This window comes from Pinus tabuliformis, chromosome 3_2, assembly GCF_031772625.1.
Source record: "Pinus tabuliformis cultivar Carrire ecotype Pingquan chromosome 3_2, CPIR1, whole genome shotgun sequence".
NCBI classification, from domain to species: Eukaryota; Viridiplantae; Streptophyta; class Pinopsida; order Pinales; family Pinaceae; genus Pinus; species Pinus tabuliformis.
Window position 1 is genome coordinate 837,342,107 of NC_142302.1, and position 144,179 is coordinate 837,486,285.

A 144,179-nucleotide genomic window follows, 5' to 3' on the forward strand; every position below is an offset into this window, starting at 1 on the left:
AACATCTGGTATTCATCTTCCAGCCCTTTCAATGTAATTGTGACAAGATCGGAGTTAGACACCTTCTCCATGATGTCACCCAATCTGTCCTTCAGGTCCTTGACCCATGCAATAAATCCAATGACAGATTCATTATCTTCCATCCTCATGGAAAATAACTTGCCTTTGAGTGACAAGATGCGATTGGTGTTCTGCATCTGGTAAAGGTTCTTGAGTGTAGTCCATATCTCACAAGAGGATTTATAGTCCCTAATATGTGGGATAACATTGTCTCTAACATACATCTTCAATAAGACTTTCACCTTATTCTACCTTTTATACAAATCCTATATTAGAGTTTTCGTACAACCTAGCAAAATGGTCAGTTTCTGCTCATCGCTGCTCATGATTGACCAAGAGCTTTATCCCTAAAGTTACATTTGTAGCTTGAATTTATAATTGTTATAATCGGTATCATTGATTTTGTTAGTCTCGTTGAGATAAGCTTCTATGAAAATGTTCATTTTGGACTAATTAGATTCTAAATCCCTCAATCTTTAGTCGATTCTAACCAAGTGAGAAATTAGAAGCCAGAAAAAACACAATCTCACAACATATGAGAACCTTTGAAACAATCATTGATGGGTTTGATCTTCCACCAATCCACCTAGTCTGCTTTTGATCTGGTTGATCTCCCACTAATCTACCACGATCTTTGTGTCTGCAACTCATATCTGCCACCAAATTGAAAAAATCTTAAGATCAAAACCATAAAAAAACATGCCATCACTCTTTCTGCCTGAAAAAATGCACTTTTTGGGGGAAATGAAGAAACTCACTATAAGTAAAGGTAATATCATTGCGGGTTTGACCTTCATACTACACTGATCATCACTTTTGTCAGTCTGAAAAACATTATGAACACTGTGTGCTTAGCGGGAGGTATGTTGGGACCTCTGAGAAAGATAAACTTCTCATGTGCATAAGGTTTGTCACTCCCGACCACCTAGACTACGAAATTGTGAACACTGAGACTCCTGTGTTGCCACTGGGGCATTGTCACCACTACAGATCTAATGTAGCCAATAAGACTTTGCAAGTAAATCAGGCTCACCAAATCTAAGCTCTAATACCATGCGAGAAAAACTGGAAAGAAAATAAATGAATTTAATGAAATTGGAACTCAGAGGTGATTAAGTTTCAACTCGAGACTGCACAAACTGGAGCATATACTCTCATATTAAATTAGTCAAAGATGAGAGAATAAATACATCTCAAAAAAATAGGGAGGTGATAACAAACTCCTACAACCTAGGAAGTAATCCTAAATTAAGGAGTTATGTTACAACCATGTAACCATTTCTCCATTAATACAATGTAATATTAATTATTTTCAACTTTACCTTAATTAAATGCTTTTAATAAATATAAATAATGTGAGAATTTAAATCCTCTCTGTAGTGAATTTCTTTCTAGTTCAAGCCCATAGTAGTCTTTGCCAAGGGTACTCCATCAATCCGCATGTATGTGGGATATAGTTGTGCTCTTTGTGCCAGTTTCCCCTCGTCTAAAGCTTAATTGCTTAGGGATTTTGGTTATTCATGATTCAATCATCCTTCAACATACGTCTTTGTCTTGGGTGCCATTTTTCTCATATTTTTTGATGAGAGAATACTTTTCCAAATTAATCATGTTCCATTTTAGACTTGCTAACCTCATCAAATAAATTCCCTCATAAATTAAATTCAAATTCACCCATCAAATAAATTCAGCAAACTTCAAATTTAATAAATTATCCTTTAATTACTAGTGTATAAAATTTTGTCTATATACATGATAAAATTCAATATCGTCAGAGTTGATTTTCTTTTAATAGAAATTCAGACTAATTTTATAAAATTATCATGTTAGTGACCCGCTTGAGATTTTCTAATCTCATCAAATAAATTTGCCCATAAATTAAATTTAGAAATCTTCAAATTTAATAAATCTTGTTAGTCAAATTGACTAACTCAGAAACTTTTATATATCTATATGATAGAGATATAACAAAACAACATTATTTGTACAATTTATTCATGTTTCACCTATTGACCATGCATCACATATGTCACTGTGTCTTTATTATTATGTTTTCTTTCACAAATGCGTGTTCTAATTATCTCGACTCATTTTGTACATATATAATTGAATTATTTTAATTTTACAATAATATCATGGTCCATATATAAACTTACGTGCATACTCTATTGATATTAATATATATATATATATATATATATATATATATATATATATATATATATTCTTAATGAAATATAAATAATTAAAAATAAAAAAACTTATAATTGACTTTTATTTCATTAATTAATTTGAAAAAGATATAAGATTCAAAACTTAATTAAATATTTCTATCTATATTAAAATCTCATTTAGAAAAAAAATCCCAACATAGACATTGAGTTATTAGATGGAGATATGTAATTTGACCTACAACCGCTAACAAATAATATTTCAGCAATGTCATGTAATGGTGTCACTGCATTACATGCCACTCATGTTGTCATTGGATTACACTTAGTCGTAGTTATTATATAAAGAGATCCTCTTTCAATTTATCTCCACCAATTCACTTTATTCTAGGCATACTTGTGTGAATTATATTGACCCGTTATTGTTTATTCTTAATGGGTTCTACTGCTACATTCACAGACAAAGACCTGGAGTCCGAAGAAAGTTTTCCACTCCTTTATGATAGTGGCCACTTCAACATTGATCAAATAGAAATATGCATCCAGATGAGTATGCCCACCAATTCGTAATATTTAAAGAGAATGTGAAATACATCGATTATGTGAATAAGAAGAATCTCGAAATCCCAACATAGTCATTGATTTATTAGATTGAGATATGTAACAAATAATATTTCTTAATTTTACAATAACGTCATGGTTCATATTGTGTAAAATTTTAATGCTTAGAACCCATTATTGTATTGCATTATTATTGGTAATGCATTAAAATAGTTTTTATTAGAAAATCTCTTGTGTCTTTTTAAAAATGTATATGAGTGTGAAAAGAATGAAATGATAAAAAAAATTATATTAGTTCTAAATTTTAAATTTATAGTTTTTTTTGGCCTCTTAAGGAAAAATCATAATTTCATTAATAAAAGGAAATTACATTTTGTAGATGCATATGTGCATATTCAGATCATATCGAGGACATGACTATCGACAACTAATAGAGATCAAAAATTTGTTGCCTTTATCCATGTAGGGAGGAAGCAATATAAAAGACTATAAACCAATAGTAATAGAAACTATTACTATTGACAAGGACAAATGATGTCTCATAGTGATCTTCGCCGAAAAATATTTTTTGTAAACTTGGTATGGATCACAGAAGCCTAAACTCTACTAGTAATAGAAACTGTTTAACTATCCGATGATAAATACATACACAAAAAAATAAATGTTTTTATGTCTCTGAAAAAAATAAGAAAAAATTAAGCTTGTATGTCCATAAAATGCCGATGGTAATATTGATAGTGAATTCCATCACGAAGCTCTTGGATCATCTAGATGCTCGACTCCCTGATCGCAGCTTCTTTGGATAAGCTGATAGCAGCCCTGTTCCATTCCCTGAAAATGTGATTACAGGTAAAGGAATCAAATGATGAAAGTAATCTCAGAGTTTCATCTAGTACATGATTCAATGAATAATTAGTGCATCTAGATGTTCTATTCAGCCAGCCACATATTATTTTGGAATCCCCATATAATTGTAAATCTCTACATTTTCTCTCCAATGCAAATTGAATGAGGTGTTTTGCAGCTAAAAGCTCTAAAAAATTGTTAGTTCCATGTCTGAAACCCATGAGCATGATGTAAGAGTGATGATGATTTATATGTAGTATAGCCCCCCCACTGCACCCTGTCTCCTGCGCAACCTCGTTGGAGTAAGCCCATGGCTTAAGATGGTCTATATGTTTAGGTGTAATGGTCCAGGTGTGCTATGGGGAAGGATGATTAGGTATGAGGGTGTAATCATCCAGCACCCTCGTTGTCTACACAAACTAGTTCGGCTCTATATTTTGGAATATTATTCGATTTTTGGCGATCCAAATTTCCCAGCAAATCAATAGGGGCACATTGTGCTGTTTATGAGCATATATAAAAGTATATGAAGACTGCCATGCCATGATAATATATATGCTAGACCAAACAGATGATGGAGCAATAGTAGGGATAATAAGGTCCCATATTTTTCGAGCTTTTATGCATTCAAGGAACAGGTGGCTAGCAGATTCATTATCACTTCTCCACAGGTAGCAGTAGTGAGGGCCAAATGTGCTCACTTAAGAAGTTTATCACCCGTAGGGATTTTATTCTGAAGGATGGTCCACATTAACATCTGTGACCTAGGGGGGAGTTTTAAGCTTCCAGAGGTGCCTCCACCTGTCTACAATAATCTGAGGCCTTCTAGCTCCAGTCAGGGCCACATATCCATCTTTGGGGGAATATCTACTAGATTTAGATAGTGCCCAAATAATTTAATCATTGCCATCAGTGATTCATATGTAAGATTTTGTAAGTGCCTCAGTCAAATCCTCCCAACATTGTACTCATAGAGGGGGAATTTTTAACTAAGGTGTAATTTTCGAGGCCTAGTGCTGGAAATTTGTATTATCCATATCTGAAATATCAGCAATATGAGAATAATTTTGGTTTTGGAGGTGCTGTATGAGCTCAATAGGAAGTCTATGCATATTTTTGTGGCCAACCCATGGATCAATACCAATGCAACTTTCTTACCTCAGTGGATTCTCCAAGTGATTCCTTCTCTGATAGGATTCAATGCATTAATAACAACTTTCTAGATAATGGAAATCCCAGAAGTACACCTATGGGGTCACCTTATCTAATCCATAATATGTCGTGGGGTGATGTATTTTGCATAAGTAACCTTAGACCATAGGCGTTGGCTAATGCAAGGTGCCAACCAATCTTAGTAGCCAGTGCAGATGAGAAATCTTCTAGTTTTTTTAATCCCCAACTGGCCCACTTATTTGGTATGTTTAGGGCCTCCCACTTGATCGAAGAAAATATCCTACCCTACATGCTCCCATTCCATAGAAATCTGCAGCAGAGAGATTGAATTTTGGAGAGGATGCTTTCGGGGATCCATGCCAGAGACATCCAATAGACAGGAGTGGCCTCTAAGACACTTTTGATGAGGGTGAGACGGCCAACGTGAGATAGATATTTGAGATACCAAATGTTGAGACTTTTTTCCATTTTAGAGATGAGCCAGGTCCAGTCAACAACCTTGTAGCCCAAGGGCTTTAACTTGTACCCCATATATTTTAATCCTTTTGCTAGGCTAAGTTGAGTAAATCAGAAGCGTTGGTGTGCAAAAAAGATCTTGTGTGGAGTGCATTATGCAGCTGTCTAGGTGGATTTTGAATCATTAATTAGCATGCCATAGCCACTTGAGGTAGAGAGAAGGTGGCTTTGATATTGGTAAGATCACCAATGCTGCCATTGGGAAATATCAAGATATCATCTATAAAAAGTAGATGAGTTAATATGCAACCTTCGGATATCTTTATGCCCTGTAATTTACCTCTTCTATGTTCATCATTTATAAGTCTACTGAGGCCTTCCATGACAAAAAGGAAGAGTGGAGGTGATAGCAGACACCCCTGCCGCAAACCCCTTTCAGAAAAGAAGAAGGGGGATGCATTATCGTCCACCAGGATGCTGAAGGGGATGTTAGTTATGCAACTCAATATCCATTTGATGTATATGAATGGAAAACAAAAGTGGGTTAAAATAATTCTAATGTATAACAAATTTACTCTGTCAAATGCCTTGGATAAATAAACTTTCATAATCATACCTTTGGCTCGCCTGGTATGTAGAGTATGAAGTACTTCCTGAGAAGTGCCCACTGCTTCATGTATATGTCGATCCTATAGGAAGGTGAATTTCTATGGTGAAATTTGGTTGGATAGGATGGGCCACATCCGGTTGGTGATGATATTAACGATAATATTATATATGTAGTTGCAAAGAGAAATTGGGTGATATTCTTCATAGGATACCAGATTATTAGTTTTTGGGATGAGTGTGATGAAGGTAGACGTGATGGATGCCTCAAGATATTCTTTGGTTCTAGAATCCTCAACAATTTTTAGCAGATCTCCACCAATGATGTCAAAGAAGTCCAAATATAACTCTATTGTCCATCCATCAGGTCCAGAATTTTTGTCCTTTTTAAACCATTTTAGGGTAGCCTCCAACTCTTCTAGAGTAACTTCCTTGGTCAATTCTCCTTCCTGCTCTCGATTGACAAACCTTGGGAATAGTTGTGCCACCCTGATGATATTTTCCAGATTTGCATCCCATGGGGCACTATAAATACCCTTGAAGTGAGAGGTTGCAAGCACAACTAGTTGTTGAAAAGAGTTTACAACCTGTCCCTGATCATTCTAGAGCTGTCAAATGGTATTAATTGCTTCCTTCCATTGGCAAACTTATGAAAAAGTTAGTATTTTCATTCCCCTCATGCATCCAAATGGCCCTGCTTCTTAATCGCCAGACTTCTTCTTGATCCTTAAGGATTTTCCCTCTGGCAGTGTGTAGGGAAGTAATCCTCTCCTTATGTTAGCGAGAAGTGAATAAACCTCCGTGATCATTTTCAAAAACAGCTAAATCAACTTCAATCAGTATGAGGGACTATTCCTCCTGTATTCTTTTATTGTGAGCCCAATGCCTGGACAATTTCTTCAATTCAATAAGATTGTGTGTAAAACCATTAATATAGTCACTCGTCGCCGAGGAGGGTTTTCTTTCTAGAAATCAATGACCATAATGATATATGACTCTTCCCTGAGTCACACAAAGAAGAATTTGGAAGGTCCTTTAGGTTTTGCCCTACCTCCATCAATATCCAAGTGTATGGGAGATGATCAGAGATCCCCCCAGATCCAACTCTCCATCGGATGTGAAATCCCAGTTCCATAACCTTCTCTTTGACTAAGAAATGGTCAAGTCTTCGAGCCAATCCTTTTTCCCCCGTCTAGTTTTTCCTCCAGGTCACTTGTAGTTTAGCTGAAGGGATATCAATCAACTGATGAGTGTCTAGAATGGACAAGAAGTAGTCTGATAGGGAGTCTCGCTATGCTCTATGTCCCCAGAGCTTGGCATGAATGATGGAAAAAATTGAGATCCCTTCCAAGAATCATGTGTTCAGCCAAAAATAAATCAGAACCTAGAACGTTTTTCTAGAATTCAAGTCTATTTTGACAAGGCCCATACACATTAAAAATCCAGAAATTCATACCCAGATCCACAGAGTGTATGTCAGCACCAATATGGCCAGCTCCTCCCCAACAATTGAGAAGCTCAATAGTGAAAGTATTGTAACCCAAGGCTAAACCCCCCGATCTCCCATGAGCATATAGGCCAATAAAAATCCACCCAGGAGACATGATTTGTAGGGTCTGGGAAATGTCAACCGCAAGGCTGAGGGTCTCTTGTAAGAAAAAATATATCATGCGAGTTAGATGTAATTAAACGGCGAAGTGCTAAATTCTTATCAGGCCTAAGAAGCCCTTTGCAATTGAAGGAGATGCTCTTCATGGATGGGGTTCATATAGGGTGTCTCTGGCTCTAAGTACCCCAAGGATAGTAGATTTTTTGCCCAAAGCAACCTCATCTCCTACCACAAATTGAGCTTTTGAGAGCGAGGAGGGTCTCCCCCTATGGTGATTATGAGGAGGGGGGGAGGTAATTATATCAAGCCCTACATGATCCAGTGCATGTCTCTTGGCTTTTGAGTGGGTCATGTACCCTAATATAGAAGGAGCCTGATCTGAAGTGGATGGTGGTGGGAGAGGCATAATCGAATGGGAGGGGGGAGATGGAGTGTAAATGGGGTTGGATGCAACCTGGAAAAAAAAATCAGGGCAGAGGCAATAGAGGTAGAGGTTGGACACAATCCTGATGTTACACCAGATGATATGATGGAAAAGAAACCAGAAGATGATCCAGATGATATGATATCACGAAATGACGAATTATGGAGGGAAGATGAGGTGAAGGGTAGGTTCTTACCCATAGAAAGAGAGCCCTTGGTGGGCGCCCTGATACAAGAAGTAGGTGGCAGAGGTGGATGATGGGGAGGTATGCCATGCTTATTTTGATTGATCTATGGAGGGGCTGCATTCTTGTCTGTCAGGGTCATCTGCATCTCGTCCATCTCCTCTGTAGGTTCCATATTATGTGGCTTCTTCTCTCGTTAAGGGGGCTCCTGTGCCACAATTTCCTAAACCAAGTTCTATTTGTTAACCTTGTTAATAAGAGGATAGTATTTATATAGGTGTCCCACCTTATGGGAATGCCTGCATATAAATGGAACCCCCTCATAATCTAGAATCTGTATCCTATCATTATTCCTCCACCGAATGTTTATGTGCTCTAGTAAACCATCAGAGAGATCTAGGTGAACTAGTATCCTGGAAAATGCCATGCGTCCCGTAGTCTAAAAAGAGTCATCATATGCGAGATAGATGCCAAGGAAATTTCCAATCCTCTTGAAGACATCATCCATCCAAAAATGAAGAGGAAGCCGTGGGAGGTGTACCCAGATAGGGCCATCATCAACCCTCTCCTATTCCAGATCAAACAATGGTGTCCATCTTCGAACTAATACAAGTGCCTGATCTATGTGCCATACTATGGATATTACCTAGTTTGTATGTGCGAGATAGATGAATTGCAAAGCAAACCAACCCTTTACAAATGTCTGTTCTGTTGGATACCTATACCAATAGGTTTCATATTTCATGATTGGCCAAGGAAAGTCCAAATATGCTCTGCTTTGGTATCACAAACATCCCATATTTCCTAAAGAGCAAGAGGTGTGTAAAGTGTTTCAAATGTTGATGACCTTATTTCAAATTTTGATGGGTGATTCAACAGTTTAACCTGGATCATGCCATGTTTCAATTTTGAGTTATAGAATAGAGAAAGGAGTCTGTCCAAACTGCTTAATCTTGGCAGACAACTAGTTTAGGTAGAGAAGAAAAGGATCCCAACAGCCTAATCTGGGACCTTTGAAGAGATAAGGGTAGAAGTAGATAGAAAAGAATAAAGAAAAAGCCAAAGAAAAGAAAAGGCAAGTAAGGGTTTGCAAGTCCAAATGCACCCTCCAAGGAGAAGCAAAAAATGCTAGGAAAATAGCTGGGTAAGCAGTCGTGGTTGCAGAAAGGGCATTTTCACCATTGCACATATGTCAAAAGGTGTTTTGCCAAGGCAAAATCTGTCAATGGGCAAAGTGGTTAATTCCATCAAATTGCAGCAAGGAGCATGAATAACCTCCCTTTCCCCCTTCATTCCATTACTAACATTCCCTTTTCAGCTGAGATTTATGGAAAGAGATCATGGTTTTATGGTGGTCCTAGTTCATTCAGAAGCCACATTTCTTGTCTAAAATCTTTTTCATTTTGATCTAGTCTCTAAACTAAATCAATTTCAGATAAATTCAGTGAGATCCCCTTCATTTGCTCCCTCATTCATATTAACCTCTAATTCTACTATATAGCTCCCCTATCTTACCTTTTCCCCTAATAATATTAACACTATGGTGTATAAAGCCCCAAATTCTATAAATACTCCTCCCCGTGGCATTATAGCCATATGTTCTTCAAAAGGAACCAAAGTGACCTCTGGTCACCTTGGTGAACCTATCACGTCCCATTCCCCCTTGCTACAAGCCAACTTGCTCCTCAAACCACCATTTGCATTGATAAAACCCTTATAAACCCTCTTTTACCCTTAAATCCTTTGCAAAAATTACCCAAAGTCTAAAAAGCCCGCCTCTGTCACATTTCCAAAAGGTTAGCGCGCAGTTTGTTTTAATGGAAAACATTGAAAAACCATTAAAAAACCATATTACAAAGTTTTCCGCCTACGCCTATAAATCAAGCACCTTTTTACCTCACCCACCGTCGGATCAGATCTTAAGGATCCGACGATCCACAGCGATATCGGAGCGGCCCCCATGGTGGTCCTTTACCGCCCGAGAAAGTGACGTTGCGTCACGTCACGGGCAGGCCACGCGTCAAACAATAAGGGCTCTCAGAGCCAGGCCTGACACTTTCAGCGCCGTACCCAGACCGCCCTGAGAGACCGTAGCGGCTAGCCTTAACCGTAACCGCTACGGTCCTGACTACCAGCTGCCCTCCTATGTCATATCGCCACGTCATTTCTGCTCATCCTTTTGCCGTTGATTGGTCCACCTCGCTGATGACATGGTTGCCACCTCATCGCCCCCATGGACCAATAGCTTACCGCCACGTCACCCGATGACGTCAGCTGACGTCACCTCACCTTGACCCACCAATGACGTCATGCTGACGTCATCACTAAAAAGCGCCAAAATGGTAAAAGGGTCCATATTAACCCAAAAAACCGTGTTTTTCTCACTTTTTACTCCTATCGCTACTTCGGCTCTGCATGGCTGTTTACGTCCAAATTTTCGCCAACCTGCTCAGTTAACCAAGGCGACCTCCAGAGCTCCAACCGTGCACGCCCATGCGACCTCTGTTCGTCAATTAACAGGTATTTACCGTTTGCTGCCCTCCATACGCCTGTTATTGAAATTAAAGTTACTCAGAGGGCTAAGGAGACCTTAAAAATTATATTTTCACCGGCCACTTCCCTCTGCACGTCCACATTTGCAACTGTGAAGTCCAAAAACACCAGCCGAGCCTTAATACCTGTAATTTCGCTCAAAAACAACATTCACTGCGTATTCCCGGCAAATTTCTTATTAAACTCAATTCACCCGCTAAAAGAGGACATAGTGAGACCATAGAGAAGCCCTGCTCCTGAAACAAACAGTATTTCAACTGCTGTTGTGTAAATTCCTCCTCTGGTATCTGAGATACAAACTGTTTTTACAGAAAAATCACTTCTACTCTGTGTTGCTTCCAATTAAACCATCCACCTACAATTGTTGAACTTTGAAAAAGATCATGGAGACTCCCATTGCTCTCAACATCAAGCCCCTCAATGCCCCTCACCGGGAATTGGAGTGGAAAGCCCTGGGAGATATGGATTACCAAATGTTGGATTGGTTTCTTATGGGCTCCAAATATAATATTCAGATGCTGAATGAGTTGAAAGCCAAGCATCTTAGTGGAGCAGACATTTTGGGAGTCTGGGACTCAAACCTGCCAATCTATAACCTCCCCCAGGTAAATCCTATGCCAGAGTTGATATACAGCTGCCAGGAATGCTATGACCCAAGCCGAAGAGCTGTCATTAGCCCCTCAGGCTTAGTTTTGTTCCAGATCACCTCAGAGAGTATTAATGAGATGCTGCACTTCCATACTGCTAAGCAATTGACCCCCCTCAATATGCAGAATTTGATAAAGAAAGGAAGTAGGCTGACAACCAACCAAGTCATTAAGATTAATCAGCTGTTTGTGAAACCAGGCTCTGAATCCTTCAGAACTCCTCCTATTGGATATCAGTACTTGAATGAATTGGGCAGGATGTTAGTGGATTTGATCAGCTATGCCCTAGGATTCAAGGGAATGGAGGATGTGGATGAAACCATAATGGCAATGCTGTCTCTATTCTCTCCTGGTAAGCCCCCAGCTGTGCATTATGATTATGCTACATACATTGCAGATAAAATCCATGACCAGTTTATGAACTTGAAGAGGGAAAGACTATTCAGGTATACCTCATACATATACCACCTCTTCTTGTTTTATCAACCAGCTACCTTCTCTTTTCCTTTGAAGCAACTCAATGCCCAAGGAAATCCAAGATCAGTGGTGTTCTGGACCTCTGTCTTTCACTATACATCTGTGTCACCTTACACATACAATGAGTTCATTGACTTATTCATTTATCCAGCCTTGACAGTATTGCATGGTGTTCCTCCTCCTAGGCTAACTGATGATATGAAGAGAGTTCTTCACCTAAACAAAACCTACAGCATTGGTAATTGGTACCTCTACCAAAACCACACAGTCATCAGAATATATGGTTGTGAGTTGACACCTTCTAGGTTGCCAAGGTATGTCCCCATGAGGCTTTTTGCCTTGGAATATTTCAGACAGTTTGGCAACTCAGACTACCTGCATTTTCAGAGCAAGAACAAGAAGTCACAGCTAAAGGTGAGAAGCCAGCTGGGTCCTTTCCTTTACAATAAGAAAGAAGAGGGATGGAAAGAGGCAAACACTATCCTGGAAGGCCTCAGACTGCAAACTAGTTTTGAATGGATACCCTATGACCCCAATCATTTTGTCTCCCTCAGGAGGATAAAATACAAATTGGGTAGTTATGCACACAAGAGACAACCTGAGATTGAACAGTATGCCAATGCATCAAATTGGGAAGAGGGTACCTTAGAAGAAGAAATAACTGCTGAAGAGCTTCTAGAAAGAGAAGCTAGAAATATACAAAAGCAAGCTGACTTGGAAAATTGTGGACAGGTTCCTCATTCATACAGAAGACAGCTTGGATCAGCCGCTTCATCATCAACAACACAGCAGCAAGCTGCCGGGAAAACACCACAAACAGCCAGTAAAGATAAAGGGAAACAGGTGGAACAGCCACCTCCATTGACAGAAGAGCAAGTGGAAACATTGGTGCAACAGCAAGAAGAGATGGAGCAGCAGCAAGAAGGGCAACAACAAGAAGAAGTGCCACTTAAGGAACAGCAACCCTTGCAGCAAGAAAGGGTGATTGACACTCCTAGTTCCACTGAGCAACAGGCTCAGAATATAGTGCCTCCTAGGGCAGAAACTACTTTTGATGCCTCGGTCCTCCAAACCCCACAAAAGGAGGACTTAACCAGGAAAAGAGATAGAGAGACTCCCCTGACTTCATCCATCAATCCGGGAGAGAAAAGGCAAAGGTTGAATGACTTCCCAGAAGATGATGCGGCAATTAGACAAGCAATGGGCATGGGCCCACCCAGCTGAGAAGTGTCAGCCAGTTCATTCCAGCATGAACATGATAGAGCTATGGGAGGAGAGGTCAGTTCCTCCAACCAGCACCAAGAAGGACAAGTAAGCATCAAACAACAATTTATCGACATTAAAAGGAGGAGTGATCCTATTAAAATACAGTTGTACAATCATTTGCTGAACCTGGCTCCCACCAATCAGCAAAGACTCATGTCTGCCTTTGATGTAAGTGAAGGCAAAATGATCATGAGTCATTTCATGCCCACAGCTCTGCATCCCCAATCTGCCTCGGATTACCTCAGGACCAACAATGGAGGTTCTAGCCAAAGACATCCACCCTATGGATAAAATAGAGCTACATAAACAAACCGGTGAGATGGTCTATGCCTCCTTGGCAGATGAGACATTGGAAAATTATAAATTGAAGAGCAGCCTGGATAATACAGCCTCTCAGCTAGAATTGGAGAGGGCTTCATCACAAGCCAAGGACAACAGAATCAAGTCCTTGGAGGATGTAATTATAGAAATAGGACATGATCCTAAAGATGTTAAAGGTATCCAAGAACTGTTGAAGATAAGGGATCAAGACATGGCTGCCTTAAGGAGGAAAATCAAGCTCCCAGCCACCATCCATCCTCAAACAGATGAAGTTGCTCAGGAAAGGCTAGAAAAGGATGCTACGGATTTGATGATATCCTTATACAAGGAGCTGGTTCGGACTCAAGACCAGCTAGGACAATCAGAAGCTGCAAAGGCAGCATTACAGACAGCATTGAAACAGAGAGAAGAGGGCCAAACTTCCCAGCCCCCTCCGGAAGTAATCAATCTTGAAGAAGCTCCTCCAACAACTACTCTTCCTCCTCAGCAGACAGGAACTACAGCACCATCTACAGCAACAACTACGCCAACAACAGAGCAGACTCCTAGTCTGGATATGCAGAAGCTGCAAGATGAGATCCAAGTTCTTGAATCCCAAATGAAAGAGCTTGATGAAGTCAAAAGGTCTTTGACTAAGGTGAATGAAAGATTTGACAAAAGCAAGCAGAATGAGGCAGCAAAGGAAAGAGAGGTAAAAGCTCTAAAAAAGAGAATAGCTGAACTAGAAAAGGAGCTTGCACTAGAAAAAGTAACAGCAGAATTAAAAGCAGTCCTCTGGGGCAACATTGGTCGATCCATCACCAATCAGTGGCAGTATATTGAGACTATGGATGAGCAAATAGTACTCATCACAAAGGCAAACAAGGAAATACACAGAGCTAGAGCAAGCCTTGGCCACATGCCAGATGCTGCCAGCAGAATGATCAATATTTTAAATAACAAGACAAGCTCTCAACTAGCCACCATGGGAATTACTAACAGGACTGAAACAATCTCAGTAGTTAAAAGAGTCCTGACACTAAGAAGCCTAGTCGGAACGCTGGAGAGGAGAACACAGGATATGCAGACCGAGATCAACAAATTCCTGGACAGATTCCCGGCATTACAGAACAGAGGCCTCCCCAGCATATTAAGCAGTGTAGGAAGACTGCTTACCCTGGAAAACTACATCAAAAGGGTTGATGCCCATGCTGCAGCACAAATTGCAAAACAACCTAGTACCTCAGCAGAAACAGGGCCAGCATCAGGGCAGAATTTGTATGATAGGGTGGACAACCTGTTTTTTATTATGAATGAAATTGATCACCTGTTTGATACACCACCAAATTTCTTTAAGTATACTGAAGCAGATGAAACTATGGAGGCAATCATGAAGCACCAATTGCCTACACAGGAAGTCTGGAGGAATTTGACACAGATAATCTTATCAAACCAGAACCTGTAGCGTTAATTTTCTCCAGTTTATGAGCAGTCATGCACAGGCAGAATTTTGGTGGATAAATCTACAAGGAAGAGACAGATGCTGAGCCAACTCAGCATGGCTATTTAGTCACCACAGCAGCAATCATAATCACAGGTGGCAGACCCAAAAATACAGCGCACGAGCCATAAAGTCGGGTTCTCCAGCATTTGATCAAAGTATCCCAACCGACTTAGCAGCTCCCAAAGGCCAAAGTATCTTCTGACAGAACATCAAGACGCCTTTATTTTGTATTCAATGCTGTAATAAATTTCTGATAATAATATCTCAAAAGTTGGTGAGAACATTAAGTCTGAGATAACTTAGAACTCAGATATTTTTGTAAAATCGTATGTATATATTCACCCCTCACAAAAGCTTAAGGGGTTGTTGTTATTTTCATTTTGGGGATCTCACTTGCTGTAAAATTCTCAGAGAAATAATACAAAGGGTGAATGGAATTTCCAAAGCTTGGCGTACCTTGATGCATTGTGATGAATGGTGAATGTTGCAGGATTCCAGAGTGTTTCATAAAACAATAAGTCTTTCTTAAATCTCTGTGTTACATGTTTTCGAGTCTTTTGTTCTCTTTTATGGTTTAAATGTTTTACACTTAATAGCAAAGTAGAAGAATAGTTCCAGGATTTAATCACTGATTACCCTGAACTCAAACTAAGCTATTATCCATGTTTTCTTCAGATACAGTGAATGAAATGTAATTCTTAATTGCTGCACTTTAAAACTATATCTTTTGCAGTGATAGACATTCCCAGGGATTCAAGTTTGCTCCTGAGACATCTATCCGTTCCTCATACCTAGTTTGGTGGAAATACTTAAATACTTTAGTGAAAATTCTTAATTGCTTTCACTGGTTTTTTCACCTGTTCATGTTATAAATCAAAAATTTTGTTGTATGAAGTATCCAAATGGCCCTGTAAGCTTCACCAATTCACCTCAAGGTTTCTAGACACCTGTAGCCATAGACTCCATTGCCCAATGATATTTGACTCTTTGAAAATTATATCACAAAACCTGAAAGAAAATCTTCAACCAAAACATAAACAAAACCTGTGCATAATACCTAGCCTAAAACACTATCATAACAGATACAAATCATAAAGAGAGAGCCCTCTCTGATCACAGTTTTGCTAGAAACAGTGATCAAAAGATTGGTTAGTGGTTACCCCGGCCGTATTCCCTTGGGAGTCATAGGGAACAACCTGGGTGTTAACATAATTGGCGACTCCACTGGGGACTTCTTAAAAATTTTCCAATTACTATCTATCTTCCAAAGCTACCATCAAGCCTGAAACTAGCCAAGAGGCCTTAGGACTGTTTCTGTAATACAGGGACAGCTTTAGGGAAGAGCTAATTAGGGAATCTTTATCCTAGCTTTGAAACATATATAGCCATTCCAAAATTTTCATCCAGTCCTTGCATATATAAACTTCTTGTAAAAATTCAAAAGAAATTAGAAGCTGGCTCCCAAAAGAGACCCAAGGCACACTAGGGCAAACCCTGACCCTAATCAACCTATCATTGTTGATAATCCAAATATCATTCCAAAGAACATTAGGAGACAGCAAAAGCAGGAGAAGCCTGCTGAGTCAGATATAATTTCAGATCAGCCTATCTGCATTCCCACACCCTGCAAAGTTCTTTTCCGGTCCACTCCTAGTTCCCGTAGTTCATCATCAACACCTCAAATTCCTCCTCTTACATCTTCACCCACTGCACATACTCTTTCAACCAGTTCCCCATTTGTTACCCATCCCATTAACCCTGTTACACCAGTAATCCCTGCTGTCCCATTTATTCCTGTCAACCCTGTAAATCCCATAAACATGGCCAACAAGTATGCACCTCTGTAGATACCAGCTAATGCTCCAGCTCTACCCCAAGACTACCAAACCAAAATCTCATTTTTTGACTCCCATGGCCCTTTGACAGCTGTCCAGCATGCTAAGAAGATGCAAGACCACTTTGAGACCTATGAAATAGATGATAACAGTGTCAGGATGAGAATTTTTGTTCAAAGCTTAACTGGGGATGTTAGAACTTGGTTCAGATCCCTCAATGCAAACTCCATTGCAACACCTGATCAGCTTTACGAAGCTTTTACTGAGAGATGGGAGAAGAAGAAAGATCCTCTCCACATACTCGGTGAATATAACACTATTAAAAGAGGTCCCCAAGAAACAGTTTTGGAATATTGTGCTAGGTTTAACAATGTATATAATGCTATCCCCCAGAACTTAAGGCCCCCTCCTGATTTGGCCCTGTATAACTTCCCTGACAGTTTTGATTCTGATATGGCCTATCAGTTGAAAGAAAGAGATCCTCCAACCCTTGCAGAAGCTCAAAGGGTTGCAGTCACTGTAGAGGCTAACCTAATCGCCAAAAGAAACAGGGCAAAGTTGGAAAAGAAGACTGGCTTCAGAGAAGAGCCCTCGGGTTTTGATCAAAAGCTGGATGCAATACTAAACAGCATGAAGAGATTGGGTGAAAGAGTGGAATCAGTTGAAAGAAAATCATCATGGGAGGCATCACAAAGCAACCCTCCTAGAAACCCGAATTTTAGGAGAACTCAGAACCCAAACATAGGAAAGACAAGTGCTGACCAAGACATTAGACCCCCTTTTCAAGAAAACTATGCAGAAACTTCCACAGCCAATCAGCTCAATGAAGATCCTGAAATTAACTTAATGGGTCTGGATGGTAAAAGCCATGTTTTCTTAACACAAGAGGACCATGAGGAGGATGAAATCAAAACATTCCAAACCAAGTCAGGAGAATCTTTTGACTTCAAACAAGGATATGATACTGCTGTCTATGAAGTCCATAAACAGTATAAGCTAAGGAGTAGGACTGTAAATGTAAATCAGCCTGAAAAGACAAAGGATAAACAGAGGTCTAAAGAAACCATGGTCACAGAACCTAATGACAAGATAAATTTGCCTGCAGAAGAAATTGTAGTTGAGGAGGTTACTGAACTACCGTCCCCACTACAACAGCCCATCGCAACTTCGTCTTCTCACCCTAATCCAAACATTACCCCTCAAGACATGAATAAAAGAGGCAGAACTCAAAGTCAAGATGAAATCCAACAAGAAGATTTAATGAACAAAGAAAAGACTGTTATCCGTGACTCTAAAACCCAAATTGACAAACCCTTTGACCTAGGCACAGAGATTGGCAAGCTAAAGATAGCAATTCCCCTCTCAGAGCTAGCCAAGCATGACATATACAAGCAACAGATCAAGAAATCCCTTCAACTCACTACTAGCAAAGATGATGTAAATGTGCTAGATGACACTCCAGAATTACTGTTTGGCCCAGAGGTAGATGGAAAAACAATAGTCACAGGGGTCTTACCTTTTTATGTCAGCCTGCATGTTCATGATAAAATACTGCATAATGCAATGTTCGACTCAGGCGCCTCTCACAACCTTATGCCAAAAGCAGTCATGGAAAGATTGAACTTGGATATAACAAGACCATACAAAGACCTGTTTTCTTTTGATTCTAGCCAAGTCAAATGTTTAGGCCTAATAAAAGATTTATGTGTGTCTCTGGTTCAATATCCCAACAAAACCATTCTAATGGATGTTGTAGTCGCTGATATCCCACCCAAGTATGGGATGCTGTTATCAAGATCATGGGGAGCCAAGCTCCAAGGTTCCCTGCAATTAGACATGTCATATGCCACTATCTCTGTCTTTGGGCAACCAAAAAGACTTTACAGGGAAACACTCATGAAGTATATGGTCAGCAGTGAGGAAAAGCCTCAAAATTTTCCAATATATGCTGTCCATTCGGACATAGACTCCTTCATCCTCTTCAATGACAGCGCAGGCCTCTCAAACAATGACATTAGGACCGAAACACTCATACAAGAACAAAACATTGATCAAACAAGTAGCACCTGCCAAACATCAATCAGCCCAACAATACACATTATCCCTCCTCTAGTTGTTAAAGATTGTCAAACAAATGATAAAGCTGTCCTAGAAAACAAATGGGGGAAGAAACCCCAACTCTTGCTCACATTGCCATCTCATGGACAAAATTTTAAATCTCCTGTTCAGCAAGATACCCTGTGGGTCCTAGAATTTGATGCCTCAGTTAACAAGTTAGGGGCAGGAGCTGGAGTGTGGATACATAACAAAGAGAAAGATTATGCAGAAGGCAGGGCGTATAGATTGAATTTTAGATGCACTAACAACATGGTAGAATACGAAGCTCTGTTACTAGGCCTCAAACTAGCAAAGTTATTACAAGCACCTAGACTCTCCATCATGGGAGACTCTGATCTAGTAATTCAACAAGTGAAAGGAAACTTTGTCACCAATGACAAAAGATTGAGGTCCTACAGATCTGCTGTAATTGAAATTTTAGAGACCTTCTCTGAGTGTGTTATCACAAAAATTTCAAGGGGCCACAATCTCCATGCACACAGCTTGGCAACATTTGCCAGCACCTTCAAATTCCCACTAGAACCCAATAATTGTTTCACAGCCGAGGTCAAATACAGACCTTCTATTCCAAACAATGTCAAAGAATGGCAAGTATTTGAGGATGACATGCAAATAAACAATTTTTTAACCTTGCAACAAGAGTTCACAGGATTAAATATTGATATTGATGGAGCAAGTCAATCACAAATACTTGAATCAGCATGTCAATCACAAATACTTGATGGAGCAAGTCAATCACAAATACTTGATGGAGCAAGTCCATCACAAATACAGTTTCAACAGTCTGCTCACCCAATGTCACCTAGAACAGCAAAACAATTACTGAGTCCAACCATTTTCAACAATGAAAACATTCAGCAAATTCACCAAATTGACTGTGAAGAGATGAGCAACGCTGAAGCTGAAATCATACAATTCAAAGACAATTTCCTTCCAGTAGGCCTTACCCCACTAGAGGACATTTTTGATTCAAATGATGTCCCTAGGAAGCCAAAGATGCAGCCATTAGATCCAGCAGTTGAAGAATGCAACATTGGTACTATTGACAAGCCCAAAATAATAAAACTATCTGCTTCTTTGCCCCCTGATCAAAAGCCCAAATACATTGATCTCTTTAAAGAATTTCAAGATGTTTTTGCTTGGGGATATGAGGATCTAAAGTCTTATGATACTTCTGTCATCCAGCACACAATTCCCCTCAAGCCTAATCAAAAACCATTCAAACAGAAATTGAGAAGGATCAATCCTATGCTCCTTCCTTCCATTGAAAAAGAATTACATAAAATGTTCAAAGCTGGTATCATAGCACCAATCAGGTTCTCTGAGTGGATTTCAAATTTGGTCCCTACAAGAAAGAAAACAGGTGAGATTAGACTTTGTGTAGACTTAAGGAATTTGAATCAAGTATCACTCAAAGATAACTACCCTTTACCCAAAATGGATCACATTCTTCAAAGAGTAGTAGGGGCTTCAAGGATATCATTGCTTGATGGATTCTCAGGCTTCAATCAGATCCTAGTACACCCTGATGACCAAGACAAAACTGCATTTACAACCCCATGGGGAACTTTCAAGTATGTGAAAATGCCCTTTGGATTGAAAAACGCGGGGGCAACGTTTCAAAGAGCAATGGACATTGCTTTTGCAAAAGAGATTCATGACTTCTTGGTTATTTACTTAGATGATCTTACACCCTTTTCAAAATCTGACCAAGAACACTTGAAACATTTGAGACAGATTTTCATAACATGCAGGAAATATGGTATTTCCTTGAACCCCAAGAAGTCATTATTTGGCTTGGAAGAAGGGAAACTCTTAGGGCATATTATTTCAAAAGATGGCATAAGAATTGATCCAGACAGGATACAAGCTATCCTACAAATGCCTCACCCAAGGAATGTCAAGGAGTTGCAAGGATTTTTAGGGAAAATCAACTTTTTAAGAAGGTTTATCCCGAATTTAGCAGAATTAATCAGACTACTAAACAATATGCTAAAGAAAGATTCAAAGGTCAAATGGACTGTTGAAGCAAAACAAGCCTTTGAAAGTATAAAATTGGCCTTAACTCGAACCCCAGTGTTAACTAATCCTCAGTTTGACAGAGACTTTATCATTTTCTCTTTTGCCTCCCAGCATACTATTGCTGCTGTTTTATTACAGAAAGATGACCAAGGGAATGAGAAGCCTATTGCCTTTTTCAGCAGAGCTCTCAGAGATGCCCCTCTAAAGTACCAAATAATGGAGAAACAAGCCTATGCTTTGATCAAAGCTATTAAAGACTTTAGGATTTACATCCTTTACTCCCATGTTGTGGCTTATGTACCAAGTCCTATTGTCAAAGACATTCTTACCCAAGAAAACTTAGAGGGTAGGAGAGGAAAATGGATTGCCAATATACTAGAATTTGACATTGAAATAAAGCCTACAAAGCTGATAAAAGGGCAAGGTTTGGCCAAATTAATGATAGAAGCAAATTTCCAAGCCTTAGATATCAACCAAATGGACAGTGAAACAGAGCTGGCGACTCCAAAGATCAATGTAGCCTTTGAACAATCTCCTTGGTACTCTGATATCTGCTATGTGTTACAAAACCTGTGTGCTCCCCCAGGACTGCCCAGAACTAAGTGTAGGTTCCTAAAAATGAAAACATCTAGATTTTGTGTGATAGATGGAAATTTACTTTGGAAAAACCATGAAGGTATATTGCTGCACTGTCTAATAGAGAATGAAACTAACAATATCATGCAAGATTTCCATGCTGGAGACTGTGGTGGACATTTGTACTGGAAGTCCACTGTGGACAAGATATTGAGGGCTGGTTATTACTGGCCCACCATGTTCTCTGATGTTAAGAAATTTACAACCTCATGCCACAAATGCCAACTGTTTGAAGGCAAAAGACAGTTGCTGCCACTTCCTTTGAAGCCCATTGCAACAGAAAGACCTTTCCAACAATGGGGCTTGGATTTCATTGGGGAAATTCATCCCTCATCTTCAGGGCAACACAGATGGATTCTAACAGCAACAGACTACTTCACCAAGTGGATTGAAGCTGCCCCATGCAGACAAGCAAATGATTCAGTAATTATTCAGTTTTTGGAAAACAATATACTGGCTAGATTTGGCTGTCCGGACAAGATAATAACAGACAACGCTGCTGCCTTCAGAGCCAAGAAAATGGTGAACTTCTGCCATAAGTTTCACATAACTTTGGGCCATTCTACTACTTACTATCCTCAAGGAAATGGCCTTGTTGAATCATCAAACAAAAGTTTAATAAATATCATAAAGAAAGTGCTGGAAGAGAACAAAAAGAACTGGCATAAGAAACTAGTAAATGCTTTATGGGCAGATAGACTAACAACAAAAAGATCTATTGGGACCAGCCCATATGAGTTAGTCTATGGATTAGAAGCCAAATTTCCTTCATCACTAGGAGTGCCGGTTATGAAGCTTCTGCAAGAGAGCCAAGCAGAGCCAAATGATATGCAAAGGAGGATCAATCAGATAATCTGTTTACAGCAAACTAGAGAACAAGTTTTCAGCAGAGTGCAGATATTACAAGAAAAATTGAAAAAGGCCTTTGATAGGAGAACCAAAGCAGAAGATTTCAATGTCGGGGACAAAGTCTTAAAGTGGGATGCAAGAAGAGAAGAGAAAGGAAAACATGGGAAATTTGACTCTTTATGGAGAGGACCATTTGTTGTCCAAGCAGTACAAGGTAACAACACTTACTTCCTTAAAAGTCTGACTGAAACTGACTTGGATGAAGGTCCTGTCAATGGCATGATGCTGAAGCACTACTTTGACTATTCACCATGAGTGGAATCCAAGAATTCATTGTATATATACAGATGTACATATTATTTTCTGTTTTAGATTGTAAAATGCAGTTTTCTAAGTGATTCACCAACCAGCAAGAGGCAAATAGAATCAGAGGTCTTCCAAGAAAGAAGCACACAATTTTGACACATTTTTGCAGCAAATTTCAAAGATTGAGATGGGCAGTCAAAGAAGAAGGCAATCTGACCTGCTGTTCTTGGTCTTTCAAAAGAAAAACCATCCCCATGTGGAGCCACTGTTGGATACCTATACCAATAGGTTTCATATTTCATGATTGGCCAAGGAAAGTCCAAATATGCTCTGCTTTGGTATCACAAACATCCCATATTTCCTAAAGAGCAAGAGGTGTGTAAAGTGTTTCAAATGTTGATGACCTTATTTCAAATTTTGATGGGTGATTCAACAATTTAACCTGGATCATGCCATGTTTCAATTTTGAGTTATAGAATAGAGAAAGGAGTCTGTCCAAACTGCTTAATCTTGGCAGACAACTAGTTTAGGTAGAGAAGAAAAGGATCCCAACAGCCTAATCTGGGACCTTGGAAGAGATAAGGGTAGAAGTAGATAGAAAAGAATAAAGAAAAAGCCAAAGAAAAGAAAAGGCAAGTAAGGGTTTGCAAGTCCAAATGCACCCTCCAAGGAGAAGCAAAAAATGCTAGGAAAATAGCTGGGTAAGCAGTCGTGGTTGCAGAAAGGGCATTTTCACCATTGCACATATGTCAAAAGGTGTTTTTCCAAGGCAAAATCTGTCAATGGGCAAAGTGGTTAATTCCATCAAATTGCAGCAAGGAGCATGACTAACCTCCCTTTCCCCCTTCATTCCATTACTAACATTCCCTTTTCAGCTGAGATTTATGGAAAGAGATCATGGTTTTATGGTGGTCCTAGTTCATTCAGAAGCCACATTTCTTGTCTAAAATCTTTTTCATTTTGATCTAGTCTCTAAACTAAATCAATTTCAGATAAATTCAGTGAGATCCCCTTCATTTGCTCCCTCATTCATATTAACCTCTAATTCTACTATATAGCTCCCCTATCTTACCTTTTCCCCTAATAATATTAACACTATGGTGTATAAAGCCCCAAATTCTATAAATACTCCTCCCCATGGCATTATAGCCATATGTTCTTCAAAAGGAACCAAAGTGACCTCTGGTCACCTTGGTGAACCTATCACGTCCCATTCCCCCTTGCTACAAGCCAACTTGCTCCTCAAACCACCATTTGCATTGAAAAAACCCTTATAAACCCTCTTTTACCCTTAAATCCTTTGCAAAAATTACCCAAAGTCTAAAAAGCCCGCCTCTGGCACATTTCCAAAAGGTTAGCGCGCAGTTTGTTTTAATGGAAAACATTGAAAAACCATTAAAAAACCATATTACAAAGTTTTCCGCCTACGCCTATAAATCAAGCACCTTTTTACCTCACCCATGGTGGTCCTTTACCGCCCGAGAAAGTGACGTTGCGTCACGTCACGGGCAGGCCACGCGTCAAACAATAAGGGCTCTCAGAGCCAGGCCTGACACTTTCAGCGCCGTACCCAGACCGCCCCGAGAGACCGTAGCGGCTAGCCTTAACCGTAACCGCTACGGTCCTGACTACCAGCTGCCCTCCTATGTCATATCGCCACGTCATTTCTGCTCATCCTTTTGCCGTTGATTGGTCCACCTCGCTGATGACATGGCTGCCACCTCATCGCCCCCATGGACCAATAGCTTACTGCCACGTCACCCGATGACGTCAGCTGACGTCACCTCACCTTGACCCACCAATGACGTCATGCTGACGTCATCACTAAAAAGCGCCAAAATGGTAAAAAGGTCCATATTAACCCAAAAAACCGTGTTTTTCTCACTTTTTACTCCTATCGCTACTTCGGCTCTGCATGGCTGTTTACGTCCAAATTTTCGCCAACCTGCTCAGTTAACCAAGGCGACCTCCAGAGCTCCAACCGTGCACGCCCATGCGACCTCTGTTCGTCAATTAACAGGTATTTACCGTTTGCTGCCCTCCATACGCCTGTTATTGAAATTAAAGTTACTCAGAGGGCTAAGGAGACCTTAAAAATTATATTTTCACCGGCCATTTCCCTCTGCACGTCCACATTTGCAACTGTGAAGTCCAAAAACACCAGCCGAGCCTTAATACCTGTAATTTCGCTCAAAAACAACATTCACTGCGTATTCCCGGCAAATTTCTTGTTAAACTCAATTCACCCGCTAAAAGAGGACATAGTGAGACCATAGAGAAGCCCTGCTCCTGAAACAAACAGTATTTCAACTTCTGTTGTGTAAATTCCTCCTCTGGTATCTGAGATACAAACTGTTTTTACAGAAAAATCACTTCTACTCTGTGTTGCTTCCAATTAAACCATCCACCTACAATTGTTGAACTTTGAAAAAGATCATGGAGACTCCCATTGCTCTCAACATCAAGCCCCTCAATGCCCCTCACCAGGAATTGGAGTGGAAAGCCCTGGGAGATATGGATTACCAAATGCTGGACTGGTTTCTTATGGGCTCCAAATATAATATTCAGATGCTGAATGAGTTGAAAGCCCAGCATCTTAGTGGAGCAGACATTTTGGGAATCTGGGACTTAAACCTGCCAATCTATAACCCCCCCCAGGTAAATCCTATGCCAGAGTTGATATACAGCTGCCAGGAATGCTATGACCCAAGCCGAAGAGCTGTCATTAGCCCCTCAGGCTTAGTTTTGTTCCAGATCACCTCAGAGAGTATTAATGAGATGCTGCACTTCCATACTGCCAAGCAATTGACCCCCCTCAATATGCAGAATTTGATAAAGAAAGGAAGTAGGCTGACAACCGACCAAGTCATTAAGATTAATCAGTTGTTTGTCAAACCAGGCTCTGAATCCTTCAGAACTCCTCCTATTGGATATCAGTACTTGAACGAATTGGGCAGGGTGTTAGTGGATTTGATCAGCTATGCCCTAGGATTCAAGGGAATGGAGGATGTGGATGAAACCATAATGGCAATGCTGTCTCTATTCTCTCCTGGTAAGCCCCCAGCTGTGCATTATGATTATGCTACATACATTGCAGATAAAATCCATGACCAGTTTATGAACTTGAAGAGGGAAAGACTATTCAGGTATACCTCATACATATACAACCTCTTCTTGTTTTATCAACCAGCTACCTTCTCTTTTCCTTTGAAGCAACTCAATGCCCAAGGAAATCCAAGATCAGTGGTGTTCTGGACCTCTGTCTTTCACTATACATCTGTGTCACCTTACACATACAATGAGTTCATTGACTTATTCATTTATCCAGCCTTGACAGTATTGCATGGTGTTCCTCCTCCAAGGCTAACTGATGATATGAAGAGAGTTATTCACCTAAACAAAACCTACAGCATTGGTAATTGGTACCTCTACCAAAACCACACAGTCATCAGAATATATGGCTGTGAGTTGACACCTTTTAGGTTGCCAAGGTATGTCCCCATGAGGCTTTTTGCCTTGGAATATTTCAGACAGTTTGGCAACTCAGACTACCTGCATTTTCAGAGCAAGAACAAGAAGTCACAGCTAAAGGTGAGAAGCCAGTTGGGTCCTTTCCTTTACAATAAGAAAGAAGAGGGATGGAAAGAGGCAAACACTATCCTGGAAGGCCTCAGACTACAAACTAGTTTTGAATGGATACCCTATGACCCCAATCATTTTGTCTCCCTCAGGAGGATAAAATACAAATTGGGTAGTTATGCACACAAGAGACAACCTGAGATTGAACAGTATGCCAATGCATCAAATTGGGAAGAGGGTACCTTAGAAGAAGAAATAACTGCTAAAGAGCTTCTAGAAAGAGAAGCTAGAAATATACAAAAGCAAGCTGACTTGGAAAATTGTGGACAGGTTCCTCATTCATACAGAAGACAGCTTGGATCAGCCGCTTCATCATCAACAACACAGCAGCAAGCTGCCGGGAAAACACCACAAACAGCCAGTAAAGATAAAGGGAAACAGGTGGAACAGCCACCTCCATTGACAGAAGAGCAAGTGGAAACATTGGTGCAACAGCAAGAAGAGATGGAGCAGCAGCAAGAAGGGCAACAACAAGAAGAAGTGCCACTTAAGGAACAGCAACCCTTGCAGCAAGAAAGGGTGATTGACACTCCTAGTTCCACTGAGAAACAGGCTCAGAATATAGTGCCTCCTAGGGCAGAAACTACTTTTGATGCCTCGGTCCTCCAAACCCCACAAAAGGAGGACTTAACCAGGAAAAGAGATAGAGAGACTCCCCTGACTTCATCCATCAATCCGGGAGAGAAAAGGCAAAGGTTGAATGACTTCCCAGAAGATGATGCGGCAATTAGACAAGCAATGGGCATGGGCCCACCCAGCCGAGAAGTGTCAGCCAGTTCATTCCAGCATGAACATGATAGAGCTATGGGAGGAGAGGTCAGTTCCTCCAGCCAGCACCAAGAAGGACAAGTAAGCATCAAACAGCAATTTATCGACATTAAAAGGAGGAGTGATCCTATTAAAATACAGCTGTACAATCATTTGCTGAACCTGGCTCCCACCAATCAGCAAAGACCCATGTCTGCCTTTGATGTAAGTGAAGGCAAAATGATCATGAGTCATTTCATGCCCACAACTCTGCATCCCCAATCTGCCTCGGATTACCTCAGGACCAACATGGAGGTTCTAGCCAAAGACATCCACCCTATGGATAAAATAGAGCTACATAAACAAACCGGTGAGATGGTCTATGCCTCCTTGGCAGATGAGACATTGGAAAATTATAAATTGAAGAGCAGCCTGGATAATACAGCCTCTCAGCTAGAATTGGAGAGGGCTTCATCACAAGCCAAGGACAACAGAATCAAGTCCTTGGAGGATGTAATTATAGAAATAGGACATGATCCTAAAGATGTTAAAGGTATCCAAGAACTGTTGAAGATAAGGGATCAAGACATGGCTTCCTTAAGGAGGAAAATCAAGCTCCCAGCCACCATCCATCCTCAAACAGATGAAGTTGCTCAGGAAAGGCTAGAAAAGGATGCTACGGATTTGATGATATCCTTATACAAGGAGCTAGTTCGGACTCAAGACCAGCTAGGACAATCAGAAGCTGCAAAGGCAGCATTACAGACAGCATTGAAACAGAGAGAAGAGGGCCAAACTTCCCAGCCCCCTCCGGAAGTAATCAATCTTGAAGAAGCTCCTCCAACAACTACTCTTCCTCCTCAGCAGACAGGAACTACAGCACCATCTACAGCAACAACTACGCCAACAACAGAGCAGACTCCTAGTCTGGATATGCAGAAGCTGCAAGCTGAGATCCAAGTTCTTGAATCCCAAATGAAAGAGCTTGATGAAGTCAAAAGGTCTTTGACTAAGGTGAATGAAAGATTTGACAAAAGCAAGCAGAATGAGGCAGCAAAGGAAAGAGAGGTAAAAGCTCTAAAAAAGAGAATATCTGAACTAGAAAAGGAGCTTGCACTAGAAAAAGTAACAGCAGAATTAAAAGCAGTCCTCTGGGGCAACATTGGTCGATCCATCACCAATCAGTGGCAGTATATTGAGACTATGGATGAGCAAATAGTACTCATCACAAAGGCAAACAAGGAAATACACAGAGCTAGAGCAAGCCTTGGCCACATGCCAGATGCTGCCAGCAGAATGATCAATATTTTAAATAACAAGACAAGCTCTCAACTAGCCACCATGGGAATTACTAACAGGACTGAAACAATCTCAGTAGTTAAAAGAGTCCTGACACTAAGAAGCCTAGTCGGAACGCTGGAGAGGAGAACACAGGATATGCAGACCGAGATCAACAAATTCCTGGACAGATTCCTGGCATTACAGAACAGAGGCCTCCCCAGCATATTAAGCAGTGTAGGAAGACTGCTTACCCTGGAAAACTACATCAAAAGGGTTGATGCCCATGCTGCAGCACAAATTGCAAAACAACCTAGTACCTCAGCAGAAACAGGGCCAGCATCAGGGCAGAATTTGTATGATAGGGTGGACAACCTGTTTTTTATTATGAATGAAATTGATCACCTGTTTGATACACCACCAAATTTCTTTAAGTATACTGAAGCAGATGAAACTATGGAGGCAATCATGAAGCACCAATTGCCTACACAGGAAGTCTGGAGGAATTTGACACAGATAATCTTATCAAACCAGAACCTGTAGCGTTAATTTTCTCCAGTTTATGAGCAGTCATGCACAGGCAGAATTTTGGTGGATAAATCTACAAGGAAGAGACAGATGCTAAGCCAACTCAGCATGGCTATTTAGTCACCACAACAGCAATCATAATCACAGGTGGCAGACCCAAAAATACAGTGCACGAGCCATAAAGTCGGGTTCTCCAGCATTTGATCAAAGTATCCCAACCGACTTAGCAGCTCCCAAAGGCCAAAGTATCTTCTGACAGAACATCAAGACGCCTTTATTTTGTATTCAATGCTGTAATAAATTTCTGATGATAATATCTCAAAAGTTGGTGAGAACATTAAGTCTGAGATAACGTAGAACTCAGATATTTTTGTAAAATCGTATGTATATATTCACCCCTCACAAAAGCTTAAGGGGTTGTTGTTATTTTCATTTTGGGGATCTCACTTGCTGTAAAATTCTCAGAGAAATAATACAAAGGGTGAATGGAATTTCCAAAGCTTGGCGTACCTTGATGCATTGTGATGAATGGTGAATGTTGCAGGATTCCAGAGTGTTTCATAAAACAATAAGTCTTTCTTAAATCTCTGTGTTACATGTTTTCGAGTCTTTTGTTCTCTTTTATGGTTTAAATGTTTTACACTTAATAGCAAAGTAGAAGAATAGTTCCAGGATTTAATCACTGATTACCCTGAACTCAAACTAAGCTATTATCCATGTTTTCTTCAGATACAGTGAATGAAGTGTAATTCTTAATTGCTGCACTTTAAAACTATATCTTTTGCAGTGATAGACATTCCCAGGGATTCAAGTTTGCTCCTGAGACATCTATCCGTTCCTCATACCTAGTTTGGTGGAAATACTTAAATACTTTAGTGAAAATTCTTAATTGCTTTCACTGGTTTTTTCACCTGTTCATGTTATAAATCAAAAATTTTGTTGTATGAAGTATCCAAATGGCCCTGTAAGTTTCACCAATTCACCTCAAGGTTTCTAGACACCTGTAGCCATAGACTCCATTGCCCAATGATATTTGACTCTTTGAACATTATATCACAAGACCTGAAAGAAAATCTTCAACCAAAACATAAACAAAACCTGTGCATAATACCTAGCCTAAAACACTATCATAACAGATACAAATCATAAAGAGAGAGCCCTCTCTGATCACAGTTTGGCTAGAAACAGTGATCAAAAGATTGGTTAGTGGTTACCCTGGCCGTATTCCCTTGGGAGTCATAGGGAACAACCTGGGTGTTAACATGTTCCTTTGGGGTATCTTTCACGTGATGACCCCACACTTCCGAGGTCCATTGTTGAAGCTTCTCCACACTGTAATATCTTCCATGAACCCGGCTCACAAGCACTTTATCTGCGGTATCCATGGAGTCCAGAAGTTGAGTGTCCTCGGTGAGATTCATTGAAACCTCGCAGGTCCAAATCTTTAAGCACCTCTTTCTTTTTTGTCTTGAAACCCCAAATAATCTTGCAGCAAATTTTTCATAGCCAAGGTTGTATGAGAAATTATCGATGTAGGGGAAACATTAGAATCCATTGTGGTTGTCAATGGTATTGAGGTGCATATCCTAGAGATAGGTCCAATCCCAATAAAATTTCCCAGGGGAGGAGCTGTAGGGGACAAGCGAGTAGATGAGATAGGCCTTAGAGCAGCTGAGACCAAGAGACGGTACATCGACAGTATGCTAGAAGCAGATGAAGGAGGGCTTGGAGCTGCATCCTTAACAAGGGTTTTTCCACAAGGGTTTGATAGAGGGTCTACAAATTCAAGTGTGTGTGGTGAGAGTGGTTGTGTAATGAATTCACGGGGTGAAGGAGCATCTTCAGGGAGTGATACAGATGTAATGCAAGAGTGAGAGATGGGCGGGAGGGCGTCAACCTCGTCAGATAACGCACTGTTGAAGGGAAAGTAACCAGTTGCAATGGTCTTGGTGGGTGTCCAGATGAGCAGATCCTCCGAATGATCCACGGAGTAATCAACCAGCTCGTCCATAATTGTCAATCTTGCTCGTTGATAGCTTCCTGCAAGAATGATGCTAACAGGGAACGGTGAAGGTCAATGAAGATAGAGGGTAAGGATTAAACAACTAACCGTCTTCAGTATGAATCACCAGTAAAAGCTTGTTCCAAGAGATGGGTGGGTGACACGAGGGGTAAAAAGTAATAGCTTAGAAGTTAAGGGGGTAGGCGATATCATACCATAGATTCAAAGAACTACAGGTGGTTTCTGCAGAGAAACCCTAACCTTGTCGCCATTGTCCAAAATTTTAAATTTACAGTTATTTAAAAAAATAAAATTATAGAGTGTGTTTAGAGGAAACTATGTGGATAAAGTGGAGCCCCCCACCTTCAAGAATGAATTACATTAGATGGTGGGGGACGGGTGGCCACTCCCATACATGGAGATTCATGGAGTTTTATTTCCAGTAGATTTCTTAGCTTTATGTTGTATGGTGCCTCTAATAGCAAGTGATGGCCAACTTATGATTGTTGATAGTCTTTTGTGTTATAATTATGCGGTAGAAATTTTAGTTATGTTGCAATTGTTAATTTTTAAATTGCAGTTTTGGAAAAATTACTCTATAAGGAGATGGTAAAAACTATTTGGTTTCCCAATAGGCAGATTGAGACCTTCTGCCATAAAATTTCTAAGAGTGGATGGATGAATGATGTACTAGAAATTTCTATTTTGCCAGGTAATATGATATAAGCTTAAAAAAAATTGCTTGTACATTTCATTCATGTTTCTTCTCCTTTTCTATTTTAGTTTCATTTCATTTTAAAAAATATAAAATTTCCCCCCAATGGGATGAGAAAGAAGGACTTATATCCTTCTCCAATGGTAGTGAGGCACAAGCAATGTGGTTGACTAGGTAGTTTTCCCACTACCAAGGGCATGGGAAAAATTAAATAAAGAGCGTATCATGGTAACATTCCACATGAATAAAAAGATGGAGAAGCACAAAAGCCTCCGAGTGAAGAGTGGGCCATTCAAGTACCAGAATTAGAAGCACTTGCGAAGGTCTATTGATTGATTGGAGGAGAAAGGGAGTGGTAACTCTTGTGAAGAATCAATGCCAATGTGGTATGTATGATGTGAGAAATAATTGTAATTTCAGAACAAAATATAACTAAATAGAACCTTTAGGTAAATGATGGTAGATATCACTAGATATAACCTTTACGTAAATGATGGTAGATATCACTAGATACAACCTTTAGTTAAAGGAGAAGGATTTCTAGCTCATGAGTGGTATTATTGATACACAATATTATTTTATGCTATAGCTAATATATTGTTTATGTTTTGGTCTTGCAGGAAATTGTTGGGAATTTTCATGTGTAGTTTTTGTAGAGGGAATCCACTATATCTAAACAAGGAATTTGGTTACCCTATAAATTTAGTAATTTCGAGAGTGAAATAAAACAAACTACGGTTGCCTGGTAGGGTATGTTAGCACTACCTTCAATATATTTAATGATTTATAATGAGATGGGAGTTTATATTTTATTTATGTATTTTTTCCTATCTTATTTTACTTTCAATTTATTTTTAAAAAATTATAATTTTCCCCCAATGGGGTGAGGAAAAAGGAACTTGGTGGTCCCCGTCTTTGTAACCTTGTCTAATAGCAAGCCCAAGGTGTTGTTGGGTCCTCTCAAGTAGTGGTACCACACCAAATACAGACAGATTCTCTTATTTGACCAAGAGCTCCAAGAGGGTATAGGACAATGGGTTGCTCACTTTCCTGTGTTCATGATAGTGGACTCACCAGGGGAAGGAAAAAAATACTACCAAGCTTTTCCTCTTTATTAGGAAATAAAAATGGGTTGCAGAGTGAAAGGTACAATGTCTTTACAATCCTTGCACATGTGAAATAATCTGACCGAAGAATCCTTTTTACTGAGAGAATGGATACACATATGGCACAAATTAAGCGCCATATCCCATAAATCAACACGTAGTCAGCCCCTTCAACACCAGTGAAAGATCCGCCTCTTCTCATTCCTAGTCGTCTAATGTTCAATTTTTTTAACATGATTAAGATATTCTAGTGATGTTGTCACTTTTAATATTATAAAAGTTTTGGAAAGATTATTCCATAGGCTTGTGGTGAAAAAGATATGGTTCCCTATTGAGTAGATTAAGACCATCTAGCATAAAATATGTTGAGAGTGGATAGATTAATAATATATTGGTTTGTGTGATTTTATGAGGTAATATAATTAAATCAACTTTAAAAAAAGTTATGTATATATATATATCTATATCTATATATCTATATATATATATATATATATATATATATATATATTATTTATATTGTTATGACAAATAACATTTTTTTTTTAATTAGAAAAGATTTAAAACATTACAATTTTATTTTTAATGTTTATTTTGTTTTCTTTTTAATATAAGTATATACAAATATCTCATCAAGAGGAAGAAGAGGTCATATATGAATAAGAGGGAAGAGCATCTTCTCCAACTTTCTAAATTTGCTCCCAAAAAGTTTTGGTGGAATATGATTGTTCGTAAAACTAAAGATAATCATTCTATCCCCTTAGAAATTTTGGACAACTATCTTAACGAGTTGTATGACTCTCCGAACACTATGGGCATCATCTTCAACACTCCTATTAAAAAATATATATATTTGATTTTAGAATTAATAATCTTGCTAATGGGAAAGTCAAATATATTGAAGGGTACCTAGTTGAGGTCTTTAAAATTGAAAGACCTATCCTCATTCCTGATCTCCACAAGCTTCTCAATTTGGTTGTAAAAGATGGCTTCCATAAGCCTTGGATGCAAAGCCTTGTTGTGCCTATCTTTAAAAATGCGACAAAAGAATTCCCTCTAACTACAAGACCATTATGATTAGCCACAGCCTAGCCAACCTCTATGGGCTCATTTGAGAAAACAAGCTTAGCCTTTGGCTTGACAACTAGGGTAAAAGGGCTAAAGGGAAAGCTCATTTTAGGAGACAACACTCAACTATCGACCACCTTGTCACTCTAAGCATCATTGCAGAGGAATGTCACAATAGTAAAACTGATCTCTTCTGGTATTTTGTGGACTTTGTAAGATATTTCGATACGGTCCCTCAAGATAAGCTCTATGAGAGACTTGAAGAGATCATGGTTCCTCATGAACTAAGGATTATTGTAATCTACCTTGATGAAACTGTCATTTCCAATCTGAGGACCAATGAAGGGTGCTGTAAAGATATTAAGTGCAATATCAGTGTTATGTGTTAAAATTGGCAACAAGGGAAGAACTTCATGTGGGTCATCTTATTCATGGCTGATAATATTTTTATTAGGTTCCTCTCATCAAGAGGTGTAGGATTGATACAAATATCATCCAATTCCGATAAGTATTCATGGAGATATCAATTTATTTTGATTATGGAATTATTATCAAGTCGACCTACAACTCATGTAGGCTCAGAAGCCCGACAGTCGCATCTATTCACCCACCAACGTTGTGTATAAATATAAGAGGACTTTTCCTCATTTGGACTCACTCATATCATCACATCTCTCTCTCTCTCTACTACGCAGAAATGAGTCTCTTCTCTACTGCACTGAAATGGGTCTCTCTCTCACACATGTGAAGCCGGAAACTGCTGAAAGTGAAGCTGCAACTGCAGAACTAATGATTGACTTACGTGGCCTAGAAGATATCCTCTTTGGAACTACATTGTAGGTTGATCTGAACCTCCTTTGAAAGCCACAACTTTTGGTGGTGGAATGAAGTCAATCCGATGAACGGTTTGCAAGATATCGACTGCCCTAGTTTGAAGCCGGAAACTACTAAAACTAAAGCTACAACTGCAGAAGTAAAGATTGACTTGCGTGGCCTAGAAGATATCCTCATCTGAATTGCACTGTAGGATCATCTGAACCTCCTCTGGAAGCCGAAACTTTTGGTGGTGGAATGAAGTCAATCCGATAGTCGGTTTGTGAGATATGGTCTGCCCTAGTTTGATAATGAAGCAGCTAATGCTGATGCTATTGATCTAGGGTTTGCTACTGCTGATATGAATCATATTTATTGTACTATTTATCTCTGCTGAATTATTGAAGATAAAAGATGATTTGATAAAAGGGTTTCCCCACACATTGTGGGGTTTGTCCCTGGCTAGCCGCCAGATCTTGTGTCTCTTGTCTTGGCTTGTTTTCTGTCAATCGTTTAATGTTCTATCTGCACTTTACTTTATGTACATGTGATTGCTAATCGGTGGAATATAATAAGAAAAAGAAGTAAACTGTTATAAGAATAGAACATACCATAACTTAACATGGTATCAGAGCTGAGGTGAAGACAAAGCCCGAGCAAGAGCAAGAGCAATCATTGAAGAGAAGATTGGCAAGACTATTCTAAAAGAACTATGGGGTCCTCAACACTCTTCCCTGCCGAAGACAAGCTCCGTGAGAAAGCTGACTATCAAGGATGGAAGATGTCTATCGATCTAACCCTTGAGAATCAAGGAGTGTTGGATCATGTGAGAGGTAATATTGTTGAGCCTCCATCAAATGCATCTGCTGCTGCGTGGAAGAAATGAAAAAATGGAGAAGTCAAAACAATAGAAGATCATCCACGACTCTATAGACAAGCACTTGGTGGCCTACATCTTTGAACTTGACACCTCCAAGGAAATCTATGATAGACTGGTGAGTTTATTTAAAGTTAATGATGCAAATCAAGTTTTGTTTCTTAGTAATACGATGAGGGAAATCAAGAAGGGTAAAGATGAAAGTATGCAAGCATACTTCTTAAGAATCACCGAGATCAAGAACGATATCCTATCTATTGGGGAAACTATTACTGATAGAGAAATGGCACTCACAACTCTTGGAGGATTTCCATTTGAATGGTATGTGTTCAGGACTACTCTTTTGAACTATAATGTAATTCCTGGTTTTGAGGAATTAATGGCAAGATGCATTCAAGAAGAAACAAGGGAAGAAGTGAAAGAAATGCCCATGCCTAAAGGTCCTCCTACTACCTTTTCTTCTCATGCAAAGAAAAGAAATAATTCTGGGACTAAATCAAAAGCAAAGGTTGGACCTAAGGCTAGAAGAAAATGACGATGTTACATTTGCAATAAAGCAAGTCACTATGTATGAGATCATGAGCATCATGATGAATGAGATCATGGACATAAAGGGCGACATGAGATCATGGACATATAGGATAGTATGATGATGATGCACACTAGTTTGAGCAGCATTATGATGGATAAAATCATGGACATGGGTAGCATGATGATAATCATGATTAGAGAAGCATGGTATAGTATTTCGTGGTGCAACTCAAAATCCCTCTGATGGCAACCAAAGGAATGACAAATTCAACAGCAGAGCTGGGAATCAAGGAAGAGGACAAGCATTCAAGAAGGCTAGAAATTATAGGATGTATTACATGCACCTGACCTCAAAAGGAACCTAGTTTCCATCTCAGCAATGGAAGACAGAGGCTACAAAGTAACCTTTGGCAATGGCAAGGTATGTATATGGAAAAATAATGTTAAAGATGCCTTCACTCTTGGGTTTAGTGTTGATTCATTATATCAGGTCGATGGAAGTTCGCTAGGTGTCATGTCTTGTGACACAACTCTTTAGTCTGAACTTTGGCATCGGAGGTTTGCCCACCTTCATTAAAAAGCTCTATCCGATGTAAGACAGATTGTAACAGGGATGCCCGAATTCCAAGTAGTGAAAGAAGGTGTATATCCGGGATGTGTGAAAGGAAAGCTCGAAAGGGGACCATTCCCCTCAAGCCAAAGCAAGACCTCTGATATATTACAATTGGTTTACTCAAGTATACCTGAGGTTGGCATTAAGAGGGAGACTACTACACCACATACTCCTGAGCAGAATGGTGTGGTGCAAAGGAAGAACCACATGATGATGGAAGCTTTCCGGGCCGTGCTACATGATCAAAGACTTCCAAAGTTTCTATGGGTTGAAACTACAATCACCGCCGTATATTTACAAAATCGATGCCCTCATCAAGCATTGGGTTCCTAAACTCCTGAAGAAATGTTCACCACCGGTCAAAGAGAAGTCATGATTAGTCATGATGTCACCTTTGAAAAATATATGGCTCTCAGCAAGGTGGACAATCTGTTGATTTTGAGTAGCTCTCAAGAAGCCGACACCAGGGAACCGAAAGAAAAGGATGATGAATCAATGCCTGATGTAGAAGAACCCATGGATCCGACTGATCCTCATCCACATGAGCCTTCCTCTTCTAGGAAGAGGCCTTCATGGCTTAGGGGGATACTTGATGATGCTGAAGGATATGTTGCACCATGAGGAACCTTCCATCAAATTAAGAAACTTAACAGGTATCAGGGATACCTGACCATCATGAGCACGATCATACAAAATGAGCCTTCATCATTCTTAGATGTCATCAAGCATTAACTATGGAAGGATGCTATGACCATAGAATATCAGTCTATTATGGAGAATGATGTCTGGGAAGTAGTTCCCAGACCCTGGACAAGACAATTGTTACTTCAAAATGGCTTTACATGATAAAGCATGCAGCAAATGGAAGTATGGAAAAGTATAAGGTTCCTTTTGTTTCTCATGGTTTATCCCAGAAGGGAGGTATAGACTGTGATATTTGCACCTGTTGCCAGATATAAGACCATCGGCTTGATCATAGCCCTTGTGGCTTCACAAGGATGGAACCTACATCAGATGGATGTTGAGACTGTGTTCTTGCATGGTTCTATTAAAGAAGAGGTCTATGTGGAGAAACCTGAAGGATTTGAGATTTATGATTGAAAATATCATGTATGCAGGTTGAAGAAGGCTCTCTATGGGCTGAAGCAAGCACCCAGAGCATGGTACGAGAGGACCGATAGCTACTTCATGAAGCTGGGATTCACTAGGAGTGAAGCTGAACCTAACCTTTACTTTAAGGTTGAAGATGAAAAGCCTCTCATACTAGTGTTGTATGTGGATGACCTCTATCTAACAGTTGCAAACCCTCTCATTCACAAATGTAAGAGGGAGATGGCTTCTGAATTTGAAATGAAGGACCAAGGACTTGAAGTGTGGCATAAGCCAAGGGAAATTTTCCTATCTGAAGGAAAATATGTGGTAAATATATGGGAAAGATTCGGTATGATGGATTGCAAGCCTGTGACTACCTCGAGGATCTTAACTTTTAGAAGTTATATGGTAGTGATGTCGGCCCAGACTTGGGAAATGCCTCTGAGTTTCAAAAACTCATTCGCATTGATGTTCTTGGTGAACCTCCGTACGAACATATGTTTTGTAGTTAGCATTTTGAGCTCATATTTGGTTGAGCCTCACTGGATTGATGCGAGGAATATCCTGAGATGTCTTCAGGACACAATCTCTCATGGATTAAGATACACTGCCAGAGATGTGAGACCACTTGGATATACTGATGTTGATTGGGAAGGTAGTGTGGTGGAGCGTAAGAGCACTTCCGCGTACTGTTTCACCTTGGGATCTGCTTCGATATCCTGGATGAGCAAGAAGTAGAAGTCGATGGCTTTGAGCACCGCTGAAGCAGGATATATTGTTGCTAGCATAAGCTCGTGTGAGGTAGTCTAGTTGCGAAAGATCCTCAGTGAGCTATTTGGATTTACATTGGATACCACTGTGATTCTCTGTAACAACCAGAGGTGGGATTCGATTATTGAGGAATCCCGTATTCGTCAATTGCTCCAACAGATAGACATCATCTGGGATATGGTAAGTCGATGAGCAAGGAAGCTCCATCACATTAAGATGATGTACAGGTTGATACACCTTGTCAAAACCCTAAGGAAAGATCTAATCTGTGGTTTTCCCAAAAGACTTGGAGTCGGCAAGAAACCCTTGAACAAGGGTCCTGCATGTTGCATACATTGAGCTCTGGGAGCTCTGAGGGCTTGTGGTTCCTACTGGAGCAACATATGACTATAGGGTGACTCACCCTCCCCTGGTGGTGCACACTGGAACAAGATGATTCGCTCTCTTGTGGGACAAGATGATTCTCTTTCTTGTGGAACGGGATGATTCACTCTCCTATGTAGCAGGATGATTAGTTCTCCTGTGAAGCCTGGATTAATGTGTTCTCCCGTGAGCACAGGATTGATTATTTCTCTTGTCGAGGCATCCTACCCATGCAGTCTGGGACTCATGGGAAGTACCTCTCATCTGATCAATGAGCAGGGAAATGAAGTTATGGACCATAGTAGTACTGATGGACGCATCGTTGTATCTACCGTACTCCCTATGCTAGGATGATCTCCATTGATCTGGGACCAATGATATTGGTCTAGGACCAATGGTAGGAGTTGTACCATACTATGACGCTGACTTCGGGTCACTTGAGACTAGCCTGGGACTAGTGGTACATACTCCGAGATTGACTTTCTGTCAGTGCAGTACTGGTCTAGGACCAGTGAGAGTGGTACATACTATGACGCTGACTTCGGGTTGGTTGAGACTGGTCTGGGATCAGTGGCACACTCTCTGAGACTGCGATACTGGTCTGGGACCAAAGGTAGGAGTTGTACCATACTATGACACTGACTTCGGGTCGGTTGAGACTAGTCTAGGACCAGTGGTACATACTCTGAGACTGACTTCCTGTCAGTGCAATACTGGTCTGGGACCAGTGAGAGTGGTACATACTATGACGCTAACTTCGGGTCGGTTGAGACTGGTCTGGGACCAGTGGTACACTCTCTGAGACTGCGATACTGGTCTGGGACCAGTGGTAGGAGTGGTACTTACTATGAACCTGACTTCGGGTTAGCTGAGACTGGTTTGGGACCAATGGTACGCACTCTGAGACTAACTTTGAGTCAGTGGAGGATGATACTGGTCTAAGACCAGTGGAGTTGTACTCACTATGACGCTGACTTCGGGTTGGTTGAGACTGGTCTGGGACAAGTGGTACATACTCTGAGACTGACTTTAAGTCAGTATGATACATCCTCGATCATCTCTTCTTCTTCATAATTCGAACAAAAGCAGAGCAGAACAGAGCAAAACTGTACAGATCACTGCAGGGCAGAACAAGACAAAGCAGAACATGCAGAATATAGCAGAGCAGGGCAAGGGTCAGGCTGTACAGGGCAGTGCATTTGATGGATGAATAGTAATGACCGATAGACAGATTGCAGATGAAGTTCTCCATGGTTGAGAGGGAGTGTTAAAATTGGCAACCAGGGCAAAACTTCATGTGGGTCATCTTATTCATGGCTGATAATATTTTTATTAGATTCCTCTCATCGAGAGATGTAGGATTGATATAAACATCATCCGATTCCGATAAGTATTCATGGAGATATGAATTTATTTTGATTATGGAATTATTATCAAGACGAAATACAACTCATGTAGGCTCAGAAGCCCAAGAGTCGCATCTATTCACCCACCAACGTTGTGTATAAATATAAGAGGACTTTTCCTCATTTGGACTCACTCATATCATCACATCTCTCTCTCTCTCTACTACGCAGAAATGAGTCTCTTCTCTACTGCGTTGAAATGGGTCTCTCTCTCACACATGTGAAGCCAGAAACTGCTGAAACTGAAGCTACATCTGCAGAAGTAAAGATTTACTTTCATGGCCTAGAATATCTCCTCTTTGGAATTTAGTTGTAGGTTCATCTGAACCTCCTCTGAAAGCCACAACTTTTGGTGGTGGAATGAAGTCAATCCGATGAACGGTTTGCAAGATATCGACTGCCCTAGTTTGAAGCCAGAAACTGTTGAAACTGAAGTTACAACTGCAGAAGTAAAGATTGACTTGCGTGGCCTAGAAGATCTCCTCATCTAAACTGCACTGTAGGTTCATCTGAACCTCCTCTGGAAGCCAAAATGTTTGGTGGTGGAATGAAGTCAATCCGACTGTCGGTTTGTGAGATATGGTCTGCCCTAGTTTGATAATGAAGCCGCTAATGTTGATGCTATTGATCTAGGGTTTGCTACTGCTGATATGAATCAGATTTATTGTACTATTTCTCTCTGCTGAATTATTGAAGATAAAAGAAGCTTTGATCAAAGGGTTTCCCCACACATTGTGGGGTTTGTCCTTGGCTAGCCGCCACATCTTGTGTCTCTTGTCTTGGCTTGTTTCATGTCGATCTTTTAATGTTTTATCTGCACTTTACTTTATGTACATGTGATTGCTAATCGGTGGAATATAATAAGAAAAAGAAGTAAACTATTATAAGCATAGAACATACCATAACTTAACATTAAGCAAGGGTGTCGCCTATCCCATACACCTTTTGGTATTTACATCGATAAGAGAGAGGAGTGTCTGGAAACTGCAGGTTGCAAAGGAAATGAGCTCATTGGAATAATCATTAATCTTTTCCTTTATGTTGATGATATTGTTCTTGTTTCAAAAATCCATGATGATCTAGATAAGCAACTTAAGAGTCTTCATGACTACTACTCCAAGATGCATATAGTAGTTAATATAGACAAGACTAAAGTCATGATCATTAAATCAAAAAATATTTTCAAGCGTAGTTTCATCGATGATAACCAATGACTAGAGCAGGTTTCTTCTAGTAAATATTTTGGAACTAACTTTCCTCATCGTCTCAACTCAAATTATAGCATTGATAAAATAATTATTGGAGGTTGGAAAGCTCATTATGAGCTTGAAGACAATTGTAAGTTGCTCAATATTTACATTTGGAGTAAAGAAAGGCTCCTCTTTGAGACTCTCGTCACCCTTCCTGTCTTATACAAATTTAAATTTTGGGGTTGTAGTATATCTAGAGAGCCGTGGAGAAAGATTGAGATGATCCAAAATAAATTAATAACCTATAACCTCAAGATCAAGGAAACACTTCCTATCCTATCCTCTTCATCGAAAAGGGTCTCTCCCCCATTGGAAGTACATCTATGTTTAGATATTTAATGTATAAGAATGGGATTTAAAACATGGAATCTAAGAGGATCCCAAAAATTGCTTCTAACATCAGGCAAAACCCCCAGTTGTGCCTCAAGCATGTGTGGCATAAGGATCCCCAGTCTTGGCTCAGCCTTTGGAGTATTAAGTAGGAGATCATCATGGGAAGAGAGGATAATATTGGAGATATTATTACCTCCAATTTTAATGACAATATGTGGGATAGTAAGGAGTGTGAGGATAAAAAGAAGATAATAGACTATACGGAGGTGATAAACCCCACCCTTGGTAGATAGAATTATCTCCCTGTGTTGAGAAACACTAAGAAGAAAATGATCATTGATAATATAAGAACTAATTCTCATGAGTTTTGAAGTGAGAATAGGCGGTGGTCTACTCCCAATACTTCCTCACAGGATAGAATCTATTAGATTTGTGATACTAAGGAGGTGCAAGATGAAAAACACTTCCTTTAGACTCTGACACTCTTGTTCACATTCGCTCTCAATTCCCTATCATCAAGCACACCTCCAATCTTCTTGACATATTAAGGAATCCTAACTACAATAATCTTGGACCACTTCTTTCCCTTCTCCTTGATCAAAGAAATAAGATTTTGAAGAATGACAATTAGAATCTCTTTTTTTTTCCCTTGAGGACTCATAGAGCACATTATTCTTCGTGGGAATTAATCATAATCGTCATCGTCATCATTATTCATGATAATTATTATAATTTTCTTGTTAACTAATATTATTAATTGTTATTAGTCAATATGTATTAAATTAGTATCATTGAATTAAATTTCTAATAATACCAAACAAAGTTATTATTAAGTTTCAATTACAGAATTCTTTTTTTTTCTAATTCCAGTAAGAGATGATTTATAGACTAGTATAAAGAAGATGTTGTCACATAATACTACATTTAAAAATAAGAAAATTAAATTAAAAATACAAATAATAATAATAAAATCAAATAGATTCTCTATTTTCCGCCTTAATTCTACATCAACTTTATATAGTTAGATAAAGTAATTAATATTTAAAAAAATTAAGCCAGTGTATAATTACTTTCTACTTTTTAGTACAAGTGATATGTGTTAGTTCACACATAAATAATATTATTGTGCCTAGAGGTGCTCTACAACCACGTATAGGGGGATATTTCTAGTCTTAAACGTTTGTAAACATAAACATATATGTTAGCTCAATAAAAAAAATTAAAACACACACACACACACACACACACACATATATATATGGTACCTATCAATCTCAATACAATGATTCTTTTGATCATCAAAATTTCTAAGAAAAATCAGAGAATCAAAGAAGTAAAATATAAGGGAATTTTAAAATTAATTTGTTTCTTAGCTTCTTCTTTAAATGAGAAAAGAAACAAACAAAACCATCGATATATCATCATCATTATCACTCCACCAAATAGGAAGAAGGGTACTTGAATCCAACTATTAAACACCTCTACAAAAACTTACATTCTATTTTACCTTAGTTCACCCCATATAATTTTTTCTACAAACATTCATTTTGTTTAATTGGTTATGCAAATTAATAATATTATTGAAACAAACACACACACATATATACACCTTAGTCAAGTTGCTTGTTTCTTTCAAGCCTACAGTTCTATTTCACCCCAGATAATGTTTTTCTACTATATTTCATTTTACTTGGTGTTTTCTCCAAAAAAATAATATATTTCTTGTCCATATGTGGAATTTACAAAGATCCCAATATAAATATTCTATTTTCCACTCTTTAAAAAAAAAAAACGATGATTTTTTAAAAACTTTCAACTTATATATTTACAACATTAAGTACCAATTCAGAAAGGAAACTAATAATCTATTTCAAGTAAATGAAAAGTGACTCAATTCCAAATAAAGACAAGATTTATAGAGTTGTTTCAATTTGTGTACAATCTATTTCAAGTACATGAAAAGTGACTCAATTCCTAATAAAGACAAGATTTATAGAGTTGTTTCAAGTTGTGTACAACTGATGCAATTAATTACATAATGGAAAGATGTATTATATATATACTAATATGATTTTTGTAAATGATAATAATATATGTTGGTAGGTATTGTTTTTTTCAATGTGATTTCTTATATATATATATATATATATATATATATATATATTTTCATGTTGTTATTTTTTATTTGATAATTTATATGGTAATTTTATAGTTATATTATGTAAATATGATAATGTAAATATATATTTAGATATGCAAGACATAAATATTTTAACATCCATCTATTAATATAAAAAAAAAAAATATCTAACATATATAATATAAATTTAAGATACAAAATTTAATTACTCTAGAATTATTTTTTTTAAGAAGGGTTTGATTTTAATTTTTTGTTTAAAATTGGTTGTGTTAAGAGGTGTTTTACAATTTAGTATAGGGAGATGTTTATGTTCAATCATTAGATTTCAAATTAAACCAACTTAAATCCATCTTAAACATGGATCTATCAAGCACTGAGAGGGATCAAATCTCTCGAGGTACAAACCTTTACTCCAAAGTTGTCCTCGAAAAATAGGTTTCCACATCGAGAGATTTGATTGTAGGTTTGCACTTGGAGAGATTTGATCCCTTTCAGTTCTTGATAGATCCCTTAAGATGGGTCTTGAATTTCAAAATTAATATGAAGGAGTTGACATGTAGTATTTAATACAAAAATCTATTAATTAAAGATATATGTTTTAACCTAAGCCATACTTAAAATACTCCAATGTCTTAAAATAATTTTATATCAATTTTATATGGATAAAAAATAAAAATTAATATATTTTTACTTTTTTTTAGATATAAAGAGTGAAAAAGAGATAGAGTTGATATGTAACATTTAAAAAAATATTAATATATATATATATATATATATATATATATATATATATATATATATATATATATATATATATATATATATATATATATATATATATATAGATATATATAATATATATATATATATATATATATATATATATATAGATATATATATATATCTCATATATATATATATATATATATATATATATGGTTTCTAATCTCCAATGTTAAATGATTGTGTATTTAAAAAGTAACAAAAAACATGACATTTTAGTGTGGATATTATACGTCATAAATAAAATATTTTAATGAATAACAATCATAAATTTATTATAATTAAAAGAAAGAAGAAACACTTTTATTTTTTCTATGCACAAATAATTTTGGAAAAATGAGTGAAAATTGAATGAAGGTTTCAAGGGAGAGGATATGAATGGAATGGATCAACAAGCCAACAGAGTTCACCTTCAAAGAGGAAAGTTATGTTTTTTTGCGTGAAAGACTGTTAAACAACCATCAAAAGAGAAACTACATTTTTGGGCTTGTCTTTGCAGAACTTACAACCAAGATTCTTAAGAGAATGGATTGAGGAATGCACAAGAGAGAGGCCACTAGGGCCACAAGTGAGGCACAATGAGGTCACTAAGTTTCTCAGAGGATGAGCAACACTTTCAGCAGGGGGTATGATGGCTCTCTAAATTAGACATAAATTAAGGGCCATGCCTCTAAATTAGACCTAAAATAAGGCCCATTTGACCATTATTCAACACATTAAAGCTCTCTTTTTGCATTAGATAATGTATTTTTAACTTTGATATTTTAATTATGAATGTTTATGGATAATTTCATATTTGTGCCTAATATTATTTATTTTTGTGGAATATTGTGGGAATATTGGGTTGATTATGATGATTTGGAGGAGGAGACAATTTAGGGGCTTTCTCCCTATTACAGGAGGATGAATATTAAATAATAAATAAAAAATGTATTATGGAATTATGGATCTGATTGTAGAGCTCTAATGATTTTGGAAATCTAGGAATGTGTTCTCTGTCATTTAATGTAGATTCCTAGTATTGTGAACCAGATCAACTAACCAAGGGATTTTGGTGCGGAAAGCTTCCTCCTTTCATGGGGAATAATTATTAATAATTTCTTTAAGTTCCAATTCGAATCTTCCTCTAGGTGTGGATTTTTATTAGTTTTATTGTAGAGAGAACTCATATTTTTGCAGCGTGATTGTCATTTTTCGCAGCGATGTAATTGTATTGATGGAAATAATGAAGATTGGTGACACTTTTAGCTTCTAAATCTTGGTCTCATACATATGACTATGATTTTCCTTTGGCTTGTCCATCCTAGGAGCCTTATATCCTTTTTGAATCATTTACTTTTCTTCTTTTCTCTTCTTATTCAAATGCATCTCTTGTTCTTATCTTTCTTCTATTTCTGTATTTAGTATTAATGATTTCTTGTTGTAGGATTGGGTTAAATGGTTGAGGTAAGTTCTTTTTCTGGATCAAAAAAATCATTTCATCCTTGGAAAATCTTTGGAAGGCCATACTAATCATTTATCTACCTGGATTAGTTTTATTATTTCGAAACCTAGATTTCTTGGAGTCTTTTGTAGAAAACAAGAATAATTTTTTTATATTTTTTAGAGCATGCTAATGAGATTCAATCAAATGGATTTCACTTGCATTAGATCCAAAAATCCTTCTAGTTTATAAAGAAACATACCCCACTTCATTTTCACTTGATTAGGTTAGGAATTTGATAGATTTACTAGCTCACTAGCTCTCAAATTTCTACATTTTTGACTAGTAATTTTATGTCAATTATTAGAATGGGTTAACAAAGGTATTTTTGAGTGATTCCACTTGAAATGGAGACCTGGCACATACTAATCAATAAAACAATTTGTTCCATCTAGTTTTGATTTGATTTGGTTTGTACTTCGGTGAATTATAACTCCCTATAATAAATTTGATGTTTCTTGTAGTAGTAGTAGAAGAAACCCTGTAGTAGTTTTCCAACATGCATATACTTGCCCATATTAACTCAAGAATCTGGGTTGATATCCATTAGAATTGAACAAAGATACCTAGGCTCTAAATAATTGATTATGGAAGACTAAATATGACTTCATATTTTCCTCTTTACCCATGCAAAACATTTCAACAATTTGGATAATGGATAACTTTATGAATTGGATAATATAATGATGATTTTTTTGATTGCCACATTCAATGAACTCTGTTAATAGATCTAAATTATTTGAAATGTAGTGGTTGACATTTATTCCGTGATATTTACTTTATGCAATTAAAATAGGTTTCTTTCCTTGTACTTTCTTTCTTGCAATAGGTTAAGGTTTCGATTTCAAGAATTTCATTTTCTGCAATTAGTTTAGGATTTGATTTCAGTACATGCACCTTTTTACATCATGTCAATGAAGGTAGGATGCATTATATGTTACACACATAGTGTTTATAGCTCTTAATTTTGTATGAACCTTAGGTTTATAGTTAGAGTTTTTAGCCTTGGGAGTTGAAGCATTCTTCTTGCAGTACCAAGGCTGATCACTTTTGTTTTATGTTGTCAAAATATTAATGACATCACTAGGCTTCCATTTACCTACTCCTACTTAATAATAATAGCAAAATTAGTCATAGTAGTATCTCATAAAACCATACATTTTACAAAATCATGTTACTTACAAAACACCTTTTCAAATATATTCAAGATGTATTTCAATTTTCACATGCATCAATGTTTCTCAATACTTTAAGAAAGTAAGAAGGTATTGGTCACATTAATTTTTTTTTCCACTTACATAAACAATTTCCATGCATTAAGAGTAAGAATAGAAAATAAGGATACATCCACCATGTTAGGAAAAATATTTATAGTGGGCAAGTGGCGGTGAATCAATATTTTTAATTCACTTTAACTTTAAATTTCATATTCATAATTATGTACATGACCATTATTCTAAAAACCCACGTGTATGCCATTTTTATTCAAACAAACCTTGTGTGTACGTGCTTTCAGTGAGTTAAGACTTTGTATATCCATATTAATTAACTTCCATAACTTCCATCATAGGGTTAACTTAATAATTGCATCATTAGTTCATTAACCATTTAGTATGTATTAAATAACAGATTAATCACAACAAATAAGCAACACATAAACATGTATGAACACCGATATTTTAGGTGGAAACTCAATGTAGGAGAAAACCACTATAATTGTCGCATTTTTCTTCTTTGATATTATATAAAGAAAAAATTCATTGCATTTTTCAATGGCACACACTCCCACCATCACGCAGGCTCCTAGCTGATAGAGGCTACAACCTCCACTTATTTTCTATCACTCACTAGAAGGGAGTTACAACCCCTTGATCTAATTTACCATCTCCTTCAATAAGGAATCCCCTACCCACTCACTAAAGGTTGCAACCCTTTGTACTTTGTGGAATATGTTTCATAATTTTCACATTCGACCCACCTAACTCAAACCATCATAAATAATGAAAAATACCTTTCATCAAATTTTCAAACTAGACACACACCCATCAATAAGCTCAATCCAAATACCAAGATACCAAATATTAATCACTAAATCAATCAAGTACTATAAACCAACTAAATCATTAGAGCAACACAATAACTACTTAATAGTAATACTAAATCACAAAGTCTTTGAATCATTGAACTAATACCAATCCTAAGATAACCATCATAACTAAATAAGATAAAGCTCAATAACCAATCAATCAAAGACAATCAACTACCACCCATCCTTCTTAAGACATCGTTCAAAATCAATAATAAATAATGCATAACCCATTAGTTGTCATTACAAGTCCTGATCAAGTTCACTTCATAATATATATGTGATTGTTTTTAAAGGTATCTTCATATACACGTGCTTCCTATGCATACAAAATGCATACAAATTATTGAATACTAAAACTGAATCATTAGATCGTTGAACCAACGATTGTTGACTGAATATCTATATTAGATCACTTGAACCAGATCATGCCAATGCATAACTAATACCTATTTGCAACCAATCATTGATAAAATCAATATGCTCTAACCAAAATATCAAACTTCAACTAATTAATGATAGACCAAACTAATAAGAAATACTTTATTAACAATATACAATATAGAATCAATATTTTATCATGACCAACCAGCATTACAAACCCTGATCAAGTTCAACACAGAAAGTATACACAACTATCATCAAGTATACCGATGTATATACATGTATCTCATGAATGGGATCTCCATAAAAATTACTAAATACTAAAACACTGTCAAACTAATTTAGTGTATCAACTATGTTAGTGCCTAAATCTACCTCAGGCTGAGAAAGGTAAAATCCACGATAACATCAAACCATGCTTAACCTGGTAACTAGCCCTACCAGGTCAAGATAGGGCTCTCACCTTGTCAATCTCAGTAAAATATGACCAGTGAGGCTTGAGATGACTGATGTGAAGACTTATTTTAGGCTAGGTATGTGTGCAAAAGAGTTTTATTGAATTTAATTATGTTTTGTTGGCTCAAATGGAAAGGAAAATTTGGGTGTGGGGAATGAGGATCAGTTTTGCAGAGATCTCTATGGGGCAAGGTAGGCAACTGATTTGGCACTTCAAATTGAATGCAATGGAGAGATTTAGATAGGTGAGGAGTTGAAGAGGGCAAGAAAACCTCAGGGATCTTCTTCAAATAGTTAAAAACATCAATAACTAAGCAAACCCTATGTATAGCACTGCAATTTCAATGGATTCTACCTTTATCCTTGTTTGTTTTAGTTAAGAAGAAGCAAGAGAGATAATGGCATACATAAAACACATATAAACTTACAATTTACAGAAGGAAACAAAATACCAAAGAAATATTCCACATGAATCCCAAAAAGTGTTGCAAACCTTGGTCTATTCCTTAGCCAAAACTGTTGAGATGAGTATACAATGAAGCTCCAAGCTTTCTCAAAACTCCAACCATGCTAATGACTGAAAAAACATAAGATATAGGCAAAAAACAACTCATCCTAGTCTCTATGGGTTAAACTCATGAGTTTAGGATTTATTCCAACAAATTCTAAATTGAGAACTACAAATTAGGTAGTGGAACAACTTGCCTCTAGAAACTAAGGAACTGATTCATTCAGTTGCAAACTACTTTTTGATAGATGAATCTACCTCCATGAGTGAAAATTTGACATAATTACATCAAGATCCATCAATTTACATTAAATTACATCATAATTTTGACAGTAAGAACGAGAAAAGTGAAACTGTCAAGAAAACAGGCGAAAAACAAAGTATTCTTGGTCAAATTGAGCAAAATTTCCCCAATGCACCGTGTTGATTTCCCTATGCATAGCGCCTATTTGCAACTACCTTTCGACGCCTTCCTGGTGTCCAAATTTTCTCCAAGTGTGCTTTTTGGAAATTTTTTCCTATTTACTTTCCATAACAAGTGGAATCTTTGAATTTGGCCTCCATTTGCCCCTCCAAAACTGAGTTCTACCAACACCACTTCCTGTGTGTCAAAATAAGGGCAGTAAGGTCATTTTTTGGGTGTTTTCGACCTTTTTCGGGTCTCAAAAACTGTAAAAATTTCTTGGCCATTGGCAGGCATGCATATTTTTCCAAGACAAATCTAAAAATGTTTAGTTTTCATAATTTGGAGGCCTCCATGAAAAGCAAGCACCAGGTGGCGTGGCACATTGGGTAGAAAATTCTGTGTTTTAGCCCAAAAATTCCAAAAATGCAAAAAGTGTCCCAAATTTTTTGAAATTTGGGTTGAGTGCTATCCATCAAGTGTTGTGTTGGGCTAAGGAAGTCTTAGCAAAGATTTTAAGTCTATCTTGCTCCTTTTGTCTCCTCGATGCCTTTTTCAGCTTGGCCTTCGAGTTCCTGATTCTTGCCTTGTAACTTTTATTTCTCGCCACGTAATGATAGGCCATATACCTCAACATTGTGTTCTACCTGTCGGCCTTCTCTAAAAAAATTTCCAAGTGCATATTATCTCTCTCAAGCCAAGACTCACGATTAGCATTGATTTCTTATTCAAGTGATGTGAGTTTCACTTTCCGCTTTTGGCAGCTTGGAGGTTTTCTCGTATCTTTTGCAACTCCATAATGTGTGGTTATATCTTCCGGATCCATCGCATTTTGTTATTTTATGCATCGATGTTTCACTTATGTTTGCTGATCCTCTAGATTCTTTTTTCTTTGCTCTAGGTACTTTATTATCCACTTAGCTCTTTCCAAGTTGAGGGATAAAGCATTGATTTCGGCCCGTTGCTCTTGGATGTCCTCCTTGAGCTTTGAGCTTTGTGGTTGCAAATCAGTGTCATCATCCTAAATGAGAATGAAATTTGTCTCCTGCTCACTTGAAGGCCCCTAATCATGTAATGGCCTCTTGCCCTTGTCCTAAAGCTGTTGTGCTGATGAAGGAAGCGAGACCTATTCAACCTCGGGTGGAGATAATACTTGCTTTGCTACTGCAAACAACCTTCTAGTGCCATTTTGATAGGTGGCGAACACTGGCACACTAGGGATCTGTGTCTCATGACCCTCTTGCTGATGTGAAAGTCCACCTGTCTCATGAAAAAATTCTAGAGGTACCTGAGGAGCTGTGAAGAACTCACGAGAAATGAAACCCTCCCATGAGATGCCCTGCAAATCAAGATGATGCATGACCACGATTTTGATGAGTACAAAATGATATATACTGTTAAACTGATACTGAGGAGTCTTCTCTTGTACTAGGGTGGTCATCTTCTAAATATTTTGGCACATGAAGTACGGGAGATTCATAATTCTCACCCTGGTAAAGTGCATGAACAATCTGATATGATAAGCATATAGGCGAGAAAACTGGCCATCACAGCTGAAATACTTCATTATGAGTTTCAGCAAGGGAGCATATGAGTCTTTCAGGTACTGAAAGGGAAAAACTCCATTGAGTTGTCTCAAATAACGAGGTTTGACTTATGGTTCATAATGTTCCCTATTAATTTGCCACCTTTTATTCCACTATTCTCTGACATTATGAATATCGGTTCCTAGAGAAATAGACTCCGGTGTCAACGAGAATGCCACACCAGCTAGAGTTGCTTGGCCATTATGTAGATGAAGCATAAACAACCTGGAAAACTCATGATGGTACTGGACTCTAGCAACCATCTCACGGAACTGATAACAGGATTGGTGTTGGAAGCATGTGATAGTAAGAGGGCAGGCCTGCAGCTAAGCAGGTGAAGTAGGCTCCCATCATATATGTTTGGTCTAGGTAATTCTTAAACAGAAAACAATCTTCAAGATTATCAAACATGACAGTCTTATCATTTTCATGAAGGAAAACATTATCTTTTCACTTATCAATCAAGCTAATTTCAAGACTATCATTATTTTCAAAAGTGGAAGAAGTTTCACCAACACTTTCTTGACCATGTGCACACTACAGACCTGCATTAGTTTGGGCCATAACTGGACCTTTCAGGAGTTGATCTATCTCATCTTCAGACAGAGGAGATACTACATTTTGTTTTCTTTTTCTCAAGTGATTATTTTCTTCATGGAATAACATGAAAAACATGAAAAACCTAAATGACAATCCTCATTTCCTTAATCTTCTGAAATTTGAAAACATTTTTGATCATCTTCATATGACATGGAAATCAAATTATCATTTACCATTGAGTTATTGAAAGAGGATTTTTCACTTACTTGAACAAAGATCTCATCTTTTTTTCATAAAATGATTGGTTTACCTCCTCATGAAGGTTTGGTTCTAATGAAACGAGAACACTTGGATTAATAACTCTGTCTTCTTCATTCTAGATGATCTCAACAACAAAGCTCTCCTTCATGGGATTTAGAACAAGGTACTCATTATCATCACGATCTAAATCTAGATATGAACTAGTCGACTTGACCTTATCACCTTCTGAAATTGAAACTTGACTTTCCTGCATGTTGTCTTCTTCTATGGACAGATCTAAAATAAAACCTTCTCTTTCATCATCTTCCACTGTACTAAGATCTTGATCTTGTTGAAAATTTTCCCGATCATCTTGTTAAGTATCAGTCTCTTGCAACAATTCTGAACTAAATTTAATGATGGATAAGATTCTTTATACCTTTCAAAGAACATGGCATGAAAATCCTTTAGGCAGTAAATACAAGCAGGTGGCAAACTTTCATACCAAGATCGGGCTTCACCTTCTAGAGTGTCCATGAATATCTTCATCAAGAAATCTTCACGAAAATCAACCTTCAACTTGAGAATATGTATGTGAAATCTAACCACATGTAAAGCAACATCCTTCCTATCATCATCTTTAAATGTAGGCAAATTCCTTTGCCAATCTACCTTAGGAATTTTATTTGGAAAACCTAGAATGTGATCTTAGCTCATGGGAGCATACATTTGATCCAACAAAACCATTTTTATAACAATGAATTGACCAAGAAATCCTTTAGGCTACTAGTTCTTGAAGAGTAGAGTTGCCATAAAAGGTTTGAACCTTGGGATTTTTGACACTGGAGCTGCCAGGTGAATGATTTTAGCCTTTTTATGTCCGATCACTATCCACCATCAACAATCAGATCTGAACTTGATTACATTTTACTGAGCAAATTTGCAAGTCAGATGTTTTCGTTTATAAAACTAGACCGGAGATTGATTGAAGCAGCGTTTATCTACTTTCGCTAATGCAAAGCAAGAGCGTTTCGAAGGCTACCTGGCATAACTTCAGGCTCTGTCTATAGTTTATGAAACGAAGAACACTAAAAAACAAACCATTTCTTCCCTAGTATGGTTGCCACTATGTTAGTGCCTAAATCTACCTTAGGCTGAGAAAGGTAAGATCCAGGATAACTTCAAAGCATGCTTAACCTGGTAGCTAACCCTACTAGGTCGGGAGAGGGCTCTCTCCTTGTTAATCTCAACAAAATATGATAAATGAGGCTTGAGATGACTCACGTGAAGATTGATTTTAGGCTAGGTATGTGTGCAAAAGATTTTGATTGAATTTAATGATGTTTTGTTGGCTCAAATGGAGAGGCAAATTTCGGTCTGGGGAATGAGGTTCAGTTTTGCAGAGTCTCTACGGGGAAAGGTAGGAAACTGATGTGGCACTTCAAATTGAATGAAATGGAGATATTTATATAGGCGAGGAGTTGAATAGGGCAAGAAACCTCAGGGATCCTCTTCAAACAGTTGAAAACATCAACAACTAACCAAACCTTAGGTAGAGCACTACAATTTCAATGGATTCTACCTTTATCCTTGTTCATTTTAGTTAATAAGAAGCAAGAGAGATAATGACATACATAAAGCACATATAAAATTACAATTTATAGAATTAAACACAAAACTAAAGAAATATTCCACATGAATCCCATAAAGTATTGCAAGCCCTGGTCTATTCCTTAGCCAAAACTACTGAGATGAGTATACAATCAAGCTCCAAGCTTTCTCAAAACTCCAACCATGCTAATGACTGAAAAAACATAAGATATAGGTAAAAAAAAACTCATCCTAGTCCCTAAGGATCGAGATCATGAGTTTAGGAGTTGTTCCAACAAATTCTAAATTGAGAACTACAAATTAGGTAGTGGAACAACGTGCCTCTAGAAACTAGGGAACCGATTCATTCAGTTGCAAACTACTTTTTGATAGATGAATCTACCTCCATGAGTGAAACTTTGATATAATTACATCAATGTCCATCAATTTATATTAAATTACATCATAAGTTTGACATTAAGAAGGAGGAAACAGACGAAAAATAGAGTATTGTTGGTCAAACTGAGCAAAATTCCCCAATGCGCCGCGTTGATTTCCCTATGCATAGTGCCTGTTTGTAGCCACTTTTAGAGGCCTTCCTAGTGTCCAAATTTTCTCCAAGTTGCCTATTGGAAAGGCTTACCTGTCTACTTTCCAGAACAAGTGGAATTTTTGAATTTGGCCTCTATTTTCCCCTCCAAAACTGAGCTCGCCCAACATTGCCTCCTGTGTATCAAAAAGGGGCACTAAGGTCATTTTTTGGGTGTTTTTGACCTTCTTGGGGGCTCAAAAACTGTAAAAATTTCTTGGACATTGGTAGACATCCAAATTTCTCCAAGAAAAATCCAAAAGTTCTGAGTTTTCATCATTTAGAGGCCTCCATCAAAAGCGAGCGCCAGGTGGTGCGGTGCATTAGGCAGAAAATTTTGTGTTTTAGCCCAAAAATTCCAAAAATACAAAAAGAGTCCCAATTTTTTTGAAATTTGGGCTGAGTGTTATCCATCAAGTGTTGTGTTGGACCAAGGAAGCCTCAGCCAATATCTGAAGTCTATCTTGCTCCTTTCGCCTCCTCGATTCCTTTTTCAACTTGGTCTTCAAGTTCCTGATTCTTGCCTTGTAACTTTTATTTCTCGCCATGTAATGATAACCCATATGCCTCAACATTGTGTTCTCCCTGTTCGCCTTCTCTAACAACCTCTCCAAGTGGATATTAACTCTCTCAAGTCAAGACTCACAATCAGCGTTGATTTCTTGTTCAAGTGATGCGAGTTTCACTTTCCTCTTTTGGCAGCTTGGAAATTTTCTTGTATGTTTTACAACTCCATAATGGTTTGTTGATTCTCTAGATGCTTGTTTCTTTGCTCCAGGTACTTTATTATCCACTTAGCTCTTTCCAAGCTGAGGGATAAAGCATTGATGTCCACTTGTTTCTCTTGGATGACCACCTTTAGCTTTGAGCTTTGTGGGCCCAAATCAGTGTCATCGTCCTGAATGAGAATGAAATCGGTTTCCTGCTCACTTGAAGGACCCTCATCGTGTAATGGCCTCTTTCCCTTGTCCTAAACCTATTGTGCTGATGAAGGAAGCAAGGACCCTTACACCTCGGGTGGAGATAATACTCACTTTACTGCTGCAAACGACCTTCTAGTGCCCTTTTAATAGGTGACGAACATCGGCACTGTTGGAAATACTGAGAGGGGGGGTGAATAAATATTTCTTTTTCTCACTATTGTTTTACTAGTTAAGACATATATGTTCAGAACACAAAATGAATAGCAGGAATAAATGCTTTTATTAATATAACTGTGCAGTAAAACAAATACAATAAATAGATTGTCACAATTGGTTGCCAAGCTCCAACATGGATTTTGGTGAGGCTCCAACCTCAGCAGCACCAACTCTATTTTGCCAAGACACCAATCTTGGACTTAAGAGCACCAACTCCCAAGGACTTCAATCTTGTTCTATTCTGAGGCTCCAACCTCTTTGGTATACACTAGTGTGCTGCTGTGCTCTTTTCAGCTTCCACTGCTTCTGCTGCCCCCTTTTCTTCTGTTGCTTCCACTATCTCATGCTCAAGTTATGCCATCCACCAACGACCCCTTCAGTTCTCTGTTTTTGTTGCTTTTATATGCTCCATCCCCCTATCCATTCGTTTCCTCTTACATGCTGACTCTTTGGCTTCCTCCTCACTTGATCGCTTGACACTTCGGCTTCCATTCCTTTGCTTCTTCTGTCTTACAGGCTTTATCGGAAGCGTTCTTTAGGCCGAAAGCCTTTTATAACGATGGACTTACTAGGAATCAAAGCCACCTTTTATCGGTGCTTTATAATCAACCATCGAAAGCCACCAACCGAGCCTTTAATCAACCGTCACCGAGCGCTTTAATCAACCATCGGAAGACACCTTTTATTCGGTGCTTTCTATCAATGATCAACCATTGAAAGCCACCACCCGAGCCATTAATCAACCACCACACAGGCTTTATCAGCCATCGCACAGGTTTTAATATATACCTTAACCCCGCGGCCATATATCATATAATACATGGAAAACATTATAATCCCCCACTCTAATTCAAATGTCGGACTTCAATTATTATGCACCCGCCTTTACAATTATCGGCAGGTCCAGATTTCGGCGGTCGCAATAACTCTTAAGCCCAGACCTCTGACGAGGTGCGGACCCGATATGGCTTTGGACTCCCTTTAATATTGTTTCGAGTCCGATGAACATCGGCGTTCGCTGTAAACAGTAGACCCATTCCTCCGATGTAATGCGGACCCGATGCCTCCTTACATTTCTTCCTAAACTGAATTTGGATTCGTCATATCGGCAGATTCCTTATGTGCGAGTCTTGATGGGTTGCAGACCTGATCTCCTTTAGGCTGCTCCAAATATAATTTCGGCTCCGGATGATTTCGGCGATCGCTACCTCTGCTGCTCCAATGCGATACAAGAGTTCTGCGGACCCGATATGATTTTACACTTCACTTGATAAGGGACTTGGCTCCGAAAGTCAGAACTTTGCACTGCTGAAGGCCCTTTCCGGACCCGATCTACTTTATACTGGCTTCATAATATTTCGGCTCCATTAATTCGGAGCTTTCACTTCGGCTGTTCTAAGGCCTCCCCTCTGATGCGATATTTGGTTTGCGGACCCGATATGGGTCTGGGCCAAAATTAATATTCTTTCAACTCCGCCACTGTCCCACCTAAGGGGAAATATTTTGAATTCTCCGTGTAAACAGAGATATTCGATATATCACTTGTAAAATGATTTAAGGGGTATGCATACGCCGGGATAAAAAGGAAATGACTCCGATGTCCCTATTTTTTTGTAATATATATATGGCTCCTCTTGGCTCCGATATGCTCTATCTCGTCCTCTTGAATATTGCCATATTGACATCAATGACAATCTGTGTCCAACAATCTCCCCCTTTGACATCAATGGCAAAGGAATGCATACGAACTCCCCTTGTCAAGCTGATCCCCTTGTCCTACTGCATCTTTATGAATAAACTTGAGCGATGATAAAGAAATAACCCCCATCTTTTGTCGCAGGTGTTCGAATGCTTCCCGAGGAAGAGGTTTAGTGAAAATATCAGCGATCTGATCCTTAGTACTTATATATTCCAGAGCGATGTTTTGTTCAGCTACTTGCTCATGGAGGAAATGATACTTGATTGGTATATGTTTGGTTCTTGAGTGCATCACTGGATTTTTACTGAGACTGATAGCACTAGTGTTGTCACAATAAACAGTATTTGGTTGATCTGTACATATGTTGACATCCTTTAGCGCTTCCTTCATGCATACTATCTGAGTACAATAGTCTGCTGCAGTAATATACTCGGCTTCGGTTGTGGATAATGATATGGATGACCGTTTTTTGCTGAGCCACGATACCAAACAGTCTCCTAGGAAGAATGCATTTCCACTAGTATTTTTCCGATCATCTATATTTCCAGGCCAATCAGCATCGGTGTATGCAATTACAGTCAGTGTTACGTTCCTTGGGTACCAAATACCAAAATCAGAAGTTCCCTTCAGATATCTGAGGATTCTTTTTACAGGTAATAAATGGGATTGTTTGGGAGCCGATTGAAATCTTCCCACCATTCCTACTGCTTGCATTATGTCTGGTCGTGTAGCAGTTAAGTATAGAAGGGCTCCAATCATTGACCTGTAATGAGTTGCATCTACTAGAGGGGAGTCATCATCTTTGCTTAGTTTGCAGTTTGTGGTCATGGGAGTGCTCATGGGTGCACAGTCCTCCATTCCATATTTTTTGAGCATGTCTTTTAGATATTTGGCTTGAGATATACACAATCCTACTCTGGTTTGAGATACTTGAATTCCAAGGAAGTGGGACAGTTCTCCTACCATTGACATCTCAAATTCTTTTGCCATGCTTTGAGAAAATTCATGGCTCATTTCATCATTATTACTAGCAAAAATCAGATCATCGACATAAACAAGAGCAACTAGTAACTTACCTTCATCTGTCTTTATGTATATATTGCTTCCAACCACTCCCTTTTTGAAGCCTTATTGTTGGAGATAGTTATCCAGTCTTGCATACCAAGCTCTAGGAGCTTGTTTCAACCCATACAAAGCCTTTTTCAACTTACGGACTAGGTCCTTTCTTGCTGTCAGATCAAAACCTTCTGGCTGCTCCATGTAGACTTCCTCCTTGAGTTCCCCATTTATAAATGCTGATTTCACGTCCATTTGATATATTTTGAATCCTTTCGAGCAAGCAAATGCTAAAAACATCCTGATAGATTCCATACGGGCCACTGGTGCAAACGTATCTTCAAAGTCAACTCTTTCAATTTGCGAATAGCCTTTGCAAACAAGTCTTGCCTTGTTTCTAATAACCTGTCTTTCCTCATTCATTTTATTTTTGAACACCCATTTGGTTCCTATTATGTTTTTGTCCTTCGGACGAGGTACCATCTCCCATGTCTTGTTCTTCTCAATTTGGGACATTTCTTCTTCCATTGCTTTTACCCAATGAGGATCCTTACTTGCTTCTGTGAATGTTTCTGGTTCTATCATAGATAGGAGGGCAATGGCTTTTCTCTTGGGTGAGGTTGTTATCCTTCTTCTGGTCTGCACACCTTCATCTTTATCGCCAATGATCCGTTCTTCTAGATGATATCTTTCTACATACTTAATCTTTGAAGGGGTATGAGGTGGTTCTCTTTCCTCTTCTTCTTCTTCATCATCTATCTCTTCTTCTTTAGGTTCTTCTTCTTCAATGAGAAAGTCATCTTCTTGTTCTTCAATTTCATTTTCTGGAAGATCTTCATCAACCTTTACATCGATGCTTTCCACTATTTTATTCAGTCGAAAATTGTAGCACTTGTAAGCCTTGCTCCGTGGAGAATATCCAAGAAATATCCCCTCATCAACCCGAGAATCAAATTTTCCAAGTGAACCATCATTTATTTTTATGAAGCACTTGCTTCCAAATATTTTGAAATACTTCACCGAAGCAGGTCTCCCTTTCCATAGCTCATAAGGAGTTTTGTCACAATTTGGTCTCAATTGAGTCTGATTCAATGTATAGACAACTGTCCCTAATGCTTCCCTCTAGAATTTAGGTTGTAGGTCTGCTACTAACAGCATGGTTCTTGCCATTTCTTGGACGGTTCGGTTTTGTCTTTCAACTACCCCATTTTGCTGAGGTGTTCTGGCAACCGAGTATTCCCTTTTAATTCCATGAATATTGCAGAACTCTCTAAACTCGTTTGATGTGAATTCTCCTCCTCTGTCTGTTCTGAGACACTTAATTTTTGAATCCTTTTCATTTTCTACAAGGGCTTTTAAATTCTTAAAACAATCAAAAGTTTCAGATTTATACTTTATGAAATATATCCACATCATTCTAGTATAATCATCAACAAATAATACAAAGTACCTTTGTCCTTGGAGTGCTTGATTTCTAGTTGGCCCACACACATCAGCATGTATTATCTCCAAGGGCTTTGATGTATAGTGTTCCTTTGTCTTGTGGCTGGTTCTGGTCTGTTTTCCATGTTGACATGGACCACACACTGCTTGATTTGGTTTGGACAACCTTGGGATGTCTTGTACAGCTTTGATCTTGCTGATATTGATCAAATTTTTGAAGCTGGTATGTCCAAGTCTCTTGTGCCACAACCAACTCTCATCTGCCTGACTCAAGTAGCATTTGTTTTCCTGAATCTTGTTTAGAACGTAAATATTGTCTGGTGTTCTCACTCCTTTTTCCACAAGTTTCCCAGAGGTAGAGTTCCTTATTTCACAGTCTTTGGTGCTAAAAACAACCTTATGTCCTTGATCACAAATTTGGCTGACACTCAGAAGGTTTTGTTTGAGTCCGTCAACCAGTAGAGCATCTTGAGCTTTCCTTTTCCATTGATTAGAGTAACTGTTCCTCTTCCTGCAATTTTTCCAGTTCCACTTCCAAAGGACACATTCCCTTCCTTTTTGCTCTGTGAGATAAATTTCCTTCTGTCTCATGTCATGTGTCTAGAGCATCCACTATCCACAAACCATTGGTTTCCATTATTTTGCGCAAATAGAGCCAGGCCGCATTTTTCCATTGCAGAGATCTTGCTACTCATCTTTCTTCCTTTGAGTGGGCAGTTTTGTTCATAATGTCCATTATTGTAGCAAAAAGAACAAGTCAGATCAAATTTAGTCAAGGGATCTAATGAATTGAAGGTTTTGATTTGTCCCTGTCTTTTGGGAGCATATGAGTTGATTACTCGGTCCTTTTGCGTTGTCTTTTCACTTTTGCGAGCCATACAGTGTCTAGCTTGGTGATCGAATTTTTTACAGCGAAAACAATGTCCAAGAAATATGGTTTTGAAGAAACCACGGTTTAATTCGCTTTCCTTTCTGAGAATTACTCCTCCCTCGTCCTTTGGATTTTTGATGGGCCCTTGGTGGAGTACAGGTTGGTATTTGTTGTAGTGTCCATGATTCGACTCCACATTCTTCTTTGGAGTAACTCTTTCTTCATTCTTGGAATCTGATATGCACTTTTGATAAGATACTTTTTCATCTTTTGGGTTGCAGGAAAGTGCATCGGCATAGCTTTTCGCACTATTCTTAGTGCTTCAGTATTCTCCCTTGAACCCTATTCCAGACTTATCATGTTGAGGTTTTTGATTTTTCAGAATAGTATCAAGTATTTGAGAGCTTTTACATCCCTTTTTAATTTTCTCCAACTCCTTTCTCAGAGATACTACTTTGGCCTCACGTTCTTCACAAGTCTCTTCTTTTTCCTTAAGCTTTGTTTCCAAGAGATCTTCTCTCCTTATTATTTCCTCGTTTTCCACTTTGAGAGAGATAATTTTGTTCCGTAGTTTCTCGTTCTCTTCAATAGCACTTATTAACAGTTCATCCACATTTCCTTCTTGCCCCGATTCATCATCATCTGGGAGTGCCATGAATAATGCTTCTTGGCTTTCATCATGATCGCTTTCCTCATCTGATTTCTTTTTGATGACCACAAACTCATCCTCATCAGACTCATCTTGCTTGGAGAGAAGGTTTTTCTTATTGAACCCTTTCTTTTTGCATGTCATTCTTTTAGAATTTATTTCATCATCATTGTCATGTTTATTAGGACATTTTGCTGCATAATGACCTATTTTACCACATTTAAAACAGATAAGAGGATACTTGCCTTTAAGCTTAGATCCTCTCTTCAGCTTTCGTACATATTGAGCCAATTCGCATTCCACATCTGACTCATCACTACAGTCATTCCTTTCTTTCCCTTTCTTTGACTTTGAGGCCTTGAATGCTGCATCTTTGGAGCTAGGGCCACCTTTCCTCATTTCATAGGCAGTGAGAATTCTATGGAGTTCATCCATTTTGAGGGTGTCAAGATCCTTTGATTCTTCTATAGCACTTATTTTGGAGTCAAATCTGTCTGGAAGAGACCTTAATACCTTTTGTACAATAGTACTTTCCTCAACTTTTTCATCCAATCCTTTCAGGGAATTTACCACTTCAGCTACTTGGAGGAGATATGCAGCAATGTATTCTTCCTCTTCCATTTTCAAACTTTCAAATTGTCTTCTGTGAGTTTGAAGATTTTCCTTTTTGACTTTTGAGTCTCCATCATACAAGCTGACTAGCTTCTCCCACATTTCTCTAGCAGAGTTAAAGTGCATGATTTTTGTAAACTCGAAATCACTGATTCCATTAGTGATAGAGTTCATGGCTTTTGCATTTGCAATGTAGGATTTCCTCTCGTCTTCGTCTGTTGGAAGAGTGGAAGTCGCTCGGTATTCAATTTGACAAAAATGCCAGACTTCAAGTCCAAGGGACATTAAATAGTAAGTCATTATTTTCTTCCAAAACCCAAAGTTAGTGCCATCGAACAGAGGAGGTTTTCCCGATGCTTCATGATTTCTCATCATGGTTTCTGATCCTTCGTCAAGCTTTTAGGCTAGAATGAAGAAGCCTGCTCTGATACCAATTGTTGGAAATACTGAGAGGGAGGGTGAATCAGTATTTCTTTTTCTCACTATTGTTTCACTAGTTAAAACATATAAGTTCAGAACACAAAATGAACAGCAGGAATAAATGCTTTTATTAATATAACTATGTAGTAAAATAAATACAATAAATAGATTGTCACAATTGGTTGCCAAGCTCCAACTTGGATTTTGGTGAGGCTCCAACCTCCTGAGCACCAACTCTATTTTGCCAAGACACCAATCTTGGACTTAAGAGCACCAACTCACAAGGACTTCAATCCTGTTCTATTCTGAGGCTCCAACCTCTTTGGTATACATTGGTGTGCTGCTGTGCTCTTTTCAACTTCCACTGCTTCTGCTGCCCCCTTTTCTTTTGCTGCTTCCACTATCTCATGCTCAAGTTATTCCATCCACCAACAACCCCTTTAGTTCTCTGTTTTTGCTGCTTTTATATGCTACATCCCCCTGTCCATTCATTTACTCTTACATGCTGACTCTTTGGATTCCTCCTCACTTGATTGCTTGACACTTCGGCTTCCATTCCTTTGCTTCTTTTGTCTTACAGGCTTTATCGGAAGCGTTCTTTAGGCCGAAAACCTTTTATAACCATGGACTTACTAGGAATCGAAGCCACCTTTTATCGGTGCTTTATAATCAACCATCGGAAGCCACCAACCGAGCCTTTAATCAACCATCAGAAGCCACCTTTTATTCAGCGCTTTCTATTAATAATCAACCATTGAAAGCCACCACCCGAGCCATTAATCAACCATCACACAGGCTTTATCAACCATCGCACAGGTTTTAATATATACCTTAACCCAGTGGCCATGTATCATATAATACACGGAAAACATTATAAACCCCCGATCTAATTCAAATGTCGGACTTCAATTATTATGCACCCGCCTTTACAATTATCGGCGGGTCCGGATTTTGGCGGTCGCAATAACTCTTAAGCCCAGACCTCCAATGAGGTGCGTACCTGATATGGCGTTAGACTCCCTTTAATATTGTTTCGGGTCCGATGAACATCAGCGTTCGCTGTAAACAATAGACCCATTCCTCCGATGTAACACGGACGCGATGCCTCCTTACATTTCTTCCTAAATGGAATTCGGATCCGTCATATCGGCGGATTCCTTATCGGCGAGTCTTGATGGGTTGCGGACCTGATCTCCTTTATGCTGCTCCAAATATAATTTCAGCTCCGCATGATTTTGTCGATCGCTACCTCCGCTACTCCGATGCGATACAAGAGTTCTGCGGACCCGATATGATTTTACACTTCACTTGATAAGGGACTCGGCTCCAGAAGTCGAAACTTTGCATTGCTGAAGGCCCTTTCCGGACCCCATCTACTTTATACTGCCTTCATAATATTTCGGCTCCGTTAATTCAGAGCTTTCACTTCGGCTGTTCTAACGCCTCTCCTCTGATGCGATATTTGGTTTTCGGACCCGATATGGGTCTGGACCAAAATTAATATTCTTTCAACTCCGCCACTGTCCCACCTAAGGGGAAATATTTTGAATTCTCTGTGTAAACAGAGATATTCGATATAGCGCTTGTAAAATGATTTAAGGAGTCTTTATACGCCGGGATAAAAAGGAAATGACTCTGATGGCCCTATTTGTTTGTAATATATATATGGCTCATCTTGGCTCCTCTTGCTCCATCTGCTCCTCTCGGCTCCTTTTGCTCCTCTTGGCTCCGATATGCTCTGTCTCCTCCTCTTGAATATTGCCATATTGACATCAATGACAATCTGTGTCCAACAGGCACACTAGCGATCTGTGTCTCATGACCCTCCTGCTGATGTGAAGGTACACCTATCTCATGAAAAACTTTTGGAGGTACCTGAGGAGCTGTGAAGAAATCACGAGAAATGAAATCGTCCCATGATATGCCCTGCAAATCAAGCTGATGCACGACCATGATTTTGATGAGTGCAAAATGATATATATTGTTAAATTGCTGCTAAGGTGTTTTCTGTTGTACTAGGGTTGTCATATTCTCAATATTTTGGCACATGAAGTAGGGGAGATTCATCATTCTCTCCCTGGTAAAGTGCATCAACATTTTGATATGATAAGCATATAGGCGAGAAAACCGGCCCTCAGAACTGAAATACTTCATTATGAGTTTCATCAAGGGAGCATATGGGTCTTTCAGGTACCGAAAGGGAAAAACTCCACTGGGTTGTCTCAAATAACTAGGCTTGATGTATGGTTCATAATGTTCCCTATTAATCTTCTTCCTTTTATTCCACTGCTCTCCGACATTAGGAATGTCGGTTGCTAGAGAAATAGACTCCGGTGTCAAGGTGAATGCTACACCAGCTAGAGTGGCTTGGCCATTATGTAGATGAATCACAAACAACCTGGCCAACTCATGATGATACTGGACTCTAGCAACCATCTCATAGAACTGATAACAGGATTGGTGTTGGAAGCATGTGATAGCAAGAGGACAGGCCTGCAGCTCGGCAGGTGAAGTAGGCTCTTCTTGTATATGTTCGCCACCCTTGTGAGGTGTCCTTGGTGCATGTATTTCTATAGGAGAGTCACTTTGTGTCTCTTCATCTCGGTCATATGAAGGATCAGATTCCATGCTTGCTAATGTGTGAGTTTTCTTGATGAGTATGAAGAGATTTATGGTGATTTTAGTTTTCTGCCACCAAGGGTAAGAATGTATGAGGGACTGTGGAGGGAGAGGGTATGAGGGGTTTTGGGAATATTATGACAAGTTTTTTGGGAAATAGGGGGTTTAGGGAATAGTGTGTAAGCTTAGGGACAGCAATTAGGGTTTGGGGATTTTGTAGTTGGGGATTTGGGAAAATAAGAATTGGGGATAGGGGTGAATGACTTTTAGGAATATAGGAATTAGGGAATGAGTGGATGAAACTAGAAAATAAATGGAGGAGTCAAAGAGTAAGGTGGTGGAGTGAACTTGGCAGCAAAATCACAAATGCAAACCCTAAGAAATTGTGTTTTGAGAAAAAATTGCAAAGAGGTAGGGCTTGAATTTTTTGACACTAAGCCACCATAAATTATAAGAAAAACTCTTTCACTAGAAAGAAAAAAGGTTTGACTTGCTTGCACACCATAAGATTGAGTGAATTTGAAAGTTTGAGAGAGTTTATAGGTGGATTCGGGCTTACGGCTCTATGCACCATGCCACAAATCCAACATGTCGTGTCCTTTATATGCATCACACCGGTGTATTTTTACACTGTGGAATCCACCCAATCCGCTGCACGACTTGTATGCGTCGTGCCCACAAACTTGCACAATTTTACTCCAAGCTTGCTTCCTTTGCTCAACACGGCCTTCTCTTGCTCAATATTTCTTCTTTGAATGTCAATGAGCCTTTTGAATTGTGAAAATGATTTATGTACATGATATTTTGATTTTTCATTCATGAAACCCACTTTTATAATTTTTGCATTGTAACTTACTTTTTCAACTCTGTTTTTGGGGCAGTTTACTTTATTTGTACCTTTAATGAACTGAATGACCTGATTTTTTGTTTGTCTTGCAAGGGATGGAGCAGATGAAGCTTGGAAATGTGACTACGGTTACCACTAAAGTTTTTACATATATGAGAACAGAAATTACATGAATTTATACAACAAAAACCTAAAATACTATATTTTTCCTCAAAACAGGGTTTTGAGGAAAAATACATTTCTGAGCATGAGATTATGAATTTTATTGGTACTGAAACTTTATTCAATCTCCTCATGCGCATGCTGACTATAATTGGACAGATGAAACCCTAGAAATGACTCTTGCAAATTTAAAGACAAAGAATGATTGTAGATGATCTTGATGAATGGAAATGAGCCAACATGTAAAGGACATGAGGGAAAATATACAACAAGCCACTACCATCAGATGATCCATGCTCCTAATGGAATGTAGATGACTAAGAAAGACACCTAATATGCAATGCAACAAGAGAATTTTATCTCTAACGGAGGGATGAAGATACCGACACTGACAAACCACTGAATCACTAAAAGACTTAGTCATAATAGTAACTAATTAGATATATACCATTATTGAATCGTTGAATACCCAATCATAATTCTACAACATCATCATTGATCAATATAAAAAGCCAAAGGGAAATAAATCAAATCCACACTATCAAATACATACCATTTTGTGTTGGAAATACTAAGGGGTGTGGGGGAGGGGAGGGTTGGGGAATTCAATATTCCACACCAAATTTAAACTTTACTTAGATTATACTCTCATTTTCAATGCATCTGACCCATAAATTTATTAATAGAATTATGTTAGATATATAGATGATTATGAGAAGTATTCATCATAAAACAAGGAAAGCATAGAATTAAATCCACATCGTCACATCATCACAAGACACATATAAACACCAGGATATTTAGATGGAATGCCAAAAAGGGATAAAACCCCCACTATTCTTGTCTCTGTCTTTTTCTCTTGCTATAAAGAGAAAATATATTTACATCATTCTCTTATACTAGATTAGACTCTTTCCACCACATAGGATCCTACCTAGAGGAGTCTATAACCTCCACTTGTTCTCCACCACCCACTGAACGAGACCTACACACCCTCGATATTATTTATGAGCTCCTACTGGAACGAAGATCTCACTCTCTCACTGAAGGCTACAACCATTAACACCTTGTGGAAAAGGTTTCACAATGTTTCACAATGGATCCACCTATTTCTTCAATTTCAAAATTGGGCCCACATCCTATAATAAGCTCAAACTAGGATACCAATTGAAGCACTGAAAACCAATTGATCAAATCAAATCACTGAATGGCTGAATATAAATCCACTAAATATTAATGGTAATTATTGAATCACTAAATCAAAACTGATGACAATGCCAATGTTCCATACGCAAATCACTAAATCATAATCCACAAAACACCAACTATAGCTTTGTAATAATGACCATGCCAAACGTCAACAATCTAATATTATCAAGCCAAATCATCATAATTTTGTATACAAAACTATTAACTTAGAAGTTACATAGTTGTAGAAATTCCTCCAATCAAATGAACCATCAAGACGTTTGTTAAGAAATAACTGCAAATTAATAGACTCATAACATCAATAACCATAATCCACATTAAAAAGTATTCACAAGAAACCCTTCTTTGGATCAAATATGTCGGCAGATATAAAAAAAACATAATTTTATGTCAAACATATATTTTTCCCTATCATAATTACATATAATCCTTTCATTTCCCCTACAGAAACAAGTATTATAGGCTCCTTAATTATTTTTAGTTTTGAGCATCGATTCACACTTCTTTCTCACTAGTGTGCATCTTCTCAAGAATACATAAGACTCCTCATATTTTCACATACTTACCTCATGATTGATCTTCCTTTTATAGTTATTTTATTCTAGAAATACCAAGTATAAACATAATTTATTTCTTCTTACCACAAGGACATATACCATTGTAAAATTTGACCAGAACCAATATAAACCTGCGCACAAATTGTAATGAGAGAAATCCCCACAATGCCCCTATTTCTTAACAGAATGAAACTTCCTTCAATCTAGGGATATAAATTATAGTGGAAAGCTTAAAAACCAAGGGTGCTAAACATATGCCCCAATATTAAACTTCACCCTTTCTCTATAACTCTCTCAATAGTGGCTTTTCCATTAATCCTTCTCTTTTAAACCCCTTAGGTATCAGGACCTTGATGACCCTCTTTTATCTCTTGATCCGAATTGGATCCAAAAACACTCTCTAAGTTTTCATGAACTCTTTAAATATCATGCCAAAGTTTCAAAGTCTTATAAATATCAAGCTTATCAGAGATATCCTCGTAACAGTTGCAATTTGTGATCAGCACAGAGCAACGAGGACCATCGGTCAAGCGCATAGACTGTCGGCCCATGGTAATGTGTGTTGCCACAAATTAGCAAAACAAGGGGTCAATTCAAGAAATGGGGTAGTCTCTAATATGTGATTAGTGACAAGTTGCTAAGTGCATATCGCAGGGAAAACCTCTCAAAGAAGGAAAATCCTGGAGTGCTCGGACCCGAAATAATTGTAAAATGCAGAAAAATAGTGTCTTTATTCCGTCAGAAGTAGGGTCCCACAAAATCTTGCAGAATATCGAAAGGGCTTTGACCGGTAAGTGGATTGAACCGATTCCCACCCGATGCCACATGATGGTTGCCACACGTCCCATAGAAGAGAGAGAAAACTGCTCACATCAGAGGGGTAAACATCCTGTTACTTACCCACCCAATATGGACGATGACCATAGGATTTGGAGGCTCCAAATCAATGGCGGAGATGCGTTCTGATGGATGACCATATTTGACAAGGTTAACAGACAGAGTTGTATAGGATATGAAGTCTGATGTGGACAATGCGTTTGCAGAGGGTCATGTTCACATGCATTCTTTAAGTAATGGAATAAACGGCCATGTCCAAGAGAACTGACACTTCATTCATTACCAAATAGGTGGCCACCTCCCTGTGAGGCATTATACAGTGATGTTTACAAAAAATAGAGGGATTCAGATGGACAGAGGCAAGGGAACTGGAAAATCGGGAAGCCAGAACAAACTGTCAGAAAGCATATTGGCTTTAAAGCCATGAATTGATAGAGAGAGAGGTAAGGAGTAAGAAGCAAGTAGTAAGAAGTAAGCAGTAAGCAGCAAGTACTAAGGAGTAAGAAGTAAGCAGCAAGCAGTAAGCAGTAAGAAGTAAGTAGCAAGCAGTAAGAAGTAAGCAGTAAGCAGTAAGTAGTAAGAAAGCGAGTTAGTAAGCTAAGAGTAGAGAGAAGAAGCCGTGCTAACCTGCAGAATCAGAGGCAACATCGAGCCAGACAGAAACAGAAAGAGTCAAAGAGTCTGTGTACTCTAGAGAAGGCTTGAGAGGTTCAAGCGGACTCCTCTGTAATACCTGTCGTGTATGAGTCTCAGATTGGGCTCATACTACTCTGAACAATAGAGGTCAAGAGTTCAGTGGGAAGAGTCTGTGTACTCCAGAGACTTGGGGGATCGAAGTATAGTCTTACTAATTTGTATCTGCTATGTGAGACTCGAATTGAGCTCACTATTGTAAAAGTTATGCTTTGGAAATATAATAGAGAGTCCACCACTGAAGGCTAGACAAAGAGACATAGCTCAGGAGTATTAGGTGAACTCCTTATTAAACTTGTTGTGTTTTATGTTTGCATGTTATGTTTCCGTTAACTACTTCAGTGCCTATGTATTTTACAATCTTATCGATCCGTTGCATAAAATAAAATAGGCACATCCATGCACACGAGTCTGTAATACCTTAATTGTTTTATCTTAGATCAATTTCAGATCAAGTGGTATCAGAGATCTAGGTTGCTGAGGTTGGACAAGATTGTGCTAGATTTTGTTGTTGAATGTTAACTAGGACAAAGCTCAAATTAGGAGAAGGAGAATTTATTGAAGCTAACCCACAAATTGGAAGAGTCTATCCTAAGAGGAAAATGGCAGAAGGGAATCCCTTGGAATCAGACTCCCATTTCATGGATAGTTTCATGACCATGCAAACCATGGCAGAAGAAATGTATAGAGAATTTAAGAAAGGTAGAGATGAAGATTCATCAAACTCCAAAAAAGATAAAGGAGTAGAAGAATCTCTCCTCCATGACCATTCTAAAGGCAAAAGGGAAAGAAGAAAAGCTTCCCACCTCCTAATAGCACTAGAAATAAAAATAAAACATCGTTGATTAAATTAGACGTTAAATTTGATTTGTCGATATATGATGGAGAGTTGAATGCAGAGAAGATGGATAATTATAGTAGACATATCTGTTAAAATTGTCAACCAAGGAAAAAATTCATGTGGGAAATCTTATTCATGGCTAATAATATTTTTATTAGATTCCTCTCATCAAGAGGTGTAGGATTGATATAAAGATCATCCAATTCCAATAAGTATTCATGGAGATATGAATTTATTTTGATTATGGAATTATTATCAAGCCGACCTACAACTCATCTAGGCTCAGAAGCCCAACAGTCGCATCTATTCACCCACCAACATTGTGTATAAATATAAGAGGACTTTTCCTCATTTGGACTCACTCATCTCATCACATCTCTCTCTCTCTACTGCGCAGATATGAGTCTCTTCTCTACTGCGCTGAAATGGGTCTCTCTCTCTCTCTCACATGTGAAGCTGGAAGCTGTTGAATTTGAAGCTGCAACTGCAGAAGTAAAGATTGACTTGCATGGCCTAGAAGATCTCCTCTTTGGAACTGTGCTGTAGGTTCATCTAAACCTCCTTTTAAGCCCACAACTTTTGGTGGTGGAATGAAGTCAATACGACGAACAATTTGCAAGATATCGACTGCCCTAGTTTGAAGCCGAAAACTGCTGAAACTGAAGCTGCAACTGTAGAAGTAAAGATTGACTTGCGTGGCCTAGAAGATCTCCTCTTTGGAATTGCGCTGTAGGTTCATCTGAACCTCCTTTGAAAGCCACAACTTTTGGTGGTGGAATGAAGTCAATCCGACGAACGGTTTGCAAGATATCGACTGCCCTAGTTTGAAGTCGGAAACTGCTGAAACAGAAGCTGCAACTGCAGAAGTAAAGATTGAATTGCGTGGCCTAGAAGATCTCCTCTTTGGAATTGCGCTGTAGGTTCATCTGAACCTCCTTTGAAGGCCGAAACTTTTGGTGGTGGAATGAATTCAATCTGACTGTCGGTTTGTGGGATATGGTCTGCCCTAGTTTGATAATGAAGCTACTAATGTTGGTGCTACTGATCTAGGGTTTGCTACTGCTGATATGAATCATATTTATTGTACTATTCCTCTCTGTTGAATTATTGAAGATAAAAGAAGATTTTATCAAAGGGTTTCCCCACACATTGTGGGGTTTGTCTCTGGCTAGCCGCCACATCAAGTGTCTCTTGTCTTGGCTTGTTTTCTGTCGATCGTTTAATGTTCTATCTGCACTTTAATTTATGTACATGTGATTGCTAATTGGTGGAATATAATAAGAAAAAAAAGTAAACTGTTATAAGCATAGAACATACCATAACTTAACATGGTATCAGTGCTGAGGTGAAGACAAAGCCCGAGCAAGAGCAAGAGCAATCATTGAGGAGAAGATTGGCAAGGCTATCCTAAAAGAACTATGGGGTCCTCAACACTCTTTCCTGCTAAAGACAAGCTCTGTGAGAAAGATGACTATCACGGATGGAAGATTTCTATCGATCTAACCCTTGAAGATCAAGGAGTGCTAGACCATGTAAGAGGCAATATTGTTGAGCCTTCATCAAATGCATCTGCTGCTGCCTGGAACAAATGGAAAAATGGAGAATTCAAAACAAACAAGATCATCCGGGATTCTATCGGCAAGCGCTTGGTGGCCTACATCTCTGATCTAGACACCTCCAAGGAAATCTACGACAGATTGGTGAGCTTATTTAAATTTAATGATGCAAATCAAGTTTTTTTTCTTAGAAATAAGTTGAGGGAAATCAAGAAGGGTAAAGATGAAAGTATGCAATCATACTCCTTAAGAATCACCGAGATTAAGAACGATCATCTATTGGGGAAACCATTAATGACAGAGAAATGGCACTCACAACTCTCGAAGTATTACCATCTGAATGGTATGTGTTCAAGACTACTCTTCTGAACAATAATGTAATTCCTAGATTCGAGGAATTAATGGCTAGATGCATTCAAGAACAAACAAGGGTAGAAGAGCAGGAAATGCCCTTGCCTAAAGGTCCTCCTACTGCTTTTTCTTCTCATGGTAAGAAAAGAAATAATTCTAGGTCTAAATCGAAAAGAAAGGCTGGATTTAAGGGTGGAAGAAAAGGACGATGTTTCATTTGCAATCAAGCAGATCACTATGCAAGGGAATGCCCTGATAGAAAGGACTCTCACCGTGACGATGATCAAAATCCCTCTCATGGTAATCGAAGGAATGGAAAATTCAACAACAAAGGAAAAAGGAATGTGGGAAATCAAGGAAGAGGTCAACCATTCAAGAAGGCTAGAAATTCCAGGTATGAATCTAACATTGTTGACGATAAGCAGGCTGAATATTATCTACTAGCTGCTCTATCTACCTCTGCTCCTTCGGACTGAATGGGAATTTGGCTCATTGATAGTGGTGCTTCAAGACACTTCACTGGTTACAAAGAAGTACTCTATAATCTGGTAGAGAAAGAAACTAACCTGGAAATTGTCCTTGGAGATGACATGAAATACCCAGTGAAAGGTGTAGGGAATGTTTCTCTTAAACTGAATCAAGGTAATACGATTCACTTACAAGATGTATTATATGTACCTGATCTCAAAAAGAACCTAGTATCCGTCTCGGCAATGGAAGACAAAGGCTATAAGGTAACCTTCAGCGATGGTAAGGTACGCATATGGAAAAATAATGTTAAAGATGCTTTCACTCTTGGGTTTCGAGTTGATTCTTTATATCACGTTGGTAGAAGTCCGCTAGGTGTCATGTCTTGTGACACAACACTTCAGTCCAAACTTTGGCATCAGAGGTTTTCCCACCTTCATTACAAATCTCTACCCGATGTAAGACAGATGGTAACAGGGATGCTCGAATTCCAAGTAGAGAAAGAAGGTGTATGTCCGGGATGTGCCGAAGGAAAGCTCAAAAGGGGACCATTCCCCTCAAGCCAAAGCAAGACCTCCGATATATTACAGTTGGTTCACTCAGGCATACCTGAGGTTGGCATTAAGAGGGAGACTACTACACCACATACTCCTGAGCAGAATGGTGTGGTGGGAAGGAAGAACTGCATGATGATGGAAGCTGTCCGGGCCATGCTACATGATCAAAGACTTCTGAAGTTTCTATGGGCTGAAACTACAATCACCGCCGTATATGTACAAAATCGATGCCCTCATGAAGCATTGGGTTCCAAGACTCCTGAAGAAAAATTCACCGATAAGAAACCTGATGTTTCTCATTTTAAAATTAATGGAAGCCCTGTATACTTTCATGTGCCAAAAGAGAAAAGAAATAAATTAGGAGCATCTAGAAAGAAGGGAATTTTCGTGGGCTATGGTGAAAATACTAAAGGCTATAGAATCTATGTAGCCAGTCAAAGGGAAGTTATAATTAGTCATGATGTCACCTTTGACGAAGATATGGCTCTCAGCAAGGTGATCAATCTTCCGACTTTGAGGAGCTCTCAAGAAGCCGACACCAGGGAACCGAAAGAAAATGATGATGAATCAATGCCTGATGTAGAAGAACCCATGGATCCGATTGATCCTCCTCCATATGAGCCTTCCTCTTCTAGGAAGAGGCCTTCATGGCTTAAGAGGTTACTTGATGATGCTGAAGGACATGTTGCACCCCGAGGAACCTTTCGTGAAAGTAAGAAACCTAATAGGTATCAAGGATACCTGACCATCATGAGCACGATCATACAAAATGAGCCTTCGTCATTCTCAGATGTCGTCAAGCATCAAGTATGGGAGGATGCTATGACCTAAGAATATGAGTCTATCATAAAGAATGATGTTTGGGAAGTAGTTCCCAGACCCCAGGACAAGACTGTTGTTACTTCCAAATGGCTTTACAAGATAAAGCATGCAGCAGATGGAAGCACGGAAAAGTATAAGGCTCAAGGAAGGTATAGACTATGATGAGATATTTGCACCTGTTGCCAGATATACGACCATCCGCTTGATCATAGCCCTTGCCGCTTCACAAGGATGGAACCTACATCAGATGGATGTCAAGACTGCGTTCTTGCATGGTTTGATCAAAGAAGAGTTCTACGTGGAGCAACCCGAAGGATTTGAGATTTATGATTGAAAATCTCATGTATGCAGGTTGAAGAAGGCTCTCTATGGGCTGAAGCATGCACCCCGAGCATGGTATGAGAGGATCGATAGCTACTTGATGAAGTTGGGATTCACTAGGAGTGAAGTTGATCCTAACCTTTACTTTAAGGTTGAAGATGAAAAGCCTATCATACTGGTGTTGCATGTGGATGACCTCTTTCTATAGGTGCAAACCCTCTCATTCACAAATGTAAGAGGGAGATGGCTTCTGAATTTGAAATGAAGGACCAAGGACTTGAAGTGTGGCAAAAGCCAGGAGAAATTTTTCTATCTCAAGGAAAATATGCGGTGAAGATATTGGAAAGTTTCGGAATGGTGGACTACAAGCTTGTAACTACTCCGATGGAGCTTGACTTCAAGAAGTTAAGCGGTAGTGCTGCTGGACCTATTTTACGAAATGCTATCGAGTATCGGCAACTCGTCGGAGCATTAATGTTCTTAGTGAACTCCCGTCCAGATATATGCTTTGCACTCAACACGTTGAGCCAGCATATGGTTGAACCCCACCACATACACTGGATTGGTACCAAGAATCTTCTGAGATATCTTTGTGGCACAATGGGTTAAGATACACTGCCGAAGATGTGAGACTACTTGGATATACTGATGCTGATTGGGCAGGCAGTGTGGTGGACCGTAAGAGCACTTCTGAGTGATGTTTCACCTTGGGATCTGCTTCGATATCCTGGATGAGTAGGAAGCAGAAGTCGGTGAATTTGAGCACCGGTGAAGCAGGATATACTGTTGCTAGCATGACCTCGTGTGAGGCAGTCTAGTTGCGAAAGCTCTTCAGTGAGTTGTTTGGATACCATTTTGATTCTCTATAACAACCAAAGGTGGGATTTGATTATTGAGGAATCCTGTATTTGTCGATTGATCCAGCAGATAGACATCATCTGGGATATGGTAAGTTGATGAGCAAGGAGGCTCCATCGCATTAAGATGATGTACGGGTTGATACACCTTGTCAAAGCCCTGAGGAAAGATCTAATTTGTGATTCTCCCAAACGACTTGGAGTCATCAAGAAACCATTGTACAACGGTCCTGCATGTTGCATACATTGAGCTCTAGGAGCTCTGAGGGCTTGTGGTTCTTACTGGAGCAACATTCGACCACAGGGTGACTCACCCTCCCCTGGTGGTGCGCACTGGAACAAGATTATTCGCTCTCTTGTGGAACAAGATGATTCGCTCTCTTGTGGAACAAGATGATTCACTCTCTTGTGGGACAAGATGATTCGCTCTCTTGTGGAACAGAATGATTCGCTCTCCTGTGTAGCAGGATGATTAGTTCTCCTGTGAGGCCTGGATTGATGTGTTCTCCATGGCGATTGTAGTAGGATTGATGTGTTCTCCTGTGAGGCCTGGATTGATGTGTTCTCCACGGCGGCCTGGATTGATGTGTTCTCCATGGCGATTGTAGTAGGATTGTTGTGTTCTCCTGTGAGGACAAGATTGATTAGTTCTCCTGTCGAGGCATCCTACCCATGCAGTCTGGGACTCATGGGAAGTACCTCTCATCTGATCAATGAACAGGGAAATGAAATTAGGGACCATAGTAGTACCGATGGATGCATCGTTGTAACTACCATACTCCCTACGCTAAGATGACCTCCATTGATCTGGGATCAATGATACTGGTCTTGGACCAGTGGTAGGAGTTGTACCATACTATGACGCTGACTTCGGGTCGGTTGGGACTGGTCTAGGATCAGTGGTACATACTCTGAGACTGACTTTGAGTCAGTGGAGGATGATATTGGTCTGGGACCATTAGAGTTGTACTCACTATGACGCTGACTTTGGGTTGGTTGAGACTGGTCTGGGACCAGTAGTACATACTCTGAGACTGACTTTGAGTCAGTATGAGACATCCTCGATCATTTCTTCTTCTTCATAATTCAGACAAAAGTAGAGTAGAACAGAACAATGCAAGAGCAGAGCAGAACAGAACAAAACATTACAGATCAGTGCAGGGCAGAACAAGACAAAGCAGAACAGGCAAAATTGAGCAGAGCAGGGCAAGGGTCAGGCTGTACAAGGGAGTGCATTTGATGGATGAATAGTAACGACCGATAGACAGATTGCAGATGAAGTTCTCCATGGTTGAGAGGGAGTGTTAAAATTGGCAACCAGGGCAAAACTTCATTTGGGTCATCTTATTCATGGCTAATAATATTTTTATGAGGTTCCTCTCATCGAGAGGTGTAGGATTGATATAAAGATCATCAAATTCCGATAAGTATTCATGGAGATATGAATTTATTTTGATTATGGAATTATTATCAAGCTGACCTACAACTCATGTAGGCTCAGAAGCCCAACAGTCGCATCTATTCACCCACCAACGTTGTGTATAAATATAAGAGGACATTTCCTCATTTGGACTCACTCATCTCATCACTTCTCTCTCTCTCTCTACTACGCAGATATGAGTCTCTTCTCTACTGCACTGAAATGGGTCTCTCTCTCTCTCACATGTGAAATCGGAAGTTGTTGAATTTGAAGCTGCAACTGCAGAAGTAAAGTTTGACTTGCGTGGCCTAGAAGATTTCCTCTTTGGAACTGCACTGTAGGTTTATCTGAAACTCCTTTGAAAGTCGCAACTTTTGGTGGTGGAATGAAGTCAATCCGACGAACGGTTTGCAAGATATCGACTGCCCTAGTTTGAAGCCGGAAACTGCTGAAAATGAAGTTGCAACTGTAGAAGTAAAGATTGACTTGCGTGGCCTAGAATATATCCTCTTTGGAACTGCGCTGTAGGTTCGTCTGAACCTCCTTTGAAAGCCACAACTTTTGGTGGTGCAATGAAGTCGATCCGATGAACGGTTTGCAAGATATCCACTGCCCTAGTTTGAAGCCGGAAACTGTTGAAACTGAAGCTGCAACTGCAGAAGTAAAGATTGACTTGCGTGGCCTAGAAGATCTCCTCTTTGGAACCACACTGTAGGTTCATCTGAACCTCCTTTGAAAGGTGAAACTTTTGGTGGTGGAATGAAGTCAATCTGACTGTCAGTTTGTGAGATATGGTCTGCATTAGTTTGATAATGAAGTCGTTAATGCTGATGCTACTGATCTAAGGTTTGCTACTGCTAATATGAATCAGATTTATTGTACTATTTCTCTCTACTAAATTATTGAAGATAAAAGAAGATTTGATCAAAGGGTTTCCCCACACATTATGGGGTTTATCCCTAGCTAGCCGCCACATCTTGTGTCTCTTGTCTTGGCTTGTTTTCTGTCGATCGTTTAATGTTCTATCTGCACTTTACATTATGTACATGTGATTTCTAATCGGTGGAATATAATAAGAAAAAGAAGTAAATTATTATAAGCATAGAACATACCATAACTTAACAATATTGATGTGTATTGCAGAGTGCAAAGCATCGATTCAAACAAAAGTAAGATTCACTTAGCCAACCTATGCCTCGGAGGCACTGCCTTGGTATCGTGGGAAGGTAGAACAAAAGATGACATGAAGAAGCATGGTAAAATTCTTTCTGTCTGGAGTGAATTTGTTTCTACAATTAAAAATTAATTCTATCCACTAGCTTATATGCAGCAAGCCATGATGAGTTGGCAAACTCTTTGACAATTAAAAGGGAAAAGTATACAAGGCTACACCTAAGAATTTAGAAAAATAGCTTTGATTCTAGGAATTTCTTTAGACTCACCTGAAACTCTGTTGAAGTATATAGGTGGTCTACAGACCTATTTAAAGCACACCATTCTCATGTTTAACCCTACTAGCATACATGAGGTATCTGTTCAGGCTACACATATAGAGGCTAGAGGCAAGAATGTGAACCCAGAAGTTAGGGGATCATCAAAACCCACTGAAAAAAAGAATAACGAAAAGAGAAAGAAGAAATGGAAAGAGAGGAAGACAAATTATTTACAAAAGACCAAGCCTTCATGTGCTCACTGCAAGAAGGATGGGCATGATGATGAACACTGTTGGATTCTACATCCAAAGCTGAGGCCCAAACTACGATGGAAAAAAGAAGAAGATTTTTGCAGCTATTCAGAAGGATTTGGGGTCAGACTTAGGAGATGAAACAACAATCACAGCCACAAGTATGAAAGGTAAAATTTCTGAAGCATCTACTAGTAATTCTGCACAATCTACTGATAATGAAGAAAACGAGAGGAAAAGACATGAGATTTTTCATAATAGAGTTATTTCGAAGCATCAAAAGATTGATACTTTGTTTGATAGTGGCTCACAAGTAAACTTAATTTTTGAAGCAATTGTAAAGAAATTGGGATTACTAACCACACTGTTATAGCTCCAAATCTCACTCTTATGGTTTGTGATGCTGCACTTATGGCCTAGGGCAACCCCTCCTTCCAGACCTGGTCCAAAAATTTAAAAAACAGTGTTTTATTCCCTATACGCGACTTTGCCCTGTGTTAAACGCGTGTACACGCGGGTCTGTCATACCCAAACCGCGTGTATCTATTAAAACACTTAAAAAAATATATAATTTCCTCTTTTTCGGGCGGTGATCGCGGGTTTACCTGCTGGATCACCTGTTAGTGCCCGTGGCCCAACTGTTCCCAACCAACTCCTAACTAAAAAACTACTTTGGAGAGGGTATAAAAAGACATCAAAGGGAAGGCCAAGGAGAGAGAGAAAGGAGAGCAAGATTATTATGCTGAGATTTTTCCCTTAGACCAGGTCTGAAGTCCTTGGTGCATTCTGCACTTCCCCCATTTTGCATAGGAAACCCTTGTTTCCATGTGTATTGGTGATCATTCATCCTTGACATCATCATTGAGTAAGACTTGGAAGGAGCTCTTGTTGGAGGCTGGAGGCTGGAACGAATCCGGGAGGAAGCTTGCTTGGAGCCTGCTGAAGGTGTTCAGGTGATATCTTTCCGATATATGTACTTTATTTGCCTTTATATATAAAGAAACACGTCTTTGTTCCCGAATAATCTTTCTTTATGCTTATGAGATTCTTGTGTTGAATTCTTATGAAAGTAGTTACTTAAAGATTTTTTATAACTAACTTTATAGCATAAAGATGATTTATACATAAACTTCTATACATGTACTGTTGTGTTCTTTGATTTGTTTGTCTTGCAGGTCAGAGAAAGAAGAAGGGAACTCCAAGAAGGGTTTGCACCCTAACGGTCTTCTCGAACGTAGGACCTTAGGTATGTACCCTAAACATTAGAATTTGCTTAAAAGTAAAAAAGATGGCTGTGTGCGTGTGTTTCTTTGTATAAGCAATTTTCAGTCTGGTAGAGTCTCAGCCCAAAGGACTCTAGGGGTACTTTCCCTTCAACCAGAATTGGCGACTCCGCTGGGGACAACACTCTTGTTGTTCCTAGTTTGGGTAGTCCTCAAGCTAATCAAGGCTCAGTCCCTCTGTTTGTTGGTTCTGACTGTCTGATATTTTCTTGAACTCCAAGCTTTTCCAGTTTTTCAGTTTGTGTTTTTTATTTTTCTTGAAACACTTCATATACGCACTTTTTCTGGATTACAGAAGCGTATATACGCAAGTTGCACTAAGTAAACCCGCGTATACGCAGGTTTCCTTAGTTACAGTCGCGTGTACACGCATTCTGCAAATAATTGCAGGCGCGTATATCACATAATTTTCAAGATTTATAATTTTTCTTTTGCTGAATGTCTGTCTGGTGGTTTGGGTCAGTTTAAAATAGTCAATTCCCAGTGACAGTTCTCTGTTTAACAGGGGGCATCTTGTTTCGAACTCTCTCTAGTTATAAGGAGTGCTAGTCTTGTTTTTCGTTGATTGCAAGCGTCATTGATTTTTGACACACAAGATTTCTGTTTAAGAATCTTGATTGCTCTATTTCGGCAGAGTGGGAAGATTGTCTTAAAATCTTTGTGTCTATTTTGTTTTCATGACATTTGTGTTTGCTTAACGAAATCATTTTTATGACCATTTGCTCCTTCGTTTCGGGAAAGTTGTTTGTTACCAGTTTCTTGAAACTTGTCTTTTGATATTTTGGACTTTCATTGCTGCTTTTGATTGTCAAAAGCGTTTTCGAACACATTTTATTTTTGTTGAGTTTTCATCATTTGAAAGGTGTCAATTCACAAAAGTGTTTGGTGGCTTGTTTATCAATCATTAGTGTCAGTATTTTTGAGATTTTTCCTTTGAAAAAGACTTTTTGGTTTGATTGAAAGAAAATCTTTTGAAAGTTTTTGAGTTTCGCTTTCTTAAACTTGCTTCTCATCTAATTTCCTTTTTCGCGAAGTGAAAGTGCCTTGTTTTTTATCTTAAAACTTATTTTTATTGTTTGGACGAAATGATTAGTAACAAATCATCTTCTATCTAAGCATTTCAGTGGCAAGACAAAATTTGGTAAAGCAGCAACTTTCCTTCTTTGTTTTTAGAGTAGTCTTTGAATCGTGCATCCACATTTAGTTCTTGCATTAGGGAAAGATTTGCATCTCTTTTTAGGCACATTTAGTTTTGTTAGTTTTTGTGAGTGTGGAGTCTGAAAAGAAAAAGGAAATTTTTTTTGTTTATATTACAAGTGCCTTCTGAACCTCATAGAAATTGCTATTCATCGAAAACAAAAGTGCATGTGCATGTAGCTAGGTTTTATTAATTTCTTTTGCGTCCATAAAACACCACAAGTTTCACCTCCATTACCTTTGACTTAAAGAACAGCCTAATAAAATCAAGCGCTTAATTAAAATCCACTAGAACTTTTTGTTTTAGTTATTACACCAACAAGTTTAGGATTTTAGGGCCTTGGATTAGGCGAGTGGAGAGTTAACTCTCCAAGGCCACACAAAACGTCAAACATAAGAGTCTGATTAAAGAGAGTAAATCCAATAGCGTTAGGGAGACCAGGAAAGCTCCGGATCTGGGAGTTAAGCACGAGGGTCTGTGAAGACAGGGAAGAGAGATACCCCCTCTCCTACTTGTCCGAACTTACCTCACGACTGTTCCGCCTGGCTTCTGCGACGAGTTGGTACCCATAGTTGCCTCTCCTAGGGATCTGCATAGGTGGCTGCGGAGGGGAATCCCGTGGCACCTGAGGTCGACGTTGTATCACTCTCGACAGTACTTCCGGAGGGCACCCTTGCGAAGCTTGGGGGCTTGCACCGGCGCAGACTGTTGTTAGGAGGTCAGCGTAACTTCCTCTGATACCTTCGCTGATAGGACTGGGCCCTCATCATCCCAGACTATCCTCGGAAGGCCCTTTGATTCACTTTCTCGTATTTTGGTGTCCGGTCTCAATCACCCGGAGCGGAAATACTTGAAAGTTGTTTGACTGGCTGTATCTTTAGGAACTTTATACTGTGTGCTCTGTGCTCCTAGTCGGCTTAGCTTTTAATTTTTTTGAGTCTTTAGTTAGATCTTAACAAAAAAATTCAAAGTGGCTGACCGGTCTCCAAGACGGTCTCGAAGACTTCGTGGTCTCTCGCCACCTAGTTTAGAGCCTTCTCCTAGAAGGCGCAGAGGGAATACTACCGGTGGGGTCCGTCCCACGCCGGCTGACGCATCGGGGATTGATCCTCCTCTCGGGGATATTAGCGGCCAAGCAAGGCCTGGTACTTTTGAACAAGAGAGGGACGCTCCAGTCTTTTCTCAAGTTCGCTTTCAAGCGGAGGATAATGTAGAGGTAGAAGAACTTTCAGAATCATTAGTGATTCCAAATTCTCCACTACCATCTAGTTACCCAGACGTATTGCAATACGTTGGGCCTCCATTATATAGACCAGCGAGTCCAGGTTACGCTACGCGCTTACCATTTATGATCACTACTGGAAGCATGGCTTCCACGAGTGCTGCGACTATGCAAACCCCAACATCGGTGCAAGGGGGAGGAACCATTTCCATCCCCTCCGCTTCCTTGTTCGGATCGTTTGCTAGCACATCTTTGGTTGGGTCTACCTCCATTCCGTCCACGAGTGGAAATGCCCAAACCAATGCTTTTAGTACTGGTTCCTTCCTTTTTGGCACCCAATCACAGGGTATTCCGTCAGTTCCGTTCAGTGCCGCTACGTCCATGATGGGCGGATCGGCTTCATTTCAGGGTTTTCCTTTTGGAAGTGGTCATATCCCACATTCCAACCCAACGGTAGGATCCATGCCTTTTTCTTCAATAGGACAAAGCAGCAATCCTTTCCAAGGTTGGAATAACCCTGGGGTTAGTAACGCAGGAACTGCGAATCCATTTATTGGCCAACAAGGAAGTAGGCCGTATTCCACGGTTAGCATGTTTCAAAGTATTCCTCCCCTCGCTTCGGCTTGGAACCCATATCAGGGGTTATCGACTCCTTACAATTCTTTAGGAGGAAACTTTGCAAGCTATGGAGCTTATACGGCAGGAGTTGGTCAAACTCCGAATTTTGCTGGACCACAAGGCTTGCCCTTTGGTTCAGCTGGTTCTACTGGTCACTTGGGGCAGCCTGGTGCCTCTCAAATCCCAGGACAATCTTTTCAGAACTTGGGGAGTTCTGCCCAGTCTGGGTGGAATCCCCTAGGTCCTCCTAGGCTTCCATTTCTGGCAACTTTAAACTTGCCAGATCTCACTAAGCTAACGAACGACCCTATCAGATACAATCCGGCCTGGCCTCCGGTCCCAACCAAACTCCCTTCGGACATCCCAAAATTCGAAGGGAAGAGTGGTGAAGATCCGAGCGATCATGTAACCACATTCCATTTGTGGTGCTCATCTAACTCCCTCATCGAAGATTCGGTTAGGTTGAGACTTTTTCAGCGCACCTTGACTGGTAATGCGGCTAAATGGTACATAGAGTTGCCAGGGGGCATCTTTACATCGTTCGCTGACTTAGCCAATATCTTCTTGAATCACTTCCAGTTGCCTGTCCGCTATGATGCCGGAACTGAACTTCTGGCTACCTTTCGTCAGGATAAGGCAACCCACATTTCTGATCACATACAGGAATGGAGACGGAGAAAAAGGCTCATTAAAGCCGAAATCCCTCCGGAGTACCGTCTAGAGTGGTTTTTGAAGTCTTTGCAACCTGAGATCTCCAAGGATGTCTCCATGTCTGGGGTCTATTCTGAGGAGCAAGCCATTTTCAGGGCCCAGCAATTAGAACTGATCTACTCTCAGTCTGGGATCCTCCAAAAGTACTTGCTAGATGCTCCTGGATCTAAGGTTGATTTAGCTAAGCCAAAGCCAGGTCCGCATGCGGATGGTATCGTGGGGTCTGTAGACTCGACTACAGTGAACTTGTTGAATCAATTGCAGCAGTTGTCATTACAAACTGCTCCTAACAACCAAGTCACAATGTCTAATCCTCCTGCTTCCCAAAATTCTTCCATTAACGTCGTCCAATCCAATAACCCCAAAGGAAATCAAAATTCCAATGGGAAAAAGAAAGGACGTGGTAAAAAGAAGAACTCGGATGGGAAGCCCGATGCAAATAAATCCGGCAACAATGCTGGTGGTGGTAAGGGTGAGTCGAGAAAGAAAGTCAAGTTTCCTTGCAAGTTATGTAGTGGGGACCATCTAACTCATCTTTGCCCTAGAATCGAAGACGCTCAGCGCTTGTTAGCACAGCAAGGGACTTCTAGTTCGCAAGCTGTGTTGACTAACCCGTTTCCCCAAGGGCAGCAACTTCTTGCTGGCGCAAATTCGAATCCTGGTACCTCCTCAGGGGGCAACCAGGAAGGGGAAAAAGCATCAAATGTTTTTATGATGGGTTCAAACGTTAACGTGACTACTCGGTCACGTGATTATGGTGAAGCTGAAACATCTAAGGATAAAACGGTTCCCGGAAGTAATGACCTTCATATCGAGCGACCTCCTGTTGAGACTATACCTAGGATACCGAAAGGTTCCGCCAAACGCGCGACAATTAACCCCAATGCTAGAGCTGCTCAAAATTACTCCATTGTGGAGGATTTGGCTCAAAGCCCATGTGCTATGTCCGCTTTGGAAGTTCTCCAGTCGTGTCCGTCTCAGAGAAGTGCTTTACTCTCCGCCATTGGAGCAGTCGATCCAGCTAACTCTCTAGTGCTCTCTTTTGACATGTCAAATGTCAAAAAGAGACTCCCTCATCATATGGCTTTTCAGGTAAAGTCAACATACCGGAAAATCAATATTTTTCGCACCGTTATAGATGAAGGAGCTTCCACATGCGTCATGTCCATGTCTTGTTGGAAGGCTATTGGTTCACCTTCGGCTGTTCCTTCACCAACCGTCTTAACTGCATTTGATGGCCATTCTCACAAGCCGCATGGGATTATCCCGGCCTTTCCTATATGTGTTGGAGGGAAGGTTGTTAATATCGAAGTTGAAGTCGTAGATGCTAACCTAGACTATAATCTCCTATTAGGAAGGAACTGGGTGTACGAGATGGAAGCCGTTGTTTCGACTTTGTTTCGTGTCATTTGCTTTCCTCATGAGGGGAAAATCGTTAAGGTTGATCAATTGGACTATGGTCCAATCGATCCTCAAGCAACCTCCGACTCTACTGTTCCTTTGGTGGATAACCCTCACCCGCCGACTGAGAATTTAGGATTAGGGATGTATTCCTCATTGATGGGTACGTTTGATCTTCCCTCTCCTTTTGCAAGAATCAATGCTATTTCATCATCCAAGGAATCTTCTCGAGAGGAGTTCTTCCGAACTCATCATTTTTCCGACCCTTGGACCTTGCCTTCACCTACGACCACATTAGTTGAAGGGCAAGTTAATGGAATGGCATTTCCTATATCTGCAGCTGAGCTTAGATATCAGGCTATCGTAGACTCTGCAGATAACCATTCTACTCCCTTTTCCGAAGAGGAGCTAGATGGTCATGTGGCCCCCGCTTGGAGCTTTGATTCTAACTCTGCCTTGGACTGCTTAGATTCGGTTCTACCTTCTGAAGAAGCAATCCTCGAAATTATGATGGGTATAGATCGACCTTGGGAAGACTTACACCATCGCTCATATTTTCTTCCTCCATTGCAGGAAGTAGAATCTAGATTCTCCGAGCTCGTTGGTAGTGATGTTTGTACGGTATCGAACCCTTTGGCTCCAACACACACACGTGCTGAAGGTAATATGTCGGTAATCTCAAAAACGATACCTATAAACATCTCTAAAAATCCTAACATCATCGAGAATATCTTCATCGGAAGTGAGTGTTCCCCTGAAGAAATTCAAATTTACACCGACCTATTCAAGGAATATCGTGATGTATTTGCTTGGTCTTATGAGGAAATGCCCGGCATTGATCCTTCTATAGTCCAACATGAGATCAAGACGTACGAAAACGCAAAACCGATTCGTCAAAGGCTTCGGCCGGTTAACCCTAGGAAAGCAGCGGCTATCAAAGCTGAGGTTGAGAAGCTGCTAAGGGCGGGTTTTATATACCCTGTTCCTCTTACGGATTGGGTTTCGAATCCAGTCCCGGTGGACAAAAAGCAAGGAACAATCCGCGTATGCATCGATTTTAGGGATTTAAACAAGGCTTGTCCAAAAGACAATTACCCCACGCCATTTATTGATCAAATTATTGACGAGTGTGCGGGTAATGCGATTTTCTCCTTTATGGATGGTTTCTCAGGTTATAATCAAATCTCTATTCGTCCTGAGGATCAGCATAAGACTGCCTTCATATGTCCCTGGGGTACCTTTGCATATCGAAAGATGCCTTTCGGTCTTAAAAATGCTGGAGCCACCTTTCAGCGGGCCATGTCTTACGCTTTCCACGACATCAAACATATCATCGAGGCATACTTAGATGATCTCGCTGCCCGTTCTCGAAAGAGAACTGATCATCCTAGTCATCTTCGATTAGTCTTTGAGCGATGTCGTTTTTACAAAATCCGGTTGAATCCTAATAAGTGCGTTTTCGCGGTTACATCAGGTCGGTTGTTAGGGTTTATAGTTTCCAATGAAGGGATTCGAGTTGATCCCTTCAAGGTTGAGGCAATAGTTCAGTTGCCTCCCCCGTCTTCAATTCGTCAACTTCAAAGTCTTCAAGGGAAGGCCAATTTCTTAAGAAGGTTTATAGCAAACTATGCCGAGATCACTAAAGGGTTCATGCGTTTGCTACGGAAAGGAGTTCCATTCCTGTGGGACGACTTTGCGCAGCGGTCGTTTGATGCTTTGAAAAAGGCATTAGTCTCTGCCCCGCTTTTGAGTCCACCGGACTATGGTAGAGACTTCCTTTTATATCTCGCTGCAGCAGAATCTACCATTGGTATGGTTCTAGTTCAGGAAGACGATGCTCTTATCGAGCACGTGATTTATTATTTGAGCCGAGGCTTGATAGGCCCTGAACTCCGCTATTCTCCAGTTGAGAAGTTGGCCTTGGCAGCAGTCCATGCTGTCCAGAGGCTCCGTCATTACATTTTGCTACGCAAAACATTTGTCTTAGCGGCGGTCAATCCATTCCAATTTGTCCTCAGTAGGCGAGTGATTGGGGGCAAATATAATAGATGGATAGTCATTTTACAAGAATTCGACCTCGAGTTCTTGTCCGCCAAGTCTAAGAAATCTATGGTCTTCGCGGAGCTAATTTCTGAGCTTCCTTGTGGAGAGGATGTTGTTTATGAGGAAAGTCTACCCGACGAACATATATTCCTCATCTCTTCACAAGACCCTTGGTATGGAGATATCATTGTTTATCTCCAGACTTCGAAGTTTCCCTCTACTTCCTCCAAGGATGAACGTCGCAAGTTACGTCACCTGGCTAAAAACTATGTTATCATTGGTGACACTTTATACCGTCGAGGGGTTGATTCAATTCTTCGACGTTGTTTAACCTTAGAGGAAGCAGAGTCTGTTCTTAATGATTGCCACAGTGGAGCTTGTGGTGGTCATCTATCCGGGCTTGCTACAGCCCAGCGCATCTTACGTGCCGGCTACTTTTGGCCTTCACTCTTTAAGGACTGTGTGGAAGCGGTAAAACGCTGTCACCCGTGTCAAATTTTTACTCGCAAGATGCGCGCGCATCCAGCTCCCCTTTTTCCCGTTGTCACCGTCGGTCCCTTTACTAAGTGGGGTATTGATTTTACGACTTGTAATCCGCCCTCAGCGGCAAATCACAAGTACATTATCGTGGCTGTAGACTACTTCACAAAGTGGGCTGAAGCCATGCCTACTTATAAGAACGACAGTGACACGGCAGCTTTGTTTCTTTTCAATCAAGTTATCTCAAGATTCGGTATCCCAAGAGAGATTGTCACTGACCATGGCAGTCATTTCCAAAATCAGCTAATGTCCGAATTGGCTTTTAAATTAGGTTTCTGTCAAGAGCATTCGTCTCCTTACTATCCTCAGGCCAATGGACAGGTCGAGGCGGTCAATAAAACTCTTAAGACGATACTCCAACGGACAATCGATAAAAATCGGTCCAATTGGCACATTATGTTGTATCCGGCTCTTTGGGCATACCGAACCTCCGTTAAAACGGCTACTGGTTTTACTCCTTTTCAGTTAGTTTACGGGGTGGAATCTATCTTTCCAGTTGAATGTGAAATTCCATCTCTGAAATTGACTGTCGAGCTTCTTCCTGAGACTTCGAGTCTCGAGGAGCGCCTAGTTCACCTGGAACATCTCGATGAGCAGCGTCGAGATGCCGCCACGACGAATGAGGCCCATAAGAAAAGGGTCAAAACTCAGTATGATAAGTCTGTCAGACCTCGTGTCTTTTCTGAAGGTGACCTTGTCTTGGTCTATGACCAAGATAAGGACGCCTTGGGGGCAGGCAAATTCAAGCCTATGTGGTACGGTCCTTTCATTATCAAACGAGTCTTACAAAAAGGATCGTATGAGTTAATTGATTTCGAAGGAAACAAGCTGGCGGAGCCCCGAAATGGGCTCTATTTAAAGAAGTATTTTGCTTAGTTTTACCAGGCAATGGCTTCTTTGTATTTTATGTATATTTGTACATATCTTATCGAGCGTTTTCTGATATCAGCACTTTTGGTCTGCTTTGGCAGGTGTTGATGGATGATTTGGTTTATTTTGGATTCGCCGATGGTGCTAGTCGGCACACTCGGAATCTTGCTTCCGCAGCTTGGGTACTTTATTACCCAACTGGTCAGTTGATGACATCGAGAGGCGTGTGTATCGGTCCTGCTTCAAACAATATGGCCGAGTATACAGCTGTTATCAATTTATTATCCGAGGCAATCTCTCATGGGATCGACTCGTTGGTAGTGTATCTTGATTCTCAATTGATAGTGTCTCAGTTAAATAACATTTATCGGGTTAGAGATCCATCATTATATCGCCAATATTTAAGGGTGAGGTTGTTGCAAAGATCATTTATTTACATTAATTATTTGCACATTCCAAGATCTCAAAATTGGTTAGCTGATTCTATCGCTAATCAAGCATTAGACTGGCATATCAATCATTCATCATCATAAAATCATGCATCAAAAAGTTAAACTGTATATATATAAATATCGCAAAGCGTCTCGAGTGTACATATGCGTGTCCAAAATATACAAAATTGGGACTCAAATGCCCATAATCATGTCAGGCATATCTAATGCCTCGGCTCTGGATGAGCATCTAAATAACTAACTATAGCAGTGGCCACGCGCCGAAAGACGCGAACCCAGTCACGTGGCATCCCAACCACATGACGCTGCATATCTGGAGGAAGGTCCTCTATCTCGGCCATCGGTACTTGGTAGCTCAATCTCGCCAAGTGTCGCTGGACATTGTTGAGCGTCCTTTCCGCATTCGCAGCCTCCTCTTCGGCTCCTCGGCCATGCCGTCCATGCCGTGGGAATCCATCTGGTCGCACGGGCCCAATGTCTGGAACATGATCATCATATCAGTCATTTGAATCTCATCAAAAAAAAATATATTTTTCAAAGTTCATCATTATGCTTGAAAAATCCTAAAAATCCTAAAATCATAAAAATCAAAAAAATCTTACCGATCTCGCCCCATGCTGCGTCTGGTGGTAACACTAGGTCAGGATCTCCTCGGAAATCCAGTCCAGCATAGGGGTAGTCGTCTATGGCGATGATCTATTGCTCCCACCAAGCAAAAAAGTCATCGTCGAATGCATTCCTGGGCACTTCCCCACCCCCCAGACGTTTCATCAAGTCAGCCCACCGGCCCATGCGTGGATCACGTGGACTACTGATGGGAACTGCTACCCTGGGGCGGAGTGCGGGAACCTTCTCGAAGAAAAACATGCATAAAATGGTTCCGTACCCAAAGTTCTTGGTCTGTCCCTTCCTGATAGAAGCAAGCTGCTCCTTCATGTTGGCAAGTAGAGGAGTACACCAGTCAAACACCGTGGTGAGACAGTCCACTGCTACGCTCATGTTTACCCGTGATGCCTGATGTAGCGAAGATGACCCGTTCACTCGAGCTATGGTGAACAGGATTATCCGCAGTGACAAACTCGCCACGTGTGGGATCGAGATCTGACTCCCGACCTTCCGATGACCTGGGCAGTAAAGTTGTACATAGTCGTCTACGTTGAGACTATTCCGGGTCCTGCCCCGGGAGTGGACTACCTCTCCCCTTCGGGAAAGGCCCGTGATGAAATATATATCTTCCACTTCTATCCTGAGTGGCATCTGATCAATCATAAAAGCTTCTTCCTCGACATCCCAATAATCAATAAGTCTCTCGAGCAAACGCACATTTTCTTTCATATTCGGCAACTTGAAGAATTTTAACAATCCGCATCCCCGTAAGGCATCTAATGCCTCATCATTGTCCATAACTTCATTATGTACAGCTGAGTGCTCTCTTTCACGCCATGTGAGAGTCATCCTGGAAGAAAAAATCATTTTCATCCATTAGTTTTTTGTATAAAAATTTTTCGCTGCGCACACGCGGTTTACCCTATACACAGTCGCGTGTAGGGCCGTCGTATACGCGATTTATATACATCCAACCCGCGTGTACGCCGCAGAGCAATTTTTTGCAAAAATCTAATGGTGAAACATTAATTAAACTTCCTAAAAACTATCACAATTGATTGCAAGACAAGTTTAGTGCTTACTTGGAAGTTTTCGGCAAGTTTGAACGGTTGAATAAGTCACGGGGAAAGTTTGCTCCTTTTGCTCCACAATTTGCTCTCCAAGTCAAACGGTGAAAATGGTAAGTCCAAAATTTCTTTTTATAAGTTTTGAAAATGCAAAATTTTTTCAAAATTTTATTTTGTTTGGTTTCATGTCACTTTTAACTTGGGAGCTTGGAATGTCGAGATTGAGTTGTTTTTCAGGACATTTTGGACATTTTTCGACGGTTCGAGACGGTTCCATGACTGCTGACCCGTCATGGCAGGTATCGTGTTCTCACTGGCATATAGGTTAGGGACACCATTTTTCCGTTGCATTATGCATACTAGCCTCCATTTGACCGATACATCTGCCGTAGGGTCGACCTCATCATGTTATGGTTCGCAAGCCATTTTCACTCGCCGATTCTTTAAATCATGACATGATGGTAGAGCCATCCTTTTACATGGGCATCCTAGTTAGCACCTCACTGACATTTGTTGCCCATGCTGCTTCATTTTGAGTAGGCTTGGGAGTCCTCTGTAGTCCCGCCATGACTTATGCGTTGAAGACTCATTCTTCTTTGCTTCTTCGCTTCGTTCTGGCCTTATACCCTAGAGGCTCCTATGTGTGTTGAGTTGTACTTCTGCATTGCATGTTGACCATTTGCACCTTTTGGCCTATAGCCGGCTTCACTTGGACTCGTGTTTAAGCCCACTTTTGACCATGACGTCTGCAAAAATCAACCTTGCATACCCTTGACCTCTGCAGCTTGACATACCCAGATCCGTGGAAGGGACATACCTCTGAGTGTCACTGACCAGTTTTTCACCTCCCTGCATTGAGCATAGGAACGTTCCTTTCCCAGGAACTAGATCATCTGTTTCACCGACACTCGTTCTTTCCACTGTACCATAGCATTCTTTTATTCTTTTTCCGGCTTATCAGAAAAAGACAAAAAAATTAAATATTCCAAAAAGAGCGGGAACAGGGACATTATTTCCATTTATTGTTGGCAGCTAGAGTCAGTCGTGTCGCCCTTGAACAAAGCACTCAAAACAAAGTCTCCTCCGCATGGGTGGGATTTAGTTTGACTTAGGTAAGCCATAACCTTGTTATCGAGTCAGTTCTCCCCCGATTGGTTATCTCTTCCAATCATATGGAGGGTTCGTTCGTGCCTCCTGCATGACGAACTTATACAGATTCATTATATGCTGCCACATAGTCACATTGAGTCGTGCTTTTGTTCAAGGGAAGTTAGCCTGAGTCGGCCTTTCTGCGGTGTCTCTTGACTCATTTTTCAGTCGGCCATCCCTGGTTGTCAGTGTCATGTCTATCATCACATTAGTTATATTGGTCCTTCACTCGTGCCGGTTTGAGAAGGTCCCCATTGACTTCTTGCTGGCGGGTCTTGTCCTTATCGACGACGACACATTGCTCTGAGGGCAGACCTAGAGACCGCACCGTGGCCCTATTTTCATTATTGATAGGTCACCTTGTGCTCAGCATCGATCAGTATCATGGGTCTTTGACTGAGTGGTTTCCCTTGTGTTCGACATCAGCATACATTATCACACATTGGGATTCGTGCAGTACCTTGGTTTCCATTTGACCCTATTGGTGGATACCTCGCCTCTGTGTCAGCTTTCATTATTGGTTGGTTCAGAGGGTTTCTGCCGTGCACTAGCCACATCTTGTGTACGCCGGAAACGTACTTCGGTTGGGTTACTACATCTTTTTCGTCCGATTCCTTCCACATTATTGGCCTACGGGTTACACTCGCGCTAGATTGATGGAGGATGCCTTAATGCCTTCCTTCTAGCGGATCTTTCCCTATCGACTCCGACTCATTGCTCTGGGGCAAAGATCTAGAGTCCATTTGGCAGTACCTTGGGGTTTGCAGTCATTAGTGGCAGATTCCTCGCTATCGACAGTGGGAAACCATCATTGTCTCCTGATTGATAGATTCTTACAGGTGTTCGACTTCAGCTCATCTATTCACACTTGTTAGATTGTACTGGGTACCTTGACGCTCATTATCATTATCGGTGAGTAGTCTCGCGTTTGTTAACGGTTTACATCAATGACCGGTAATCAAACGATTTCTCACATGGTCGACTTCAGATCATTTATTCCCATGGTGTAGAAATGTACCACGGCGGTCGGTGAAGACCTCAGGTTGTATCAGCATTCATTGGTTCACTTGACAGTTGCTCCTGTTGCTGCTAGTTGATACCATTCCACCTTATATGTTGCAGTCAGTCATGGCGACATTCTATATGCTGGCACCTGAGTTTGCAGTGTAGTACCGTCCTATTCCATCATGTTCAGTTGGTACCTTATGGGATCAGTCTTTGATTTCAGTGATCCGTTGCATCTTTCAGCATCATTGACAGTTTTATATGTGATATTCAGACATGTACTTACTCATTATGATCAGATGATCCATTATGTATTTTACAGTTATTTATACTTTTATACTTAGTGGATCCGCTTGTACTTGATATGCGGACATGCTTTACTTTTCCTGAGCATGGGTATGCCTGCCTCAGACAGTGTTTCTTTCTGATCTCCTTTCGGTGGCTTGGCAGGCTGAATTCTGGTGAAGTCCTCCTCGGTTTTTCGGCAGAGTTCCTTTCCTTGTACTTACTTAATGTATTTCGGCCATCATGTTCCCCTTCTGACCTCATACATTAGGGGGCATCTGTTATAGCTCCAAATCCCACTCTTATGGTTTGTGATGCTGCACTTATGGCCTAGGGCAACCCCTCCTTCCAGACCTGGTCCAAAAATTTAAAAAACAGTGTTTTATTCCCTATACGCGACTTTGCCCTGTGTTAAACGCGTGTACACGCGGGTCTGTCATACCCAAACCGCGTGTATCTATTAAAACACTTAAAAAAATATATAATTTCCTCTTTTTCGGGCGGTGATCGCGGGTTTACCTGCTGGATCACCTGTTAGTGCCCGTGGCCCAACTGTTCCCAACCAACTCCTAACTAAAAAACTACTTTGGAGAGGGTATAAAAAGACATCAAAGGGAAGGCCAAGGAGAGAGAGAAAGGAGAGCAAGATTATTATGCTGAGATTTTTCCCTTAGACCAGGTCTGAAGTCGTTGGTGCATTCTGCACTTCCCCCATTTTGCATAGGAAACCCTTGTTTCCATGTGTATTGGTGATCATTCATCCTTGACATCATCATTGAGTAAGACTTGGAAGGAGCTCTTGTTGGAGGCTGGAGGCTGGAACGAATCCGGGAGGAAGCTTGCTTGGAGCCTACTGAAGGTGTTCAGGTGATATCTTTCCGATATATGTACTTTATTTGCCTTTATATATAAAGAAACACGTCTTTGTTCCCGAATAATCTTTCTTTATGCTTATGAGATTCTTGTGTTGAATTCTTATGAAAGTAGTTACTTAAAGATTTTTTATAACTAACTTTATAGCATAAAGATGATTTATACATAAACTTCTATACATGTATTGTTGTGTTCTTTGATTTGTTTGTCTTGCAGGTCAGAGAAAGAAGAAGGGAACTCCAAGAAGGGTTTGCACCCTAACGGTCTTCTCGAACGTAGGACCTTAGGTATGTACCCTAAACATTAGAATTTGCTTAAAAGTAAAAAAGATGGTTGTGTGCGTGTGTTTCTTTGTATAAGCATTTTTCAGTCTGGTAGAGTCTCAGCCCAAAGGACTCTAGGGGTACTTTCCCTTCAACCACACACCTCACAAGAAGCAATATCCATTAGGTTGGTTATGTGATAAAGCAAAGCTACAAGTGACTAGGCAATGTAAACTCAAGTTTTCTTTTGGGTCAACTTTTGTGGATGGGGTTGAGTTAGATATTGTTCCTTTCGATATATGTGGAATTGTTTTCGGAAGTCCTTACTTGTATGATAGAAAAGATATTCTCTATAGAGCAGAAAAAAAGTATCAACTCGTTGAAGATGGAATTGAATATATTGTAAGAGCTCATAAACTCAAGAATAACTATACTCTCATAAACTCAGAGAAGATGAAAAGAATTGTAAATTCATTCAAACGATTTTTACTGATTGTTATAAAGGAAAAGAAACTTGATAAAACCAATGTATTTGAGCGATGTAATGCTAAACAACAAGCTGATTTAGAAAAATTTGTTTCAGAATATGATATACTATTTGAAGAACCTAGAGGTCTGTCACCCAAAAACGAAATAGTACATGATATTAATTTGCAGCAAGATGCTCCATTTCCTACATCCCAATGTACATGTTTTCCACTTTAGAGAATGCAGAAATCAAGAAGAGGTACAGGAGCTGCTCGAGAAAGGGTTCATAAGACCTAGCACCTCACCATGTGGGTCTCCAATTGTCTTGGTGAAAAAGAAAGATGGCTCATGGAGAATGTGCATTGATTACCGAGCACTGAATAAGATAATGATAAAAAATTGTTCTCCCCTTCCTCTCATAGATGATCTATTAGATCAGTTGAAAGAGGTTGTTTACTTTTCCAAGTTGGACTTGCATAGTGGCTATCATCAGGTCAGAGTTGCAGAGCAAGATTGATGGATGACTGCCTTCAAAACAAAGCAGGGATTGTATGAGTGGTTAGTTATGCCTTTTGGCTTAATTAATGCTCATGCTACTTTCATGAGAGTAATGAATGATGTACTCAGACCTTTTATTCATGGTTTTGTCATTGTATATTTAGATGACATTCTTATATTTAGTAAAACAAGGGAAGAACATTTGAAGCATGTAAAGAAGACTCTATATGTTTTGAAAAGAGAAAATATTTATGTTAAGCTCTCAAAATATGAATTTGGAAAAACATCTTTGAATTATTTGGGTCATATTGTAGGGGGTGGTGAATTGTAGATAGATCCCTCTAAGGTTGCAATCATTGTAAACTGGCCTATACCTAAATCTGCTATAGAAGTTAGAAGCTTCCTAGGAGCAACACAGTATTGGAGAAAGTTTATTTCTAACTTTTCCTTGATTGCAGCTCCCTTACATGCTTTAACAGGATTGAACAAGTTGTTTTAGTGGGAAGGAAAATAGCAGAAATCATTCGACACCTTAAAAGAAAAGATTAGTGCAACACTAGTACTAGCACTGCCCGGTCTTCAAAGACCATTCGAGATTGAAATGGATACCAATGACTATGCCATGGGAGTAGCGTTGATGCGGCATGGTAAACCCATATGTTATCATTTTGAAACATTAATTCTACAGTAGTTAATTATCCCACATATGATAAAGAATTGTATGCATTAGTGCAAAGTGTGAAAAAGTGGAAACATTATTTGATGGGCAAAGAGACAGTTATACATACTGATCATCAACCACTTCAATATTTACACTCACAAACTAAGTTGTAGCAATCAAGACACTATAGGTGGATGGGTTTTCTACAACAATCTCATCTTGTCATCGGATATAAAAAAAGGCATACACAAAAAAGTTGTAGATATGTTGTCTAGGTCAATCATAAGTGCATCTACTATACTTAAGCATAACTCAGTATTGCATGAAAGCTACATAGAACAGTATGCTCAAGACATAGATTTCAAAGATGTATATGCAAATTTAAGTCAAGCCAAACAGGTAGAAGAATTGGATTATATGTTACTGACCAACTCTTGTATCATTTTGGAAATTTATGCATTCCAAAAACTGAAAGATTAAAGATAACTTGAGAAGCACACACTTCTCTAATATTAGGTCACTTTGGTGTAAGTAAAATAGTTGCACAGCTGCAAAGATTTTGTTATTGGCCAAAAATGAATGAAACAATTTCTAGATATGTAAGAGGGTGTACCATGTGTGCTAAAATCAAGCCCATCAATAGAATACTAGGCTTCTACACTCCACTACTAGCTCCTTCTCATCCTTGGGAAAGTGTTTCCATTGACTTTGTTGGGGGAATGCCTAAATCTAGAAAAGGTCATGACTATTTATATAATGTCGTGGATAGGTTCAGTAAAATGTGTATTTTGATACCTTGTAACAAATAGATTATAGTTGAACAAATTACATAATTGTTCTTTCAGCATGTATGGGTTCATTTTGGATTACCCACTTAAATTGTATCTGATCGAGATTCCAGATTTGTTGGGAAATTTTGGTCGAGTCTATGGGAATTGATGGACACTATACTGAAGAAGAGAACAACTTTTGATCTGCAAATAGATGGCCAAGTAGAAGTGGTCAACATGACAGTGATCCAATTGCTCAGAGCCTATTGTAGCAACCATCCCAAGCTTTGGGATGAGCATTTATGTTATGTCTAGCATGCTTACAACCGAGCTAAGCATTCTTCTACATAGACGTCTCCTTTTGAGACATGTTTTGGTTTCATACCAAGGTCTCCCTTGGATCTTGTATTTGGTAAAGACATAGCAGTTGACGGACACAGTGGTGTGGACAAGGTGACCAAGTGAATTGAACAAATCCAAGAAATTCACCAAGCAGTACAGGAACATCTAAGAAAGAACCAAGCCAAGTACAAGGCAAGGCATGACAACCATCGGATTGAGCATAGTTTCCAATTTGGTGATCAAGTCTGGCTGTATATTAGCAAGGATGAAATGCAAGGTGAAGGTAAGAAGTTGCAGCCAATAAGGTATGGACCTTTCAAGATATGTGAGAAAATTGGTGAGAATGATTTTCGCCTTGATTTACTAGCTTGCATGCACATCTAATCAGTTGTTAATGTAGGAAGCTTGAGACTATTTGAACCTTCATTGATTGGAAATCCAGAAGAGTAGAGTCAATTGCCTTCTATTGATGATCTATTGCCTGAATATCTAAATGAATTGTAGGAAGATATGGTTTTGGATAGGAAGTGAGAACTACGTGTAGAGGCGATGTCGAGTACCTCAGGATTGGACTCAAAGGTTCAAAACCAAGCAGTGAAAAATGGATAGAAATTTTGCAAGTGAGGAAACTATACCCTAACTTGATTGATGCTTAAAAGCCAACTTTTGGTGGTCCAAAATATTTTTCAGTGGGAAGGCCGTGATCCGAATTAGATCCTACAACACTCTCTGAGTTTTCATAAACTCTTTAAAAATGATGCCAAAGTTTCACAGCCTTATAAATATCAAGCTTATCGGAGATATCCTCGTAACAGTTCTATTTATGATTAGCGTGGAGCAACAAGGACCGTCGGTCAAGTGCGCAGACCATCAGCCCATGGTAGTGCATGCTGCCAAAAATTAGCAAAACCACGGGTCAATTGAAGAAACATGGGTAGTTTCTAATATGTGATTAGCGACATATCGCATATTGCAAGGCAAACCCCTCAAAGAAGGAAAATCACTAAGCGTGCAGACCCGAAATAATTGTAAAATGCGGAAAAATAACATTCCAATTCAGTCAGAAGTGGGGTTCCACAAAAACTAGCAGAATATCGAAAGGGCTTCGAGCCGTAAGAAGTTTCAACTGAGTCTCGTCCAATGCCACATGATGGTTGCCATGCGTCTGGCGGAAGAGAGAGAAAACTACTCACATTAGATGGGTAAACATCATGTCACTTACCTGCTTGATATGGATGATGACTGTAGGATTTGGATTCTCCAGATCAATGGTGGAGACGTGTTCCGATGGATGACCATATTTGACGAGGTTAAAAGGCAGAGTTGTATAGGATTTGAAGTTTGATGTGGACGATGCGTTGGAAGAAGGTCATGTTCACTGGCATTCTTAGAGTAATAGAATAAACCACCATGTCTAAGAGAACTGACACTCTGTTCATTACGAAATAGGTGGCCACCTCCCTGTGAGGCAATATACAATGATGATTACACAGAACAAAGGGATTCAGATGGACAGAGGTAGGGGAACTGGAAAGTCGGCAAGTAGAAACAAATAGTTAGAAAAGCAGATTGGCTTTAAAGCCACAAGCTAATAGAGAGAGAGGCAAGTAGTAAGTAGCAAGCAGTAAGCAATAAGCAGTAAGTTGCAAGCAGTAGGCTATAAGCAGTAAGCAATAAGCAACAAGTCGTAACCAGTAAGAAGTAAGCAGTAAGAAAGTGAGTTAGTAAGCTACGAGCAGAGAGAAGAAGTCGAGTTGACCTATAGAAGAAAAGGCAGCGTCAAGCTAGACAAAAACCGAGAGAGTTAGAGAGTTTGTGTACTCCAGAGAAGGCTTGATAGGTTCAAGCGCACTCCTCTGTAATACCTGTCGTGTATGAGTCTCAGATTGGGCTCATACTACTGTGACTGAGAGAGGTCAAGAGTTCAGTGAGAAGAGTATGTGCATTTCAAAGACTTTGGGGATTGAAGTGCAGCGCTACTGATTTGTATATGTTGTGTGAGACTCGAATTGAGCTCACTGTTGTAAAAAATCTGTTTTCAAAACATAATAAAGAGGCCACCACTAAAGGTTGGACTAGGAGACATAGCCCAGGAGTATTGGGTGAACTCCTTATTAAAGTTTTTGTGTTTAATGTTTTCTTGTTATGTTTTCCTTAACTACTTAAGTGTCTGTGTATTTCACAATCTTATTGGTTTGTTGCATAAAATAACATAGGCACATCCTGTTAGCTACCTATACCAATAGGTTTCATATTTCATTATTGGCACTGAAAAGGTCCAAATATGCTCTGCTTTGATGATTCAAAGATCACATATTTCCAAGAGAATACAATCTGTGCTTATAGCTTGGTATGGACTTAAATTTTGATGGATGGTCCAAGAGTCTAATCTGGATCATATCATGCTTTAGATTTTGAGTTGTAGAATAGAGAAAGAAGTCTGTCCAAACTGTTTAATCTTGGCAGACAAGTAGTTTAGGTAGAGAAGAAAGGCTCCCAACAGCTTAATCTGGGACCTTGGAAGAAATAAGGGTAGAAGTAGATAGAAAAAACAAAAGGAAAAGCCAAAGAAAAGAAAAGGCAAGTAAGGGTCTGCAAGCCTAAGTGCACCCTCCAAGAAGAAACAAAAAATGCTAGGCAAAGTAGCGGGGTAAGTAGATGGGGTTGCAGAAGTGGTATTCATTTCAGATTTAACCTTGATGGTCAAGATGAGAAAAGAAAAACAAAGAAGCATGTCTAACTTCCCAATTACCCCTTTCCCCACTCATTACTAACATCCCCTCATCAATTGAAATGCTTAGAAAAACTTGAGGTTTGATGGTGGTTTTATTCATTGAAAAGCCACATTTCTTGTCTAAAAATTCTCTCCATTTTGATCTACTCCCTAAACTGAGTAAGTTTCAAATAAATTTAGTGACTTTCCCCCTCATTCACATTTTCCCCCATATTAACTCTAACTCTATTATGTAAATTCCCTATGTCACCCTTTCCCTACTATTATTAACACCATGGTGTATAAACCCCCAAGCACTCCATAAATATCCTCCTTTTAGCATTATAGCTAAATATGTCTGTCTAAGGGAGACTTTAGTCCACCTGGGACTATGCTCAACCCTGTCAAGGGATTACTCTAACCCCTGGTTAAGAGCAATAACCTCTCCATAAGCCCAAACCTCACCTCTACTAAAAACCCTCCATAAACCCTTTTTTCACAAATTAACCCCAAAAAACCACGAAAACCCACAATCCTAAAGTTTTCCGCCGAAGGTATTTAATTAAATATTTAAATAAACCGGCACGATCCGTCGGAGGACTCGCCAGCCGTCCGATCCCTGCTGCCTAAGATCTAACGGTGGGCGGTCATTTGCACTCCCCGACCTGCCGACCTTTAGCGTCCGGGGAAAGCGGTTTTGGGCGCCGTACCCTGGACGTGTGGTAGGCGGGGGGGGGTTGTTCGGAGCCCCACTCCTCGATACCATCTTTGCCCAAAGGTGGTGCGGCGAACCCGCTTACCGCCTCCCCGTTACCGCCCATCCGGCGCACGTCACCCTCACGCCATCCTGACGTCATGTTCCTTCCGCCCGCCCCCGCGCCCCATGGCCCTCCACGCGACCCTGCCGCCACATCCGCCTGCCACCTCGTCCAGGCACGCTGGCCTCCAGCTCAGCGTCCACGTCACCCGTACCCAGGCCCGCCGTGACGTCATGCTGACATCATCAGCGGAAAGGCGCCAATTACTTATTTTTGTCAAATTGGTCATTATAAACGCCCAAAATAGCTGTTTTGTGTCATTTTCAAAGCGAATTGCAAAGAACTCTTGTCGCTGCCTCACCACCAACTCGCTTCCGGACCTCCAAATTCGAAATTCTGACCGTGCCAACTCATCAAATCAACTACCATAAAGCCTTCACGGTTCGGCCCGCAGGCTTGTCGAGCGTTTATCCAGGTATTCACCGTAAATCTCATGTTTTGCCCCATGGATGCCATTCCTCTGCTAATTCACCATTGAACACTTATCAAAATCCTAAATTCAACTCTGCCTGCTACCTGAGAGTCAACTAAAGTAACCTACATTGCCCCTGAACTATAATTCGACATTGAAACAGTCGTTCCATGGACCAGAACCATAAAATTGTCCTCGAGGTGCTCGGCATTGTTCCCTTTTGCCAAGTACAGGCCAGCTGCAAATTAACCAAAATAAATCCTGTACACCCTCTGCAAATCATTCCTAACAATTCACAACCCCTGTGAATTTACTAAAAACTGCAGAAACAAGCCGGCCTCTTCCATTGTGAAGAAGAGTTCAAGCATTGTCAACATTGAGGCTATTACTGAACTCTGAGGAGCCTTGCAAACCACTGCAATTACATTATTCACAATCATATTACACAATGGCTGCCCCTGCACCCACAGCTCTCAATGTTACTCCTTTAAATGCACCAAACAAAGACCTGGAGGCCTTGCCTCTTGTTGACAGGGACTCCCTTATTGAAGACTTTGTGGGTAACAGGGACTTCATGCAGACTTTTAGGCAGTTGAGAGAAGACTATCTGAATGGCAAGGACACCTATGGGATATGGGAGTCAAACCTACCTTACTACTGCCTCCCGTCTGTCAATGTTTTTCCTCAGATTGTGCGCCTATGTGTTGAAAACTATGATGTGCAACAGAGAGCCATTAAGTCTCCTTCTGGGAGCATCCTCTTTCACATCAATCCTGAATCCATTAATAAAATGCTCCACTTTGACCAGACTGAGCTGCTATTTCCCTTTTCCATGAATTATCTGCAGGATGCTGCTGCCAAAATTACTAGTGAGGAGATTCAGAATTTCACCAGGACATTCATGAAACCTGAATGCCAGCCTGCAGGGCCACCTCCCTATATGGATGTCTCCTTTACAGAAATAGGCAGACTACTACTAGATATGATCTCTTATGTGCTGGGGTACAGAAGCAGTGAGTATGTGGATGGAAAAATGCTGGTTTTGTTATCTGTTTATAGTCCAGGCCAGCCCCCTGCCCGCAAGTTTAACTTTGCTTAGTTCATAGCTAACAAAATTCATGATCAGTTGAGCAAAGTGGACAGACAGGGTGTCTTCAAGTACTCCTCTTACATCTACCATCTTTTCATGTATTATCAGTCCCAGGTTTTTCCATGCTACATCAAAAAGCTAGATTATAGAGGGGAAAGAATATTTGTCATCTTCTGGACATCTGTCTATCACCTGGTCCAAAATTCACCTTATTCCTATTGGGAGTTTATTGACCAGTTTGTATACCCCGTCTCCTGCTTGTTGATGAGGGCTCCTCCTCCCAGAATATCAACTGAAATACAAAAAGCTTTGCAGCTTTCCAAGAAGTCCAAAATAGGTGATTGGTACCTATATGAGGATGATACAGTCATCAGAGTGTATGGCTGTGAGCTTTGTCCATTCAGGCTCCCAAAATATGTGCCTATGAGGATATTTTCCCTTGAGTATTATAGGCAGCTGATTCAGTCTGACCTTACCCACTTCCACAGCTCGAAAAAGAAAGCCCACCTCAAGTTCAAACATCAGCTGGGCCCTTTCATCATGAATAAAAAGGAAGCTTGGGAAGAGGCTGACCAGATCCTCAAAGACAAATACCAGCTGTCATATAGTTTTTGGTGGGTCCCTTATGACCCTGAAGGCTTCATTTCTACTAGGAGAGTCAAGTACAGGCTAATAGGCATTAAGCATTGCAGTTATCCCCATATTGAAAAATATGCCAACCAGCAGGAATGGCTACAGGATTCTATAGTTGACAAATTAACTGAAGAAGAAATAATGATAAAGAATGTCAAGGAATTAGAAAAGACTCTTGACCTAGACTCTGTGCAGCAGGTACCCTTCAAACGGCCTCATTCAGCAGGAGAAGGGACCTCGACCTCAAGGACTGCACTAGCCAGACAAGCATCTTCTACAGCAGCACCAGGCTTAGACAAAGGAAAATGAATAATGGGTGCTGAAGAGGAAGCAGTGAAAGAGAAGGCTGCCCCTTCAACTGAGCAGCAAAATGAGCTGCAGAGGGAGGAGCAGACAAAACAGCAGCAAGAGCAAACTCCTCCTCCACAAACTGACCCACTAATAGCACCAATTTTGCAGACCCCAGCACATGAGGAGAGGGGTACTAAGAGAGACAGAGAAGAGTCCACTCCTATTAGTGGATCCTCCCATCAGCCACAGACCAAAAGGCAAAGGGCTGACTCCCCAGAAGTTGAAGACATCACTCAGGAATTCCTTGACAGTTCAAGGAAATACAGGGAAGCAAGCCAGCACACTGGTACCAGCTCATTCCAACAAGAGCAAGGCCTGCAACTTGGTTTGGAGGTGTCATCCTCTTCTCAGCAAAGCAAGAAGCCTAAAAGCACTAAGGCTGCTTTTAAGAAAATCAAGGCAGAGAATGATTTGCTAAGAGTGGAGGTGTACAAATAATTTATGAATGCTACACCAGCCCAGCAAGAAAGATTAATGTCTGTATATGAAATTAAAGAAGAAAAAACGATATTAAGTCATTTCAGGCCTACAGTACCGCAGCCCAGATCAGCTGCAGATTTTTTGAAGACAAGGATGGAGGTAAGGGCTAAGGACATCCACCCCATGGACCAAATTGAACTCCACAAACAGGATGGAGAAATGGCCTATGCAACATTAGTGGAGAAGGCAACCATGGCCCATGAACTGAAGGAGTCACTCAAAAATCCCAAACTCAGTTGGATTTTGAGAGAATGTCCTCCCTGGCCAAAGATAAAAGAATAAAATCTTTGGAGGACATTATCATAGACCTAGGACATGATCCTAAGGATCCAAAGGGTGTAAGGGCCCTTATGAAGAAAAAGGAGGATGACCTCAATGCACTAAAGAAGAGGTTAAAGCTGCTGCCCACAAAACACCCTCAGACAACAGAGCTACAAAAGGAAAAGCAGGTTGATGAACAACTGGACCTCATCATGCAGCTGAATCAGAAGGTCCTCGATCTGGAGAAAGAGCTAGAAGGAGCACTACAAGATAAACAGGGAGAATCCACATCCTAAGCTCCTCCAACAACTTCAACAACAGCAACAACTACAGGGGCAGCAGTGGCCCCCACATCAGAAGCAGCAGGAACAACAACGTCCCCAGATTCCAGTGCAAGCATAGAAGAATTAACTAATGCCATCAAGGAAATGGAGCTCCAGGCAAATGAGATAAAGAAAGCCAAGGAAAAATTGGCAGAACTGGATGCCACGTATGACAAATCAAAGGTAACTGTAGCAGAACAGGGCAGAGAAATAAAGGCCCTGGAGAAGGAGCTAAATCTGGAAAGTGTCATGGCCGACATAAAAATAAATTTATGGGGTAAGATTAGCCAAACTATCACCAAACAATGGAAATCCATCAAAACAATCCATGAGAAAATGGATTTGATTGGCCAAGCACAGACAGAAATCCAGAGGGCCAAAACAGTGCTGGGAAACAGACCTGAGTAGGCAAACAGACTGATAGATTTTTTGAACGGGCAAGACAAAGAGGAGCTGGCAGCCATTGGCATCAACAACAGAACAGAGGCCATCCTCAAAGCTAAAAAGGTGCTAACTCTCAGAAATTATGTGCAAACTGTGGAGAGAAAATGCTATGAAATACAGGCTGAGGTGGAGGAGTATAAACTCAAAATGGGGATGCTGCAAGAAAAGGAACTTCCCAGCCTACTAAGCAGCACAGGGATATTGATCACCAGAGATCAATTTACCAACGGGATGGCTACTTATATTGAAAATCAAATCACTGCATCTGGCAGTACTCCTGAGCAAACAGGGCCTCCAACAGGACAGAGCTTGTACACTAAACTTGAAGGCCTATTCTTCATTGAAAATGAGGCAAACCATCTGTTTGAAACTCCTCCTAACTTTTAGCGGTATACAAAGGCCGATGAGACCTTAATAAAAATTCGTAGACATCAAATGCCTAAGGAGGATTGGTGGCAGGCAATGCTCCAGATTTTGCCACGGTAGCTTCAGTCATTCGGCCACTGCCAGCTCCAGGTCACTAGACGACAAACGGCAGAAAAGGGTTAGCATTTAAAAGCAGCTAAAAAGTGACTCATCACATAGACGATGACAACTAGCCAAGTTTTGAACAGCGCATCTCCAACCAACTCTAACAGCCATAAAGCCCGAAATATCTTCTGACTATTTTGACAGCTGAAGCATTAAGGAATTACTGCAGCATTCACTCCTTCAGCTACTGCATTCCGGAGATTAGCATATCATAAATGATATATTAACTCATTCGTTGATATTTTTGATGTAAATTTTGTATATAAACTCCCCTGAGTAACTCATAAGGGGTTGGTAATTTTCTCTATGAGACAAATGTATTTGACACCTTCAAAATTATCTAATACAAAGGGCTGGAAGAGCTCAGTGATTTCCTGAAACATCTGATGTCATGTTGATGCCATGCGTACTGGTGTAGAATTAATTTGTTGTCTGATGGAATAATAAGTCTTTCTTCAAACTCTGTTTTGTCTTCTTATGTTTATCAATACACACTCATGTTTTACTGAACTAGCAGTATAGTAAAAGAATAGTACTGGACATGTTTTGATGACACCTAGTTCTCAATCTTTACTGTTGTATATGTTTTCTTCAGAATTAGCCATGAACATGAATTCTTAATCGCTCATGTTTCGCTGATTCCATAAATATGAATGTCATTTAGAAATTCTTTACTGCTTCTAGATCAACATTCTCACTGTTTTCTCCATGATCATTTAAGTGAAAGATTCTTAATTGCCTTTCCTTACCTGAAATACATCTCATCTAATTACAGTATCACATCATTATTTCTTAGACACTAAACTGGCTCTGCAGCATTACCACTGTATCAAAGCAACATATCAAAGAACTAAAGGACCACCGACTCCATTGCCCAATGGACTAGAACACCCTGGAAAATGCATAAGTATCTTGACTAAATTATCATCCAACAAAGACCTTAAACAAACCTGAACTCATAGCTAGCCTAAAATCATTTCAAAACAGAGACAAATCATAAAGAGAGAGCCCTCTCTGATTACAGTTTGGCTAGAAACTGCAATCCAAAGACTGGTTAGTGGTTACCCCAGCCGTATTCCCTTAGAGTCAAAGGGAACAACTTGGGTGTTAACATAAATGGCGACTCCACTGGGGACTTCTTAGGGTTTTCCTATTTCTATACATCTCTCAAAGCCGTAAATCAAGCCTGGAATCAGTCAGGAGGCCTCAAAGTTGTTTTTGTGTCACATTGACAGCTTTAGGGAAGAGCTTTTTCAGTAAGTCTTCATCTCAGCTTTGGAATATATACAGCCATTCCAAAATCTTTATCCAGTCCTTGCAGATATAAAAACTTCCTATAAAAATCCTAAAAAATAGTTAGAAGCTGGCTCCCAAGAGAAATCCACGACATACCAGGGCAAATCCTGACCCTAATCCACCTATCATTGTTGATAATCCAAATACTATCCCTAGAAACATTAAGAGGCAGCCAAGGCAGGAGTAGCCTGCTGATTTAACCTCAGATTCAGATCATCCCAGCTTTATCTCTACCCCATGCAAGGTCCTTTTCCGGTCTACCCCTAGTTCCCCTAGTTCACCATCCACATCTCAGAGTCCTCCTCTCATATCTTCATCCACTGCACATATCCCCCTGACCAACACTCTAGGTTCACCCCTACTTATCACCCCAGTGATACCCACTGTTCCTATTATCCCAGCTACCCCTGTTAATCCTCTAAACCCTGTAAATATGGCTAACATGTATGCACCCTTGCAAATACCAGCTAATGCAGCAGCTCTACCCCAAGATTACCAAACCAAAATCTCATATTTTCACTCCAATGGCCCTCTGACAGCTGTCCAGCATGCTAAGAGGATGCAAGACCATTTTGAGACCTATGAAATAGATGATGACAGTGTCAGAATGAGGATGTTTGTTCAAAGCCTAACTGGGGATGTAAGAACTTGGTTTAGGTCCCTGAATGCAAATTCCATCACAACTCCTGATGAACTATATCAAGCCTTTACTAGTAGATGGGAGAAGAGGAAAGATCCTCTGCGCATACTTGGGGAGTATGACACTATCAAAAGAGGTCCCCAAGAGACTGTTTTGGAGTATTGTGCAAGATTTAACAATGTATATAACGCGATTCCACAAAATTTAAGGCCTCCTCCTGATTTAGCCCTGTACAAATTCCCTGATGGTTTTGACCCTGACGTGGCCTATCAGTTGAAGGAAAGAGATCCTCAATCCCTTGCAGAAGCCCAAATGGTTGTTGTCACAGTGGAAGCCAACCTAATTGCCAAAAGAAACAGGGCAAGGTTGGAAAAGAGGACTGCTTTCAAAGAGGAACCCTCTGCCTTTGATCAAAAGCTAGATGCAATTGTCACTGGAATGAAAAGATTGGGTGATAGAGTGGAATCGGTTGAAAGAAAATCATCATGGGAAGCACCACAAAACAACCCTCCTAGGAATCCAAATTTTAGGAGAACTCAAATCCCAAATGTTGGCAAGGCCAATGCTGACCAAGACGTAAGACCCCTTTTCCAAGAAAATTATGCAGAAACTTCCACATCAATAGAGCCCAATGAAGATCCTGAGATTAATTTAATGGGTCTAGATGGTGAAAGTCAAGTTTTCTTAACACAAGAAGATCATGAGGATGATGAAATCAAACTGTTCCAAACTAAATCAGGTGAATCCTTTGACTTCAAACAAGGCTATGATACTGCTGTCTATGAAGTCCATAAACAGTACAAGCTAAGGAGCAGAACTGTGAATGTAAATCAGCCTGAAAAGATAAAGGATAATCAGCAGCCTAAAAGAGCCATAGTCACAGAAACTAATGAAAAAACAAATTCACCTGTAGAAGAAGTGATTATTGAAGAGATCACTGAACCACTGTCCTTAAAACAGTAGCCTGTGGCCACTTCACCTTCTCAGCCTAATTTGAATGTCACTCCCCAAGAGATGAGTAAAAGATGCAAGTCCTAAAGACACGATAAAAATCAAGAAGAAGATTTAATGAACAAGGAAAGGACTGTTATCCATAACCCCAAGACCCAATCTGAAAAACCTTTTGACCTAGAAACAGAAATTGGCAAACTAAAGATAGCAATTCCTCTCTCAGAACTAGCCAAGCATGACATCTATAAACTACAGATCAAAAAGTCCCTTCAACTCACTAGCAACAAAGATGATGTCAATGTGCTGGATGACACCCCAGAATTACTGTTTGGCCCAGAAGTGGATGGAAAAATGGTAGCCACAGGGGTATTACCGTTTTATGTCAGCTTACACATTCATGATAAAATACTACATAATGCAATGTTTGACTCAGGTGCCTCTCACAATCTCATGCCAAAAGCAGTCATGGAGAGATTGAATCTAGACATAACAAGACCATACAAGGACCTGTTTTCCTTTGACTCCAGCCAAGTCAAGTGTTTAGGTCTCATAAAAGACTTATGTGTGTCTCTGGTTCAATACCCAAACAAAACAATCCTAATGGATGTGGTAGTTGCTGATATCCCACCTAAGTATGGGATGTTGTTATCAAGATCATGGGGAGCTAAACTCCAAGGTTCCCTACAATTAGACATGTCATATGCCACCATCTCTGTTTTTGGGCAACCAAAAAGACTGTACAGAGAAACACTCATGAAATATATGGTCAGCAGTGAAGAAAAGCCTCAAAACTTTCCCATATATGTTGTCCATTCAGACATAGACTCATACATTCTCTTCAATGACAGCACAACTCCCTCAAAAGGTGAGGTTGAAACCAAGATACTCATACCAGAGGAAGACTCAAATGAAAAAATTACCACCCATGAAACAACAGTCAATCAAACACTAGATACTGCTGCTGTTCTAAATATCAAGCATACCCAATCAAATGATGAAACTGTCCTAGAAGACAAGCTAGATGAAAAACCACAACTTCTACTCACATTGCCAGCCCATGAACAGATCATTAAATCTCCTTCCCATCAGGGTATTCTATGGTTCCTTGAATTTGATGGCTCAGTCAACAAGTTAGGGGCAGGAGCTGGAGTTTGGGTACACAATAAAGAAAATAGTCATGCAGAAGGCAGAGCCTATAGATTGAACTTCAGATGTACTAATAACATGGCAGAATATGAAGCTCTTTTACTAGGCCTCAAGTTAGTAAAGTTCTTAAAAGCTGTCAGGGTTTCAATCATGGGTGATTCAGATTTAGTTATTCAACAAGTGAAGGGAAACTTTGTCACCAACGACAAAAGACTAAGGACTTATAGGTCTGTTGTTTCTGAGGTACTAAACCTTTTTTCTGAATTCCAAATCACTAAAATTCCTAGAACCCACAATCTACATGCTCATAGTTTAGCCACCTTTGCAAGTACCTGCAAGCTGCCTTTTGAGCCCCATCATTTTTTTACAGCTGAGGTAAAACACAGACCCTCCATTCCAAACAATGTTAATGATTGGCAAGTATTTGAGGATGACAAGCAAATAAACCATTTTTTAACTCTACAACAGGAATTTGCAGGATTAAATATTGACACTGATACAGCAAGTCAATCACAAATACTTGATGGAGCAAGTCCATCACAAATACAGTTTCAACAGATTACTCATCCAATATCACCTAAAACAACAAAACAAATGCTAAATCCAACTATTTTCAACAAAGACAACATTCAGCAAATTCAATCAATCAATGGTGAGGAAGTGGCCAATGCTGAAACTGAAATCATACAGCTGAAAGACAATTTTCTACCAACAGGCCTAACTCCACTAGAAGACATCTTTGACTCAAATGATATCCCTAGAAAACCAAAAATGCAGCCCTTAAATGCAGCCATTGAAGAATGCAACATAGGTACAATTGACAAACTGAAAATAATTAAATTGTATGCTTCTTTACCTCCTCACCAAAAGCCTAAATACATTGACCTCTTTAAAGAGTTCTAGGATGTCTTTGCATGGAGTTATGAGGACCTAAAGTCCTATGACACCTCTGTTATCCAGCATACAATCCCTCTCAAACCTGATCAAAAGCCCTTTAAACAAAAATTGAGGAGAATTAATCCTATGCTTCTCCCAGCAATGGAACAAGAGGTACAGAAAATGTTCAAGGCTGGCATCATAGCACCAATCAGATTCTCTGAATGGATCTCCAACTTAGTCCCTACAAGGAAGAAGACTGGTTAAATTAGGCTGTGTGTGGACTTAAGAAATCTGAACCAAGTATCCCTCAAAGACAACTATCCATTACCCAAGATGGATCACATTCTCCAAAGAGTGGTAGGGGCCTCAAGGATCTCATTACTGGATGGATTTTCAGGCTTCAATCAAATCCTAGTGCACCCTGATGATCAAGACAAAACAACATTCACTACCCCATGGGGAACTTTCAAATATGTAAAGATGCCTTTTGGATTGAAAAATGCAGGGGCAACTTTTCAAAGAGCAATGGATATTGCTTTTTCCAAAGAGATTCATGACTTCCTTGTCATTTACCTAGATGACCTTACACCTTTCTCAAAATCAGACCAAGAACATATAAAACATTTGAGACAGATCTTCCTAAAATGCAGAAAATATGGAATTTCCTTGAATCCCAAAAAATCCTTGTTTGGTTTAGAAGAAGTTAAGCTATTGGGCCACATCATTTCTAAAGATGGCATTAGAATTGACCCAGATAGGATACAGGCTATCCTACAAATGCCCCACCCAAGAAATGTCAAAGAGTTGCAAGGATTCTTGGGAAAAATCAATTTCTTGAGAAGGTTTATCCCAAACTTAGCAGAACTAATCAGATTATTAAATAACATGCTAAAGAAATATTCAAAAGTCAAATGGACTGTTGAAGCCAATCAAGCCTTTGAAGGTATAAAAATGGCCCTTACCAAAACCCCAGTGCTAACCAATCCTCAGTTTGACAGAGAATTTATCATTTTCTCTTTTGCCTCCCAGCATACTATTGCTGCTGTTTTGTTACAAAAAGATGACCAAGGAAATGAGAAGCCAATTGCTTTCTTTAGTAAAGCTCTTAGAGATGCACCCCTGAAGTATCAAATCATGGAAAAGCAAGCTTATGCTTTGGTCAAAGCCATTAAAGACTTTAGGATTTACATCCTATACTCCCATGTTACAGCTTATGTACCAAGTCCTATTGTCAAAGACATTCTCACCCAAGAAAATTTAGAGGGCAGAAGAGGGAAGTGGATTGCCAACATCTTGGAATTTGATATTGAGATAAAACCTACAAAATTAATAAAAGGGCAAGGCTTGGACAAATTAATGACAGAAGAAAATTTCCAAGCCTTATACATTAACCAGCTGGACAGTGAACCGGAGCTGGCGACTCCAAAGATCAATGTAGCCTTTGAAAAATCCCCTTGGTACTCTGATATATGTTATGTATTGCAAAACCTGTGTGGTCCCCCAGGATTGTCCAGAACTAAATGTAGGTTCCTAAAAATGAAAGCTTCTAAATTCTGTGTTATGGATGGAAATTTATTGTGGAAAAACCATGAAGGAATATTGCTAAATTGCCTAATTGAGGATGAAACTGACAATATCATAAAGGAATTTCATGCAGGTGACTGTGGTGGACACTTATATTGGAAGTCCACTGTGGATAAAATACTAAGAGCTGGGTACTACTGGCCCACCATGTTCTCTGATGTCAAGAAATTCACTACCTCATGTCATAAATGTCAAGTGTTTGAGGGAAAGAGGCAGTTGCTGCCACTTCCCCTAAGGCCTATTGCAACAGAGAGACCTTTTCAACAATGGGGCTTGGATTTCATTGGGGAAATTCATCCCTCATCTTCAGGCCAACATAGATGGATCTTAACAGCCACAGACTACTTCACTAAGTGGATTGAAGCTGTTCCATGCAGACAAGCAAATAATTCCACTATTATTCAGTTCTTGGAGAACAACATATTGGCTAGATTTGGCTTTCCTGACAAAATTATAACAGACAATGTTGCGGCTTTCAAATCCAAGAAGATGGTGAACTTCTGCCATAAATTTCACATCACCTTGGGCCATTCTACTGCATACTATTCCCAAGGAAATGGCCTTGCTGAGTCATCAAATAAAAGTCTGGTAAACATCATAAAGAAAGTGCTAGAAGAGAACAAAAAGAACTGGCATAAGAAGCTTGTGAACGCCCTATGGGCAGATAGACTAACAACCAAAAGGTCAATTTGGACCAGCCCATATTAGTTGGTTTATGGATTAGAGGCCAAATTTCCTTCATCACTAGGAGTGCCTGTTATGAAACTTCTTCAAGAAAGCCAAGCTGAACCAAATGATATGCAAAGAAGAATCAATCAAATCATATGTTTATAGCAAACTAGAGACCAAGTTTTCAGCAGAGTTCAAGTTCTACAAAAAAAATTAAAGAAGGCTTTTGATAGAAGAACTAAGGCAGAAGATTTCAGCATTGGAGACAAAGTCCTCAAGTGGGATGCAAGAAGAGAGGATAAAGGAAAACATGGAAAATTTGATTCCCTTTGGAGAGGACCATATGCTGTCCAAGCAGTACAAGGAAACAATACTTATTTCCTTAAAATTCTAAATGAAACTGACTTGGATGAAGGTCCTGTGAATGGTAGGATGCTGAAGCACTATTTTGACTACCATCAATAAGTACAGCCTAAGTTTCCATTGTACATATCCAAATGTATATATTACTTTCTGTTAAAATGTTAAAATGCAGTTTCTCAAGTTTGATTAACTACCAACACAAGGTGAATAGAATCAGAGGTCTACCAAGAAAAGAAGCACACAATTTTGGCATTCCAAAGCAGCAAACTGCAAGATTGGCAAGAGTAGTCAAGGAGCAAGGCAATCTGACCTGCTGTTCTTGGTCTTTCAAATGAAACACCATCCCCATGTGGAGCCACTGTTAGCTACCTATACCAATAGGTTTCATATTTCATGATTGGCACTGAAAAGGTCCAAATATGCTCTGCTTTGATGATTCAAAGATCACATATTTCCAAGAGAATACAATCTGTGCTTATAGCTTGGTATGGACTTAAATTTTGATGGATGGTCCAACAGTCTAATCTGGATCATATCATGCTTTAAATTTTCACTTGTAGAATAGAGAAAGAAGTCTGTCCAAACTGTTTAATCTTGGCAGACAAGTAGTCTAGGTAGAGAAGAAAGGCTCCCAACAGCTTAATCTGGGACCTTGGAAGAAATAAGGGTAGAAGTAGATAGAAAAAACAAAAGGAAAAGCCAAAGAAAAGAAAAGGCAAGTAATGGTCTGCAAGCCTAAGTGCACCCTCCAAGAAGAAACAAAAAATGCTAGGAAAAGTAGCGGGGTAAGTAGATGGGGTTGCAGAAGTGGTATTCATTTCAGATTTAACCTTGATGGTCAAGATGAGAAAAGAAAAACAAAGAAGCATGTCTAACTTCCCAATTACCCCTTTCCCCACTCATTACTAACATCCCCTCATCAATTGAAATGCTTAGAAAAACTTGAGGTTTGATGGTGGTTTTATTCATTGAAAAGCCACATTTCTTGTCTAAAAATTCTCTTCATTTTGATCTACTCCCTAAACTGAGTAAGTTTCAAATAAATTTAGTGACTTTCCCCCTCATTCACATTTTCCCCCATATTAACTCTAACTCTATTATGTAAATCCCCTATGTCACCCTTTCCCTACTATTATTAACACCATGGTGTATAAACCCCCAAGCACTCCATAAATATCCTCCTTTTAGCATTATAGCTAAATATGTCTGTCTAAGGGAGACTTTAGTCCACCTGGGACTATGCTCAACCCTGTCAAGGGATTACTCTAACCCCTGGTTAAGAGCAATAACCTCTCCATAAGCCCAAACCTCACCTCTGCTAAAAACCCTCCATAAACCCTTTTTTCACAAATTAACCCCAAAAAACCACGAAAACCCACAATCCTAAAGTTTTCCGCCGAAGGTATTTAATTGAATATTTAAATAAACCGGCGGGACCCCCCAACCTGCACGATCCGTCGGAGGACCCGCCAGCCGTCCGATCCCTGCCGCCCAAGATCTAACGGTGGGCGGTCATTTGCGCTCCCCGACCTGCTGACCTTTAGCGTCCGGGGAAAGTGGTTTTGGGCGCCGTACCCTGGACGCGTGGCAGGCGGGGGGGTTGTTCGGAGCCCCCCTCCCCGATACCGCCTTTGCCCAAAGGTGGTGCGGGGAACCCGCTTACCGCCTCCCCGTTACCGCCCATCCGGCGCACGTCACCCTCACGCCATCCTGACGTCATGTTCCTTCTGCCCGCCCCCGCGCCCCGTGGCCCTCCACTTGACCCTGCCGCCACATCCGCTTGCCACCTCGTCCAGGCACGCTGGCCTCCAGCTCAGCGTCCACATCACCCATACCCGGGCCCGCCGTGACGTCATGCTGACGTCATCGGCGGAAAGGCGCCAATTACTTATTTTTGCCAAATTGGTCGTTATAAACGCCCAAAATAGCCGTTTTGTGTCATTTTCAAAGCGAATTGCAAAGAACTCTTGTCGCTGCCTCACCACCAACTCGCTTCCGGACCTCCAAATTCGAAATTTCGACCGTGCCAACTCATCAAATCAACTACCACAAAGCCTTCACGGTTCGGCCCGCAGGCTTGTCGAGCGTTTATCCAGGTATTCACCGTAAATCTCATGTTTTGCCCCATGCATGCCATTTCTCTGCTAATTCACCATTGAACACTTGTCAAAATCCTAAATTCAACTCTGTCTGCTACCTGAGAGTCAACTAAAGTAACCTACATTGCCCCTGAACTATAATTCGACATTGAAACAGTCGTTCCACGGACCAGAACCATAAAATTGTCCTCGAGGTGCTCGGCATTGTTCCCTTTTGCCGAGTATAGGCCAGCTGCAAATTAACCAAAATAAATCCTGTACACCCTCTGCAAATCATTCCTAACAATTCACAACCCCTGTGAATTTACTAAAAAATGTAGAAACAAGCCGGCCTCTTTCACTGTGAAGAAGAGTTCAAGCATTGTCAACATTGAGGCTATTACTGAACTCTGAGGAGCCTTGCAAACCACTGCAATTACATTATTCACAATCAGATTACACAATGGCTGCCCCTGCACCCACAACTCTCAATGTTACTCCTTTAAATGCACCAAACAAAGACCTGGAGGCCTTGCCTCTTATTGACAGGTGTTATAGACATTTTTGTGCCTTACAGCATAGAGCATGAAATGTCAATAATCTAAGGGATCCAAAGTCCCTAAACATGTTGTTCTTACCCTTAGAGGAACAAGGTCAGCAAACCACAGCACTGCAAATCAGTTCTCCACTGAAAAACACTCAAAAACAGGTCAATTTTGGATCAAAGCAGCTGCTCCACTAGGCATCTGCGCTGAAAGTCAAAAGCTTTGTGGTGTACCTGCACTGCATAGCAAGTGCAACAAAGGCTACCTGCGCTGGGCGTACTTTGACATGTGGAGGAATCCTTTCTCAATGTGCCAGTGCCCAGGAAGCTTCCAAAATGACACTTGGATCAGAAGATTCGACTAATGATGAGTAAAGAGGTTCTAAAACTCCAAGTGGAAGGTAGAAACTCCGAGTGAAGGACTGAAGAACAACTGGAGTTGAAGAGGACAACAAGTCACACATCAAGCTGACTTATCTTCACTCCAAAACTCTATATAAGGATCTCATCCCATGGGATCTAGGAGGGCGGAATTCGGTGCAAAGAATTGCTGTTGGTTTACAGTTGGGAGCATTGGGTGATTGCTTGAGGGAGGTGAAGAAGAGATTTCTCTCCGTCGGGAAGGTGATGCTGGATTGGACCTTTCATGGTTGTATCACCGCCTGAACCTTACTTCCATATATTAATAAAGCATTTGAGGTTCTTCTATTCGCATGTGTTTCAATGATGTATTGTCTTACTTGCGTATTTGATTTATGCTAATCCTTGAATCAGTTATGAATGCATGCTTCTTGTAGTTTCCTCTCTTTGTCTTGTTTGCAGGATCTCGTGTAGTTGGACCCGTGAATAGACTTGGAGCTGGGAGCTAGCGGCAAATAGAGGAGATTGGATCGACCATTTGCGCAAGACATCGGTAAGTGGATCCCTTCCTTTTATCTCTTGCATGTCATAAAGAAGTAACTTTAGATAGCTTTGCTTTCAGCTGTTGCTAAGGAACTGTCACCCTTAGAGTGGGTTAGGGTCATTCTGAGTTGGATACTTTCCCCCACAACAGACTGGCGACTCCGCTGGGGATCGTGTCTTATTGGTAGCTTTTGTTTCTTGCTATTCATTTCTTAAACAAAGGGAGTACCGAATCGAACTGCATTCGAGTACTTCGAATGCAAAGTAGAGGGCAGCTGCTCTAGCCCAGTGCTCGGCATGTTTATGATTTGAAGAGTTGATCCACAAGGACTCTTTTTAGCTCTTTGTGATAGTGTTCATCTTCCTTTAATCATCCTCTAGTGTATACTTGACTGACAGCCTCTGATTTGGCCAAAAACCATTGATTTTTGAGCAAACTGTGACCCGGAATCTGAGAGAGACGACAGTTGTCTCTTCAGTGCAGCTGCAGCAAAGGCTACCTGCGCTGCAACGCAGGTCCTGAAGGGGCTACCTGTGCTGCATCTCAGATTGACAGTGCAGCACCTGCGCTGATCCAGTTTTGCCTTGTGCAACTGGGATTCCCCACTGTCTGTTGCCCAGTTTTTAGTATTGTTTTTGCAGCCTGTTGTCAACCTGTATACCCAGCTGAAACTACCTTTCTTTGCCCTCATTCTGCCTCAGTTGTATGAAGAAACCGTGATTGTTCTTATTGTATTTCTTGCTGTCATTCACAGTTTCCCATAGCGAAAGTGAACTAGTCTTGCTATGACCTCTTGGATCTAGACCTATGAGAAAGTGTCCTTGTGATTCTAAGAGCTAGTTTATTGCTGTTCATAGCTGCTTGAGCATTTGCTTTCATTATATGGTTCGAATTTCAGTATTTCTTGTGTTGAAACGAGTGAATCTTAAGGTGTTCTTTTGATTATTGGACAAAACTTGTTTGCTTTCACTTGAAATTGAATTCGAAATTATACAACAGCTTTCTTTTTGTAATACATCAACATTAAGGAAGAAGAAAAGAAATACTTGCATTGTGCATGTGCATTTTGACAGTTTGCATGTCGATTTAGGAAAAGTGCATCAGTGTGTGCTCTATGATCTGTTTGAAAAGATGATGTCTTTCTTTTCCTTCAGTAGTTAAGATTTTCATAAGTTGAAAGAATTGAAAAAGCTTGCTTATCATTCTTAGACTGCATTTAGGAGTTGTATCATACATCACGTGCTGATCCATAAAGGCAAACTGCTAAGCAAGATCAACCTAAAAAGAACTGAATTTATCTAACAACGCTTTGAAACATAACGAAACACAGTAGAGGTCTAGGTAGAGACGTGAACCGGCGTCTTTAAACATAGTGACTGTCGATCTCTACGAAGGTGGGTGATTCCTCCTGAGGGACGATAGCACTAATACGGACTTGTGCCCCCGCGTACCGTCGCGTATATTGGGGGACCCCTATAGGAACAAAGCCTTTATCCATAGGAAGCCATGTCGGCCGCCCTACTGATCGCGATGCAGTGAACACAGCATTCACGAAGATCGACCACTCGTACGGTAAAACGTATTCTGTGGTTTCGCGAAAGCTTTGGCACACCCTTTGCCTAGAACTCCAGAGTAGTTTCTTTTGGCCTTTTTCAAACTCTATAATTGAAAAAGTCCATCCGAGCATTTGTCACTTCGGGCTCGTTAATACATCGAAGGAGACTAGAGTCATCTTTAGCTTTTTCTCGACTCTTAAAAAGTGAAAAAGCAAGTTGTGTCTAAAGCGTCGTCATATAAAATTCATCTTAAACGGAACATAATTACCCCTAATTCCTGTGTTGATCTTAAGGTTGAGAACATGGAACACACCAACCAAGGGATTCCACAGCATGGGACCCCTAGCCCTTTCTCCTCTTGGGGAGAAGTTGGTGCACCCCACATGGCCACATTGTCGCTTCCAGGGCTGACAATTGGCCTGCCAGTTTGGTTATTCTCAACCGCTGTAGTTCAGAACACCATGGTCCCTGAACAGTCGAGTCAACAGTTAGACCAGTCTAGAGCTACCCTCCAGCCTTCCACTTCTTATGAGCCTTCCTCCGATCCTTCTTCTTCGAAAGGTCAAGCCGCCAAAAGCGCAGCTCCCATAGAAAAGAAGAAGGAAAAGAAGAAGAAAGAAAAGAAGCAGAAGGAGCCAAAGGCGCCTGGGGGCAAGCAAAAGGTATCTAACGAAAATACACACACAGCACGGACCGGGCCCAAATCGCCATGCGTCATATGTAGAGGAGACCGCCTCCACTGTGATTGTCCCAGTATTCCCCGGATACTAAGGGACTGGTCCCCTCGTTTGCACAGTTTGGAAGCGTCAACCTCTGACAACCAGGTTTAATGCTTACCGTCGACCAACAAAAGTGGAGGTCCTAGATGACGAAGGGGAATGAGATTCCCCTGCGAGTTGTGTGAAGGCAATCACACCCTTCGCCGTTGTCCCTTTTTAGACGAAGCAAAGAGAGTTTTGGAAGATCAACCGGTTGCACCGTTGCTACTTCCTCCTGGATACCAAAAACTCGCGCCGAGTCCTTCGTTGGTCGAAAATACGGCTGCCCCGCTCATAGGGCCAGCTGAAGTGTAAGTCACTGAAAGTGAACCTACTGAATCCGGACCGGACGAAAGTCCAAAGGTCGAAATGGCAGTTGACCCGGTTCTCCCTTCAGAAGTTTCATCTTCAAATACCACAGTCACTGAGGATTCATCTTCAGCTGACACCCCTACCGAAGAGAGTAAGGATGACACCGTCCAGATTCTTTTCATCAACACCGATTCTGATGAACATCAGGGCAATGTGCCCACTCCTTTATCGCAGGAAGGAGCATCGTCAGGGTCATACCCGGCCGTATATTCGGTCCCACCACCAAGCAACCTGGTTATGTCCTTTGATTGGAACCAACTAGGCAGACCCCGGTTACCAGCCAGTATACCATTTAGAATTATAGTCCAAATATACAAAATGGTGATGGCTGGAACTATCATTGATGAAGGGGCATCTGTGAGTATCCTGTCCTATATTGCTTGGAAAGCACTGGGTTGCCCGGCGCTTTTGCCCGAGATAAGAAATCTCTCGGGTTTTGACAAAGGAACCAGTCGACCATTAGGGATTCTACCTAATGTGCCTATTACCTTGAAAGGGAAGGCTGTCAAGATGAATTTGATGGTCGTCCAAGGACCCTTGGATTAAACCTACTCCTTGGACGAGACTACATATATTGCATGGAAGCAATAGTCTCCTCACTCTTTCGAATAATGTGTTTTCCATACGAAGGAAGAATGGTCAAGCTCGTAGACCAACTTTCATTTCCGGGATCACGCATCGCAAATAGTCACATACCTATCCTGAATGGTCTATTTGATCAAGAAAGGTCTCTACCTCCGGTTCTTCTTCCTGATGAATGCGAGTAATTCGGGAAAGGAAGGCCGGAACCTAGGGGGCATGCATCCTGGTCTGCTCTGGAGGCAGAAAAAACCTTGGGTGTAAAGTAGAATTTCCGCGGGAGAATATGACTAGTCCGTACCCCGTCCCCCCCTTCATCTTCGTAAAACAGAAGGGCCGACAAGAGCTCTCATGCAGAAGAAGGGGCAGTTAGTAATGGGGTTGTTCTGGAAAAAGATTCTTTTGTTAAAGTTAAGTGTGTGGCGGAGCGTCGTCATTCACCTTTGTCTAAATAAGTAGGCTCTGCCAAAGAGGGGGATCCGTTTGCGGCAGCAAGTAGTAACCATGTTTGGGTAAAAGGAAAGCCTCACCCATTAAAACAAATGTTTTAGAGGATAAGTAGGGGCAGCCTCCAAAGAAAGAGATTCTATTGCTGCAACAAATTGTAACCATCTTTGTGTAACCTAATGATAGACATCGCCGAAGAAAGTTTCTGTTTGAAAGAATTAGCAGAACAATCTTTGGGTAACCTGAAAGAGGTAAGCCTCACCTGTTGAAAACAAAGGTTTTTAACGGAAAAGTAGGGGCGACCTTGAAATTAGACTTACACCTGGGGGCATGCAAACCTCTTGGAATGCAAGCGCGGGCGGCTTTTTAGTTTTAGGTAGGACTAACCCCGCTAACCCGTAGATAGGCCGATACCCAGCTTGCATAAAGAGAGGATATGGAGCAATACGTAGGGAGATGAAGCTCCTTAAAAAATAGCGATCTTCCATGAGACCTTCCTACTTTATGACTGGTAAAAACGAGCAGTTTTGGCAAAGTTCATTCTCGTTAAAAAATAAAAGCAAGATCCGAGCAGTTTTAACGCGGACTTCATGCTCATTAAAAAATAAACATAAGCATGTGAGCAAGCTTCCTCCAGAGTTCAAGCTCATTCAGAAAAAATGAACCGATAAATAACCATTTGAGACCGTAAATTCATCAGCCATAAAAGCCTTGGTCGTGTTTGTGTACCGTCACCTCCACTTTTCATTTGGCCGATCATTCACATCCACTTGATTGTTTACCTATTTTGAGGAACAACTGCGAAGAGTGATCCCACCTAGCCATCCTTGTAATACTGCCGTGATTGGAAAATTCCAACCTGTACCTGGAATCTGCTGCTATCCCTGTTTATCACTCGTTCCTCAAAATACGAGTCTTCTTTCAGCTCTTTTCACTGACTCGTAAAAAATGAAAAGTTTGCCGAGTTTTGGCCTTCCAGCTCGTTAAAAGGACCGGAAGAGCTATCCCTCCTTTAGATTTTAATCTTTTTGGACCTGAGGGATTATTGCACAAAAAGATCGAGCGCTTGTCCAGTTCGGCTCGATAAATATATCGAACATTCATCCCTTCTGTATTGTTTTATACTTTTTCGGACTTAAGGGATTAGATGACGAAAAAGGACCCCTGGAGTCTACTTTATGTACACTTTTCAGACTCTCTAAAAATGAAAAGGACCGAGTTGTCTTTGTCGTTGGGCTCGTTAAAAATATTAGATAGCGACAAACTTGTCTTTAGACGAGAACGCGTTTCCCTATCGCTAGGCTCGTTAAAACATAGCGATGGGCTTTCCCGAAGGGCAGGTTATAGAACAAGCATATGTTATCCTCCTCAAGCTTGACAAAAATAAAGAGGTACTGGTCAGAAATGACTGGGGAAAAATTGGGAGAACCTCAAAGCTTAATGGTAGCAAGTCGCTCTTGAACATGACACTTTTTGCCTCCGTAAATATCGGGTTGGGTTATTATCATTCACCGGTCCCTTTACCATGGTCTCGCCATACCATCCATACATGGGCTAATGCTACCGATCCATCACATCAGTGTCGTTATATGTTCAAGAGATGTCATTCAGAAAGTGTCAACCGAGTCCCATCCACTACCGTACATCATTTTTCATCCTTCCATGACCGCCACCCTGAATCATATTTCACAGATCGTTTTCACCATCATCACTAGCTCCGTTCTGTGTCACTGATGTGGGATTCATTAAGGCCCTCCTTTGACGGATCACTTCTTGTCGACATCAGCTCACTATCCAAGAAATTGGTCTAGGAACACCCCCTCATTACTTTGAAGCTTGCATGCCTCAATGGCAAGTTTCTCACTCCCGGCGATAGGTATACATTAATGACCTTTGACCAGGAGACTTTGCGTGGTGTTCGACGTCAGATCCTATATTCACACCACGTGAATCGTGGTGCAGTACCTTGAGGGTCATCATCATTATCGGTGATTCCTCTCGCGCTTGTTAACAGTTTACATTATTGACTGGTAATCAAGCGATGTCTTTCCATGTTCGACTTCAAGAAATTCTCACATGGTTGGACTTGTACTAGAGTGAAGATCGGACAAGTTTGAAGACCCCGGATCTAGTTTCATCCATCCGGGCTGCGATATATATTCAGGAGATAAAAACACAGACATGTGCAGCAGATGATCATCCTACTAAAAGGATGATAATTAAAAGCAGAGAATTATCAGTCTATTATTAGACGATCGTCTGTTTATGTACAGAAAATGTATTTATAAAGCTGAGCATGGGAAATGCCCGCATCAGCTAGATCATGAAAAGAAAGTATGAAAAGATAATGTATTGTATTGTATTTTGTTACAGGTCACCTCCCGACGATTGAATGAACTTCGGATCCTCCTAATAAAGCATTTCACCCGATAAACGACCTCATACTTTAGGGGGCAACTGTTATAGACATTTTTGTGCCTTACAGCATAGAGCATGAAATGTCAATAATCTAAGGGATCCAAAGTCCCTAAACATGTTGTTCTTACCCTTAGAGGAACAAGGTCAGCAAACCACAGCACTGCAAATCAGTTCTCCACTGAAAAACACTCAAAAACAGGTCAATTTTGGATCAAAGCAGCTGCTCCACTAGGCATCTGCGCTGAAAGTCAAAAGCTCTGTGGTGTACCTGCGCTGCATAGCAAGTGCAACAAAGGCTACCTGCGCTGGGCATACTTTGACATGTGGAGGAATCTTTTCTCAATGTGCCAGTGCCCAGGAAGCTTCCAAAATGACACTTGGATCAGAAGATTCGACTAATGATGAGTAAAGAGGTTCTAAAACTCCAAGTGGAAGGTAGAAACTCCGAGTGAAGGACTGAAGAACAACTGGAGTTGAAGAGGACAACAAGTCACACATCAAGCTGACTTATCTTCACTCCAAAACTCTATATAAGGATCTCATCCCATGGGATCTAGGAGGGCGGAATTCGGTGCAAAGAATTGTTGTTGGTTTACAGTTGGGAGCATTGGGTGATTGCTTGAGGGAGGTGAAGAAGAGATTTCTCTCCATCGGGAAGGTGATGCTGGATTGGACCTTTCATGGTTGTATCACCGCCTGAACCTTACTTCCATATATTAATAAAGCATTTGAGGTTCTTCTATTCGCATGTGTTTCAATGATGTATTGTCTTACTTGCGTATTTGATTTATGCTAATCCTTGAATCAGTTATGAATGCATGCTTCTTGTAGTTTCCTTTCTTTGTCTTGTTTGCAGGATCTCGTGTAGCTGGGCCCGTGAAAAGACTTGGAGCTGGGAGCTAGCGGCAAATAGAGGAGATTGGATCGACCATTTGTGCAAGACATCGGTAAGTGGATCCCTTCCTTTTATCTCTTGCATGTCATAAAGAAGTAACCTTAGATAGCTTTGCTTTCAGCTGTTGCTAAGGAACTGTCACCCTTAGAGTGGGTTAGGGTCATTCCGAGTTCGATACTTTCCCCCACAACAACAGGGACTCCCTTATTGAAGACTTTGTGGGTAACAGGGACTTCATGCAGACTTTCAGGCAGTTGAGAGAAGACTATCTGAATGGCAAGGACACCTATGGGATATGGGAGTCAAACCTACCTTACTACTGCCTCCCCTCTGTCAATGTTTTCCCTCAGATTGTGCGCCTATGTGCTGAAAACTATGATGTGCAGCAGAGAGCCATCAATTCTCCTTCTGGGAGCATCCTCTTTCACATCAATCCTGAATCCATTAATAAAATGCTCCACTTTGACCAGACTGAGCTGCTATTTCCCTTTTCCATGAATTATTTGTTGGATGTTGCTGCCAAAATGACTAGTGAGGAGATTCAGAATGTCACCAGAACATTCATGAAACCTGAATGCCAGCCTGCAGGGCCACCTCCCTATATGGATGTCTCCTTTACAGAAACAGGCAGACTACTACTAGATATGATCTCTTATGTGCTGGGGTACAGAACCAGTGAGTATGTGGATGGAACAATGCTGGTTTTGTTATCTGTTTATAGTCCAGGCTAGCCCCCTGCCCGCAAGTTTAACTTTGCTAAGTTCATAGCTAACAAAATTCATGATTAGTTGAGCAAAGTGGACAGACAGGGTGTCTTCAAGTACTCCTCTTACATCTACCATCTTTTCATGTATTATCAGTCCCAGGTTTTTCCATGCTACATCAAAAAGCTAGATTATAGAGGGGAAAGAAGATTTGTCATCTTCTGGACATCTGTCTATCACCTGGTGCAAAATTCACCTTATTTCTATTGTGAGTTTATTGACCAGTTTGTATACCCCGTCTCCTGCTTGTTGATGACGGCTCCTCCTCCCAGAATATCAACTGAAATACAGAAAGCTTTGCAGCTTTCCAAGAAGTCCAAAATAGGTGATTGGTACCTATATTCGGATCATACAATCATCAGAGTGTATGGCTGTGAGCTTTGTCCATTCAGGCTCCCAAAATATGTGCCTATGAGGATATTTTCCCTTGAGTATTATAGGCAGTTGATTCAGTCTGACCTTACCCACTTCCACAGGTCCAAAAAGAAAGCCCACCTCAAGTTCAAACATCAGTTGGGCCCTTTCATCATGAATAAAAAGGAAGGTTGGGAAGAGGCTGACCAGATCCTCAAAGACAAATACTAGCTGTCATATAGTTTTCGGTGGGTCCCTTATGACCCTGAAGGCTTCATTTCTACTAGGAGAGTCAAGTACAGGCTAATAGGCATTAAGCATTGCAGTTATCCCCATATTGAAAAATATGCCAACCAGCAGGAATGGCTACAGGATTCTATAGTTGACAAATTAACTGAAGAAGAAATAATGATAAAGAATGTCAAGGAATTAGAAAAGACTCTTGACCTAGACTCTGTGCAGCAGGTACCCTTCAAACGGCCTCATTCAGCAGGAGAAGGGACCTCGACCTTAAGGACTGCACCAGCCACACAAGCATCTTCTACAACAGCACCAGGCTTAGACAAAGGAAAAGGAATAATTGGTGCTGAAGAGGAAGCAGTGAAAGAGAAGGCTGCCCCTTCAACTGAGCAGCAAACTGAACAGCAAAATGAGCTGCAGAGGGAGGAGTAGACAGAACAGCAGCAAGAGCAAACTCCTCCTCCACAAACTGACCCACTAATAGCACCAATTTTGCAGACCCCAGCACATGCGGAGAGGGGTACTAAAAGAGACAGAGAAGAGTCCACTCCTATTAGTGGATCCTCCCATCAGCCAGAGACCAAAAGGTGAAGGGATGACTCCCCAAAAGTTGAAGACATCACTGAGGAATTCCTTGACAGTTCAAGGAAAGACAGGGAAGCAAGCCAGCACACTGGTACCAGCTCATTCCAACAAGAGCAAGGCCTGCAACTTGGTTTGGAGGTGTCATCCTCTTCTCAGCAAAGCAAGAAGCCTAAAAGCACTAAGGCTGCTTTTAAGCAAATCAAGGCAGAGAATGATTTTCTAAGAGTGGAGGTGTACAAATAATTTATGAATGCTACACCAGCCCAGCAAGAAAGATTAATGTCTGTATATGACATTAAAGAAGAAAAAATGATATTAGGTCATTTCAGGCCTATAGTACCGCAGCCGAGATCAGCTGCAGATTTTGTGAAGACAAGGATGAAGGTAAGGGCAAAGGACATCCACCCTATGGACCAAATTGAACTCCATAAACAGACTGGAGAAATGGTCTATGCAACATTACTGGAGAAGGCAACCATGGCCCATGAACTGAAGGAGTCACTCAAAAATACCAACACTCAGTTGGATTTTGAGAGAATGTCCTCGCTGGCCAAAGATAACACAATAAAATCTTTGGAGGACATTATCATAGACCTAGGACATGATCCTAAGGATCCAAAGGGTGTAAGGGCCATTATGAAGAAAAAGGAGGATGACCTCAATGCACTAAAGAAGAGGTTAAAGCTGCTGCCCACAGAACACCCTCAGACAGCAGAGCTACAAAAGGAAAAGCAGGTTGATGAACAACTGGACCTCATCATGCAGCTGAATCAGAAGGTCCTCGATTTGGAGAAAGAGCTAGAAGGAGCACTACAAGATAAACAGGGAGAATCCACATCCCAAGCTCCTCCAACAACTTCAACAACAGCAACAACTACAGGGGCAGCAGTGGCCCCCACATCAGAAGCAGCAGGAACAACAACGGCCCCAGATGCCAGTGCAAGCATAGAAGAATTAACTAATGCCATCAAGGAAATGGAGCTCCAGGCAAATGAGATAAAGAAAGCCAAGGAAAAATTGGCAGAATTGGATGCCAAGTATGACAAATCAAAGGTAACTGTAGCAGAACAGGGTAGAGAAATAAAGGCCCTAAAGGACAAAATAAAGGCCCTGGAGAAGGAGCTAAATCTGGAAAGTGCCATGGCTGACATAAAAAGAATTTTATGGGGTACGATTAGCCAAACTATCACCAAACAATGGAAATCCATCAAAACAATCCATGAGAAAATGGATTTGATTGGCCAAGCACAGACAGAAATCCAGAGGGCCAAAACAGTGCTGGGAAACAGACCTGAGCAGGCAAACAGACTGATAGATTTTTTGAACGAGCAAGACAAAGAGGAGCTAGTAGCCATTGGCATCAACAACAGAACAGAGGCCATCCTCACAGCTAAAAAGGTGCTAACTCTCAGAAATTATGTGCAAACTGTGGAGAGAAAATGCTATGAAATACAGGCTGAGGTGGAGGAGTATAAACTCAAAATGGGGATGCTGCAAGTAAAGGAACTTCCCAGCCTACTAAGCAGCACAGGGAGATTGATCACCAGAGATCAATTTACCAACAGGATGGCTACTTATATTGAAAATCAAATCACTGCATCTGGCAGTACTCCTGAGCAAACAGGACCTCCAACAGGACAGAGCTTGTACACTAAACTTGAAGGCCTATTCTTCATTGAAAATGAGGCAAACCATCTGTTTGAAACTCCTCCTCACTTTTGGTGGTATACAGAGGCCGATGAGACCTTAATAAAAATTCGTAGACATAAAATGCCTAAGGAGGATTGGTGGCAGGCAATGCTCCAAATTTTGCCACGGTAGCTTCAGTCATTCGGCCACTGCCAGCTCCAGGTCACTAGAAGACAAACGACAGAAAAGGGTTAGAATTTAAAAGCAGCTAAAAAGTGACTCATCACATAGACGATGACAGCTAGCCAAGTTTTTAACAACGCATCTCCAACCGACTCTAACAGCCATAAAGCCCGAAATATCTTCTGACTATTTTGACAGCTGAAGCATTAAGGAATTACTGCAGCATTCACTCCTTCAGCTACTGCATTCCGAAGATTAGCATATCGTAAATGAGATATTAACTCATTCGTTGATATTTTTGATGTAAATTTTGTATATAAACTCCCCTGAGTAACTCATAAGGGGTTGGTAATTTTCTCTATGAGACAAATGTATTTGACACCTTCAAAATTATCTAATACAAAGGGCTGGAAGAGCTCAGTGATTTCCTGAAACATCTGATGTCATGTTGATGCCATGCATACTGGTGCAGAATTCCTTTGTTGTCTGATGGAATAATAAGTCTTTCTTCAAACTCTGTTTTGTCTTCTTATGTTTATCAATACACACTCATGTTTTACTGAACTAGCAGTATAGTAAAAGAATAGTGCTGGACATGTTTTGATGACACCTAGTGCTCAATCTTTACTGTTGTATATGTTTTCTTCAGAATTAGCCATGAACATGAATTCTTAATCGCTCATGTTTCGCTGATTCCATAAATATGAATGTCATTTAGAAATTCTTTACTGCTTCTAGATCAACATTCTCACTGTTTTCTCCATGATCATTTAAGTGAAAGATTCTTAATTGCCTTTCCTTACCTGAAACACATCTCATCTAATTACAGTATCACATCATTATTTCTCAGACACTAAACTGGCTCTGCAGCATTACCACTGTATCAAAGCAGCATATCAAAGAACTAAAGGACCACTGACTCCATTGCCCAATGGACTAGAACACCCTGGAAAATGCATAAGTATCTTGACTAAATTATCATCCAACAAAGACCTTAAACAAACCTGAACTCATAGCTAGCCTAAAATCATTTCAAAATAGAGACAAATCATAAAGAGAGAGCCCTCTCTGATTACAGTTTGGCTAGAAACTGCAATCCAAAGACTGGTTAGTGGTTACCCCGGCCGTATTCGCTTAGAGTCAAAGGGAACAACCTAGGTGTTAACACATCCATGCACATGTGTCTATAATACCTTAATTGTTTTGTCTTAAATCAATTTTAGATCATGCTTAAACAAAACCATCCCCTTTGCTACTCATTATATAGACACACACACACACACACACACACACACATTCACCTTTACATATCTCATATACACATAAGCCTGCTTATAACCGCTCGCCTTAGTCGATAGAAGAATTATAGGAAATCTCAAGTTTAAGCCTCCTAGGAGATCCCACAGCCATGAAAACCTACTTTAATATCCCAACATGATTCAAAGGTAGTTAATATAACTTTCTAGATTCATAACTTGCAGGGATGAACCAACCTTCTTCTCTTGCCATGTGAGCCTGCTCTCGTAAGCCTGTCATGATGGGAAAACACATTTACAAATACAGTCAAGGTGGAACCTTTGAGCAGGACCCACTCTTGCTTTTGGATCATTTACTCTAGCCTAACACAGTGGTAATTTTTTGTTGTAGAAATAGCAACAATGTTGAGACCCTGGCTTAGGCAGAGGGGCCAACAAGGCTTTGTTGTAGTCGAGCACAATGCCAACATTCTCACCTTACCTGGGAAGGCTAAGGAGTCTCACCCAAGGTGTGACACAACCTTAGTTAGATGAGGATTGGAATTCAGTGTCAGGGAAAACCATATCAAATAATAGAGAGAAAAGAACATTCAATCATTCCTTGAACAAGTTGGTTCCCAATAGTTTGTACATGTTGTAATAGAAAGACAACCTAAAGACATGCATACACAAAAAAATTAAAGAGATAGAATAACACACAGTTAACATGCTATGATCCTATTGATGGTGCTAGAAATCCATCATCCAAGGGGATCTCCCTGATATGAAGTCCCAATTAGACCTCACACCATTTGGTGTAGGAGCCCCATCTGGTATAAAGGCTAGATTTACAAATCCTTGATGATTTTCCTTAGCTCTAGCTATCAGCATAGGAGAGTGATCCAATGATGTCCTTGAAAAGTGATGGTGGTGTGCCAGGTGAGTGTGGAGTGAAAATGTGTCGAGGTTCTTCTACTACAAAGGGGAGAGAAAAGTAAGTGCCTAAATGAGAGGTAATAGTACAACCTAGGAAGAGACACGCATGAACCACAAGGACCTGTCCAACATCCATCAAAACAGTCCACAACAGATGCGACAATCATAATAACCAACAAACAAGCAAAAATCTATCTAATGTCTACCGAAATAGTCAATATAGGATGTGATACTTTTTATAACTATTGAACCATGAAATGTCTGTCTAGTATCCCCCATAATAGTCCACAAGGAGGGGACAAAAATAACAACCATTACAACACATTATCAACAAGAGAAGCACTAAAATAACCGAAATAGTTCAACTATATTAGTACATGTGAAAGCAAACATGAAATACAAATGTCCATAGAAAAGGCTTACATTCATGAATGAAGAACATGCTGGCCTGAAAAGGCTTCTATTATTAAGAAAAATTCCAAGACACATATTTACATTTTACATCACTAGTCCTTGTAGTGTGACATTCGAGCCACTCCTTGCTCCTCAAAAAACTACTTGATTTATCTAATGTCTTGTGGGAGGAGAAAAGGTGAAAATTCATTTTCTCATACAATCAGGGGATATATATAACCAAGGGGTGATTCTTATGCCTTATGAATATTTGAATACCGTCATTACTGTTGAACATCCTATGAATTTTCAACATACATGACTCTTCATATTCATGTGTTTGCTTTGCACTTCCACTTTACAATACATTTCATTACAATATATATGTTCCACACAGGTCATGTGGAATATGACAACTCATGACACCACTTAATATGACACTCTTGACATGGAAAATATTGATGATGTGGTATTGTCAGGTCATTGTTGCTATTGAGTGCTAGGTGTGCTCTTGGATATGCTTTATCTTCTCCTCATGGTTTGGCGACAGGAACCTTCAATCATCCCACATCTTGGGTTTTTATTGCGAGTTGGTGTATCTTTTCTTTGATTTGATGGATCATATTGCATGCTCAAATACAAGAATTTCCTTTGTATGTCTTCAACCTTAATTTCATTCTTCATCATCATCTAGCATTCCTGTATCTACAATTCACTCATGACAAAATGACATTAGCCTGAAAACCTCCTACCCTAACTTGGTGCATTAAACTTCAAATTTTATGCCAAAATTGAGTTTTAGGTGGAAGAGAGAGGCTAAATGACTATAGATTATGTAGCCCTAATAGTCAGCGTTGAGGCTTGAGGCCTGGAACTACACAATTCACATTTCATGCTGGGATAAGGGACAATATCTACCTAGTTTTGAGAGATAGTGAGTCCAACTTAAGCAGGGGCCACTATGGAATATTTTTCTCAGTTCCGGAGAGGAAGGTTGATTGACTTCTATGAAGTTCTTGGAGATAGTGGGTAAAGATGAGGGGAGGACCACTTAAGGTAGCTTCTACACAATTTTGGAAGGGAACGTTGATTGATTGATTGCGCAGTTCTTGAAGGGAAGACTAGTCTTGGGCTCAAGAATTACGTAGTGCAATAGTCCTTGGGGGCAAGAGCTACAGATTTCACATATCCTAGGATCAAGGTCACAACCTACTGACTGCACCTATGCAATCCACAGTCCAGGTGGTTTGGGTGAAATGAAGTTGAAGGGTTGGCAAGCTTCTTCGAAATACGCTAAGTGTTGGACTAGTGAAACTAACACGTGGAGTGATGTATCTTAGGATATGTCCTAACACTTAGAGTAGTTGATGACTCAACACTTTCTCTTGTGTGTGACCACTTCATAAACACCTAGGACAAGTGCAACACTTAAGATAGACTTTATGATGACTGTGAGAACATTTGTGCCACATCACTCAAAGCTTTGTGAATGAGAGGGATATATGTTTACATGGTTAGGAAAACTCATAAACACAATTATGAACCATTGGAATGACTAGAATGAGCTTATGCATAAAGTGTGACAGCTAACATGAAAAATACAACATCTTTTATATCTTGCGAAAGAGAGAAAAACACTTAGCAAAAACATATGGAATAACTTTTAGTGTTTGTGACCATACATGCCGTTGAAGACATAATGATATGACAATGATAAACCTTCTTTCATACTACACAAAGAGGTGAATTTCAACTTCTTGACAGCTATCCTTTGTTTTTTGTACCTACCCTCTATAGGTTTTAACCCTGTACAGAAATTACCTGCATACGGATTCTAAAACATAGAAAATAAACAATGTGAGAGCATAACACATAAAACACATATACACAGAGATTTTCCCTTGGATCCCAAAACCGTCACTACGAGCTTGACTTTTCATTATGTTCCTTTCAATGTTATAATATATATTTGTACATTCCAAAGCATCCAATACCATGGACCGAGAACCATCATGTCAAAAACCATGGACAAAAAACGATCGCGTCTAAAACCATGTGCACAAAACCATAGTTATGTCTGCCCAACCTAATATAGGGTCCAAAAAACAAAATTTTGCATGGCGCTGTCCTAGACCCCGTAGAGGGGTGTTACCTGCATCCGTCAAACCCCCTGTGAACCCCCCCGGCTACGCAATTGGCGCAATGAAGGATGGGTGTTCCACAACGCCTCTAACCCCCTAGTTAACTACGTGGGCTTGTCATGGAAAGAATATAACACAACCAACCATTCTTGTACTTTTTGTTTTCTTTCCACAGGGGGACACAAGATAGCTTAGTCATTTATCCATCCCTATAACACACATTGTTTCTCTACACCAAGAGAACTTCTTAGGTCTCACAGATTTTGTTAATGCATTTGCAGTATTCTTCAAAGTATCCATGTTTACTAGTGACACCTTTTCTTCTTCTACCATATCCCTCACAAAATGATGCTGAACATTAATGTGCTTTGTCTTTGAATGATATGCAGGGATCTTTTCTAAGAAAATTGGACTTTGGCTATCACAGTCTATCCTTATAGCTCCTTGTACTAACTCCATACTTGAACACAATATCTGCAACCAAACTGCTTCCTTGTTTGCATGAGTGACTGCCATGTATTCTACCTCTATAGTTGATATTACCACTACAAATTGTTTCTTACTCATCCAATTGATTGCATGTCCAAATAGGTTAAACACATACCCACTTATAGATCTTCTCTGATCCAAATGTCTAGCCCATTATGCATCAACAAAGCCATGAATACCCAATGCTCTATCCAATCCTGGTCTTCCTTGGTGGCACAAAACATAATCACTAGTGCTATGAAAATATGTGAAAACCCGCTTCACTACTGTCTAGTTCTCCTTGCATGGTTTTGGCATAAACATGCTCAATACTCCCACTCCATGTGCAATGTTTTGTCTAGTATAGACCAATGCATATATCAGGCTATCAACTGCACTTGCATATGGAACATGGGTCATGTCCTCTTCCTCTTCCTGTGTCTTAGGACACTATTCAGCAGATAACCTCACACCTATAGGAATAGGAACCTTAATCGGTTTCCTATCCTACATATTAAACCTCTACAATATTGTCTCGACATACTTGCTCTGGATTAACTAGAGCTTCCTCTTTTCTTGGAATCTTTTAATTTCCATGCCCAAAATATAGTTTGCGGCACCAAGATCTTCCATGTAGAATTTGGACGACAATTGGGTCTTCAAATCCTAGATAATTTCTTTGTCATTTCCAACCAGCAACATATCATCCACATACAAGACCAAATAAATAACACAGTCACCAATTAATTCAAAATACACACAGAGATTTTCTTTTCTACTAGTGAAGCCAACTCCTAGTATAAATGTATCAAATTTCTGATAGCACATCCTTGGTGACTATTTTAACCCATATAAAGACTTCTTTAACTTTCATACCAGTTCCCTTTTACCTTTCACCACAAAGCCTTCAGGTTTCTTCATGTAGATTTCCTCTTCCAGATCCCAGTGAAGAAACGTTGTCTTCACACCGATCTATTCTACCTCAAAATCAAAAGAAGCAGTAATAGATAAAAGTAATCTAATAGAAGCTACTTGGGCAATAGTAGAAAAAATATCACCAAAATCAATACTTGGCACCTGGGAATAACCTTTTGCTACCAACCAGATTTTTATTTCTCCACTTTTCCTTCTACATTTGTCTTCTTCTTGAACACCCATTTTATGCCAATGTGTTTCCTTCCAGTCAACAACTCCACCAGATCCCAAGCCTCGTTTTTCTAAAAGATGCCATTTCATCAACCATGGCCTCTTTCCACAGTTTTCCATCCTTTGAATCTATTGCTTCCTTCATAGCTCTGGGATCATTGTTAGTAATAGATAAAGAAAAATTTAAACAAAAAGCAAATTGACTATACCTTTCTGGCTGCCTTCTTTCTAGAATTGATCTGCTCACACCCATATTTTGTGGCTCTTAATATTATGATTCCTCCTCTACTATAGAGTCTAATTCTTCCTCCTTAAGCTCAAACTCTATCCTCTTAGGTTCCTCTGGTTGGACTTCATGTTTAATAACATATTTCACCTCTATGAACAACACATCTTCGCTGTACACAACCTTCGTTGTTAGTTGGTTCCAAAGCTTATAACCCTTTAAACCATCCTTATACCCAATAAAAATGCACTTCTCAGATTTACTATCCAACTTGGTTCTTTTCTCCTTTAGAACATGTACATATGCATCACATTCAAATACCCACATATGTGAAAGAAAGGGTTTCATACCGATCCATACCTCTTGTGGAGTCTTGTCCTCCAACACTGATGAAGGTGATCTGTTGACTAGGTAACATGCTGTCTCTACTGCCTCTACCAAGAATTCCTATCCCAACCTGGCACCACTGAGCATGCTTCTTCCTCTTTCCATCAATGTGTTTTTCATTCTTTCTACAACTCCATTTTTCTCAAGTGTGTATGGAGTAGTATTCTGTCGTGCTATACCACACTTCATATAGAATTCCTCAAATTCCTTACTGTAAAACTATCCATCATTATCTATCCCCAACACCTTTATCTTTTTCTTTGTCTGGTTTTCCACCAGAGCCTTAGATTCTTTAAACCTATCAAAGACTTTAGATTTCTTAAGGAAATATATCTATGTATTCCTTGACAAGTCATTTATGAATGATACATAATACACAAACTTACCCAGTGATGGAACCTTCACAGGTCCAAACACATCACTGTGCACAAGCTCTAATATATGTTTCGTGCTATTACGACTAGAGGGGAAACTCACTTGATTCTGCTTACCATATACCAAATTTTCATAGAAATCAAAATCCAAAGAGCTATTAGTCGTACCTTCTACCATACCTTTACCATGAAGTATTCTAAGGCCCTTCTCTCCAATATGTGAAAGCCATTGATGCCACAGCATGGTCTTCTCTCCAGAAACCACTAGATTTTTTTTCTCCACTTTCAAGAACCTTAGAGTTGTTGCACCCATCAACAATAGTGCTACCTTGCAGCTTGTGTAGAGTTCCAATCCGAACTCCCCGCATTAATACCAGTGCTCCCTAAACCATCTTGCAGGTATCCTTCTCAAACATTGTTTTTACACCTGCATCATCTAGCTTGCTCACAAAAATCCAATTTCTAGCCAATGCATGAATATATAAAGCACCCATAAGTGTTCTAATCCTTCCACCTTGCAACTTCAACATTACTTTTTCATGACCAACGATCCTAGCCTTCCTATCATCCCCTAAGAAGACATCACCACTAGCATACCTCTCATACTCACAGAACCACTCTCTATGGGGAGTGAAGTGAAAGGATGCAGTTGAGTCAATCAACCATCCCTCATGATCTACATGTGTACTTAAAGAAGCCAGGTACACATCCCCACCTTCATCTGAGGTGGTTTTCGCCTCTGCAGAAGGAACATCATTAGATCCCTTTCCTTTATCAGGAGCTTTAGATTTACATGAGCTTTTGTAGTGACCTTCCTTTCCACATTTCGAGCACACCACCTTTATAGGTTTTCCTGGAGATTTAGATCTCCCTCTAGATTTAGATCTCCCACTCAATGACTTATTTTTGTTTCTATTCTAGGACCATCCTCGTACATACAAGGCATCACCATTCTGGCTCTCCATATTTTTCCGTCTCATCTCCCATGAATCTGGTAGAGAACACAATAAATTGATGCACTTATATTCATTTGAAATTTTAATATCAAGAGATAATAACTATCTTACCATAGTATTAAATGTGTTAAGATGCTCTGTCACCAAGTCTCCATCTTTCATCCTCAGGTTATACATCTTTTTCTATAGGAATAGTTTACTCAACAGAGACTTAGATTAGTACAAAGTCCCTAACTTGTCCACAAACCCTTTGTCATAGCTTTCCCTGACACATTCAACAATATTGAATCTGAGACACACAATCGTATTGTGCGCTTTACGTTCCGATCCAACTTCTTCTTTTCTTCATCAAACACTCCCGTTGGTTTAGTACTGGGATCTACCATGATCCGCTAGTCTTTATCCACCAACAGATCCTCCATCTTGAGTTTCCACAACTCAAAACTTTGACCATTAAATTTCATGATCTATATATTTCCAGTTCTCGCCATCTCTTTCACCACCATAATTGATCTTGCAGATCTCCCACTGAACACTGTCTACCACAAGCTCGAGCAAAACCCCTCAGCAACAAAGGCGTCCCCTTGAAGAAAAAATAACTCCGATACCAAATGTAGGTTTTAACCCTGTACAAAAATTACCTCCATACAAATTCTAAAACACAAAAAATAAACAATGCGAGAGAATAACAAATAAAATACATATACACTGAGATTTCCCCTGGATCCCAAAACTGGGACTACCAGCTTGATTTTTCATTATGTTCCTTTCAATTTTAAAATACATATTTATACATGCCAAAGCATCCAATACCATGACTAAAAACCATCGCATCCAAAACCATGGACCGGAAACAATCATCTAAAACCATCTACAAAAAACTAGGTAGGTCCACCCAACCTAATATACGGTCCAAAAAACCCCCATAGGTAGGTCTGCCTAGACCCCATAAAGGGGGGTTACCTACATCCCTCAAACCCCCTGTGACCGCCCCACTATGAAATTGGTGCAACAAAAGGTGGGCGGGGGGGGGGGGGGGGTTTGCCCCCCCTCTAACCCCCTAGTTAACTACATGGGTTAGTCGTGGAAAGAATATAACACAACCCAACACCCTCTAAAGGGTTGTGAATCAAATGGAGTCTTCATGTAGTTGAGTTCTTCAATCTTCTATCATACATCAGGGTTCCTTGGTCTTCTCATCTGATGATTATATCTTCTCCTTAGCCCCTTAACCATCATCTAGCATGTCCTCCTTATTCATCTCCTTATTCATCATCTTGCCATAGCATGGAATAATTACTCTATCTACAATTCACTCATGATAAGACAACATTAGTTTGATAAATGCCTAGCTTAATGTACGGAACTTGGATTCATGGACTGGGCCGAGACTAAGTGAGAGTTTAGATGAGAAAGCCCAATGACTATGTAATTATGAAGTTCAAGATGCCAAGTGAAAATATTCATCACTGAGAATGCATAGTGCGTAGCTTTGGCCAGACTAAGGGAAATTTGTGCACATTCATCACTGAGGGAAAAAATTGCTCAGTACCCACTGAGGAAAAAAATTGTGCAGTTCCCACTGATGGAAAAAATTGCGCAATTCAAGCATGTAATGGGTGTTGTGGGATCCAGCCCTGGGAGGAAAATATATCGAGTTTGAGGAGGCAAGGGGGACTGGGCAGCTGAGTGGCTTGAGAAACAAAATTGCATAAGTTTTAAAATCAGTGAGCCGTCACTGAGGTAAGGAAAATGGAGGAAGTATATGTGTAGTTTTAAAGGCCATGGGAGGCTAACATTTTTGTACATTGTGTAGTTCCAACAAGAAAGGAAAAATATCGGGGGTTGTAGATGCAAATTGCATAGTTGAGGAAGGTTGGATGAGGCTAGGTTGCGAGGAATCCTTCGAATTTGAATAAGTGTGGGATTGGTGGACCTGATGTGAATAGTAATCCAAATTGACTATGACCACACACTTGGATACTTGGTGATACAATGTAGATTATCCTAGACATATGAAAGCATACTTTGCTTAATACAACAATCTTTGCGGAAACTTACAACAAGTGTGGCCCCATCGATGGAGTTTTTGAGGACAATGGCGAAACTTTTAAAATGGTGTGTGAAACCTTAGAAATGAGTGCAAAATATGTCTATATCATGAGAAAAACTCATTTTCACAAATATTTCCACTTAATGCAAACCAAAACTCCCCTTTCCATGACAAGTGATAAGTTCCATGCTCACAAATGACACTTTCTATATAAACATAAACGTGTGAACGACACTTAATACCTAAGAAGGGGGCTTGAAATCATGAACTAAAAAATAAGTCACTGAGGAATGATCAATCATAGGATGCACAGTAGGCTCCAAAATTCTAGTGTAGGCCAAACTTTTGGAGGGTGTTGCAATCGCTACAACACTTGACGACACATTGGTAGAATCCAGCTTCTCTCACTTGGTTAACTCCTTAAGTGCAAACCATTGGTTCTTCATGGAGTATTGATTAATCATGAATATTATCTTGGAATTTTTCACTTACCCCATGAGTAGACATGGTTCCCTATGTACCTTAACGGTCGAACACAACACAAGATTTAGCGTAATCTCAATGTTTTGAGTTGGGAATGGTAGTGTAACTCACAAGCTTAGTATTTTCAGAGTATATTTTTTCATGTCTGGTGTTGCTCTACTACCAACAGGCTTAGACAGTACCCTGATGGAGACACCGAGGAACACAAACATTCCTCTGCTACCAACAAGCCTAGAGAGTACCCTAGTGGAGTTGCTTGCTTCACCTCTTTATGCAGAAAGCCTTTCTCTTGTTTTTCCTTTATTTATTTATTTAAAGAGAGTTGTAAATAGGAATTTATTTATTTTTTGGGTGGAAGAGGTATCCCAAGATATTCATAAAAGAATATGTTTTTCCTTCACAGAAGCATATATCGACCTCTGATTTATGTTTTCTCGTTTAGCTTTTTCCCCTTCTCAACTTCTACCAATTGGATAAGCTTGAGAGCACCAAATCAGAAAAATTGAGTATAGGCATGAGGATTCTAGACTAGATGTGGGTTCATGGTCAAACCAAAACCCTTGTTATGGACAGATCATAATTTCCATTGGGACATCATCAGCTAAAATAGATAACCAAAACAAGGTAGATAGAAAGATGGTTATCCAAATGCTAATGTGTCACAAGACTCTTTATAGTTCAGCCACACACATACCACCCTTGCTATTTGTGATGCTTGGTTTATGGCATAGGGTAACCCCTCCCTCCAGATTTGGTCCAAATATTTTAAAAACAATGTTTTATTCCTTGTGTGCTACATTTTCCTGAGATAAAAGTGTGTACACACAGGTTAGTCAATACCCAACCCATGTATATGTGTTAAAACACTTAAAAAAATTAAATTTCCTTAATTTTTGTCGGAGTTCATGGGTTTTACCTGTTGATTACCTCCTAGTGCTCATGGCCCAACTATTTCCCAAATAAAAAACTAATTGGAAGAAGTATAAATAGACTTCTATGGGAAGGCCTTAAGGAAGAGAAGAGATAGAGTTATTATGCTAAGATTATCACTTATTAAGTCTAAAGTATCCCTGTGCTTCATGCACTTCCCCAAGTTTTAGGGAACCCTTGTTTCCTTGATTGTTGATATTCTCCCTCTTGCTTGAGATATCATGGTATTGGTTATGGAAGGGGGTTGTTTAATATTGGGACTTGACGGACCTGGAGGATGGTTCTGCTTGGAGCCGGAAGAAGAAGACTTGGGTGAATTTTCTTCATGTTAGTTATAGCTTTCTACAATAAAAGGAAGTGTTGTATTGTTTCCGAGATTAACTATGTTTATGCATAAGATAGTGTTGTAATTCATATATGAATGTTATTTTGATGTATAACTAATCATTTTCTTATATGATAAAAATTTAGTTTCATTAAAATGCTTTATCTCTATGCTACTATGTATGTTCAAATTGGATGATTTTTAGGTTCGAAAATCATCAGGAGTTGCAGAGGGTCTGAACCTTGCTGGATCTACCCAAATGAAGGACATCTCGGTATGGTCACTCTCACATAGTTTGTTTATATAAGCATGTTTCCTGAGTTGTATTAGTGTTTATTACTGTAGTTTTCTCTTGCTCTCTTGGGGTTCCAACCAAAATCACTAGGGTACTTATTCTCGTAACACAAGCCTCTTTATAGTTCAGCCACACACATACTAAGAATCCAAAACAAGTTAGGGCATAACACTTATTGGCATGATGAACACAAAATGAGAAACTCAACAATAAAGAAAAATTCATGACGGGCCTCGTAAAAACTTGCAATATTGAAAAATATGAATTTTTAATTAGAGAGGCATGATCATGATGGGAATATTACGAGGAAAAATAAATCTAAACATACTCAACAATCATGCCAAGATGGTGAGCACCTACCAAAACCCTTACTGAAGGGTCAAGTACACCGCCTAATTTACAAAAATATTAATACAAAAATGTTGGAAAATGAAGATCAATGCATTTGAAAAAACTATCATTAGATGTGCTGATGGGAAAATGATAAGATGAATGAGAGTCACCAAAGGCAGAAAAATTATCATATGAGATGATTAAAGCATGAGATTCTCAATTTATAATAAATGAGGAAAAAATAATTTGAACAATTATGTGAATGATATGAATAATCGAACCATGTTCCTTGCAATCCAAATGTGACAAACAATTTTCCTACAACTGCTACCAAATTGTACAAGAATTATGGTCATGAACATAGTTTAAAAAGGAAGCCAACACCAAAAATACATGAGATGAGTTGGGACATGGTAAATGGAGAATAACTTGTTTTGTGTGATGACTTGTTCATTCAATATCACTCAAGAAGACTTCTAGTGTGATGAGAAGAAAAATTTGGAACAGTAAATTCAGAAGAAGAACAAGGAGCAGATCATTAAGGGATAAATTCGATAAGTATGATTATTTTAGGCAAAGATAATCCTTTGAATCAACAACTTAATAATTTCATCACTATACCAGAGATGCACACTCCCAAACTGAGTTTGATGTGAGGGATTTTCATGAAGATGAATGAACTGTAAAATACCTTTGAATTCAATCAGAAGTAAAATATTGAAAACTTGAAGGTCACATTTGGAATAGAAAACATTTTTCACAAGGAAATTTACATCGAGTGAAACCATACAAAGAGACGTATTATGAAAGAGAAACCAAATATGACTTAGTTCGGGGGGCGTGTCATGGTCACGAGGTCCTCACATAACCATTAACTCCCTGGTGGGTTGTGAAACTCCTCAATATTGTAGAATCACATTTTCAAGATTGAACCAGATCATGCATGGTTTGAGAATAGATTATATTCCTTGTTTCAGCAAGACCATTTCTCATTGGATACCATCCATCTCTGTCACATATTTAACCATATTTTTCAACTTCAACAACTATATTACCCAAATCAGAAGTCTCTTCTAATCACAAATTCAATGATAAATTTAACAATATATTAATTCAAGATGATGAGGGTTGGGAAGGGCTCTCTATGATTTGATTGTTTTTAGTTTCATCATCGACAACCTCACTACCTTGTGTCAATCAAGGCGATAGCTCATTGGATGTAGAAACTAACGATCATGAGGTATATTCATCACAAGTGGATGTATTTCCAATTGTATGACACATGAGATAGTGAGGTGAAGAGGAAGTTTTAATATGAGCATATTCTTTGACCGAAGAAGATTCTAGATCTAACTTAAAAACTTCATGAGAAACAGAAAGATCATATGATATGCTTGGGAATTTTTCGTGACATATGGAGATACAGGTATCATCATTGGAATGATTGTTTCCCAGGGCTAGTGCTTGATCAAAATAATTGATTGCATTAGATTCTCTACTAAGACTAGCAGATTGAGAATAATTCAAGAATCGAAGTTCAATACCTTGACATGGAAAATTTTTGAAAATGGATGAAATATTGAAGGAATATTCACCTTTCTGCTCCTCTACCTGCGTAATGTGACTTCTTTGTACCTAATCACAATTTCATCCAATTTCTTGATAATTAAGAGAATGTGAAGAACCAGTTGGTGGAGTAGATCGATCAAGCGGGTCATTATACAGAAAGTTAGGATATGTATATGATAGAGGATAACATAAATTTGGATTAGATTTGTGACTATAGTTGTGAATGGTGACAACATCTTGTGAAACAAAGGAGTCAGACATCATTGTAGGCTTCATGATCCATTCTAGACTTTTCTCCATTGAATGTGAATCATGCAAAGTGGAAGAGGAATGAGAAGATGGAAAAGAGGTTTGATTCATGGATTTCCCAATTTTACAACCATGGGAGCGAGGTGCTTGCATTAGGACTATAAAGGGAGGAGGACAAAGAAGAAAGGGTGTAGTAAGCTCCTCCTATGGAATTTGAGGTGCCTCATCATCTAGAAGAGTTGGGGAAAAGAAAAATAGGAGGTTTAGTTTCACTATATGAAGAGACAAGAACCAAGCGCTCAAACTCTTGTTTCAATAAATTCTAGTTGGGATGTCTTTCAGGAATTTCATAACAGAGATGAAGGAATTGATCACAAAAATCCTCCACTAATTCATTATGCTTCATTTCTAAAATATTTTTTCTTCCACAAACATGTTGGTAGTTATACTTATCGAAGGATTTATCAAGCTTCTTGGTAACCTACTTGAATGAATGGATAAAAGCATTGGCTAATGTGCGACGCCATTGATTAACACGACATTCAAATGTGACGGTCAGTAAACTAGCCATGAAACCTTTGGAACATACACTTTGAGTCATTCAAACATGGAAAAATTGAAATAGATGTTCATGAAAAGTTGATTCACCTTCACCATCGAACTTAAATTCAGACAGGTTATGAATAACTTCTGCAGGGATGATACCATTAAGCTCTATAGAAAAACTTCCTAGGATTATGATTTCGGGATGATCCATTTTACATAAGAGATTCAAACTAGACTCAATAGGCACAACTTGCCATCTGTTCCTCCGTCTAGGGCCATTTTGTTAATGGTACTGGAAATCCATGAACAAAGGGGATCTCCCCCATATGAATTCCTAATCAGACCTCAAACCTTTTGGTGTAAGATTCCTATCATGTATAAAGGTCCGATTACCAAATCCTTGAATACTCCTTAGCTCTAGTTGTTAGTAGAGGAGATTGATACAATGTTGTCTTCGAAAAGTAAGGCAGGTGTGCCCGATGAATGTGCAATGCAACTATGTCGAGGTTGTTCTACTACAAAGGGGGAGAGAAAAGTGAGCCTCCAAGTAAGAGGTAATAGTACCACTTGTTAGTGTCAGTCTTTCCAGCCTTCCTCCAGTGATCAAATATGCTCTTACAAAGTGGTCTCAGAGTGTCAAGGTCAAATTTTGTCATTTCAGTGAGTCTTCAAGCAAAATTTGGTCACTAGGCATTAGGTCTAGGGTTTGCTCTCACTCTTTTCAAAGTTTCCCAAATTCCAATCTATGTCACTATTCAGCTGAGTCTATCATCATTCATAGGATTTCCATTATCATCTCAGTTTCTAATGAGTCATTTTACACCTTGTCCATGCTTCAGTTGCCCCTAGGTAAGGTCATTTTCCTCTCCTAGGGTTTTGAAGCCAATTTCTCTTGGACAGTCAAATCATCGACAAAACTTCTATCCTGATGTTCATACACCTTACCCTATCCTTAAAGTACCTTACCAAATGCTTCCCATCACTGAAATTCCCCAAATTCCTCATTTTCGCACAAACCCTAGTTTCTAGCTACAACATGGCAATTTTCTAGGTTGGGCCTGTGTTTTGCCCTTTTGGACCCCTTCCCCTCACTCAATCTCTGAGATTCCACTTTCCCCTACTTCCTAATATCCCTCCCTACTTCCAAAAATTTCCCCAAGAATTTAGAAGCCCCTTATCCCCTTCATTTCACTTCATTTCGACAAAATTCCTTGTTTCACACATCGGGATAAGTTTCACTCAAAAGACGTTTCAGAGAAATCAAAGATGAATTTTGGGAAACTGAGAGAGGTGTTTGTCCACAACATGCCAAAGAAGAAAAACCTCCTTCACTTTTTGCACAGGTGTCATGGTTTTAGAGAAATGTCAAAAATACAATCGCCAGATCCAAGGAGGTTGGCCAAGGCACTAAAATGACGGAAAAGGCCCGATCCACTCCAAATTTTGGCCAAAGCCTCTTTGAATGAGCATGGTACTTGATTGGGGACTCCCAGCCCAAATTTCAAGAAATTTGGAGAAAATTTTTTCAATTGTGAAATTTTTGTGCCAAACACAGGTTTTTGCCCTCAACGCGTAGCGCCTCGCGTGCTACCCTGAAGATGGGCAAATCCTTTTCATGAAAACTCAGAATTTTTGGATTTTTCATGCAAAAATACACTTTCTCAGCAATTGCCAAGATATTTCATCAAGTTTTGAGCCTCTAGAAGGTCAAAAAACATGCAAAAAATGACTTTCTGCCACTTTTTTGACACACAGGAAGATGTCTTGGGAGATTGCAATTTTGGAGGGACAAATGGTCACCAAATTCAGAAATTCTACATGGGTTGGAAAGAAGACATCTAGACCTTTCCAACAAGCCCACGTTTTCCTCATTTGGACTCTATGAAGTGCCTCAAAATCAGCCCCAAAGGCGCGTTATGCGTTGAGATTCAGGGCGCTACGCATCAGGCTATTTTCACAGAAATGCACCTACAGCTCAGCAAAACGCAGTTTTGACTAGGTTTGACTTTTTGGAGTGGATTTTGATCCTCCTTGATGTAAATGATGTAATTTTATGATACTTTGACATTTATTTATCTCTTCTATAAGATTCATTCATAAAAAGTCAAAAATTTAATGAATGAATTAGTTTCCTAGCTTATAGAGGCAAGTTGTTTTGACTGCCTAAATTGTAGTGCTCAGTTTAGAATTGGTTGAAACAGCTCCTAGGATGATGAGCTCGACCCCTAGGGGCAAGAAAAGATGTTAGATTGCCTATATTATGTACTTTCTTGGTCATTTTCATGGTTGGACTCTTGAGGGAGAAAGCTTCTATTGTATTACTCATTGTATCTCTACAATTTTTGGCAAAGGAAGACCAGGGTTTTGCAGTCCTTTTTGGGATTCCTGTGGTTACATGTATTGATGGTGTGTTTCTCCTTGTACTTGTAAGTTTTTTATGTGAATCATCTTCTTACTTTTCCGTCTGCAAATTAGGCAAATGAAGTGTTAAGGTAGAATTCATGGTTGCTATGCTCTGCCTTTAAGTTTGCTTAATATCAATGTTTTCATCTGTTTAAGGAGAATTCAAGGTGTTTACTTTCTCTCCTTAGCTCCTCACCAGTCATTCTTGCCCATCTAACTCTTTCAAAGGCATCAATACAGTCTCCTACCTTGCCCCAAAGAACCCCCTGCAAAAACTGTGTCCAATCCCCGCACCCAAAATTG